At 40.9% G+C, this 144,179-nt stretch overlaps 1 protein-coding gene across 5 annotated transcripts; it reads right to left on the bottom strand.

Annotated features, from left to right (window-relative positions):
• Window positions 1-54,451: 54,451 nt before the first annotated feature.
• Window positions 54,452-135,532, bottom strand: PAX3 (paired box 3). Of its 5 annotated transcripts, none has more exons than XM_031050107.2 (10): window positions 135,422-135,532; window positions 135,159-135,283; window positions 134,026-134,261; window positions 132,520-132,649; window positions 131,733-131,867; window positions 81,070-81,275; window positions 69,644-69,809; window positions 68,296-68,510; window positions 56,604-56,850; window positions 54,452-56,077 (listed from the first exon to the last, which is right to left on the bottom strand). In XM_031050107.2, exons 2-10 carry the CDS (start codon window positions 135,241-135,243, stop codon window positions 56,043-56,045), a joined length of 1,455 nt encoding a protein of 484 aa, XP_030905967.1. In that variant the 5' UTR covers window positions 135,244-135,283; window positions 135,422-135,532; the 3' UTR covers window positions 54,452-56,042. The 5 variants fall into 5 exon arrangements, with proteins under 5 accessions (XP_030905967.1, XP_005150276.1, XP_005150277.1 ...); XM_005150219.3 differs by having other exon boundaries at window positions 81,070-81,269; XM_005150220.3 differs by having other exon boundaries at window positions 132,520-132,646.
• Window positions 135,533-144,179: the final 8,647 nt, after the last annotated feature.

The raw sequence follows: 144,179 nt of genomic DNA, 5'->3' as shown, positions 1-144,179 counted from the left end.
GCGTTACCAGTAAGGGCTTGAAAACCCTCAGATGAGGGGGAAACACTGAGACCTCTACTGTGAGCTCAGCCAGTGACTGTACCTTCCTAAAGCAGTTATTACCAAAGACCCCCAAAGCTAGAAAGTAAAAATCTCCTCTTCCATGTTTGGGTTTTTTTTTTTTTTTTTTTGCAATATAGGTGTCTTTATCAACAGTAATTGGTGAAAAGTCAAACAACTCTTAAAGTTTCCCCTTCTTTCATGACTGTTCAAACCTTTCCTGCATGTGCCAGTTTGATCAGGCTGGCAATCGGAAACATAGCAGGAGGCACCTGCTATATGTGCCAGTGCAATTTTGCATCATAAATTCATTTTATAATTCAACAATTCATAGATCTTGGTGAAGTGCATTCCCTGTAGGCAGCAGCAGGAGGCATCCACCACCAGCTTTCAGAATAACCCTTTGTAGGGCACGAGCAAAGTTGGATCCCTTTAAAACTAAATTTGTATCATTTAAGCTTTTCTTGCACCCTTCTCTGAAGATTTCAAAGCACTTAGAAAACATTACATACATTTCTTTTATTTGGGCAAGTATTAAAAACCACTTTACCAATAGAGAGATGAAGGCAGAGAGCCTGCTAAAGGCAAGTTGCTGGTAGGGGATATAAAAACAAAAACGAAAACAGAAAAAAAAAAAGGAAAAAGAAAAAAAAGGGAAAAAAAAGAATAAGAATCCCCATTCATATCCCCTACCTTTATCTGACAGTGCTGTCCTAATACATGGGATTCAGGCATAGGGAAAACAATAGTAACCCAAAAAAGAGAACCCAAGTTCCCACAACTGTCACATAGCACTCCACACTGGAACAGAGGATAGGAACACCACAGTCCACTCAAAGGATTGTTTATGTATTTTACATGAAACCACACTTAACTAATCTGTCTCGGACCACAATTCTCATCTGCCCTACCTACATGGGTACCTGCTCTAACCCTGCGCTAAAGACATCATACTTGTGACTTGCTCTTTCTGACTCAGTGATGACTGTGAAGAAAAGGACTCGAAAGAACAGCATCAGGACTGGGGGTAGCATTGCCACAACCCCTGGACCACCTAGTAGTAGACATACTAAGGGCTTGATCCTTCAAACATGATTTTAACCTAATGTAGTTACTGGTACAAGTAAAATAAAATTATAAAAGTGATAACTTATGTGAATGTACTTTGGGCAACATGAAGGAAATTCAGACACATGAACAATTCCTGTTGGAATAACTCCACTGATGACACCTGGCTCTTCACTCTGACTTAGTGCAACTGCAGCAAACTTATGTGCAGCTATTGAACTGGAATCATGTTTTTTTCTGTACTTCATTGCAGACTCTTACATATGTGTAAAATATGTATGGAGACTGTTGTGTAATGGTACAAAATTCACACATAAATTGGAAATCCCAGTGTTATGAAAATGCTAAATATTTTGCTATATTGTTGCATTCCCAGAATTGGAGACCGAAAGTTCAATTTTCTCTAAGTATTCCACAATACTGTGTGCTAAGAAAAGGTGAATATTCTTGGTTTGAAGCAGTGTTGTGTTCCGGTATTTCATGAAAAACAAGCAATTGACATTTCCTAAATCCATGTATTTCATTGACATTTTGATGAACTGACTTAACCTTATACTGAATCGTGACTCCTGAACTTTAAGCCCCATAAAGCAACAGACCATTTTTTCCCCAGGCAGTTAGCTTCCCAAAGCAAACTTCCTCTTGCCCAGAGCACTCTGTCACACATCTTTCAATGAACTCAGAGAAATCAGTGTATTTCTTGCCATCAGCCTCCATTTTCTTTCATGAACTTCAGTTTCCATAAGGCATCTTGTGTTTTACAAGGTAAAAACATAATTGTGGATACACTCAACAAAACCTTTTAAATTAGATCAAATTAACTTTGAAATAAAAGAACTAAAAAGCTACCACAACATTCATGAAAACTAGTCAAGGCAAATACTTCTTTTTACTCTTGATAGAAATATTTCCAAATAACATATAGCAAAAATACTGATTTTTCCAAAAGACAGCTTTCCAGTATGAAGTGAATGACTGTACCTGATAGCTAATATCTTACATAATAAGAATGCAGCAGGGGCATCTGTCATATTAAGGATTGTTCTAACAAGACCCTTAATTTGTATTGCACCCCTCAGTAATGTTTCTTCTTTTAAATGCCTGCTCCACAATCCTGCTAGCGCACAGAGCTCACTCTTACAAATCTCCTTCCCAGTTCTGTGGGCTGTAGAAGCACCAAAACATATTAGGATTCTTGATGTTAAGCCAAAATCCCTGCTCCAGCAAAAAAACAAGTATTTGAGCAGCTCTTTGCTGCATCAGGGCTCACATCTTTTCTAACTTAAAAATGTGCATTTGTTTTTGCTTCTCAAAAATTATACTAATTCTAATTCCATTTAAAGCAATCCAGATTTTAATTGGAAAAGTAGGAAGGAAGAGGATCTCTTCATAATGATACCAGGGAAGCGGGAGGGAAGGGGGACACATTGGTATAGAAGAAAAATACCCAAAACCATAGACATTGATAAGACTTTAATTTCTAATAGACATGGAGCCAAGTACATGCACATCTAAAATAATAACCATGGATCAATTATAAATGTGCCAATAGCATTCTCCAGATAAATGTGTTTCAAATCACAAAAAGTATTTGAATAACTGGAGGATTTATTTTTTGCACCAACTGCTTCTAAAACCAAAATGCATCTACATTTTTTTTCTCATCTCATTAATGCAGGGTTATTAATCATTGCAATGTGTGCTGGTATTTAACATATGCAAGATGATCAAAATGCATAAGCTTAAGCAAGACAAAATACCCAGACTATATCCTTTCACCTGGAATTTTGTTGCTGTAAATACTCCTTGAAATTATATCACTTTATAATATCTTACTGATCAGCAATTAAACCATATCTCCACTGTCAAAATTAACTAAATCAATTGAACTTTGCACTCTATTAAAACAGAAAATATTAACTTCAAAACATCTAAGAAAGCAAAAGCTGTGGATTCTGATGGCCTGCATAGTCACAAATACTATTATAGAACTACAGACAACAGAAAGAAAAGTTACTTTTATATATATTTTTTCAGTAGTTAAACACCGAATTCTCATTATTGACAGATTGTTTCCTGTTTAGCCATGGAGGTGAAAAAAGTAATAAACAGTCTTTAGTAGGACCAGATAGAAATAGTGTTTATGCTTTATTCAGAGTGAATGCAAGTCTTGCACAGTGCTCAAATTCTGCAGCACTTTCAAATTAAGGTCTAGATTAGACTCCGATGCATTTTTACTCTGCAAGGTCCTTTGCTTGGTACACAAATTTTACTGATGATACATACTATGGTATGATCTCAAGTCTGTTCATCAAATACAGCATCAGCAGAGCATTTTTATTAGAACTCAGCGTAAACCAAGATTTTAGCCTATGAGTTACCATATGAACATATTTTGCTTACATAGAAGGAAACCACGTGTTTTGTGTGCTCAGATAGCACAATCAACTGTGAGTGATCCTCTCCCCAAATCTGTAATGTACACATCACCACTGTGACTGTTGATCTAGTTAGACAAAATGTCCCCTTAGTAAGGAACTTTTGCATTCTTTTTACAGTTCACCACAGTCAGCTGTGTCACCAGAGCCTTCTGTATACTGTAGATATTTAAGAGAAAGCACCCTTTGCTCGATACTGCTGTGGTGTTGCATGTTAGTCTCTGCTCACCAGCAAAGAGCCAAACTCTGATTCCAACTAGGTTTGCCTACAATATCCTTCCAAAAGTTGTTTCAAAAATTCTTATTTAGGAAATTTACCTTTTCATGCTAGCGTAACAAAATCAGACCAGTCAATATTTGGCAGATGTGGTTATAGTTTGCTGAAGGGAACAGAATTCTCTGTAGTCCATATTCACTGTATGGTATGCCCTTATCCTCCCCTTTCCCCCATGGACTGCAGAAGGTTACCAGGTTACGTTGACTATAAGCCAAGATATTCCTGATACACACCTTCCATGGTTTCTGCATTCATTTTGCTTCTCCACATTTCTGACACATGGTGAATCAAGTGGGGTCTTTGGACTCTATTCCACAGGCAGATAATGGTTTCAAGAAGCAGCAAAAGAGCCTGGAACTAATCCGAAGCTGGATACCTTCAGATTTTCTATGGATCACTTTTCTAATTACAGCAGAAGCAAATATTTCCCTCCTGGCAATTTCCCACCAAACACTCACTGAGACATGGAACTGCTGATTCTAATGTCACCATCCACTAATTCCACATACCCTCTCATCCTCAAAATGAGAAACAAAATTATCACATACCCTACTTAAGATAAGCCAGGCCTCTGCTTCTTCTGATATGATAAGTAGTTTTGCTCGTTAGCTTCCCTGACTCTAAAGAGTTATTGAAATATGTTTATGAAAAAACATCTGCTCCCCAAATTACCTCCAAAACCAGCAAGACAGCAGCTTTGCCACCTATCCCTTGCAGTACCAGTAGGGTGAGAGGGTCCTCCATTTTCTGTGTCTGGGCTGAACTGAGCTGCTCGAAGGGAATCAGATTCACCCTCCACCTCCTGAAGGCGAGCAAAAGGAAACTTATTTTCTACAAGAGAAAAAAGAGTAAGAGTCAGCTTTGCTGATGAGTGGTGCCAACTTCAGCTGGGCCACACAAACTCAAATAAAAAGCTGACTCTGTGTGTGGGAAACCAGGACAGAGGGAAACTATTAGTCAACTCATTTCAGCAGAACATTTGTGCTGTTTTGGTAGAGATACTTTATACTCCCTGCAGCTGCTCAGACGTGCTCTCCCAGAGCTCTGGTTCTGCATGTTACTTACCCAACAAGTCCAAACTCCTCAGGATCCCTCCAGTATGAGAGCCAGCCCTAGCACACTCTGATGTCTTCTGCTTTTCCAGCTGTCAGTCAGCAGCAAGAATTCCCTCCCTGTATAGCTCTGTGGACTGGGATTTTGCACCTGGCTTACTCCCAGGAGCACCTATCTCCATTTTAAGCAGGGAGGAAGACAGTGGGAAGCAGCTCTTCCCTGTGGATTCTTTTCTCAAAGATACAGACTTTTTTTAATTATATGTATCTGTTTGTCATCAGAGCCTGCAGGGCAAAACCAGAAATGATCAGAAAGTGATTCCTCCATCCTCTGCATGGCAGGGAGTCAGGAATACACTAGCTCCATGCCAGTCTTTTGCTTCACTTGAACCAGTACAGTTTGACCAGCTGTATTCTTTTAAAAGGAGAGATTTGCTGGTTTTAAAATATTCCAGCCAACAAATGAACTGCAAACTTATCTGTTTCTAGATTCATCCTTGACTTGTCCTAAAAATTAACCCACTCTCTTTCTTTCCCCCTCTACCAGGCATCATTTCACATGTTTACAGTCTTACCCAAGGCTTCTAATCTCTCTAATTTACTTGACCTCTAAGTAATACCCGATCTCACACACCTAACGTCGCAGATGGAAAACCATTACTCCTCCAGCTAACACCCTTTCCAAAAGGACAGCTTTTAAAGGGTTAGAACTAGCACGAGGTTAGGAGTTTCAATAACTCTTTTAGCCACTTCTGTTACCATTGTGGTACATAGTATTATAAATCTTAAACAAATAAAAGGGGAGGGAGAGGGGGGAAAAAAAAAACTGAGGCAACACTGACAGTTGTAACGGATATGTCCTTTCTTTTAAAACCATACAGAATTTTCTCTGAAAGAGAAGTTGTTAACACTACCCTGATTCTCTCAGTAGGGCTCCTAGTGAGGTATGTAGAACTGGCTGGCTGACTTGATCAGTTTAATTGTTCATTCTGACTGTTTGGCTTGATAAACCCTACTCACACGTCCTCAGATATTCTTTGACATGTTGCTGCAAAGACTGCTGGTAAGAGGGGAAGAATAACCTGATCTTCACATCTGCAGGAAGTAGTAGGTTTATTGTATAGCAAATATGACTTTAAGCTAGCCATTAGGCAAAACTTTGCAGTGGTGAGGATAATTAATAGATCACGGATAGACTGTGATGTCTCTGTCCTTGAAAGTTTTTCATTACAGCTTAGGCAATATCACACAGGGATGGGCTGTCACTGCCAGTCATACTTTTTACAATTCTGTGTATCTGTACTTGGATGCAGAAGACACAGCCTCTAATGGTTAATAGAGCCACTACTTCATTTTGTCTAGTAGGTATGACAGAGATATCACAAAGCATGACATGAAGCATCATCAGATTAGTTAATACATGATAATTTAATAGTACTGAGAAGTCATGGAAGAAGTAAGCGGATAAACAAAGCAAATGTACCGTTTTGCACAATTCAACACTCCACTAAGTTTAACTTCTGCTTGGGTCTCTAAATGCCCTCTGGCTTGAAAGCAAGGTAAGGAGACTGAATCCAAGACCTATGGCCTTTTTATGGCTATTATTAAAATATACATTTCTCATTCCTATTCTTTATTTGTTTATTTTTATTAATATATAGCCATCAACAGAGCAGCAATAGTAAAATGCTTCAACCAAACTAAATTAATGTCCTGCAGTGGACATTGCAGACATGTCAGCAACTGAAAATACACTAAGTATAACTTGGAATGCAACATGTTTTCTTCTGCTAGAAATCAATTAAATCCCAATTCCTCTGGAGCTGCATCTCTCTGCTGTTCCCTACCCAGATGAAGATGGTTGGTCTCCCACAGAATTTGTAATCCCTGCCAACTTTTGCAGGAATGATATGACACTTTGCTTGTCTTTTTGCTTGCTCCTATTTAAAAAACTAAAATCTCAGCATGCCTCACACCTGCCAGACCCATTCTAGCAACTGGTTGAGACTTGCAGGAGGATTTAACTTTTGGTAATCATCCAGAGATGGATTGCAATCATGTAGGTGGAAAAAATCAAGTAGAAATAGAAAAATGTCACAGAGGCTCAACAAATATATCCTCTGAAATTCTCTCCATCAAATTGTTACTGCCTTTGAAAGTCAAGTAAGCCTAAATCAAATCTGAGTAATGATTGCATGCTGCAATATGCAGGATACGACTCCAGCACTTCCCGGAATTATTCCATCACTGAACACTAGAGAGCAGCCTTTCTCCAGTTTACTAACAATTGCCGTGTTTTCCTTCTGCTCTCAGAAGGCAAGGCAAAATTGACCCCTATCCTGAGAAATTCAGAGCATTCCACGGAAAAGAATATTCGGATGTTTGATCAGAATGGATTGAGCTGTCAATCTACTAGGTAGCATAAACACAGCATTTCTTATGGACACCAGCTGATGACAGTTTGTACACAGCCTTCAGTTAGACATTTTTATTGCAGACTGTGTCTTCTCATCTGGGTTATTTGTATTAATGCAGTACCTAAAAATAAAACCACACATGGCTCCAAAGAGAACTTGAAATTGGTAAGGAAATGCTCATGTCTGTTTACAGTCTGCAATCTCAGTTTAAAAGAGTTAAATTATAAAGTAAGTTAGCAACACAGGGAATTAGACAAAAATGGCTTTAGCACTAGCTCTTTTCAGTACTGTGTGCACTAAACTCACATAGCTTAGGCCTTTGGAGTGTTTAGACTACACACTGAAACAGGAGTGACGGAATCTAAAATTAATTTCCTGCCACAGGTTATCGTCAGGACTGGCAGACATATAAAGTTTCTTCCATAACCCCCACTAGTGCTTGGGCACATCTCTGACAAGGCCTTTTGTGAGGGAGACTGCTGTATCATACTTCTGCAGAGATGGCAGAAAAGGATAGCTATCAGTGTTGCTCATAACAGCAAGCCCATGGCACATAAAACCTGTCTCCTGAGCAATGCAGCATGGTTTTCAGCTTTTCTGGTAGAGCCCTGAATCACCAGGGTGAAACACCGCCAGTTCCACTGCTAAAAATCTACTGGCAGCTTCATTGCATTTGGAATAGCTTTAGTAAATACCATTCAGATCAAGACACAGCTTTAAAAGACACAGAAGGGAAAGACCTGTCCCTTGCTTGTCATAATACAGAGATGTGCTTTTCCCAGGTGACGATATATTTTTGTATCTCTGATATGAAATCCCATTGAAATAAGATGTATAAATGTATACAACAGCTATACATACGTATTTAAAGCAGTACTTTCCAGCAATGCTTCACACATTAGCACTTAAAGGAAGTCCCAGTGTTGATAAGAATATAAATCATAATCATTGCACACAATTCATCAGCATGATCATCAGATAACCTACATTCAGGCAGCAGCAAAGACAGAAGCAAAGATTTTCAATAGCAAAATCACAGGTCTCCATCACTTCAGTTCAAAAGGGTGTTACCAAATACAGACTTACTAGGGCTATTATTCCCTTTGGGGTTAGATAGAGTAATTCCTTGGACCTCTGCCCTCACATCACATCATTATTTCTATTTGTTCTCTTGTTCTAAATTGAAATGTTCAGTACAGAGCAGTGTATTTTTGCTAAGTGCCTATATGTTTCCTAGCACAGGAGCTGCAGGGGGCCCAGAATACAGCTGTAGTACAAATCATGAATTGTTTGTTTGCTATAAAGCAATTGTTAGCTAGACCTACTCCACAAGCTTTTTGTGACACATTTCAAGTTAACTTTTATAAATATTTAATCTGTATGTAAGTTAGACTTCTTACCCAAATGTTCATTTATATATATGTAAGTATATTATATATATATATCATTAACATGAACATCGCTATGTCACAAGGAACTAAGCTTCGCCCATTAAAGATATGTAACAAAACACACAAGATTCATTATAGATTGAGTCTATAATTGCCTTGCTTTCCAGTAACAGCTCAGTTTAAATTAATATTGTATTTGGAAGCTTATGTCTTGAAAATAAATACAGCTAGTCACTATGTTTTGTGATCTAGCTCCTTTCTTCTCCAGAAGACAACTCTTGCTAAATCCAGCTCACACCAGATGGAAAGGGTGGAACCAGAAGCAGCCCCAGCCTTGTTCCTACCCACATCCACCCAAAGGAGGAACCACTCACTACATGCTAAGCATAGCACAACTGCATACAAAGCTGTGAAAAAACCCTTTGAGGTAAAAGAGGTATTGGAGCTTTGTACCTGAAGGCAGAAAACACAAACACTGAAAGATTTACTGATGGACCTGTAGGAAGCTAAAACCAGAACCAAAGCATTCTACATACTAGTTTCTAACACTGCTCACAAAACCTTTGATCCCTTTGATATTTTTATCATATTTAACATTGATCCTTTTTTTGTCTGAAATACCTAAAAGGAAGAACAGACAATGCATGCCCAATAAGCAGCACTCTTTACTTCAGAATTCCTGATATCTTCCTGGTAGCTAAACTAATGAAACTCAACTTATCCACATTTTTACTGTTCCATCATACAAAGAAACAGCAGAAGGAAGGAAATGCCTCATTTGCATAAATTTAGTTCTATGGTAATTACTGCATATGAGGAAACATTTACTAGAATGTAAATATGAAGAACTGTGGTTATTTGGTTTAAAATATGGAAACATAAGATAAAAATGGGTGACAATGAAAAAAGAAATAAAATTAGGTTTAATAAAATAAGCTTTGTCTCCATTATCCACTTATTGAAACAGGGGTGTTAAACAAACATTCTCAGATTAGTCAAGTTGCAAATTCAAATAAAACCTTTAAATTAATTCTGCAATTGTAAAACACAAAGCACCCAGCAAAATTGATAAGTAATTACTCATTCCCCTTGTGGCAAATGAAGATAGCAGAAAATAGTTGCTTTTTTTTCAAAGTGTTGTGAAAGGGGTATTTGTGGGGGGAGGATGGGAGGAAGGTTTGCTGGGTTTGGTTTTTCAATGTAAACAAAAGAACTCACAAAGTTACTTTTGTCATTTTCTTTCTCTTCCTGCTCAGCACTTCTGGTGCTGTATAGCAGAAACTCTAAACCAGAACATCACTAATCCAAAGTCTTATTTTCTTAAATTGCCATAACTTTTATACTAGCTCAGATAGTGCTGGTCAAAAAATACTGTACACAATGGGTTCCCCAACGAAAAATGCAGACTTGATTAAGTTAAAATATCCCACAATAAACATCTTTCATGAGAGATTGAACCATGTCATATTTTACATTTTTCTATGGCAAAATAATCATAGCAACATTATCAAATATTCTGAGACAGATGAAGAAAGAATGTCTAACTATTTCTTTTGGTAAACATTTATTTTGCTTTCATTCAGGCTGAAAACAGTGGACAGAAATGCAATTTGGGTGACATGGTCTAGTAGGAGGTGTCTAAGCCCATGGCAGGAGGGTTGGAACTACATGATCTTAAGGTCCTTTCCAACCAAATAATTCCATGATTCTATGATTCTCAGCTGTTAGCAACAGCTCTGCTAAATTCAACTGAATTCGTGAAATGTCTCTCATTAGCTCAAAGAAACTCTAGACCAGGCCATAAATATACAAAAGAATGTGGTAAAACGATGCTGTGTGTGTTTGTCTTAAGGATCTTCTCTAGAGTTAAAACCTCTCCAATATCTGTTCAGTCCAGGATCACAGGTATAGGATACCCTTCTCCAGTTCTGCTGTTACTTCAATGCTACAAAAAAGCATAGGGACTGATCTTTCTTAGACAGATGGATTTTGCAACTAAAATATTACAGATCAGATAATAACTGATGGATAAGGTCCTGGTCCTTCATTGCCCCTATTGCAGTATACTGAATCAGAATACCATGTGAGGTCCATGAAGCAATATTTGAATTCTGATTCTGACCTTTTTTTGACCTTCTTTCATCCCTTTACACATCAGTCATTGCCCATGTCCCGTTTTTCCTAATTCGGTGTCATTTACTGCTTTATAATACATGTAAACATCTGTTATCTCTGATTGTCAGTAGCAGATACGCAGCAAAAAAGCCTTAACTGAAGGCTGCTGACAAAAATAAAACCTATCAAGCAATGAAATCTGGCAAGACAGAAGCAATGAACATCACTTCTTTGCAAAGCCTGCATGAAAGGTGTTTTCTTCAGCTCCCTTCTATTTATGGACAGAAAATGCCAAGATACTGGAGTTTTCAACCCAGTTCCCTGAAGGCAAGGAAGATGACTGTACTCATGTGGGGTTTTTTAACCCCTTTATTCTTCAGCCAGAATACAAAGTCTGATACTGAAGGTAATTGTAGAAGGCACTGAGAGTCCTTCAATACCTTCCACAGGTCTCCAGTTACCCAGGTAGAGTCAACACTGAAAATTCTTGGTGGGACCCAATGCTGGAAAGATCAACTACAGGAATAAAGACAATTTCAACAGTGCAGCATCTAGCACTACAGAATACTATCAGCTATAAGCATGCCCTCTATCCTGCATTGTTTTTAATTCATCACATAATATAAGCTTATCGAAATTATCACAGAATGATTCATTATGTTATAAATCCTGTGTTTACTTTGGTGTGCACATAGCTAAGGACATGTAATAACTGTTACAGGATCAAGGCCGAAATGTTGCATTTTTCTCTGTAACATTCAGATTCACTTCAGTAATCTTTAGGACCTTTGTCACTGTAAGTTCTTTCAGTAGACAGATAAGAAAAATACGTATGTGAAGAAGATTATCAACTTCCTTAGGCCTGAATGGAGATCTTGTTTTGCTTCATCAACCGAGAAATCTGGAGAGACTTTCCTCAAATTTTAGGTGCCTCAAAGTGTCTAAACTTAGATAGGATCCAACTTAACGCCACAATCTCAGTGTGATTAAAAGCATCAGTCACTGTGTTCTGCAGATTGTCTATTTTAATCTATAATACCTGAACTCTGTACACCTGGGCAACAAAACAGGAGTAAAAAAATGTCATCTTATCAGATGAAAAGGACCACAGGCCAACCAGATACCATTTATAGAGAACAAACATCAGAAGTGACAACTGAAGCCAAGACTCCTGGGGGAGGGAATATTAGTTTGTCCTGTAATTAATTCATCCTCCCTTTGCCAAGCTCCCTAATCCTGTTTCGAGTGAGAGTCATTTTCTGACAGGGAAAATAACATATATGGAATCAAACAAGTTGCTTCAGGCAGAGCAGAGCAGGCAGGAAGGGTGGGAAGCACACTCTTCAAATAGTTTCAACTCCTGCTTTCTGCCCACTGACCACAAGCTGTTGCAATGTGAACTACACAACAGGCTGTGAAGACCTGCCCAACCAAACACCCATCCTGCCATGGCTTCCTTTCTGCCCAGTATGTTTCCAGTGAAGACCATGTCAAGAGAGCAGGAAATGAGAGCATGATAGCTGAGACGCTTAGTTGTTTGACCCAAAATAACCTCATCCTTCACAAAAAGGTCATGAGAACTTTTGATGCAAGCATATAACCAAGCCCCTATCAGAAGCCTTAGAATTAAGCTTCAGGAGTGAACACCAAGTCTTTACCTTGACACTGACTTTCTTTGTGGTTTTTAAGTCTTGTCTCCATTACCCAGCTATATCACAGCACTGATAGAATATCAGATACTCTAAATCCTGCATGATTCTCTAATCAGGGAAACATTAGCACCTCAAATATGACAGCTTTTCTGCTAAACTCCATTTCAAGTTTAGAATTATAGAATCATAGATTATCAGGCTGGACAGGACCTTAAGGATCATCTAGTCCAACCTTTTGTGGCAAAAGTCTAGGCAAAAAGACCCAGTGCCCTGCTCAGATGCATCTTTAAAATATCCAATGCTGGTGAATCCACAGCTTCCCTAGATTATTCCAGTGGCTGATTGTTCTCATTGTAAAAAATTTTCCTCATGTCCAATTGGAATGTTCCTGGCAATAACTTGTGCCCATTACCCCTCATCTTTTCAATGTGTCTCTTTGTAAAAGGGAAGTCCTCATCTTCTTTGTAGCCATCCTTTAAACACTGGAATGTGGGAATAAGTTCTCCCCTGAGCCTTCTTTTCTCAAGACTAAACAAACCCAGTTCTCTCAGCCTTTCCTCTCATGGCTTCTCAGTCCTTTGTTCATTTTTGTGGCCCTTCTCTGGACCCTCTCCAGCTTATCCACTTTTTTTACATAGTGGAGACTGAAACTGAATGCAGAATTCCAGATGTGGCCTGACAAGTGCTGAATAGAGTGGGATAATGACATCTTTATCTCTGCTCGTGATGCCCTTGCTGATCATCGTTTTAGGTTTTTTCACCACAGCTATGCACTGTTCACCTGTATTGAGCTTGTGTCAATAGCTTGTCCACCAGGATCACCAGGTCCCCTTCCACAGAGCTGCTCCCCAGCCAGGTAGATCTTAGCCTATGCTGTACTCCAATATAGTATTCCCAGGTACAAGACTTTACACTTGTCCTTATTGAACTACATAAGGTTCTTGTTAGCCGACTCCTGCAGCCTATCTAGGTCTTTCTGCAAGGTGGCTCTCCCTTCCAAAGGGTCCACTTCCCCACTCAGTTCACTATCATTGGCAAAATTCATCCAGGTACACTTGATCCCACCTTCCAGTTGACTTAAAAAGATATTAAACAGCATTGGGCCCAATGGGAAACCCACTAGTGACAGGTTGCCTGTTTGAAAAGGAGTCATTCACTACCACCCTCTGGATGCAGCTAATCTGCGAGTTCCCACCCGGTGCACAGACTGTTTCTAGGATGTACATCAGTTTCTAGGCTGTGGAAAACAGTATCAAAAGCCTTGCAGAAATCTGGGTAGAAAATGTCCACTGCTCATCCCACATCAGCTCAGCAGGTTACTCTGTCAAGCACAATTTGCCCCTGGTAAATCCATGCTGGCTTTTCCCAACCACCCGCTTCACTTGATTTGTGATAGCCCCCAGGATGATTCTCTCCATAAACCTTTTCAAGGACTGAAGACTGATTGCCTATGATTTCCTGGATTCTCTTTTGAGCCCTTCTTGTAAGTGGAGATGACATTTGCTTTCTTCCAGTCTTCTGGGACATTCTTCGATCTCCATGTCTTCTCAAAGATTATAGAGATCAACCTTGCGAGGATGTCAGCCATCTCTTTTAACACCCTCAGGTGGATATTATCAGGGCCCATCGACTTAGAGGTGTCAAGCTTCTGTAACAGTTCACATACTAACTCTTCTTTCACTGATGATCTGTGCTTGCGTCAGCCTGGATTTCTGTTCCCAAGGTTGCGGGCCAAGAGTGATGCTAAGGACAGAGTTGAAGAAAGTGTTGAGAAACTGCCTTTTCAGCATTGTTGGTGACTAAATCCCCTCTCCTGCTTAGCAGTGGGCCAATATTTTCCTTCTGTTTCTGCTTGTTGTTTATGTACCCGAAAATCCTTTCATATAGCTTTTGACATCTCTGGCCAATTTAAATTCAAACTGATCTTCTGTTTTTCTAACTGCATTTCTGCATATCTAGGCAATGCCCTTGTATTTTTCAGTGGTTATTCATCTGCTTTTCCATCTCCAATATTGTTACCTTTTGGTTTTGAGCAGACTCAGAAGCTCACAGTTAAGCCAAAGGGATGTCTTGCTCTCCTGCTTCCCTTACCTTAAAGTGTAATAAATGCATGCAATCAAAAACTCAGGTTTAGAACTTTCTCTTGCAAGTGTGAGCACATATGCAGTCTTGGATTTGGCCATTATCTCCAGCAAAGCATGCCTTTGCTGCATATGTGCACAATATAATATATAATATATTATATATAATATATATAATATAATATATAAAATTATAATACAATATAATATATTATAACAATATAATATATAATGAAATATATATGTATAATATATGTAATATATAATGTAGTTGCTTGTTAAGAAGGTTTTAGATTCTCTGCTTTGCTCTAGGGGAAATTTCAATACAGATTCCAGTTCTGACTGTGAAAAATGCTGATCATTAGCTGTTTCCAACCAATTTTATGAAATTGTAACAATTTATAATGAAATTCTACTGCAGGAACACTTCATCTAGAAACAAATACTGTGCTGAACTGAGTGAGGACTGTTTGGAACTTTTCCTTGAGTCAAAACAGTTTGAGGGTCTTTCTGAGATGGCTAAGATACTTCTTTCTATAGTTTAACTGAAAAGTTAAACTTTTTCAAGCCCATCAGATGACTTGGATGATGAGGCAAAAGCAGAAAGACCTGATTCAGAACTTCTTTCCAATATTAACCATCTAACAAGAAAATAAGTCAGATCCTTACTTCATGCATGACTTGTTCTCACGACTGTTTATTGGGTAACATTTGGTTGTTTAAGTTATTTGGCACTTTCCCAACACATCTGACAGCTAAATAATATATAATCTGTTTTTCAGCAAAGCAATTACTAAGTAAACCTGAATACACTGGAGGAGTAAACGACAGGTTACAACACCTAGAACAAGATGCCACACCTGAAAAAGCTAATATTACCTGAATAACTATTATCTGTAATCACTAGAATATGCTGAAATTATTGCTTGATTTCGTGGAAGATTAAGCCACCTGCTCTTAAAAATACATGCTAGGTTCTTGTTTATTGCTCTTCCCCCCTCACTCACACTTAAGAGATTCCACAATTATTCCAGTAGCAAATAACTGGAAATTATGCTTGAAACTCAAGTTTCAGGGCCAGACTGTTCATACAGACAAAGTACTCTTAATTAAGCTACTCACCCCTCTTGAAAAGCAGAGAATTTGATCCCATGTCGGGGCTCATAATTAGAACTGTGCAAATACTAGATTTTCAGAAAAAAAGAAAGAAGATAATCTAAAGTGAAAACTGTTCCATCTTCACTCTGAAACAAACCCTCTGATTCCTCACTCTCAGCAACCATTTTGGAGCATCAAAAAATTTACTACATTTGAGCCAAACCTCAAAGCTTCATGCCCTGTCCAGCTGAATGACTAGGAGCTTAAAATTTAAATTTATTAATTAAAGCATTTCTGTTTTCTCCCCCACATTTAGTTGAAAAAAATATAGTGAAAACATTTAAAGGAATTTAATACATATGTTTTGGAGGAAATGTATCTTTTAAGCACTTTCCCACCACTTAATGAGAAATTCATTACTTCTTGTTACTATCTTTATTATTATATTATTTCTTTATCATACCTATCAGAAAGTATGATAAAGGCACGAAGGCTTTCTATAAGCTACCCTCTCTGCTTTGAATTGCACAGCAGTGGCATTGAAAACAAGCAATAATAATCATCATCAATGGATCTCCTGAACCAAAGGTGTTCAAATTGTGATGATAATAACCACAGTAACAAGCTGCAGATGGAGAAGGCACAAATTACTACTTCCCTTCTATCCTATCAGTCCAATGCCTGTGGCATTGTTGCATCCATCATTAAGCCCAGCACATCATAAGACCATGATTATGATAACAGAGCTCTTTAAACACCATATGTGCCTTATAAAAAGGGAGTCTAGTTTCATTAAGGTATTATTATTCACTGTAGGGTTTTTCTGAAGCTACATGTCTGCTATAAAAATCGCTACACTATAGTGGTAAATACCTCTTAAAGCAATTAAATGTATTTATGTAGTTTTCAAAAACAGATATTCTATAATCTCATCCATAAAATGATTATCTGGAATAAATGTGCTGTTGGAAAAGGAGCTGAACCAAAACTGTATCCCAGCATCTAACTAGTCTGGAAGGGTTTTGGCCCAGTTTTGCACTTCCCAGCAAGCATCTTACGCTCTCATAAGCCAGACTGAGAGTATGTGTACGTAGACTTCTGCAGACTGATATGAATAAGCTTTGCCTTCGCCGCAAGCAGCTTCCATGCTATTTTTCTGGCACAAGCAGGATGCAGCGTCAAAGGCAACACCTTGCCCTTCGGCAGCTCTCATCTCCTCAGTATGAGCACTGTAATAGCCATGGCAGCACAGCTTCTGATCCAGGAATTGTGCACACATGGCTGAACCACTTAAGGGCCTGCTTACACATTGCCTCCAGACTTGCCTTACAACTCCTCTGCCAAACACCCTTGCACTCACAAAAAGACCCACCTTAAATCCAGACTTGGCTCTCAGCTCAAGCCCATTTCTGAGCAACTACAGTTAAGGGCAGGACACATGCAGTACATACAGGCATACACTGACCCTAATCCTGCACTCACTCCTACACACTACTCCCACTGAAGTTGGCTGTAATCCCTCATCCAAGAAAGAAGGTCAAGGCCTTTTCTTTCAAAGCTGACAGTGCTGGGAATCTTTCTTCTATGTTGCTATCATTTCTTTGCATGTTTTTATACTCTAGTCTCTGCAAGCATGAGTAACAATGGAGTTCATGCAGGGGTTTGGGGGTTTTTGTTTTGTTTTTTGTGTTGGGCTTTGTTTGTGGGTTTGGTTTGGGTTTGGTTTTAAACCTCTGCTCTTGTGGCCAATTGTTCTGTTCCTTATGTGCCATTTAATATCCCATTTTTATTTGTAAACCTCCAGGTATAGATGACCTGACATTGCTAGGGGCTGAAGGAATCCCTTCTCACTCAGACCTCTTATTAATTACTTTCTATTTACTTGGACATAATTACACTGTCTTCAAAGGCTGGACATGACCAAGATGACAGACAATAAGCCCCAGTGCACATCATTTGTTTCAGGGTATGTAAACTGTCATGTGATGACTGTACAAAGTTTTATTGTGTTAATTATTGTATGTCCTGAAGTATGTTTTTAAAATATTCAAATTAGTCCATATTAACCCAAATATTTAAGAGAAGTCTTGATCTTTCCCATGACAAAATTTCTGAATGTCACATACCAGCAGGTGTAATCAAAACTTTTCAGGTTTTATCAAAGTAGGGTTTTATCAAAGCTACCTAAATCAAAAGTGTAACATGTCATGTTTCTACATAAGTTAGAGTAAAGAGAGTTTTCATAAACTGCTAGCAGAATATCAGAAACCACTTTGTCAGAATATTCCTTTTGGAACAAACCTCCACAGCTCACTGAGGTCTTCACAGTCCAAGCAGGAACAGTAGATGGTGCTGTTTGATGTGGTCTTCTCGCATTATGTTATCACTGGAATTAACACTTTACTCTTAATGCATCTTTACAACATGTATTGGGGAAATTTAATGTCAGGACTTTACTAATACATCACCACGTTTAACAATTATGGCATATTTATTCTGCAATGATTTCTTTATTGCTTTCCAGACTTCATTTCAAGATGTATTTCTTAGAATACCTTAGAAAGTGAAGGCTGTCCATTTACCAGTCAGAACATCATTATCAAATGTATGACAGAACTAATCTTTCTCATAACTTTGTCATGGATACATCCTCCCAAAATGAATAGTAGAGCTTAGCAAAAAATAACTGCCAATTTGAAGAACTCCCAGTGCATGAGCCCCATAGAAAATAAAATTAGTTATAAATTTAAACCTGGAAAGTGAATTGTTTGTTTGACCAAGAAAAAACAGAACAGACTTGACTGCGTAAGAGATTCCAGATTTTAATGATGTTAGTTTCAACAAGTTAACACTTTGTTTATATTCAAGTGTCACTGTTTTTCTTCCTGTTGTTAAAAATAAGCTCCAGTCTCTTCTCCACTGGACACCGCTCCCCGTTCCTGTCACTCTCCCTTGACCATCTAGCTCAACACCACATTCAAGCTTCTTGTCCTCACTCTGAAGTTCTTCACAGAAATAACCTTCTGCTGCCACTTCTATTTATAACTACTTCCATGATCCTTAATGATTCACAAGTTATGTTAGCTAAATTGATGTGTCTGTTTATGCTCTCATCTACTCTACACTTTCCTCTGTGCTGCCTACAGGCTCCAGCACATCTGTAAAGCAACACTTTGGTCTCTTACACACTTCCAATTGTTTCTCCCTGAATGATAAGAATTCGCTAACAAAGAAACAGTGCAGATGTTCTAAAATTGAGAACATTCATATTTCTATAATATTTACATTAAAAAATTATGAGGTCAAGACACACATATGCATGGTTAATTTCAAAGACATTCTAACACTTCAGTAGGAGTATCCACTTGCTTGAAAACTGGCATGCACAAAAATCTTTACATGACTAATTGCATGGCTTGAACATCCTCTGCATATTGCATGCTACTTGTGCACAAAAGCAGATAAAATTGTCAAAAGCAGCTGAAATTTTAGATGTAAAATTTCTTTGCATGTCAATACAGAAAACAAAAATTCCCAACAGAAAATCCATGATCAAACAAAAAAAATCAACAATATTGCACAAGGCAACGAGCAAGCAGGAACGAAGTCTTGATGCAACTTGTTCCAAAACACAGACAGATTTTGTTTTCAGAATACATACTTTTTTTCCACAAAGATCTCATGTTTGATTTCAATATCGATGAGAAGGGACATTTGTAAGCATTCACACCACTTTATTCCCTCTCTCTGGTCACTATTCAGAACATTTCAGCAGCAAAGGCATTTGGAAGCACTAGTGTCAGAGCAAGGAAATCAACCCCATTTCTTTCCTTCAGCACAGGGAAAGCAGACAGTCAGGAGAATTCATTATCAGCTCAGGCTTATTCATGTTTTGCAACCACCCTCCTTGTTTGGTCATGCAAATTCCTCATGTACACATTACCATGCAAAATTCCAACCTGAGAGCATACGACATGGACACAACTATAAACTTGAAGTAGTACTCTCTTTCTAGTGGAGCTCAATGTACTGCATGGGGATTGCCTGCCTCTCCTTGACATCCACCATCCTCCCCCCATAGGAGGATGGACTGGATATTCCCTTATGTCATGAATGCAGGCCGAGTTCTTTCTCCTATGCTTTGAAAGAAACTTGCACTCTTAACATGAACACTTAAAAGCTGCCATATTTGATCAGGCTGCAACTGTCTCATACGACCAAAGCTGAACGGTGCAATTGACATGCCTACGGAACAGGAAGCTATGCAGAGGGATTAGACAGGCCCGAGAGATGGGCCCACGTGAACCACATGAAGTTCAATGGGGCCAAGTGCAGGGTCCTGCGCCCGGGTAAGAGCAACCCCCAGTATCAATACAGGCTGGGGGAAGAAGGGACTAAGAGTAACCCAGAGGAGAAGGACTCAAGAGTACTGGTGGATAAAAGACTGGATATGCACCAGCAGTGTGCACTTGCAGCCCAAAAGGCAAAACTTATCTTGGGCTGTATCCAAAGGAGCATGACCAGCAAGTTAAGGGAGATGATTCTATCCCTCTACTCTGCTCTTGTAAGATGCCACCTAGAGTACTGCATCCATCTCTGGAGTCCACAGTTCAGGAGAGATACAGACCTGATGGAGAACATCTAGAGAGGGCCAACAAAAAATTATCAGAGCAATAGAGCACCTTTCCTATGAGGAACGGTTGAGAGAGTTGCCATTGTTCAGCCTGGAGAATAAAGGACTCAAGAGAGACCCTTCAGTTCTTAAAAGGGGCTTATAAGAAAGATGGGAAGAGACTTGTTAGCAGGACCTTTTGTGATAAGGTGAGGGGTGATGGTTTTAAACCAAAAGAATGGAGATTCAGGCTGGATGGGAAGAAAAATTCTTTGCAATAAGGGTGGTAAGACACTGGCACAGGTTGCCCAGAGAGGTGGTGGGTGAGCCATCCATGGAGACATTCAAGGCCAGGCTGAATGTGGGTTTGGGCAACGTGACCAAGGCCAGACTGGATGTGGTTCTGGGCAAAGTGATCTAGTTGAAGAAGTCCCTGCTCATTGCAAGGAGGCTGGACTGGATGACAGATGACCTTTGAAGGTCTGTTCCAACCCAAACCATTCTACGATTCTATGATTTGTTAGTCCCTGCAAATGCTGAGCAGAGATAGCATCTGTTATCCTGTGGTAGGATTGGGTCCTTGTTGTCTTGTTATTTTAAGACACTGGGCCCAGCTGTAAAACCTTCAACACCACAGCAAAACACTAAGCCAATCACTTCCCAGAGTTTCATCCTTGCTTGCTCTTTGCTTTACAATTCTTTTCTGCAAGAAGGTGGGACAGACAATGCAGCCTCACCAAAGGTTTCTTACTCTTGTTATTCTGTCTGATGGAAAGCACAAAGTTTTTAAGGATTTCGGGTTTTTTTAAATATATCCAATCATACACTGACAGCCTTGGTTTCCTCACTGTAAAGCACTTACTTGGATTTGGTTGGAGTTCCAGCAGGCATTTAGGATCCCCCTTCCTGGCACCCACTTTCTCCCTCCACAACAGGGAGCCTAGCCTCCCCTCCTTTCATCAAAGCCTGCTCCAGCAAGAACTATCCTTTCTACCTCTCCGAGTATGTGCCCCTCCTTTCTCTTCTTCCAAACTTCCTTGTTTTTTAAACCCTTACTCAGACACCTCTGCCAACTGCTTATCCCATTTGCTGCTCTATTCCCCACTCTCCAGAGCAGGCTTTAACACATTTCCTTTGTTCTTTGCCATCTTCACACACCCTTTAATAAGTCAAACATTTCTTAGAATTTTAGTGTGTCATGCTACTCTGATTACTCACTACAACACCCACATCTCCTTGGAAAGCTGGACATGCAACTCTGCCACTTTTTTGACCAAACCGCTTCCACAGTCCTACTTGCCATGCAGCTGCTTAAGGGCCTGTGCCAAGGGAGGGAAAGAGGATGAATGGCCAGAAGACACCACACGTGAGAGAAGAGCAGCTCTGCCCTGTGGCAGCAGGGTGCTGGCTGGAACTACTCAGTTAAAACCCTTTCAAGCCCAAAGAATGGACAAATGCAAGCAAAGTGAAGGTACAGTCACACTCTGTAGACAAACTCACACAGTTAAATTCCTCTTTTGCAGTGCTGCTGCAAATCCTGAGTGCTCTCCTACCTTTGTCAGAGGTGATTCCTGCCTGCCTCAGACTTTCTGCTTTCAGACGGTAGGCAGTAGTTTCTGTCTTGGCCAAGCTGGTGAGATGAGCATAAAAATCTCCAAAATTTTTTTTAATCCACCTAGTGAGAAGCAACTTCTTGTACACATGATTCTTATTAAGTGCCTTTGAATTCTCCCCAGAAAGCCATTGAAACTAAGTGGCTGTGACATTTAATCTTTATAGGGAAGACGTAGGGTTAAATTTACATATTTTGCTGGCCTTTCATCTTCTGATGTTTACATACCTTCTTTGGATAGCAAAATGAAGGCCTTGAGATCTCATCAGCTTCTGTCTTCTATCACATTCAAGAATACTGCTACACAGACCATTTGGTGCTGTTCTCCTCGCTGAAGAATCCAAGTGTCAATTCTGGGATTTGTTACAAGCTCACTGCCAGCTGTAGCAGAGTCAACTAACTCAAAGGGGAATTATTCATCACTTGTCTTTGCTTAGCACAGCTCTGGGTCTGCTAGTGATGTGCAGCACTTTGGACTGTGTGTGGCACTCCAGCACCTGCAATGTGAAATGCTACCGTGAGAACATGCTGATGGGGTCTGGCAGCTGGCAGGATGGAAGTTAGGGACACAAAGTGCCAAACTGCTCATTAGGCAAATCTTTAATCTGATTCTAGGAAAATATCTGAAGTATCCAAGACATTATAAAAATATTAAGTAATTCTATACTATACTTTCTTTAAAAATTTCTTTATTATACTTCCTTTACAAATTCTTTACAAAAAAGTCCTTCAGCACTATATAGTTAGTAATAAATTCATAAATTCCATCACTTTTCCTGCTATAGTACTACAGAGATGAGAATAAAGGAGGAAATTCTGCTTCCATAAAGTACACAGGTATTTATAACGGATCCTCTGCCTATATGATTCCCAGCAATTTCATCCAGGCATTGCTGGCTCGTTAGGTTCCTCTTAACCAAACAGTGGTACAAGAAAACAGCTTTTCTCTTCCTCTTCAGTCAGAATGTGAATATCGTTTGGTGTGTTTACATGCAGTGCTGCGTTTGGTTTTCTTTTGCCACATTACATTTGTGCATTATTCCTTGAGAACACATGGCAGAGCATGAGCAGCACTGAACAGCAGAGGGGGAAGCTCTAACACTCCACTGTCTTCCTTTCTGCAGGACAGGTTATAAACATGGACACCAGCCTTTCTCCAGAGAGCTTTTATAAAGACTGATTTGCTCGTATCACTGTAGAGTAACTATCCTAAGAAGCATTCACATAGGCTGGCATCTAGTCCATGCACCATTTTCGTTTCACTTCTTGGAGGCCATCTCTATCCCTACACATCCCCCTATCCCCCACCTATATCCCTACAGGCACATGTACCTATAGACTGATGCAATTTTTCCATCCAGCAGCACCAGTGTTTTACTACACAGAAGTGACTGAACACTGCCTGAGTCCCATGTGTTAGTTCTTGGCCACTTAGGATGAAGTTCCTTTGCAACTCTGTCACTCTGTCATCACTGATCACTGCCACTCTCTTAACATACTCTAAGAATGAACTGTCGGACTGTACTTCAGAAAATTTATCACAGAGAGAAATCTTGTTGGAAGGAGCAGTCAGCAATTTTTTTACCTTAAGACAGGGAGAATCATAAGACATTCACTGGATTCTAGTGACAGCTGAAATTTGAGCTGCAATTTTAAAGTAAACTTTCAGGTAAAATTTAATTGATAGTGGGATATTTTCTACTGCACCATGTTTGTTATAGCTGTTCACATTTTTATACCCTATAAAATAGGACCTCACCAAAATCCAGTAACAGTGTGTTAGGAAGTATTCACCTGTAGCAATTAAAATTTCACATTCAGAAAGCATGTGAGAGAATAATGGCTCAGAGTGTGTTTTAGTTTACAAACCATGCCCATAAAAACCAGGGAAAGTGGAAACTGTTGAATTTAAGCTGAATTCTAGTAAATTGCTATAGTCTCTCTGCAGAAGGAAGTTACACATGAACGTGTATTTAAAGACTGACATTTTATGTAAGTGCACCTGGGAAAGTTAAGGTAACAGCAAATTCTGTTACACGCACACAAGGCACCACCATCAGAAGCTTTTGAATATTAACTGTTTATCCTGGTCTATTTACCATAGTCAACAACAGGAAAAAAACATGCAGATTATTGCAGAAACAAAACTGGGCTGACCACCATACATTGCTAAATCTAAGATCTCATTTAATAAATCTGGCCAAGATCTACTTTGCTTTCTTTTGTTTCCAGCTCCTCTCAGAGGATCTCATAAGAACATCCAAAGAAGTATAGGCAACTTTCAGATGTGGATATCATTTGAAGACCCTCTCTCTGTAGCTACATTAACAATTTTCAGTTACTGCTAGGCAGTGCCTGTTGCTGATGCCATTTTTCGGTAACTGTATCTGTCAGGATATCTGTAGACTGTTTTTAAACACACAGGAAGCTAAAAGAAAAATAAACACCCCACTTACCACTACAAACTAATCCAGGGAAGAGAAGAAAAACAATTGTCAACATTACACAGATAAAGAAGTATTTTCTTCCTGCCAAATTTCAGTTCTGCTAAACAACCCAACAAGCAACAGTTTAAAATTAACATAAAACAAAGATGCAGAAAAGGAGAACTTTGATTGGTTTCACTGCATCCTTGTATCCCAGGGCTTCCCAGATAAAAATGTCTCAGATTCTCGTCATCTTGATTCTGCTATACCTCCTGCCACTGTAGCTATGTGAGATGTAAAGACTATGGAGGACAGCTAAGGCTAATAGCGAAGAACTGTCAGCAGTTATATGCTCACTATAAGAGCATTCAGGGCAAGCTAAAGTTCAGCAGTAATAAAAATCTGTGAGCCACCTCTTAACTATCAGAGATCTCTAGTTAGATAAACAGGGACTTCTACACAATTTAAGAATAATCAATGACCTATTTTAATTAAATACAGTAAAGCATCCACCCATATAACATCACTGAATAGAAAACAAGCAGCATCCTCTGAAAAATTAGTTGATGCCTAACAAGTGCCTGTGGTGGCCACAAGGAGTCAGGACAGCCATTGGAAAAGCTAATGAGGCTGCTCACAGATATTGCAGAAAAAGCACCTGGTGTGATATTGCTCCACTGGTAAGAGAAGTTCTTTACTGCACCCCAGCCTAAGATTACACATACCCCATAATTATTCCAACAAGTAGAACAACTGAGACCTCATGTCCTTGTCAGCTCCAAGGATTTAATGGGAGGCTGCACAGATATCTTTTCAGAGAGGCATTTGTGATACACGGTTGCACAGTATCCATAGGCTTCCATCCAAAACCCAGCAAGTCTCCACTCCATGTGAGTGAAAAACCACAGCTTCCACAGATATTGTTTATGGCCTGACTCTGACTGCTTCACTGCTGCCTATAAAAAACAAGGAAAAAAATAACCAAACTTGTGTGTTCAAGTGAAATAACAGGGAACAGGACAAGGAGACATTGAATAATTCTCTTTAGTAAAAGGAATTTACATGCTAGCCCATATATTCCACGCTTGTACATGTGCAATTTCTCTGGCAGCAAGAGTATATGGGTAGATATTACCATTTATATAAGATATTGATATTACTACTTTAAATCTGTACCATTCAGCCAACTGGGAGATGAGGCTGGTAAAGGTTACAGTGAGAAGACACAAAACAACTGTAAACTACCAACTATAGCAAGAAGAAAAAATACCAAACTTGCATTTATTTATCACTTTGGTGTAATGCAACTGCCAGGATTTATTTCCCTGGGTGTCTCTCATATCATGGGAGAATCTCTATGTCTGGGAAGAACATAGCTGTATGGCAAACCACAAAAGTGCAGCAGTTGATTAACTGATTAGTCAGAATACAGCATTTATCTTTTCCCCTGCAGTCTCTTCTCCACTTTCCCAGACATACAGCACTGTTACCCATGTCCACACTAGCTTATCTAAGCTCATAATTAATCAGATATTGCAGTACCATCAAGTACATGGTCTATAAAGTTAATGCCTTAGCATACCTTTTACAGAGCTACTCAAATATAAACCAAATATATATGCAGTTGTCGTGGTTTAAAACCCCACCTCATATACTTAGTGTGTGTATATATATAAAAACTATATATTTATATATAAACTCCATGGCACAGGAGATTAAGCTAATTAAAACGTCCTCACATTTTGTGATACATATGTTTGAAGACTTAAACAAAATCTATCATCTGGTTTTGGGAAAAACTAAGGCACATTGTCCACATGGATATTTTTCTATGAACATATTTTTCTGTAATCTGAATTGAAAAAACCCTAGTGGTTCATATATTTTGACTGCCTTTCCACGTGATGATGCTGTACCCACCTCACCTTTCTGAGGTCTAACTGCTTATAATTCCCAGCAAGTATCAAACCGACCATGAGGACACTTCTTTGGAAAATATTAAGAGTATTCAAAAAAAAATTTCCAGTAGGATATGGTATATTGATTTAAATTAAATCTGTATTGAAACCCATCTAAATATATACAAATATTTGTAACTATACCATAGTACCTTAAGAAGGTCTTAATTCAGAGAGGACCCACCCTAACCTAAATGCAATTTAATTCTGTTGCCTTCACAGGCTGTCTGTTGCCAAGGAAGCCAGTGCCCAAATTCCAGTCATGAAACAAAATGAACCTGTTCTACTCCATCTCATAATAAAAGAAAAAGAGAACAATAGGTTCAAGAGTACAGGACTCTACAAGAGTAGGGGTTTTGACAGTGATAATTTGCTTAGTGGCTACAGCTACAACAGATTTGGTTCCATATGTAAGACTCAAAGAAAAACAAAACCACCTTATAAGTGAACAGTCTTTACCAGAACATCACCCCACTAGTTAAAACCCAGTACTGTATCATACCACTGCAACTCACTGATGCAGATGGACCACTGACTTTCAGACCCTCTCACCAGAAGACACAATTGTACCATTCATCACAAAAAGTTTCTTTAGAGAAAACAATTCTCTATTAATAGACCTTGACAGACAAGTGAGGTGCCTAAAATCCTACTGCTGGTTTGAAAAAATTAATTAATCTCTAAAAGCAGGAAGGCTCTGAATTGCTTATAGTAAATACAGGGGCTTATTATTCCTCCCCCTCCCCCCCCCCGTTAATAATGGAAACCCAACATGCCTCTGAGCCATCAAGACAAAACTTACCATTTCCTGTTTTATCATCCAAATTGACAAGAAAAATTTCTCAACTGAGCTGCAGAAGTATAGGCAGGCTTTGAAGCATGCTTTTCCAAGCTGCTGTAAAGCTAACAGGAATGCCAGAAGGAGCAGTTACTCTTCTGCCTCCCAAGGCAGAGCCTCAGCGTACACAGAACCACAGTATAAATTTTGCCAGCTCATTTTTCAGCCTTGAAAAACCATGTTTCCCATCTCCATACACTTATCATCATTCAGAGTATCTGTCTGAAAATCCTACTAAATGCTTTAGAGAAAAGACTATAAAACAGTAACAAATCCTTTTCAAGGCACATTCTAGAACTTGGGGTTTGGGTTGATTTTTTTCGTTTGTTTTTAACAGAGTTCAGCCAGCCAGTTCAGCTATCTGAGCACAATGTAGCCATCCATTCCAATAAGCAGTTAATAGCATCCACTCATGTCTCAGTGCATTAGTAAATATCATCTTGGTTGTTATTTACCCTTTGGTCCCCAAAATTCACATTAAATAGCAATTCAAGCCTTCCAGGCTTCAGTAGGAATGAGGATGCAGTGAAAAATTAATTAACTGCTGGATTTGAACTTTTTATATCATTCAAATTTACTATAATTTTCTGATTTTACCACACTACAGAAAAATGTAATACTAAGCAAAACTAAACATTATTTTGGTGTAATTTTTGTACAGGATATTTTTTTACTTTTCGTAAAAACCATCCCAATCCAAATTTTAGTGAAAACTACAGAAATGGTTACACTGACTCCCTCCACTTTGGAACTGATTCTGTGTCTGCAAGACTCTATGTCTTCTGTGCTGTGAAAAGACAAACTCAGGATGAAGCTCTCTGCAGTTCTATTTGTTCAGCTTGTGCCATGACAGCTTTAGAAAAAATCCTACTTACTCCTCCAGTGAGGAAATAAACTGAAAATAAACAGCTCACCAGAGTACTGAAGTGAAAGAAAAGATGAGATTAAATGCATTTTACACCTCTTTTTTGTCTTCCTAAAACAGACAAAGACATTAAGACCTTCTAGCTCAGCAAAGTGCTTCCCAGAAAGTTCAATAAAAGTATCATCACCAACCTTCAGGGGAACAGAGTTGGGCCCTTACAGGATTTGTTAGAGAATCCCACTTTAAACTCCAAAATAAGCATTGACACCTTGGGTCACTAGAAGCTTGAATACCTCCAGTATCTAAATGCACTGCAACAGCAACTAGGCTTGTTGAAAGAGAAAATGTAATTCCCAATTACTCCACTCTTTTCTCTGCTCATTTTTGCAAACAGCTAGTGGAGTGTTCATCCCACATTCAAGTGGGATTCTAGGAAATCTCAGGACTCAGAAGAATACTGTGAAGGCTTATTCTTCTTCTGAGTCTTTAGCTTCAGATTTCTCTAGCCAAAAAGCTTGCTGTCCTTCTGCCTACCACGGAGTTTCAAAGCCATACTAAAATCAGTGATATTGCTACTCCTAGTTTTCTTTCCTTTTATAGTTTATCGAGTGCTAATACTTTCCTCTCCTCCTTGTACAAAAAGGAGTTTATGACCTGTCAAGCGTCAGAAACAAGTTTGATCAGTGTGCAGGAGCCAGGAGCACAAGAAGGCTTAGGAAACATGCTAAAGTCATCATTGAGTTACATCTATGGTCTACTCAAAAGATTTTTGACCTCATAACACAGGCATTTGTTTTCAAAGGTTGCAGCAATGGCAACAACAAAAGCAGAGCAGAAGGGGAGAGAACATGAGCCATTGTAGCTCCCATTTCACAAGAACATGCAGACTATACAGATTTCCACAGAGAGGATCAGTGGATCTGTTTTGGCTTTTTTTCAATGTCTAAACATAGCTATAAATCTGATTCTTATTTTCTATACATTGTTCCTGTTACATTATGGAAAAATGCTGCCAGGAATAAATTCAACCTTTTGCTACAAATTCCACTGGAATTATATCAAAAGTTATAACTGAGCTTTATAGATGATGGGATTGGTGCAGTTGTTTGAATTTAGCATTACCATTGTGGGCTAAATTTATACAGCATATTTGGTCTCCAGACCATATTCCTTTTCCCCGCATTCATTTTCATCTGTCATATCATCTCTGTACTTGACCTTGAATATTGCTGTAGCTTTGGAATACAACATTTCTCTGTTTTTTTCTCAGGCCACTACTTGGTGTGGGAAGGGGGAGTATTTTTTGTGGTATCCAGACCAAAGAGGCAGAACAGACAAGAGTCCATACTCCTAAACAATGCAAACCGGATACTGAATCTAGAAGCTCATGCAGAGGTTTCACTGAAGTCAACAGAAGCCACATGTGGCCATTCATCTATGACTTTGAAAGTGTTTCTCTTAGTCATTATTGGGGTCAAAAGACATAAGTGTCTTGCATTTGTCGTAGATGAACTTCTAGCAACAAAAAGTGTCAAGCAAGAGTAGGACAATTGCATCTACTCGGAAAGTGTCTTTTCAGACATCATTAACCAATCTTCCTACTGTCATTGCACTCAATCATTGCTCTTCCATTCTTAATATAGCTTCTCATGATTCAGGTTTCCATTTGCAGTGTCTTATTTTCCACTGACTTAGGACATTGAAACAAAGAGGTTTGCTTGACTGTTGGCCTGAATTGTATTTTTGTTTCATTTAAATTTTCGAAGAGACTACAGTAGAATTACTTTTTTCAGAACAAAGTGAAAGAAAATAATTCTGACATCTGTTTTTTTTACTTCCAGCTAACTAAAAATGTTGTTTTGCTGAGTGCTATTTGTTTGCTGTTGTTTTTCTAAAGTACTTTCCAGCATTTCCCATACAATCCTAGGCTAAAATATCACTTAAAGCATCATACAATCTACCTGTTGCTAACCCAAGATAGTATTCATTCCTTGAAAGGATTGCTCTGCTTTTGATATGTGTGTATAATAATGACAACTGCCATTGGCAAAAATTACAACATTTAATGAGATAATATTTTAAAAGAATTAGAATATTTATAGTAGGAAGATACATTTTGTCTTTACTGTCTTGATCAGGATCTGTTTTCTGAAACCAACATCATGGTAAGTTCATGTTTCTAATAGTAGTTGATCTTACATAAATAAGTGGTTCAATAGTCAGCAGTACCTTCTTGCTATCATAGGACAAACCCTTCCTGATATTAAGAGCACTAAGTTACAGCATGCCAACAGTGGAAAGGAATTGAAAATTAGGGAAAATGAGCTTCCTAAACAGATTGATCTAAAATAGGCCATTTAACAACAGATTTAATAAAAAATATAAAAAAAAAAAAAACACAAATTCTCCTGTAGCTCCATTAAAAAAAAAAAGTATTTTGTGACCGCATTAGTATATTCCTCCATCATTGTCAATCTGCAGTTTCCTGTATCTCTGTGTTTAACACAGAGAGGGCTGGTTATTCCAAATTTGCCAACATCTTGTTTTTGTGCTTAAAGAGGCAAGTTGAGAACTCAGAAGACCAAACATCTTGTTTAAATAGATATAAATTAGCACTAACAACAATTGTAGAGGCTTAGTGTTTCTTGAAGGTATTGCTTTAGTCAGGACTTTCCATACACTCTTAGATTTTCTGCCAGGGCTTGCCAAAAAGTTTGCAACTATCAGCTGTAAAGTCAATGGCAATGGTATAGAACAATCATCCACAGGACTTGACTTGCCAGCACCAAAACAATCAAGTGCTGCTGTATGGTAAGGGGGAATGAGGGGGATGTGACACATCAAATTCAAAAAGTAATTCAACAGTAAGCTCAGCAAGCTGTTACCACTATGTCTTTGATACTCAGAAATATTTCCCAGCACCTGAAGCACCCTTATAAGTGATATTCCTGCTAATGGTTCACGGCTAATATTTGTAATGAATTTAAAACAGGATGCTCTCAAAGTAGCTCTTTAAAGTAACAATTCCTTTCCACATTAAAGATACACGTATCTCTGCTGGCAGACAGACATTGAGTCTAGTGATTGTTCCTGTTGTCTCTGTTTCTTATTGACTTATATCTTAGCTAAGTCTTATAAAATTTTCTTACAAATGTAAAACACAGTGAGGACCTAACATCCAAAACTTACTTTTATTGTTTCTCCTTTATTGTTGAGTTTATGAGAGATAAAATAAAAGGCAGCAAATTCAGAGGAGCCATGGAGCAGAGAGAGAAACATCAGTTACATAGATTACATCACTGGCTGATTTCATCTTCCCAAAGCCAGAATATGTTCTATTGAGTTTGATGTGCCAGGACCAGAAATTGGGAAACATATCAAGACAAATATTTTTAAAAGCAAGTACACATTGTTGCTCTAAGATAGGATTGTTTAAAATATAAACGGTTATGCAAATAGGAAACACATTGCCTGAAATACATTATATGCAATGCACAGTAACCAGCAAAAGTAAAATCAGGCAGTTTGATCCTTAGTTGGATCTTCTTAGCCCAGCTACTTTGGCATCATGAAGCTGAAGGGTTGGCCCAGATGTGAGTACAGATAAGGTGCAACTATTCTTAGGCAGTACTGGAAACCTACAATGCCCAGTAAAACTGCTGGTTTGCATTTGCAGTTTCTTTCTTGCCTTTTCTCTCCCTCCCTCCCCCCTTTAATTATGCTTTCTTCAATCTCTCCCCAACAAAATTCCCTCAACTGTAAGTGAAACAGACTGTGATCCACAGAGCATCCATACAGGAGGTCAGAACAGCAGGACTTACTCTATATCAATAGATTATCCCAGATTTAAGGCAAATTACATTCATGAGACAGTTGTTGCAGGACTGCAGTAAAATTTCGCAGAACTGCAAGAAAGTTAAAGCTACACAAACTCCTCTTTACCTTTCCTTGAGTAGTTCATCATGCCAGTGAAAATCTCCCACAGTAAACTCAGTTCATGTAGGCTCTGTAAATCAAAGATGTCAGGCATTGTGGAATGAATGGGAAAAAACTGGGACAAATTATTGGTCTTTCTTTAACTGCAGCTTCCCCAAAGCTATGGCAGATGGGCTGAGCGAAACACAGAGTAGGACTGCGTCAGAAACAAATATGTATGTTCAAACCTGATTCAACTGGATCAGCAATGAGAGTTCAAAACAAGCTGCTAATAGCTGCTTATGAAGTCATTGTGCTTATTGTGCATACTGCCCATCACTGTAACTGTTCTCACTTGCCAGGCTGGAAGGGGAATCACGTTAGTGTAGCTAACTCAGCTTAACTCTGTAGTGAAGATTTAAATCCATATATACCAAAACCAGTTCAAAAAATTAACACAGCTTCTCTGACTGTGTTAACACTGTGGTATATGTGTGCTAAAGGAAGCTGAGAAATTTATGCCACTAAGCTCTTTTAATTAAGTTGGGGCCATAGAGAAGAAGGTTCAAACAAAAGCTAAAGATGAGGCTGTAGGACATAGGTAAAATTTATCCATCCATTGGGTAGCCAAGATGAGCAACAAATGAATACAACCAGCAATGAAAGTAAATAACAATGAAGAGTTCAAAGGAGACTTGTATCCATGTTTGTGGAAGAAACCAGAAGCCACAGCCACCGACTGAACTTGTTAGTTCACAGTGGTGATGGATTGGTTGATTAGATTTTTCAGGGTTAATAAGGGCAGGCCTCAATGGGTCAGTAAGCTTCTCTCATCTTGTATACATTCTCCTGGTATGTAAACTAACATTAGACAGTCAAAGGAAGAAAAAAAAAAAAAAAGGGTGATGAGGCTTACTGGTTCCTCTTGTTGAGGAATAGCTGCTTTCCCTTGTCATGAGGGTGATGTGAGGAGCTGTGGATTCTGCAGCAAAGCCTGAATGTAAAACACTGAAGGACAAGGTACTTCATTTTGACCTAAGCACATTTGGGTGGTATAATGATGAAAGACAAGAAGCGAAACTTAAAATGAAAAATAAAGAGACAACTGAGAAATATAAAAGCCTAGGGTCTTCACCTTTCTCCCTTCTTTTACAAGTAACAAAAAGACAAGTCACAAAGAACATGACACAGTTTAAAAGAAACAGGTCCCACAGTGCGTCAGGGGAATCAATTTATTTTACTGGAGTCTTGCCTGACTGTAAATAGACAGAGTGTGAAATCATAGCAGAACTGCAGCAGAAGAATCTCAAGAGAGAGCAAAAAGACAGAATACGCAGAAATAATTAATCCAAGAACGATCAAACACCCCAAAATTCATAGCTTGAGAAAAAAGTAGATCCTTGCATCCTCCTAGGAAGCAATAACTGTGAAAAGGAAATTAAGGCAAGCAGCCTTCAGGTAGGTGAAAACTAGATGAAAGTGTGCATCTTCTGACACTGAGAGTGAAAGGAAACATTGGAAAGGAGAAGACTAAAATCCCTCTATTGTACAGAGGGAGAAGCAGGTGGTAGAAACATGTTATTAGACTCTGGGCTGATTTTCAGAGAGAGGGTCACTGTACCTGGGTCTTCAGTGTCAGAATTTGCCCCTAAATTGAAGATTGAAGCCTGGTCTGTGTAAACAAGACTTCTGTAACTGAAACCAACTACAAGCGTATGCAACACAAATGGACTAAACAGATTACATGGCTCACAGACAGTGTGAAACCGGAAGGATTTTCAGAGGTTTATCCCCAGCACTGGTCTACCCAGAGCCAGCATTTATCTAACCAGTTCTTAAATGACTCCAGAGAAAAGGTTTCTTAAATCTTCCTCCATTAGCTGGGCTATCCCTCGTGCAGGGAACATCTCAGAATACGTAAATCCTTCTATTAAAATCAAAATGTAATAGAACTTTACAAACAAAGAAGCCTAAAATTTTATGTCTATAATCCAGTTGCTCAATCAGCTGCATTTAAAACACCTTGCACTGTAACAGGAAGCTGTGTCTTTTAAAAAATGCTCTGGTAAAAGTAACTAGGTTCAGTAACCACACTTCCACAGTTGATTCCAATTTTCCATAACAAAGAAAGTGTTCCTGGAAACATGATTCTTATTGTTACTTAATGTTGACGAGTTATTCAACCAAAACTAATTAGTTCTACAATGGAAAAATTGTATATGTGAGTTAGGCATGGTCTCTGGAAAAAGCACTGTTGTAGACCAACCCTCCTTCTTTATGTGATAAATGCAGGAAAGACAGGCTATTTTTGGAGTCTATAAAATCCATCAGAGTACTACTGCACCTTTACCTTTGCACTCTCTATTAATATAAGGAGAGCAGTGTAATTGCAATTATCTTTAAAAGGCCAAGCAGCAAGAATAAACTAATAACTTCCCAATTTCAGAGCAACCCTTGAAATGTTTATAAAATGGAGGTGGTTCCAACTTGTCTTTATTTGGCCTAAGCATCACAGGGCTGATCTATTCAAGTGATTTATGTCAGCAGGTAACAACAACTGTTTCACACTGTCTTCTGCTTTGGCCTTGGTTGCACCACACAGTCCTATCTGTTAAAAACTTTTAATAAGTTCAAGATACATTTTGTGAAATTAAACTGGAATGAAGAGATGTGAAACTGGCAACAGCTACTAGATATCTAGCAATCTATCCTGTATTAAAGATGCATTGTCAGCCCTCAAGAACTAAGTACGTGCAAACCAATGTTCCAGATCTCAGAAAAGAAAAACTAATTCTCAAGTAATTGTCATGCTGATTGAGTTTAGTATAGAGGAATAGATTATAACTATGAAGCCATCTTAGACAACAATTATCTGTTCTGCTAAGCATTACATACTAGTGCTTACTTTTTCATACATAGAATTATTTTTTATCAAGTGGATTAAAGGAAGTAAATAGATGTTAACTTAACTGATTAGTGGACAGAGATACCCCAGAAACTGATACATCAATCTTAAAATTAAATAAGTGAGTTTAAAAGCTCTCAGGAACACTTCTATTCCATTTCATTAACCACAGAGGGTGTCCAACTTGACTAGTTTAGATTAAACAACACCATACCACACTGACATAGTGGCAAAATTTCTCAGAAAGCCCAGAAGTGTAGCTCAGTCATCAAAAAGATATAAAATCATAGAATGGTTTTGGTTGGAAGGGACATTAAAGATCATCTAGTCCCAACCCCACTGCCATAGGCTGGGATGCCTGCTACTAGACCAGGTTGCTCCAAGTCCCATCCAATCTGGCTGCAAATACTTCCAAGGATGGGACAACCCCAGCTTGTCTGGGCAAACTGTACCAGCATCTCATCACCTTCACAGTAAAGAACTTCTTCCTATTATCTAATCTAAATCTACCTTCTTTCAGTTTAAAGTCATTCCCCTGTGTCCTGTCAACCCTTGTAAAAAGTCCTGTCCAGATTTCCTGTAGGCCTCCTTCATGTATTGGAAGACTGTTATAAAGTCTCCCCCAGCTGAATGATCAGGTTATTTCCTGTGTAGTCCCAGCAATGCTTCAACTCAGAGCAGTTTCTGCTAGATTGCATGTAAAAATCATCATGGGAACTGCATAGAGACATTTTATAAATGGCAAAACTTGCTATAGACAAAGTCACCAATTTTCAGCCTAACCCCACCCAGGGACATCAAAACCCTAGAGGGAGACATGATTCAAAAAGTTCTGAGTCACCAAACTATTGTTATAGCAATTTTTTCTGGCCCAAAAATTTCCATTTGTGGTTTTTCTATTTTTCAGCAGGTTTGAAAGGTATTGTTTTCATGGCAACTTTCTGCAGGAGGTGGGGGAAGAATACCACTCTTTTACCAATTCTAACTGGAAGGGAGGAAGGAAGGAAAGAGAAGAAAGAACTGTAACAAATTCCCTAAAGATCTGGACAACTTTTGCTAAATTTAAACATGGTTGAATTATATTACATCACTGAATCACTTAAAATTTTTAATCAAACCAGTTTCTCCAAACTAACTATGAGAGATTCCTGAAGCTGCAGTTCTTTCTCTTTAAACACCTATTCCAACATGAAGAACCAAAACTATTTCAGGTAGGGGTGAATACAAACTTGAAGTCCCTGAGATTAGCATTGCATCTAGCATTAGCATGTGATTTAGGTATGTTGATCTGAAACTTGCAAAAAAGAGTAGCATCCAAGGGGAGAAAACTGATGATGAACAGAGGTTACAGAAACAAATCCTTTTGCATCACAGACTAATTGATACAGGTGAAGAGGTCTGCACATCTGACATGGAGGAATTTTGAGACTTTTAGAAAATGCTGAGTGTCCAAACCTGCGCACAAAACAAACTGAAGATATTTTGTTCAAGACGTTCAAACAACAAAGCACAGACTCTCACAGTTAATTTGTGCAAATGAAGAAAAACACTGTGAAATTAATCTGTTCTGCACTGGGTGGCACCCAAGTCCCCAGAGCTTTAAGAGCTTCATGACCACTCTGTCCGTAAATTATAGAAGTTCAGCTCACAGTTGGTTGACAAGTGTCCTGTTTTCTGAGTCAAAGAGAATTATCAGGTGCAAGTTGAAAACAGAAAGCAGGGAAGGAAGGGGGAAATAAGGAATAGAGGTGTTGGTTTCGTTTTTTTGGTTTGGTTTTGTTTTAGTTTTTAATAAAATCAGCAGCAATTATGCTCCAGCAATGGTAAAAAATTATCCAGATTGAGAATAAAGGGTTGCATTTGCTTTTACAGGCATTTATGGAAAAATACAAGTAAATCACAAACATAATTTGATGTTTTCATTTTCTTTCTTCAAAGGCCACAGAGTTCAGAGGTCTCGGACTAATACAAAGTACTTCAATGGAAGTGAAGGAATTTCTAAGAAGTGCATATAAGGAACACTGTACAAATCCTTAAGTGGTGGAACACAACGAAGCTATGTCAACTTCAGGAAAAAGAGGCTGATTTGCAGTAGATATGGGTTTGAATAAGAGATCCCGACTAAAATAAGAATGGACATATACCTCTAAGAAATTTATTTTAGACTAATTTCTATAGTAGGCATTATATAAATATATTATAAATTATATAAATATATTATATATAGTAGGCATTTATAAAAGATGGCATTTTCAGCCTATGCTGATGCACATCTAATAGTCAGGTAGATATAAAATTCATGGATCAAATTCCTCCCCTTAGTCACACTCCAGTAGGTGAAATGATGAATGTTCTGGATTTGAAAGCTTCATCATGTCTGGCACAGGTAATCCTATCTCTTGCACCACTGAAAAGAGCCAAATATGGGGGGGGGGGGGGGGGGGGGGGGGGGGGGGGGCGGAGGAGGGGGCAGTACAAAACATGTAAGAATTCTATTGATTGCAACATAAAGGATCAGACAGAGATGACCTCTCCTGAAGTCACATCGTCCATTCCAGTAAAAATATTGAAAGTTTAAATAAGAAGTGAAAAAAACAAAGCACTTGATCAGATGAAACAAACAAAGCAAATTAAACAGGTGCAGCCACCTCTAGATTGGCTCCATTGGCTGTAGCAAAGTTTGGAAAGTAATCAGGTGATAAAAAGAAAACAGGATAACAAAGTCCAGTTGGTTAATTACTTAAATCAAGATATTCAGTCTAAGTTTCATCAAACTTGAAATAGTAAAGAGGTGGCCATGGAGGTAAAGTTTGCTGCAGTACAGCTACAATAGTGCTCACCTACCTGTGAACAGCTCAGTGCAAAAGCAGTATATACAACGGATGTTTCAATCCATAGTTGGTGCTTACATTATGTTTACTGATTGCTATACAATTTAAATAGATACTGCCATTGTGCACAAAGGAGATTCATATACATGGCAGTGAAGTACTCACAAAGCACTAGGTTGCTAAGCAAGCCACACAGAGCAGTCTCATAAGCTACATATTCTGAGACAAGCCATCACCAGCCCAGTTCTAATAGATAACAATGAAAAAAATTGGAAGAAACCCTTACACCTGCAATAGCCAGTCTGGAGAGAGGGAACATAATTTGTGGAATAAGTCTTCATTTCAGCATTATTGACTGGGAATAATCTAAACTAGAATAAGGTAGAGGAAGCCCAAGTCAGGAAGAGACCTCGATTGTGGACTTGCACAGAATACTGACAAACACACAGGAAAGCCATAATAGTGCCCCAATCAGCTCTGTGCCTGGAGCTGGTCACGATGAGTATCCTCCCCATGCCAAGTTTAAACAGCTTGCACCCTCCTCAAAAGGGCTGTGCATGCAAGCTGATGCAAATGTAAGGCTGGAGAATAAAAGTTGTTCTGCATCCTCCACATCCTGATCTTGTAGCAGTGAAACCAAAGTTCTGTATGCATGCATAGATGTATAAAATAGTTAGATGTTTAGGTACTTTTCATCAAAGCATACAAATGAAAGTTCGAAAAATACTTTTTATGTCATTTTAAAAAAGGGCAAAAAAAAACCCCACCACATTAAAATCACTTGAGAAGGCAATCAGGGCAAAACAGGTTTCATTTTGTTCATGATTCCAAGACTGGAGACAAACTCCACAATTCCGCAGGGCAGTTTTCTCTTAATGACCACAAATTGAAAACTGTCATTTTCTAGAGAGCTCTTGTGAAAGCCAGGAACCCTGCCAGGCTAACAGTGCTCACTGATGAGGGCAGATTACACTCCCTCCTCCAAGCCCATCAGGATTAGCACTGATAAGCAAACATGAGAGAACCCAAGACAGGCTCTGACATTACCACTCCACTGCAATTAACTCATTCTCTCAAAACACAGCAGTTTAGACGAGTCAACAAATACAAGGGAGGTAGAGAAGACAGAAAGCCTTTCACCAAAATTTCTGACTACATACTTTAAATAAAGCCACATGACACTGCATGATCAAATTGCTTATGCAATTATCTAGTGATTGTGTGCATCAAAATGTTTTAATAAAAATGCTCTGCTGGAAATAAACAGATATGTCTTTATTTAAAGATGTTATTTTGGGAGGGCAGGGAGAAGCCATGGTCTTAGCATTATGTCAAAGAGATTTTATTATTTTTTTGGTCAGTGGCCTCAAACCACAATACTTACAGGTTTTGCCAAAGTAGGGCCCATGCTCAGCACATTAGGGGACCAGACTCTGTTTCAGTAGTCTGTTGTCACTATCATCATGCCCTTTCTAAATCACAAGCATGTGTAAGTCTATAATTCCCTCTGTACCTCTGTGCCTGATCATCTCACAGTGACTCTAGGTACAAAACCATGTAGTAAATACAGGTTTAAAAATTTTAACATACTGAGAGACCTCAGTGACTCAAAGCAAACAACAAAGTGATCAGTATCAGCATTTGACAGTTGTGCCTACAAAACTGCAGCTGGTATTAGTCCTCTTCGGGTCACTGGCAGTAGAAATGATGTCATCAGTGTGCTGCTCCTAGCCAAGAGGTGCTTTGCTAGGACAGAAGAACAGATCAGCTACCCTGTACCGGGCCTGGCCACAGGCTTCTAAATGAATCAGAAATATTGCAATTCTCTTTTGGAATACTGAACACCAACTATCATATACACACGAGGCTACCTAGCTATGTAACCTCAGTTGTCAGAATCTTTTATGTTTGTGTTAATTTTATGACCCTTTCAGTTCCCCTTCTTCTTGTGGGATGAAAAAAAGTCTATGGAGGGGAGGGGTCACTGTCAAAGGTCATCTATATTTAATGAAGTTTCATGTGATGGGTCACATAGCATTCCCAGGCTGAAAAGAAATCTTTGTTGCCAAGACTTTAAAGAACAAGTTGAAGGTAGTGTGCAGTCACACTACAAGCAGTTGTCAGTCAGGTCTTACTGTGCCTTCCAATTTCTTCAGAGTAACTAAAAAAGTTAGAGAGTTTCCTCTAAGCGCATCTTTCTGTTTCTGAGGAAGAAAAGTCTTTAGGGGGTTCATATTAATTTCATTCAAAACAAGCCCACAGAATTCACTTATTCCCAGTAGTATGAGCTCTGCTAATTCACTAAGCTTACTTACATGGCAAAGGATTTGCTATTACACATCCCACACAAAAGAGGAAAAAAAAAAAAAACCCAAACAGCCTATTTCAGCTGCTTAAGTTTGTAGTACATATTGCTGCACCACTTTACTGAGGTTCCAAGTGAGGGAAGTGTGTTTGCTCAAGAAAACATGGCAGCATATGCCTAATTTTAAGCCAATGCTTTCCAAGTCCCACTACACTCATACACATGACTGACAGAAGTCATCACTATAGACTGGCATCCCCACTGCATCCAAGTCAGAGAATACCTGAACATCTCCATAAAGTCAATTTAGAGGTTCCTCTGATGAGAAACAGATTTTCTTTCAACATATCAGGCTCTGTCTGTCTATACATGCAAGTATGACACAGATAAAGTGACAAAAGTTTGGAGCATCTGACATGCAAATTACAGAGAAAGGAGTTAAAGATAGGTACAGCATCAGGCCTGCTTTAATTCTGGCACGCTAAATTTTTTCTGGAATGCAGTAGCAGTCACTGCCATGAACTTTTCCATGCATGAATAACACAGCAGAAGAATGCTCTTAATGTGTACAGTTGCCTACAGGTTCCAGGAAAACCTGGTCACATACAATAGGTATTTTAGAGTCCTCATGGAAGCAGAAAGTTTCATTTGTAGAGATCAGAGTTGTAAGTAATCAAAATGAACCTAGAGTGTAAGATTCAGATCTAGACATAACTCACACACCAGATCTTTAAACAACCAAATCAGCTTACGCCAGATTTACACTAGTATGAGGGCGATCCAGAATATCTGCCATTTTAGCTAGTCCTGATTATCTGCCATACCTCTAGCATTCAGAGAATGGCAGACCCTAATACACAAAAAAATGCATATGCACGCACGTGTACGCACATATGCATATAAAACTAGAGAACAACGTAATATTCATCAGCAAGGATTTCATCAAAGTAAAACTGGCTTACAAGAAGGTTAAGAAAGCTAAAGTATTAATTCACAAAGGGTAGGTAGAAATTGTAACATGCCTGTGAAGCCATTAGTGGAGTATCTCAAAATGCTGAAACTATGTTCAAAGTAAACACCTCCCCAAAAAATAAATCCAACCCCCACACATCAGCTGCAATGCATTACCAAAGTCCATAATAAATAGCAGAAATTAGAGGTACTAAAGCATGATCCGAGATCTACTTTGTTTTAGCATGTTTCTTACTAGCAAGGAAAGAACTAGAAGCTTCTGAGTAAGACCACCTGACAAGTAATATTAATTCAGAACACCAGGAAGGAGTGGAAAAAAACCACACAAAGACAATGAATCCCTTTCCTCTTGTGATTTCAAAATTCAAAGCATTTATTAGTATGTAGAACTGAATCTTGCAGATGGAAACGCCCTCTCCATCTCCTTTTCCTACAGTGTCACAGCTTCTTGCCTGGGCTAACTCTGCGTTAAGTGCTTTGTACTGCCCTCTCTCTCCAGTACTTAGTCTGGAGCAGTCTACCATCTCAGAGGTGTAAATCATACTTCACAGCCCACAGATCACCATGAATGGGGTTATTTTGGCTCTCCTATTCCCATTTCATACCCCACGTGCAGAAAACCTTAAGTGGCTGTAAAGGAGACTGACAAGGTTACAGATCACAGGCTTCTGTGAGTTCTGGAAGCACTGTAGAGATACTAGTTTCACACACAGAAGAAAAAAAATGAGGTGGACAATTCTCATAAACAGTGTGTAAGCTGCCTCAGCAACTTCACATCATGTATGTATGCCATTTAGCTATGCCCTCTCCACTCTTAATCCATTCCACTTCCAGTGTGGGCAGCCAACATATAACGCTATGGGAGAACCCAAAAATTACAGTGCCTTGCCACATTTCTATCTGCCAAGAAATAAAGATGTATCTTTTGCTCCCCATTCTCTCTACACAATGTGTCACAGGTCCTGCTTGCCCTCCAAGCATTCAACTACCCAAGGCTGCAGGTAGGATTTATGGCACAGCTCCAAACCTAAGACTTTTCTAACTCTAGTGAGTTCAGCGGTTTAGCTACCAGGAGAGGCAGATCAACCTAGCTGCACTGAAGTTAATAGAAACTTTGTCATGGATGGAGATATGCCAATGGTGCTGTAGTATCCAAGTGTCTCCTCTAATTTGCTACTAATAAGTAAGATCTCCTGGGGAGGGACAAATAGGCTTTCACACACAGAAGAAGAAAGGCTAATAATGTCACTAAATGCCCTGTGGCTAACATTTAGAAAGAGACATTTTTACTGCTATATGAAGATAGGACAGGAAAAAGAGTGGTCTTGTTGGCACAGACACACATGCATGCACACACAGGCACACACTGTGCAAAATTGTTTGAAGAGCTTGTGGTCTTGTTGTTAAATGAGTTGTGAATGTTTCCAAAAAGCCTGAACACTAGACAATGGCAGCACATTGCTAAAGAATGTTAAAGGGATTTCAGCTGATCTGATAATTGCCTGGTAAGTCAAAAGCAGAAACAGCTTACAGAAATAAAGGACATGGGTTTGAATGAAGTTTTAAAAAAGTTGATCTTTAATTTTTAAGATGGCATAGCATACAATGCAAGGAATCAAAAACACCAACTACAGGATCCTCTGTCGGGAGAGCAAATCCACATTTACCCTTTCAGAGGACAGACATCCAGAACTTCACATTCAAAAGAGTCTTTCCGACTCCAAGCTGTTGCAAGACACTCATCTGAGAGTGACTTTCATTTCATGCAGTCCCAAGTCAGGAGCATGATGTGAACACAGACGACTTGAACTTTCATTTTTTCACCCCAAACTTTCTAGATGAAGCAGCCAAGACACGTATAATATAGACAAAACACTGATTTATGCAAGAACTGCAATGCTGCTCTTGTTTCTATAGTCAAAACCATTAAATTGGAGTTGGATGAATCTAGCAAAAATACATCTGTGAACATTTTCTGGCCTGCTAAAATGCTTACATTCATATACTGCCACAGCAGTATTCTGCACATATCCCACCCCCACATTTAGACAAAGGGAGTGGCCTCCAGCTCAGATGGTCCCCAACCAGCAAATCCTTGGTGGCTGGGTAAGTACAACTGAGAAAGTATTACCTAATTGTTATGATCTTCCTTTGGCACAGCTATCAGAGACAGAGCACTATGATCTGAGCCAACGTGGCAATTCCTTGCAACATGCATGGTAGTAAGTGGGAAACAAATTTTAGTTTTATGAGAAGAGGGTTATGCATAGTATCAACCTTCCTGATTGCACACACACCAGAGAAACTTAACATATCCCATCAGGAAACAGGAACAATATCTGATCACTCAGCCCAGGCTGAATTCATAAGACCTTTTTCTAAATATTGAAAGAATTAAAAATCTATGGATCCCTAAAGTAATCAACATATAATCATGAACACTGTGCACTTCAGAAAAGAAAAACTCAAATCCTGAACATTATAGTTCCAATAGCAGAAAAAGTTAACACATTAATAAAATTATTTGCTTTACTTTATTTTCATACACATATTAAGGAAAAATCTGAGCCTACCTACCACCTGGAAAAGATTACTGTGCTCAGCTCTCTGGGCAGCGCTGGATTTGTACTGCAGGTACATACAATGTATCTAAGTAGTTCTATAACAAGGAAAGGCCAGAAACTGAGAAACCTTGCATTAGGCAGAAAACAAAGCCTCAGAAGACAATACATGTGTGCTATCACAAAGCAGTGTCATATCACACATATGTTATCACAAAGCAATAAGCACTGCTTTTTTTATATTAAGCATAACAATATGTTCTATGTCAGAACTAATGTTTTCTTTAATACTCGTTTTATTAAGCACAAGAAAATAAAACAAACTGCAATCTTGTGTATTCAATACAACTCTGAATGAAGCTTGTGCAACATTTCAGCAAATATTTATTGCAGATATAGAGAAGCTCTGCTCTGTTAGATTTGTGGTTGTCTGTAGCTACCATTCACTAGGACTGAAACATACATTTCAATGAGAAACTGGAAAAGAATAAATACTTGTAAAAGATGGAAAAGGCAAGGACTCCAAATTCACTGAACACACAACCTGCTTTTCCACTAGATGCAATTAAATTACGTTTTGCAGATGTTTTTCTGAATCTTTTGCCATAGCATGTGAAATTAATTTTTGAGGGGAGGGAACACAAGAGAAGCTTTTCTACATTTACATGTTAAAGAACATCCTGGCCTAGGCATAGTAAAATGTGTTCTGCTGTTTGAGGGAGGCACTTTCCAGGGATGCATCAGTTTTCAGGTCTGAGCAACTCAGAAAAAGCAGCATTTCCCTGGACTGGGTATGTACATACCCAAATTAGTCCTCTGTGTTAAATACATAAAGAGTCTCAACATAAGGTATATTGCTGTTCTTCCTCCACCAAACTGAAAGTGGAAGCTAAAAATGCCACTTTTCAGTGGTGCTGTAAAGTTCTAAATATCGGAGAAATCTTGTAAAAAGTTACATTCTAGCAATAAATGGATTACAAGAAAAACAAAGAAAGAAACTTCTCTTTCCATTACCTATTTCAAGCAATGCTTTGATTTATTGTGAAAGGGGCAGCCGAACAAGATAAATATGTAGATCTTCACTTGAGATGTAGGCAGCAGAGACCTTCCGGTGCATTTTATGGAGTATATTTTGCTTTAAGGAGTTCAAAGAATACTTTCTTCTTCAAAGTCAAATTTCACCACCACCGGCCGGGTCATATTCCACTTCTTATTTCGATTCCTATCCTCGATGAACTCCTGGTAAGGATCTTGCTTTGAAACAGCTTTCTTCGAGCGTACATAACCAAAAAAGACAGTTAATGCCAAGAAAGAGTAAAACAACATGACAAAGAGGATGAAGAAATAGGCGTTGTCATATGGTTTGTATTGTGGCTCTTTTTGTTCTGTAGCATTTTTCCTTGTGTCCAGGTTCCTTTCCAGAAGTTGCAGAACACATTGCGAGATGAGAGAAGCTAAAGCTGTTTGGTTCATGTTGGGGAAGTAAAAAGCATGTCAGAAAACATGGAAGGGAGTGAGCATCTAGAGGCCCCAAGCAATGCTTCATTGAAGTAGGAGCCTATTCACAAGCTTTAACAGGAGTTGGATCTGGCCTGTAATCATTTCCTCTTTTGGTAAGGAATGCTGTTAAGTACTTATTGGGTCTCAGTCATTTGATAATGAGGAATTCGGCTGATAAGCCTGCTTTGCCTGTGAAGTGATGTCTATTAATAATAATAATGGAGCAATAACAAATCCCTGAAATGTACATCTACCAGACAGTTTTAAATGTGAGATTTCTTCCCCGATATTTGGGGAACAAATCCATTCAGGCCACCAAGAGAGAGGATTTTAAAAACAACAGTGGGATACAATAGGGGTGCAAGGGCAGGAGAAGAAAACTAAAGAAAAGGAAGAAAAAAAGTTAAAAATATCACACTCCTGGAGGAAGGTGCTTAAGTCCATCTCAGAGTTAAAACATTCAAGCAATCTCACACATTTTCTAAGCAACTCTAAATGCCATTCTCAGGTGCTTTCTTTCAGCATCACAGCTGACAGGCTTTGCAAGAGGATGTTCCAGAGTCTGATGCCTTTCTACACAGTCCCCAGAGAAAGGCCACCAAAATACACTGCCTGTAGAGCAAACCAGCATTCAAGATAAGAAAGGGTTGTTGGATACTGATATGGCATTTCAGTCAGTAGCTAACTATAACTTTAAAATGAAAATTTAAATTTCAAATCAAATATGACAGCCTCAGAGCTTAATTGGGAAGTTGAATGGGTTTTTTAAGTGTCTGTGTAAGTATTAGGACTGGTGATGTGTAGCTGTGCGATGCTGCAAACATGTACAGCACTGAAAGTATGCAATAGGGTAATATCCAAAATGGAAAGAACTCTTGATACAGTAGTTCTGGAAAATGAAACTCTTGACTGCCACTGACAAGTGGACTACACTGAATATTTTCAGACAAGGAGCAAGGGGGTTAAGTCCTCTCCAGCGTGTTTTGTCACAGGTCATGTCTACTTGCATGATAATAGCAGAGCAGTGCTCTGTGGATTCCTGCTTCCTATTGTGTTTTACAGGCTAGGTCACTCTAAAGTAAATTGTTGTTTTACAAAGTAGTGAAACCTTATCTTCCTACCAAAAAAAAAAAAAAAAAATAAAAGTCCTTACTGCCACAAACGACAATGCCAGCTGTTTCTGTCTGTGATCTGAATTCTAGGGAGTAAGCACCATGACTTTGAAGTGGAGAGCACATCACCCGACTAGCACTTTGCCAACTCTGCACTGTTTCTTTAGGCCTGACCCCCTGAACTGATTGTATGATGACTAATTCACATGCTAAGATTGCAGTATATCGGTATCACTAAACAGCCTGCATTTGTCATTAAGGGTTTCTTGTAAAAAGAAAGATGAAAGTGAAGTCTGTAACTTTATATGAGCAGCAAACTATGGTATAAGTACATTTAGAATATGCAACTTCTAGAAGAAATGGTCAGCTCCACATTTTAACTATTTGTTTTTTAATCAGCCTTTCAAAACAGAAAAAAGATGAATAATTCCCATAAAGAGCAATGCCAAATCCTGTCCTTGGTTGGCGGCAAGTTATAGGGAGGATTTCTTTCACCTATTCTTGTGTGTAAAGGATAACAGATATGGGACATAATCTTGTTCTGAGAGAGACAAAAAGCTTTATAATCAGTTTAACTACAAATAAAATACATTCATTAAACCAGTACAAAATCTTCAGGAGACATATACCCAATTTATAGTCATGTAACTGGAAAAGGATCTTCGTTTAGGTTTTGCAGCTTTTCCAGAACTCTGTAAACTCTTACTGTTTGTTTTTTAAAGAATTTGCTTCAGTAAAAGGAGCATGCAATTCTACATAAATTAAATTGGACACGTGCTAATCCCTGTAAATTTTTTGCCCACTTGAGAAACACATGACCTTTGATGGCCAAGTTTCTGGGGCTTTTTGGTATTAGCAAAATGTATTTCAAAAGGGGGTGTAGGACACCACCACAACTGAATAGAGAAGTGACAAAAACCACAGCAGTGAATTCACAGCAACAGTTTTAGATACACCATGTAACGAGTAGTGCTGTACTTATACTACAGCATGCCTCAATGCAGAGCTCCAGTACCCTGCTTCTTGAGGTGCATAGTAATTATTTCTCCAAGTGGTTTAATTCACATTATGTTACGCAGTGAACTGACAGCCTCACACATCTTAGAAGTTTTTTAATGCTTCTTAATGAAAGGCACACAAAAACTTGTACTTTTCCCCCCTTTCAGACAGTCAGATCTATCAACCTAATCCTGGAAGCTAAATTACTGTGTTAACACTGAGCCACACTTACCAATACATGGGCTTCTTCCCACAGGTAGCTTGCAAACTCAGAATCCAGGCAAAATAAACTCGGCTCTACATCTTCCTTTCTAGATATGCCATAAGGTATCGAGGTGCCCCTATAGTAGGGGATACGCTAGACTAGAGTAAACCACTTTTGACATAATTGTTACTACATTTCACAGGTTTCCCCATGACTACTCACGTCACCTAAGAAAAGATGATGCACAAAGGAAGACTTGTAGCCTTAACACTGCCCACTGTAGGAAAGATTTAAAGGTTTTGCAAAAAAAACTACTTGTACAAAACTACATGTACAAAAAATACAAATGAAGGAATGCACATACCATAGCAATAAAACTCTTCTGCCTTCAAACTCAAATGGCTAAAACAGGCTTTCAGGCATGCTTCTGGGTAAGTGGTGAGGTCTCAGCTGCACTCTGATCAGCCTTAGGAAGCTTTATGCCTTCCAGACACAGCATAGCTTATTCCCTTCTGGGAATAAGGACATGGGAGAGAACTGCTCAATAACAACCCATACAGCTCACCTATACTGCCCTGCTTTACCCTTCCTGAAATGCTTGTGTCCAAACACACCTGCATCAGGAGTTAGATAAGACCCAACCCCAATTAAAGCAAATTAAAGGGAGATGCTCATTCAGCTTTCTGCTCCTCTAATGTAATCTGTCTTTATTGTGGTTTAGGGTGTTTCTGTGCACTGTTTCTGCATCTAGTTGAACAGATCAATGCTCTGTAAGCCTACATAAACAAACACTGCTTTAAAGCTGCTTTTTCTCTCCCTTCTTTCCCCCTCCCCCAAACAGCTAAAAGTATATAATGGTGCTTTGAACAGGATCCTAAAGAGCTATTTCCATAAAGTGGTCCAATTCTTTTTGAGATGTAAGTACATGAAATTCTTCAAATGTGGGGGGACAATGAATGAAGATTAAAAAGAAAGCAAAAGATTAAAAGGAAAAGACCATAAGAAAATCTCAAGGGGGGGGGGAAGATCAAAAAGAGGATTAACCATGTTACTTGTTGTTTTTCAGAAATTAAAGAAGTATGGAGGATAAGGAATTTGTTTCCTTTCGGCCCTAGAAAAATGCCAATTATGGTAGCTAAATTGCCATGATCACATATCAGTATGCTTTGGAAATGTGAGAAATGGATGGGAAATATAAACACAGGGCAATAGCTTACAGTTATGTTATGAATTAAGCCACAAAAATATCAAGATTTAGTCACTGAATAAGCTGCCAAAGTTAATCTTTCCTGATGAAGTTGAGCAGAATCAGAATAGAAGCAACAGAACTGCAGTTTCACAGGTCAAAATTGCCTTGTTCACTCATCTTCTCTATTTCCAGGTCCAAAAACACCTAAAAACTCCGCTAAAAATCAAAGGAAAGTGCCTTGGTGCACAGGGCATATATCAAGTTCCTTAGCTACTGTGGGCATTCATTTTTGTAGGTTTTTTAGAGATAAAAAGGTTAACTATTCTGAGTCGCTTTTTTGCAAGAGAGATTATGACACTATCCACACTTGCTCAGCTTTTGCTTTCCTTTAAATCTTTAGGACATAATAGCCAAGCAACTTTTTGGTGAGTGGAGAAGCAGCTTCCTTCCAGGTCTTTTAAATACATGGCATTTAGGGATATATGGCCTTTTAGGGATAAAGATGACAAAAGGAGGCAGGCAGGGATTTCTGCCACAAGATTGATGAGCGTCTAAACCCCATACATGATTTACCATGATCTGTAGGGTAATTTTTACCCAAACTAACTATCTTTACTGAGGCTGAGCAGATGTTTTTGGTGTGCCCAGCTCTCAGTGAGATGGGGCAGGCTAGTCCTGTACCCTGCCACCATCACTGAGGACAGCCATCTGGCCTGGGAGGACCTGGCCACCAGCAGAGCTGACAGAGACTTCATGCTTGAGACTCCATTGAGCTCTCAGCACCAGCATGCGTGTCTGAATCAAGATAGGAGCCAACAAAATGCTCTGAAACCAAAGCCAGCCCAAAGCAAAGGCTCACAGCAATGGTCTGGTTTGGACCCCACATGCTGTTATCCAGAAAATTCCCAGAAATCAGTCACTAATGACTCAGATCCCAGCCACACCATGTTTCTGCTCGCACACAGATCACCAGGGACCTAAGGTAGCTCCTCCAAATCCCACAGTGGCACCTGCAAAGGGAGCAGGATTTGATTTCACGCAGTGCCTCATGTGCCGGGAGAAGAGTCCAGAAATGGCACAGGCTGTTCCCAGCTGCTGCCAAAGGGCAGACTGGGCTCTGTCCAAAGGCACCCACCTCTGCCAGTGGCACGAACACCTCTGCCCTGGCTGCTTCCCTCAGCCACCTCTCACAGACCCACACGCCCAAGGAAAACACTTTTAGCAGCACTGAGAGACCACAGCAACTTCTTTCCTCCCCAGTGACCATACACCTTCCCTGGGACAGCAGCACCCCTGTAGAAGACTGTATGTGGGCTTTATCTTCAGGATAAACCACCCCTTAGGTTTCTCAGCAGATTCCCAGCATGATTCCTGCTGCCTCCTCTCCCCACCCACAGGGAATGCCATGCTGTTTCCGTTGCACATGGCAGTCAGACACCCCAGCATCAGAGTGACAAGATGGCTGACCCATCAGCCCCCACATACCATAGAGCCTCGTCCCACTGTCTCTCATGGCCGAGTGCTGTCCTCATGTCTGCTCACCCCTTTGATCATCCAGCCACAGCAAGACAGAAACCCTCCCCAGCAGTGGCTGTTTGCTCTACTCAGGGCTGCCCACCTCCACAGCTGATGGATGTCCTGTCTTTGGCTGCTTCCCACAGGATGGGTGCTCCACAGTGTCCCCCCACCATCCCTGCCCTAGTCCTGCCATGGCTATGCTAAACCATGATTAGAAACCTGTTTGGGGTCTAAAGGAGAAGCTGAACTCTATCTTACTTTTAAAGTCATAGTCATTGTCCCATTTTCAATTCAGGCATCCCTGAAGTGGAGCACAAGACCTCAAGGTTGCTAGAGCCACAGGGGAAAGGGATGCAAGGGGGAGCAGCCATGACACCACACACAGACTTCAGATGAAAGCAATGGAGAACAAGTTCCATCAAACACTGAGTAATGGACTCAGCAAAGGGGTAAGACCCTGACAAGCCTCTGTAGCTGGAATGGTGCAGGAAACGGATGATCTCCACCAGGCCCAAAGAGCCCTTTGCCTTTTGCAGTGAGTCTAAAACAGCATTTTGAAAACCTCTGGAGATTTGTATACTTTGTAAGTTATTCCTGTGCTGACTGCAGGGACTCCTACACAAAAGTGAGCTCTAAAACACTTCGTCTTTCCTTGAATTGCCGAATTATAAAGTATTATGGGTTAAGTGTGCAGAGTAATTAGCAATCTTCCTTAAAAAACTAAATCTTTATAGTGTATGCACTTTGGATCATTATGAATAAATGTATATATATCTGGGGAGAAAAATAGTTGTGTTAATGAAATGGAGTCTCTGAGAAAAAAACATGGATAATTGTACAGATGTATAAGAAAAACTGAGAACATAATTGTGTACACCACAAGCAAAGATACGTGTGTGAGCGCTGAAAGGAGAAGAGTATGGTCAGAAACAAGTAGCTTAACATTTGGTTATGGCCTAAGGGATAAACTTTCCTGAAGATGAAGACACTGAATAGTTAATAAAGCTTCTGAACTGTTTCCAATTCTCAGACAAGGAAGCAATAGTTCTTCTCTTATCAGCAACTGCTCTTTCATATTTGTGTATCGAGTTAGCTTTATTAAATTATTCAGCAAAGGTCAAATGTGATGTGTCTTCCTAGTTTTATTATGATTTTTCATGACATTGCCTGAGTAGCTGAATAATAAACAATGCATGTCAGAACACTGCAGTGCCTTAGTTATCCACAGGCACATAGGATTATGGGCCTATGCAGTCATCAGTTCTGAGGCAATATAAATGCATTAAGCAAAGATTTAAACTACATGTGATCCATGCAAAGTGTTGCTTGTGGAACCACAACAGCAAAACAGAAGCAAACACCGGGTATATATATATGTATTAGATTTTGAAGCCTGCTTGTCCGATAAATACTTTGTGTGTTTTTGAAAGTAATTAGCCATCTAGCTAAAGCATTTTGCTCCCTGTGACTATTGAGAAGTTCCCAGCCTGTAATGAGCTGCTATGGAGCGCTGGAAGAGAATAGGTAGTGAAAATTTGACAGTCCAAATAGCCTATTACCTACAACAACCACAGAAACAGACTGCAGTTTTGGTTATTTTTCAATAGACAAATGTCTACAGCAGATTGAGATCAACTCATGATTCTTTAAGATAACTCTATGGGTCTCTAGTTGCTCTAGGCATTTTATCTAGATGTCATTGGAAAAGCCAAGAGAAATTAAAAATGGAATCTTTTAATCAGGATGAATGCTTTCTGGCAATTATTAAGTGAGCAACAGAAAACTGAAATGAACAATACAGATAGGTTTATGAATTCAAGCTGTTCCAGGTTTCTGGTCGCTTCATTGATACTGCCTTAAATTATTTTCTTTTATTTTATACAGAGATACTTTTTAGTAATCCGCTATAGACTTTAAGGCCAGAAGACTTTGTGGACAGAAAAAACAGAGAACTTCCAATGTTACCAACATAGCAAAAATGTATGCTGTACACATTAGCAGTCACGAGAGTGGCCCTCTAATAGTAGGGAATACATTCCTTATACATATGAGACTGCATCACAGAATCCAGACATAACAAACAATTTGCATGCTATAGTCTGTCATACTTCTGAGAAAATGCAAATGCATCCTTATTACAGAAATTATTAGTAGCATTCGATAATTTGGGGTGGGTTTGGGACTTGCAAAATTAAGTTACTTCATGTTTTTTTGTCAAGTTTGAAAATGTAGGTTACGCACCTGTAGCCAGACTTTTAAAGTTTGAAATTGCACAGATCTTAACCTAAGGAAGAGAAATCTATCTCTATTATTACATATATGCAGAACAGATTTCTGAGGACACAGATCCTCTTTAACAATCTGTTTTTTTCACTGAAGATTTGTAGGCTCAGGTGAGCATTTTGTGCCTTTCGGAATGCCTGTATGTCCTGGTTCAACAGCATCTGTCACATGGATAGTTAAGAGACTTTTCAGCAATACTGAGTACAAGTTCCTGTGTGATTATTGGAGAAAAATGTTTATTTATAGGTTTTATTTAAATGGTATGCACTGGATTACCCAGGGAGAATGGAAGGAAAATAGACATAATTTTAAAAAGGATGATTTTCCTACCTTATTCAGTAAATATTATGTATCCTAATAATATATACCAATGTATATATATGCCAAAATGCATATACTGGTTCTTTTTGTAGGAGTAGAGGTTATTAGTGGATAAAGGAAGATTTAAATGCAAAGATTAAATTAAAAATCATTGTTGTGCCACAAGGAATAAATATTTTTTCAAAGCCTGTCCCTCAAGAGTTTCCAATCTCTTATGAGATGACAGACAGTTAAGTAGCTGTTATTAATCTCCACCTTGTAAAACATGCAAACCCCACCATCTAAAAAAAGAAAAAGGGAGGAAAAAAAAAAAAAGAAAGAAAGAAGAGGGAGGACCCAGAGATCCATCCTTTCTGTAGTTACCAAAGGTTTTGGACTCCATTGCTATAAGTACATTCCTCCAATCTAATCCATGGCATTTGTGTCAAACACAATATCCATGGCAGCATAAGGGGCATATCCGTGCCCTTTTGACTTTCCAAGTGTTTATATTCAAGAAACATACATGACTCCCAAAAACCTCTTCAGCCTTGACAGTGATAACAAGAAGGGATCAATGGTACCCCAAGTAATCCTTATAGCTCTGTCAAAGATTCATATGGCACATCATAAATCAGAGAACTGCTTAGTCCCTTTGCCCTGGGCTCCTCACTTTCTCTAGTAAGAGCTCATCCCAGTACCCCATTTGTATGTCTTGCCTATGAGAGGACTGGATGATTTTCTCCTCATCTGTCTTGTTTCCAGGCCCTCCTGCTCAGCATTAGCCTCACACACAAGGAAGTGCTTGGGAGACACTTAAAAAAAGGACGGGCAGCCAAAATACACGCAAGCCTAACTTTAGGTCAGGAAAGCACCTCAGTAGCACTGCGGGGACAGGGGAATCACAGCTCTGTCCCACACCCTACAGCTGCTGGAATAGAAAAGGACAGGCAGTGAAGGTGGCATTTTTCAACCACCCTGCAACACACTTTTCCTGGGAAGGAGCACTCATACAGATACTAGGCAGTACTGAACTGTAAACAAGGAGGTTTTATCCTATATTTTTCAGCAAAGGGATTGCTAGGGGGGAAAAAGAGGCTTATCTGGACTTTGAAACAAGCCTAGGACACAAGACAAATGCCAAGGGCCAAGTCCTCACAGAGGTGAAGCAACATTGAAAAGAAAAAAGAATCAGAAAAAAATAGTGGTTTAGAGCAGGGAATAGATACTAATAAGAGACTTTCAAATTTTTTCACAGAAATTAGAAGCATATCAGAGAAAAATAAACTTGAAGAAAAAAATAAATCCCTTTTGTCAGCATTTTTTTAACATCCTGCTTTCAAAAAGTACGTTCCCTCCTTTTCCAACAGAAGAGGCCTAGCGTTAAAATAAAACAAATATAGAACAAAAATAAAAGCTGAAAGCAGTTCAAGATGGTTACATTCCCCACAAACTAAGAAAACTAAATGTCCACCAAGCCCAGTGTGAGCCAAGATTTTCTCACACACTGATGTGCTACTAAAACATACTCCATTCATTTTGAAGGGCCTTCCCCATGTTTCAATCAGCTTGTGTGTAAGCCTATTAAAAAATCTTGAAGAAAAAAAGAAACAGGACAGATACCACCCATAACCGATTACAAAGTTCCTGTCTTGTATGAAGCCATCCCACTTGCCCTACTTCTGGTAGATTTAAGCCCATTTTATTTTCTTTTAAAAGCACAGCAAAGGTACAATGCTTTCCTCTTGATGGAAAGATGCACTACTGGTACCAACAGCACTAGGAAAATGCACAATTTATTAACAAACACAGAACTCCGGGTGGCACATTAGCAGTACCTGTGCACAGGGGCTGCCTGAAGCTCCTGCAGCCCTAGGATGTGTGAAGAAAATTCTTACATAATGAATACAGTTTGCATTGAAGATAACATGGTTTATTTCTTCATGATATTCAGATTAAAATGTATCAATGTATTTAGCACAATACTACATTTTAGGACAAAATCATCAGTGCTTTGCAAGTCTTCATAATGTTTATTCATTATAAATAGTAAATATTTACTGAACTTTTTACATGAAAGGTTTCTTTTTTTGTTTGTTTGTTGGGTTTTTACTGGGGTTTTTTTCTTTTTTTTTTTTTTACAACACATGTGGTGTTGTAGAAGCTGCAGCATAAAAGTAATATTTAATTTTTCTGTCACCCTTAAGACCAATGCGTGAACTAACTTCTGTACTGAACCTAGTCTAACTCACTACTTCATCGTCCTTAACGCTAAAAGGAATGTATTTGTGTTCCGCCTCCCTCTTTTGTTCCAAGAATAGAGAGAAATAAATAACACTGCCTTCCATCTTCCTCTCAGCATCACAAACCACAAATTTATTGACATTCTAAAATGTCACAATGCAAACTTCTTGTAAACCTTGGTTCCTATAATTATATTTTCTATATTGGATATTATTGTATAATTTAAACAAATGTGTCAGTACAGGTCCATCTCTATGTCCTGCATGTCACTAAAAAAACCATGTAAACGTAATAATTTCTTTGTATTGTTTCCTGAAAATTACCTTTAAATCATGATTAGCAAGCTAGATTTTACTTGTCCAGCAGACTGTAACATTTCTGTATTTTATCATCAGGAATTATGCACTGAAAAAATAAAAGTACCTGCAAAAATATAGTTCTGATTCTATCTATATGACTTTGGATGATCCCAAAGTTTGTGTGAGGTACACAGTATTGCACGTTGCTAGGCAGTTGTGAAAATTCAGTCGCATTGTTGTTGATTTTTCTTTCTCCTGTGTTTGTTTGAAAAGGTACAATGAACTAGGAAAACTCCACATACAAAAAAGGTAAAATCTGGTTTTCATGTTACTTAAGATCTCATCTCTTGGTAAAGCAAAATTTGTAAGTGACATTTATTGACAACATTATTACAGAAGCATGGTAAGGTAACCAGTAAGTTGCTCTGGAAGACATTCGCACTTATCCTAGCTTCCTATGGACTGTGACATTTCCTCTGGATGACAATTTCCAGTGTGTGAAAAGAAAGAGGTTTTCCTGCCCTTGCTTCAGAAACTGAGCAGTTTTGAAGTTAGACTGAAGTCAGTACTGGATGTCAGATGAGTCAGAGTAAGCGGAGCTCAACTGCTCTAAGTTTCAAAATGTTCCGTTCGTGCCAATCAATGCACATTAATTTCAACAACAAAAAATGGAATGTTTTGCCAGACAGTGACATTAAATACTTCTCTGTTTTGTATACCCACTTGTAATGAACCATGTCGCATTTATTTATTCATTATTGCTTTTTGCCTTTGTCTTCTGTATAGCTTTGTCCAGCCTTCAAAAGTCTACTAAAAGCTATGACTGGAGAGAAAATAACTCTCCTGCTTCTCTCGATGGGGCTGCCCCAGTTTAGACTGCAGTGTGTTGAGAATATCACTTGTATCCAAGCCTTGGAGTGAGACCGGAAAACAAGACCAGCTTTAACTTGAAGTGGACAGTTCATTTATGCAATATCTGGCTTCAGATAATGAAAGGCACCTGCAAAAAAAGCAAGAGAAACTTTTTAAGTCATACTGTGACAACCTCACAGCATGGGGCCATGCCAACTACAGGTTGACATTGTCATATTTAATACTGATATATCAAAGGAAAGAGACTAATATTTTTATTCCTACGACAAGCTTGACAAAACTCTATGTATCTGGGATTATATACTGTAATGATTCTTGAGCTGACCTCATTAAGAACATGTGTTTCTAATAGTGGAATGCCAGTGGTTATTTCATTTTGGACAACCCTTATGTTTTACCTAATGGCAATCAGGTTTCATGTCTCAACAATTAATAACATCAAGATGTTGTTGACATCACTTAAGAAAATAATTATGCAGCAGAAATTTTGCTTGAACAGTCAGCTATCTCACCAATGCACTCTGCTCACTTTGGAGAGAAGCAGTAGTGAGCCATTAGGACCTCTGCTCATAGTTTTCTTTGTTACAGGCAGAAAGTACAGATTGCTGATAAATGGGTACAGTACTGCACAATGCAGAAGTCCTAATACTCACTTTGTCCATACTGTCCATACTGGTAACCTGTGACGGGGTCCATGCTGTAACCAGTGGAGCTGTAGGTCGGTGGGCAGTAGGACTGGGATGTAGGCAGGCTGTCTAAACTCTTCATATGATCCAGCCGCTGGCTGCAGCTGGCTGAGACAGTAGTGGTGGGCTCCAAGCCCCCAGTTAAAGGGGACAGGGCATAATCAGTTTGGGGTTGGTGAGGCACACCACCGTGGTTAGTTAAGAGTCCCATTACCTAAAAGGCATAAAAATGGAAAGAGTTAAAATATGTGAAGAATTGTATTGCTTACAGAACTGCAGGAGTTCTCCAGTCTATTATTTGATTTCCTAAAATAGGTAGACCTGGTATTCAAACTATGTTTTGAGTATCTAATCCAAAGAAGAAGTGGAATTTGGTCACACCACCCACCAAAAAGAAGCATTATGTCTAACAACCAATAAAAAGTGAAACTAAGGGCAAATAAGGAAAACTCATTTTTAAATTTTTTATGCATTTAGAGTGCCTGATCCCATGACCAAGCTGGGATCTCTACAGATGTTTATTACTTGAGGATTCAATTATAAGACAAGAAAAAGCTGCTTGGACATGAGCAGTTCTGAAATCAGCAGTTAAGATTAGTTGAAAAAGATTACTTGAAAATATGTACTTGTCCCCATAAAAGACCCGACCCTCTAGGTCATAATTTCCAGTAAAAGAGCAAAGAAAAATTCCAAAATACCTGTGCTTTCAAGAAGTGAAGGAAGCTACATTGAGAAGTTCTTTTTGTATAAAAGTCACTTGCACTATAGGTTGGTCTGCATTTACTTTCCCATCACATCTCTATAGCACATTTTGAAAGTAAGCATGACTGGAGAATTGCTTATTTCTGCTGGAAATAGTCTGAAGCTTACAAGAGATGAATGACATACAACTTCTGCCAAAACAGCATATTCTGATAATTTGCAGGTTGTTCTTCCTCCAGAAAGGCATTAAAAATATCTGATGTACTCTATTGGATGATTATTTTGCTTTACTGAACTCCTTACTGTAAACTAAAAAGAAATTATTAAAACTTGAGACTATCATGTAAAGAATGAATTAATGCTCATAAGAACATGTCTAATTCCTAAAGAACGTGTCCAATTCCTAAAGATCTGGTGCGCCATCTTGAATGGTATATATTTTTCATCACAAAAGAAAAAGGAGTATCATTTGGAGGGAGCTTGTGATCCCAGCTCTGAATTTTGTTTTCTAATAAATAAATTAAATAAGACCCAGGGACCATGATTTAAATAGAAAGGAAAACCTACGTATGAACAAGAGGCACAAGCAGGGTATTTCAAAAAGAGACACCCGGATACATCAAGAACACAAAACTGCATTGGATGCATCAAAGACATCTCACAATAAAAAGAAAAGCTAAGAAAGAAGTTCAATTACTAGTCACAGCACTAGAATGTTCACTTCTGTTTCACTAAGCAGAAAAAAATGAGTTTAACTGATGGTATTTGCTGACTGTTTCTCAAACAAATATTTATGCAACAAAAAAAAAGTTTCAAAATACATCCAAAGACTTCATTTAGATACTGAAATCTTGTAGCATTTAAGTTAAAAACACAAAAGAAGAATTTGGATTCAAGCTATATTTTCTATTTAATTCAAATAACCCTTCCAATGCACAAAACCTGTTGAAAGAATCTGAGGTTAATAAAAACAGACACAAAAAAAGAAAAGATATTTTAAAAAATCTCTGGAATCACCAGATTGAAAAATCATGTTATTTGCACAGCAACCTGCACAGCAGTTTGTTCCCTTAAAAGCTGAAATAACTAGGTTCTCAAGATTTTCTTCTAAAAAAAAAAGGTTCCTGAAAACTATTAAAATTTCTAAATATTATTTTAGTAAATTTTTCTATTTTAGGAATTGCAAATGTTTTTCTTGTACCTTTGGAAAATCTTACAGTCTTGAAAATCTAGCATGCTTAATGATCTAACATTGAGTCAGCAGGATACAATATCAGAAATTATGTTTATTTAGGTTATATTAATCCTTGTCCTTTAAAATTAACAGTAACAGAGTTAAAAGAAGAGAAAGATCCTCAAAAAACATAGCTTAAACATTTACATTGAAAATTACTACTTTGGAGAATATTTATGTTGGCACAAGTACCATGGTTTTGACGACAGCTTAAAACACACATGGTTTATCAGAAATCTGAAGTGTGAGTAGAGCCCCTTCCATTCCCACAAAGCACTTACGTGACACCCATATTTACATGGCTTTACTACACTCTGTTCCAAGTTCACGATCAGGGAGCACACGCCAGGCTCTATCAGCGTTGCAGACCCACTGGAGTCCAAGCACAATCACTCTCACATCACACATCATCTCCAGCAGGACTTCTAGGACCGGTTGCAGAGTTGAGCAAATAGCTATTTCACCAACTATGTATTTTAACTAGAATTTTTTCTGTTTAATATTTTCAATAGACAGCATTATTCAGGCTTTCCCAGCAAAAACAGTGAGCTCAAAAACTTTGGACTTGGAAATAATTTTAGTTAGAGATTAGCCTCAAAAATTAAACCTGGATCCAGACCAGGTTTCAAAAGCCACTCAAACTTCAGTAGCATCTATATTTGGATAGAGATTTACCTTCTCTGACAGCTAAAATGAGCATTTGATGAGATTTATTTTAAAAATTTTAGGTTAATTGGATAATAATACAAGTCTTTAGGCATATTTTTATTAAGTGCACATGCACCTAATAGACACTTGGGAGCAGAAGTGACACAGCTCTCTGTCTCTGCAGTGGAGAAAACTAAAGTCTGAACAGAAACCATCTTTTCAGAATATCTTCTCCAGAGGCTTTCAGAATCATCCTGCAGTTGATTAGTATCTAAATAATTAGATTTTTGGTCATGTCTGTCTTGAAAGCTACAGGGGAAGTAGCCTCAGGGACAAAGTCTTTCCTATGGTATGTGCCATGACCTTATCACCCATACAAGGAGTTACAGGAAGGGCATGGCTGACTTTCACCTAATCAATTAGAAAGCCATTAATGGGCCACGTCTGTAAGATGCCCAGCACCCTCAGTGCCTGAGTAGTGTAAAAGAGACACATGAAAATCTGGATTTTGCAACGCAGATATTTTCCTGGTAGCTCTAAATAGGTAAACAGATCTGATTGTTTTACAATAATTAAGGAAGAAAACTCATTTATTCAACCCTTACACCATTTATATTACAGGAAAATATGTACTTCCCTCTGAATTGCTTTGGGAAAGCCAAGGTAGTAATTGTCAACCTTGCCTCCCTGGATCCCAAAGATGCTGAAAGAAAAACCAAGGACTAATCTAACACCTAGAAACAAATGCTGCTGTAATTATTCAGTTTATTTTAGAAAAGTATTCCTATAAATGCAAAAAATCAGGCTGTAAGGTTTTCGGCCACATATATTTTGTCCTCATTATTTACAAAACACATGAAGAAATGTTGATGATGAGCTTCTGAGCTCATATAATAAATGACAGTATATATAATTGATAAAATTGTTCTATTCTATTAGAAAACAAGAATGCAAATAGGAGCAAGCGAAGAGAACACAGTAAATTTCAACAACCAAACTCTACACCGAAGTTTTCAGAGAGCACATCCCAAGCAATCCAAAATACTCATCAGGACAAACCCCTTGCTGATGGGGTCAGCACAACATCACTAGCTGAAGATATACTCCAGAAAGAGAAACTGAATGATGAAAGCCTCGAAGACCATGTAAGCAACATCTGGTCCATTATCAGCCATTAGAAAACACTTCTATTATCAACAAAATAAAGTCCATTAAACTGAGAAAAAGCTTATTCCATTTAAATGAAACTTTATACCTGTTAGTGTGGTTGGTATTTTAGGATGTAGAACCTACCATAGGCACAATAAAATGTTCATATGTTTTAATTCATTTACGCATGCCTGCATTTAATATGCTTTGTGACCATGTCTGCAATTAATATGATTTATGAGAAAAGAACATGTGCAATATTTTTTGAGTACAGTGATACATTTTTTTCTCCCCTCCTGTGAATGAAAGATTTAATGAAACAGCTCAAGGAAAATTGTTGGCAGTTAACGTATTAAGTTGAACTGACAGAATCATGAGTAAACTTTAGTGGAGTTAATGATATCCTCTTATCTGACCCTGACACATTTGCAGCATGTAATTTACAGAAGCTCTGTCCAGGGAATCTTGACAAATGCTCCTAACTATGTCAGGGCAATGTTCCATTCTAATGTAAAACAGATGTGGGTCAGATACCCCCATTCATCACTAACACTGAAAATTTTGAACTCCTTCCGAGATGAATGCCATTACCTGCTGTTAACTCTTCTCACCGTAGAAAAATCTCTCAAAAACAAAATACTGCACAAGAAAGAACACAAAAAGGATGGTTCTAATGTATTTAAAAGAGCTATTTTAGAAGATTAATTAAAATTAATTAGCTATATGGATCTATACCTAGAGAATCCTAGAACTATGTTGCAGATTCACTTTATATATATCTATATTTCTGCTGAACGTATGAAGAAATCCAACAGAAAGAATTTTTGTGCCAAATGGCAAGCACTGGGAGCCACATACTTGGGTTAATGAAAACAGGAGCAAATACATTGACTTTGAACATCTGATGATCTGACCTTCTGCATACTCATATCAAATTAGACCTCATACTGATTTCACACCACTAGACATCAATGAAATTAGAGAAGGTGCACTAGTGTACATTTAGAATAATTAAAAGGATAACTTGATCCTTCATGAATTACATTTTTATTTACAGGAGATTACTGCTGTTCACAACATTATCACTGTCGTCACAAAACTCATGCCTTTTTTCAGGTGCTAGATCCTGGAGTAACAAAACTAGATAACATTACTGAAATAATCCAGAGAAGCTAGTTCTCTAGCTCCTGGTTGTATGAAAAAGCTTCAAAAATTTAATGTCTGAAAAGTTAAAACAAAGCCCAAAAATTATCATATAGTCACAATTTATGTGAATAATATATGTGAATCTATAAGTACATATATAAAATAAAACATCTCAAAACTTTTTCAGGCAGTCTCAGAGGTTGCAGGCTTGTGAGTTTAAATGCTCGGATATGGCAATATTACTTACAACAGTTCATAAAAACAAGCCTAAATTTGAGATTAGGTTGCTGTCTGTCTGTGAACTCTTCTCCTCCTACCTTCTACTTAACCCAAAATGCAAAAGGAGGATTCTGGCCATCACGAAACCAGCCCAACTGCCACTAGCTGGGCTCTCGTACACTTTCCCTCCACAATAGGGATACATGATATTATACTCTGAAAGCAAAACAAACAAAAAATATATATTTGGGGTTTTTATAATTCAAACACTAGTTTTATTTTTTCTGGCAGATGGCCAGGGTATGGGATCTGAAAAGCTTTTACATGAGGACTCTTACAAAAGTCAGCGTTAATGTGTGAAGTTAAAAAAGATGATGGACACGCATAACTGGAGGAATCCAACCTGTAAGGAAGGGTTTATTTATGAGACTCACATTAAGGTACAGGCCAGGGCCTCTACTCTTAGGCTAATCAGAATTGGGGACAAAAAGAAAGTATATCTTGCTATTTTGATCAGGGGAAGCCTCTTTATATTCTAATTCAGCACTGAGTCTCTCTTTTATATGAAAATTATTACTATTATTGACATCTTGGCAAAACGAAGGTAAAAATAAACCAGTTTTCTCTAAGAGAGGTAGGAAAATTTGTAGGAAATTGAACCCAATATATTTAAAGATAGATACATTGTTTTCTAAGGACTGCTACGGATCAGATTCTGCTCTTTCTGATCCCACTGCAACATGCTTTTCACTGAATCATTCTGTGGTGTTTTTAGTATTTTTTTTTTAAATCTAAAATATAGGGCATAATTAAGGACTCACGTGAGCCATCTATGATTACTCACTACAAAACCCTCATTCATGTACCAGTCCTTAACTGAATAAATATGCAAGTATTCAGATTCCCATTGATATTTCTATTTTGCAAATTCATTAAAGAACTGGAAGTTCACCAACACATGCCAGTCTTGCACTCTATGAAGGGCTGACTCATATGTTCACTTAACAAGTGGTTTAAGTTGAACTTTTAAGTGTAGCAAAGGCAAAAAAAGACATTATTTCAAGAGCTGCAGTGATTCTGAATACTCACCCTGTGTATATTCTAAATGGTACAATTATGAGGATAAGTCAGTCACAGAGCAATATCATTAAAAAGGGGTTAAGAAAACCATGAAACTGATGGCATATTATATATAGTGTCATTTTACACTTTTTGTATTTGAGGTATCTGTATTTTTATTGTATTTCTAAATATTTATTCTTATGGACTTAGAGTAAAATTGACTTGAGTTTTCAGAAAAGTCCAGAGCGTTTTTGTACATCCATGTAAATTTTCTGAGCTAGGAGGAGACCTTCTGAAGGCTGAAACTCTCACCTTCCTGCCTCAACATTTCTGACATGGTAGGGATAGAGGTAGGAGTAGGCCCAAAGAAGTTAAAGTGAGCATTCCAATGTAAGGTCACCTGTTTATTGCAGTTGTTACATTAATGTATTTTATAGGTTAAATTATCTAAATATGTATATTAATAATATATAAAATAATGGTGTTGTTCTTGCATGATAACAATCATGAAAATATTTGAGCTAATATATTTGCACCCACAGAAACAAAAATAATACCACTGCCTGAACTTTTTTTTTAATTAAAAAAACCTAAAACAAACACATGACAAAACAAAAAATCATGTTCACAAAAATTATATCATGTGAATTAATTTTCTTCCTCACAAAGAAATCCCTGACCTCTGTCTCATGTTCTTGAGTCACTAAGTGAAGAGCTTTCAAAGTCAAGTTCATTGTGACAGAGATCATGAGCTTCTCATTGGTGCAGGACTTGGATCCAAATGAAATGCTTCTGTGGGCAATTAGTTGGACAGTAATTCAACAGAAAGCATAGGAAAAAGTGTAATAAATTAATAGTTGTTTCCCCCCCCCCTTGTCCTTCTTAATGAGGGAATGAAAGTTTTTAGCCACTGGTTTCTGTGTTACCCTTAAGAACAGGGTTAACAATACAATACAAACATATCTAACTGATTCGACAGCTGCCATCATAGCCATACTTCAGGTTAATGAAAACCAAGTGCTCTCAAAGACTAAGTCTTAAGTTCTATCTCAACAAAGAGAGTTACAGTATAATTCTTAAACTCAGGCAGCAAAATGTTTTGAGAGTAAAAGAAAGAAACCTTGAAACAGCTTGCAACTTCACTATTGTTCACAGAAAAGTCTGGATTTTTCTTATCAAGGTTGATATGCCTGAGCTCCAGGTAATGGCATGAGAATTGCAAACTTTGTTAAAAACTGTTACAATCTTCTACACAACCCATTCAACATTCAACCCACTTCTCATTTTGAAACTTTAAAGCTACTGGCTTGACTCAGTTTTGGGGAAAGATGACAAGGAGGAAAAAGCAGACCTCTGAAGTGTTCTAGAGAGCAAGTAGAAAAACTGTCCAGCAGAAGACAGGTAATACGCATTTGTTCTTCCTCCAGCACAAACATAACACGTAGTCCTCTTTAAACCTGATTATCCTAAAAAATACAGGAAGTCAGTGACCTCCCCAGCAGCAATGGGAGCAGAGCATTGCTGCTCCACCTGAATCCACAAGCAGTCCAAAACAGTGAACTGCCTGAACCACCTGGTATAGCACAAACTGCCAGTTTGACACTAATAAAAAGCACATGACAAGGTCAGGGGATGCCTATGTACACCGGAAAAATCTTTTTCCTTATCTTAAATGAAGCAGTTCAAAATATTGGTATCCTGTCTTAAAAACAATCTCCTCCCTAGTAAAACCATACACTTGCAGTTGTGAGACAAGTGCTTTTGCAGTCGTTTTTCTGCTTCACACTGAGGAACCAGTAAAGACCGTTAATGCTGAGATCAGAAAGTGACATGCCAATTCAGAAGCACGCTCAAGTCCCGTACACACATATTAAGACATGGATATGGTACCCCCTAATAATTTTGAGTTAACAAATGTTTGTTTAAAGAAAATGCACTGAGCAACTGAAACCTAATTTGAAAAGGAAATACAATATTCCCATACACGTACACATGAAAGCCAAGAAGCTGCATAATAGGCATAAGAAAACATAAAAATATTCAATTTACATATATTACACACTAATAATCTCCATTCTGACGTTATATTGAAGAACTCTCGCTGAGATGGCGAGCTTACATTTGAGTTGCTTTTCCGTAACATACAAACAAGGACACTCTTGGCTACCAGTTCCCTGAGACATAAATCCCTGTTTTATTCCTACAAAAGTCAACACTTTTCAGGGCTGTAAGACATACGTTCGCTCACCACAGCCATGTAGTAATGAGTAAACCCAATAAACAAGGAGAATAATCAGTCATCTGGAGGAGATCTGCAGACCTTATCTAGATCTAAGTGCTGAATATTAATAAGATGGACTTCTGTTCTCTTATATTATTTAACAAGAGCAGCAACATTTTATTACACAGCCTGCAAGACAGGTATGTTATGGAGCATTCTGCTTCCTGAAACTGACCAAGACATGCAATATTTTCTAACTTGCTATGGCTAACACAATAAAAATAAAATTACAGCACCCTAGCCATCTCCTTTTGTCCTCTCAGCACTTGCCTTAAACAACATATTTGTGCATCATATTCAAGAGCAAAGTTAGAAAGGAAACATCCAGTGCAGAAAATGAAGCTTCCCAGGGGGTCTGCATGTCAGAACTTCATTTGGAATAAATTTAAGTCAAAGGAGAAAAGGAGGTTTAAGCCTAGTAAGAATATGAACCCATGAATCTTAATATTAAGATTTTGTTCTGCACATTCTAAGATTGAGTTTCTTTTAAATCACAAAAGATTATTTGGGCTTCAGACAAAGTGTCTCCTCCGCTCCTGCTAAAGTCACCATAAATTCAGCTTTACACAGAGTTAAGTCCGGAGCACTTGCCTGCAAGGAGACATAGATGGGTGGAAACATTATGCTAATTGCTCACACACCCAGATTTATTGTGGTCAAAAATTCACTGGCTAGTAAAAAGACCCTCTTTCTTTCTCATCTAAATTCCACACACACAGGCAGGGCACTGCAACATGCCCACTCAGCAGGAAATCTCCTGTTTCTCTTTCTTCATGAAATCCCCAACACAGAATTGGCTTTCAACTTTCCAGCCACTGCTACCTCAGCTGCTTGATCAGCACCTGGGTGTCTTCGGGAAGAGCCCAGGGGAAGTGACAGGGGGACGCACTGTGACATACCCCATGGCTAAGGGCATTTCACACACTGTAATTTCTCAACATACATGACCAATGTCTGAGGCTCTTTTGGGCATAAAAACATTCACTGTTTTGCTGCAGTCCCACAATTTACATATCTGAGGCTGAATCACTCCCTTACTTAAACACAAAGTCTAGGTATGTCCCTTTATACATACATACATTTTATACGTATCTCTAAGTCATTGTTTAGGCCCCAAAACTGTTTTAGAGGAGCTCAGCTACATGAATTTAGGGATGGTTTGTTTTTTTGATGGAAAGATCTTTAATCAGCCAGTGAAGGTAATCACTCAGTTGCCAAGAAGCTGTTTAAGATCTAAATGGATATAAGTAATCGCCTGTATGCATACAGTGACAACCACATTATGTCAGCTTTTGAGCAACTGGCCTTTTCCCAAACATGTTGGTAGAGATGAAGGACACAGCCAGGAGCATTAAGTGCTGGGGTAGAAAGAGGTTTCAACAGTCTAAGGAAAAAAGGCTGTAACAACTGAAATTTCATAGCAAAAAGACAGGGCTGGGTGTAAAGCAGCACAGCAGCTGATTAAAGTAATCTTAATCTGCTCTGGGATCTCCTTTTGATTATATCAAACCTCAAATCAGCAAGATTTTGCGGGTAGGAAACCTGGCCTCACTTTTTTATCCTGCTTTGCCCAGACATCACAAGATTTCTTTACTGTTGCACTCCATTTCTGTGTCACAGACAATAAAAGCTTTGTGAAAGGAAAGAAAAGATCACATTTTCCATAGCCAGGACCAACATACATTTAAACTGACACTAACAACTACTTTTGATAGATTAACACTAAATTGCAGAAAGATATTTATGTCAAAAATGTGGAAGGCTTGTGCACTGAAACTGACCACTTAAAAAAAGTACATATACATAAAAAAAGAAGCAACTAATATGTCATGGCTTTTCTTGGAGATTGCATTTAGAAATAAGAATCCTTTAGACCAAAATCCATTCAAGTCTTGTTGAAAGTACATCCGTTTGTTTTCCTGTTGGCATTTTCTTCCTGAGGTTTCAAGCCATAAAGTTTTGTACCCCACTCTATGCTATAGGAATCTGTGAATCTTAATTGCATTTACTGTTACAAAAAAGGGTTTATGAACTTTTGCCTTTGGGCAAAAATGTTTATTTCATTGCCTTTGTTATTCATTCTTTTCAACTCCAGTGCCTTTGAACTTTTCAGCTGCACAGAGTTATCACCGTTGCACAGGAACCAGGAACTGTACTCCCAAGATGCAAACCACAAGTTGAAGAAAATGAAGGAGGCAAAGATATATGAGTCGTTATTTTGGCCACCCTTTGTGCCATTAAAATCTCATTTTCTGCCTATTAGAATGCCCTCTCCCTGCTTAGGCAGTGGTGATAGTCAGTGATTAGTGTGTAATTGAGTATAATTGTCTTTTCACTTTTCATTTGTGTCATTCTGAGCTTCTCTGTGTTTTTCTAACCACTGAGAGGAAAAAAGGGTAGAAAGCAGATAAAGCTGTTAAAACTCTCACTTTCAGCCCTGAAGAGACTCCTGATTGTAATTATAGATTGCATCCTCTTTGTGACTTCTCAGAATTTAGTGGACATTGGTTTCCAAGCACCTGAGCAAAGCTCTCGCTAATAAAATAAACTACCATCTATTCAAGCTTTAACTAATAATGTCAGCTTCAGATGGATGTTGCTTGTAGGAAAATTTAACCAACCTTCTACCATCAATTATCAAGGCAATTTATTAACACAATTTCCTAAAAAGAGTTCACACAAATTAGAAAAACAATTATGGTATTCATGCATATATATATATTGCCAAAGAGAAGTAATAGTCACAATTTATGTATTTATAACTCTATTATAGCTCATCTCAATGCACACTGCTCAACCCTTGGAACTCCCGTCATACAACTTGCCTGTAATTTTCCTGGACCATTGGGTGAAAACTTGGTGAGGTTATCTTAAACATATATTCACAGAAAATTTACATGATCTACTTTCTGTACCTAGCCATGGACCTTCAGGAGAATAGCAGTAACATTATAAATGCTTGATGACTGAATTTAAACATGAAGACTGCATGATTACATTATAAATCGCTGGAAATTAAATATAAGCTATGACTCTTGGTTCAGCCAGTAGGAGGGAAAAAATAAAAAAAGAAGGAAACTAACAAACTGAAATCATGTGGCTTGTATAAAGAATACATTATGGTTTAAATTTGGCAATTCATTATACCGTGGCCTGAGGGAATAGACTCTTTGGTTCTGGTATACAGCAAATCCTCTGTCTGAAAACACAGGACTGACCTGAGGTGAAAGGCCATTGCCAATGGCAGGGTTCATGGGATTTGAGGGCCCGGATGGAGGCACAAAGCTGTCTGTATAGCTGGAAAATCCATGCCTGGTGCTGGGTAGGCAATAGGCAGAGCTGCTCTCTGGATTCGAAGGGAGGCTGCTTTGGTGTACAGTGCTTGGAGGGAGAGGCTGAGGTCTATGGACGGTACTGCTTGGATCAGACACGGCTAGAAGCAAAAGAAACATGTTGATATGTTTTCCTCTCTTTTTCTGGAATAATAAATTCATTATGTGAATCTCAGCTTGACAGAATTGCATCAGAACCTGTATCTGAGCACTAGATAAGTAGAAAGGTAAATCTTTAATATTGCTAGATATTTAACTTGCAAGTACAATTACACAAAAATTCTTAAAAAGACAATAAAATCATAACAAGACACACACTTGTCAGACAATCCTTAATGGGCACATATTGTCAAGAATTGATACAGCAATATTTATTTAGATAGATACATATAAAAGAAAGAAAAAATGAAAAGCTTTATTTGCTGAAAGGACTAGTAAGGGGCTCTCCTCTCCTAGTCACAGCAAAGAAATTCTACCATGGCTTGTAGTGAACATCATAACGGATGGGAGAAGCTTTGGGCTTTGAAAAATTCCCTTAATTAGAACATCCACCAACAGTTAGGATGTAAATCTCAAGGAGGGAGCAAGAAGAATACAGTAATTTGTTTTATAAAGTTTCATCTGTAAGGTTTTTCTTAAACAGTGAAATCTAGCATAGCCTAGATTTGAAGCTCTTCCTCCGTGCCCCCACAAAAAGAACCCCAAAACATCAAATTTCAGAGAGTTTCTGATAACATTAAGACAAAATTTTTATCATACTGGACTTGCTACTATTTAATGTGAAACAAGGTAGTTTAAATAGCTGGGTTTTTTCACTATGAGATAAATATTCAGAGTACTTACGGAAATTTCCAGTGCACCATCATCAAAAGTAACAAAGACAGAATCAAATTCTGCCTCCTTCCCCACCACACCAGGTACTCTCAGCAATGAGGGCCAACACAATAGAAGGGCAGGGAAGCATTTACGTCACTTTATCAACACAGCACCTCTGCCATGCAGGAGGTTATTATTTCTCTAGCTAGCTCCTTTCACATGTAACCAGCCTTTTCTTGCAGCAAAACAAACCCAAGTTCTTACATGCTTCAAATAAGTAGCCTTGCAAAGTCCTCCTTTCTCAGACCCTAAATTAGCCAACACCCCTTTTTCTCATTAGAAAATACTTCTACAATGGACCAACACAGGAGACCTCCCAACAACACTATTTTAACCAAGTACCTGCTGGCTACTGTACCTTGTGGTATTGAAGTTGGTTGATAAGAGGGCTCAGAGAGCTGGTACGTCGGCAGAGTTGGCATGGCACTGGGTGGAAATCCTCCTGGGATCAGATGGTTGAAAGCCATCAGTTGATTGGCTCCTGCCTGTTTCCTCCATCTAGCACGCCGGTTACTAAACCAGACCTACAAATGTTTCAAGTAGGGACATTTGATGTGTGTACGTTTAATATGGGTGCATCAGAAAAAAATGGCATTATATTTCAAATGCATTTATTGTCTCAGAGGAGAGATACAGAGATGGGTACTGGGATTGGAGCTCCTAGACAAGAAAAGTGCCCTTGGCACACACTTCCATTGTTCAGCAGACAGGACACAAGAGTTGCAAACCCTAGTTTCCTCTCAAATACAGCCTCTCCTGAGAAACAAGCTGACTAATGCTTTCAAACTTGAGTGCTTTTAATAGCTGTTAATCACTATTCTTACTGTGCCAGATTTAATGAGAAAGGGAAAACGTCTCTCCATTTGATGTGCCAGCCAAACCTATTTGGTCTGGTTTGTACTGTCTTTATATTTTAGTTTGCTGACGAGTTAGCTGCATTGCTTAATGCACTGCTGGAAGGTGCTTGTACTTACATATTAGGATACTACATTGCCCTAATGATCAACAGAACTTTAAGCTTTTAATTTGAAAAATACAAGCCCAGTGTACAAAACACACAAATCCCTCCCAGCAAGTTTTCATGTACATTCACATATGTACAAAACATCTCATAATAATCTTGACATTAACAGTAGATCAAAATTTCAGTACTAGATTAGCATTTCAGAACCACTTTGAAATCTGTTCCCAGGACAGGGTACCAGACAGATGGGGTTTGGATTAGTGGGACATCTTAGCTATAAATCTGCTTTCCTTCACGTCATTCTCAGTTCATATTTTAAGTTTCCAAAGACTTGGATGGCTCTTATTACCTCCATGAAAGGAAGAGGCAAGACTTCACAAATGCAGAACAGTAAGAGCTGCAAAACATATAGATTAATATTGATACTATAGAGATTAAACTCGCCATGAATCAGAACAGCAACCAGCCACAACAGGGGTGCCTGGACCAGAGTGTATGCACACTACCGTGGCTGCAGCTTTAGAACAACTTCTAGATTACAGCACTCAAGTTCATGAAGTGGACAACCCCAGAAAAGAAAGAGATAAGAGAGGTTGCTCACACCTGTAAATGAGCAGTTAATTACTCATAACTACACCCAGAAGCAGTTGCAATGATCATCCACGGATATTATCAATTAGATAAAAATTTAACTGGGTGTTAGCATTTTTCAAGGTACATCTGCACGGCCTGTAAATCGTGGCCTGAAAGCCACTGAGGTGTATTAGCTGAATACATCTACAAACATGTAGATATATTCTTAAAAGCTGAGTCTCAGGTCTGTCACCCTTCCTGCAATCAGCCCATGCTGGCTTATGAATCAGCCATCACAGACTGGATTCCTAGGCGTAACATCATTCACGGTCCATGAGTGGCCATTACATAAGAGCGCAGAAACATTTTGGACTACACTGTGGGTTTCTCCTCTGCTTGCTATTTCATAGGAGGAGTGGTGGACTTCAGTGGGCCATCTGGTTTCTGACCTGGGCCATCTGTCACCATGTAGTTTGATCTGGCTTTATCCTCTTTCCAGAATGAGATGCTCAGTTCACACAGCTGCCTCCCCCTTTGACCACAACTTCTACTCCTCAATTACTCCCACTCCAGTTTAAGATTTAGGACAGAGGGATAGATGGAGTCTCTGCCTACCTCAGAATCCCTCTCTTTGTGTTTTGCTGTACATACCTACCCTCCCCCTGCCTCCACATGAACCATTTTTGAAAGCAGCTAGCAGGGACAAGGCACTCGGGGAGAGATGGAGAGCTAAAGATCAGTCTAGATTCAGCAATATCTTTTAACTTCCTCATCCTACAGATATCTATATATTTTTCTTCTCTCTCCTTACCTCTGCTTCCCACACTGACATTTAAGTCTAAATTTCTTATTTACTCCTCACAGATTCCTTCCACCTGCTTATGTCTCCCAAAGCTCACCAGTCTTATATTCATCCAGCAGTATCTTTCAAAGATGACCAAAGAGAAGGAAAAAGGGGCAAGACACACTGCGCAGGGAGAAAGAGGCTTTGCTAAATAGCCGAAGAGCATTTAAGAATGATAATGGAGGGCAGAGAGGGAGCAGGGAACAGTAAATGCATGTTGTAATTGTCCTACCCAGGTCATTAACTATGGCTTTCTCCACAACACTCTCCAAGGTCAAGGAGGTTATCTGGTGATCTTTAAACACTTTAGACTGAACTACACTACCTGAGGAAAATGAGGTAATTTTGTTTCCTCTACAGATACGCATTTACTTTCATGGCCTAGATCTTTATTACAATTTGTCAGATTCCAAACTTTAATTCAGTGGCAAGTGATTTGTATAAACGTTGAGGTTTATGCTTTTATTTACAGACAGATTTCTGGCTCATTTTATAGATTCACCTTTTTCCAGAACCACAGGTATGTATTACATCCCTGAAAGGGACACACTCAACAGTATCAAAAAGCCTGCAGCAGCCCTGCAATGAGCATACTGGCACAGAGCTCTGTTGCCACCTGGAGCTTCATTAAATTTAGTTGGACTCTGCAGGGGTGCAGGAACCTGCCCAGGCTGTGCAGAAACAAGGCTGTGCATTAGCCCCCCAGTCCCACATGACTGGGACATGCTAAATGGGTGTTACTTGACTGTCACCCTTGTCACAGTATGCTGGCACAGCCATGGCTTCAGGCTCATCCATCAGCTCCAGCCACTTCTGCTTCACTGCTGCCCCATCAGCACTGCATGGGTTTTTACTTTCCCTGGCTGGCAGAAGGCAAATAGCACATGACTGGCATCAGAGTTAGCTTAAAATTAACTAACCAAACCCCTTGAACAAATTCAAACATGCAGAGCAAGGCTTATTGCCACTAATACCACACACAGTTGTCACTACAGGACGGTAGAGGCATGTTAATTAAACAAAAAAAAAATAAGAAAAAAGAAAACACATCACACACCATTACAGTGAGCACCAAGGGCCTGACCCACACACACACTTGTTCACCTTTGATTTTTATGGGCTTTGGACCAGCCTTGGTAAAAATAATTTATCCATAAAATGACCATAATCATGGCCCCGAGTCTTACCATCACCGTTTTTTATTAATGAACACACTGAAGCTCTGAATCTGTAGTTCTGGATGTTTTGACACAATCAGTTTTACTATTATTACTATTTACTGTCATGGCCTCTCCCTTTTCACATGGCTCAAGATTTGGTTTGCACCCGTGTTTAACTCCCATTTTATCCCACATAACTGCAGAGTTTAGCTGTTGTACAAGACAGAACGCAAAGAAGAAATAACGTGAGACGGGAGGAAAAAAAACAAATAAAATTAAATGGGAGATTTAAAGTATTGAAAATAGGTTTGGAAAAGTCAAGAAAAATAACTAAAAAGAATAACTAGAAAAAAATAACTCTAAAAATTGTATTTACACTTTACATAATGTTTATTAAAATGAGTCAGATCCCAAACTTAATTCAGTAGTAGTTCCACGCTTTCCAAGTTAACTGAGATGATTTATTTTATTGTTATTTTCTAGTCATAGTATTTCACTTAGACTACATTCAGCTGCCTTGACTTACCCTCAAGAGTTCAGGAAATTATTTTATTTTTTAGGTCAGCATATATCCTAAAGAACCCACATGTGCTATTACCAATGATTAAAGAAATTCTGACAAATTTTGCCATTATCAAGCCACAACTTAAAAACAAAACTAGTCACCACAAGCCAACGTGTCTGCTTAGAAACATATTGTAAACACCTGGGGAAGTATTTTATTCTGTTTGTACATTTCCAATATGATGTAAACACCATGTCCTCTTATGTGCAGCACATTTCAGCTTCCACCAGCATAATAAAATCCTCATCTTATGAGTAGCCTTTTAAAATCTAGCGGGTTCCCAAAGGATGGATGGTTCTGTTCTCCTGCACCTCCCTTCTGAGAAGGATGCAGAGATGCTCAGGATATAATATAGCTCCTGGTAAAGACCACCAGCATATTGTGAGAAAATGCCACCCTGCAGCGGATGTGACAGAAATCAACTCTAAATTACCTGTGCCTACTTAATCTGACAAACTAATGTATCTTATGCCTTGCCTACACCAGCAATAACACTTGGGAACATTCAGTCAGTAACTTTAAATGAAAGGACTGGAACAGGTTGCCCAGGGAGGTTGTTGAGTCTCCTACGTTGGAGATATTCAAGGCCCGCCTGGACAAGTCCCTGTGTGATGTACTCTAGGTTACCCTGCTCTTGCAGGGGTGTTGGACTAGATGATCTTTCGAGGTCCCTTCCAACCCTTGGGATTCTGTGATTCTGTGATAATAGCATGGATCTCAGTGGAAGGCAGACCAATCCTAGCTTGTACTTCACCACTATCACACAAAATTCCCTTATGGAAACAAAAGCAGTGGATAAACAAGCTATTGCATTTTGGAGACTCCAAACATAGCATTCTTACACAAAGAGTACTGTGTCTGAAGGAATATGATCCACTTCTGCTGGTGTAACATGAAGGAGCTCTAAATTAGGTCAGCATTGTGCTTGGTGGTGTGCAAATGCAGACATGGGCAACGTGGTTTGTCTGAAAGACTGAAGCATCCAAAAGTGATGTCTGCAACAGAAGCCAAGTCACATTCATTTTGGTGAGGCTTTGGCTCCCCAGTTTCTGTGTCATTTTTAAAGATGGAATATAAATTACCCAAACGGTAACAATATTGAACCCCAGTGTCTGGCCAAAATTTACATACAAAAACAGATCTGAAGAGAAAGAAATTAGGGCAAAAATTTAAAAAGGGAAGTAAGTATTGTAGGGTCTAGTTTTTCAACCATCTAGAACTGGACTGATCGAAAAAACAAATCACCCCACAGAAGAATATTAAAAAAGGTATTTTTCCCCAGTGTAGAACAGATGAGGTAAACTAATGGGTTTCTCCTGTCTCTACTTTCTAACATTTAGATTCTGACTTTTATTACAATTTTTATTTGAAGTAGTTTGCAAGTGATCATGCCAAAAATCGTATTTTGTTCAGCTCAACAGGATATTCTTTAAAGATGCATTTATCCACTTGGGAGCACACTAGTGTAATTAGCCTTGACATTTCAACAAGTCTGATCATAAACACAGAGTGCTCTATGTGCTTTTAAGGCAAAAGATCTCTTATCCAACAGGGCAAAATATCTGAGATGTGAATTTTGCAGAAAACCCGTGGATATTTTGTTATACACAGTCCTGACCATTGCAAGCATCAGTGCCAAAAACACACAATGTCAAAAGACTGATGTATTGTTAATGGCACTTCTACTTTTAGACGAAAGGGGTTTTTTGGTTTTTTCCTCTTTAGCCTCACGATATTTTTCACAGTAACTGTCTAACCTACCCACCATTCGTCTACCTCCCTTCTCCCACTGTTCACATGTTCAAAATGAAGTCTAATCATCCTGCAAGCAGGAGTCCTTAGTGGCTGTGTCATCAGGGAATGAATTTGGGGTGGTCAGAAGCAGTGGGTATGCCCTACAAAGAGGGGAGGCTGAAGAAAGGAAACTGGTAATGAAGCTGGGCTGCACCAGCCATGACAGAGCTGATTCTGCTACCTTTGTGAAAAACAGCAGGATGACTTCTAAGGAGACCTAAAGCATCTGATCCTGCAGTCCCTGCTGATGCTGGACCTACATTTACTTCAGCAGCCTTCAGAGCAGTCTGTGCCAGCATTTTTACCCTCTCAGCAGGTCAACACCTGACACCAGCCCATACAACTGACTAACCCAAAGGGGAAAATACAGAACAGCAGGGGGAAAAGAAAGGAAAAAAAGTTTTGTCTTCCATTTTCTTTTTTTTGCAGTTGGGTAAATTCCCACCCTGGCTCACCGTGGTGTTAGATGAGCTCCAGGGAAAGCACTGCCAGGGGCAATTCACAGGAAAAAGAAGGAGTAGAAACAGAATAACTTTTCAACAAACATGAGTTGTTAAATCAGCTTCCTTGCAACATCTGCACACCTCCAGCCTCACAGGAATAAGGTCTCCAGCATACACATGGAGGCACGCCATTGGTAGGCCTGCTTCCTCACAGAATCCCAAAGCAGTGCTGCTAGCCTGCTGAGAATGACCCGCCGTGACCACCAGTGCAGGTTGTCTGCTTGGGGCCTGCCGGGAGCTGTTATGGTGATGGGAAGTCATGCTGGTTGGGATACAAGAAGTTATCGTTTTGACAGAAAACTGAGTTCTTTAAAAACAAGAGGAGGGAGAGAGCAAACCACCAAAAAACCCCCACAAAAATGCATACACACAAAGAAAGCCCACCACAAAAAAAAAAAAACACACAACAACACACAAAATTTAAAAAGACCCCAAAACCAGTAGGGAACAAGGACTTCCAACCACCTCCAAGCATGATCCAACACCTTCAATTGTCATAGGTTTCTTGGAAAAGACTCTGACTCAGCCCCACACAAATGCTTCTAAAACATTGCAGCTGAATAGTTCTGCAAAATATTGAGTAATAAGCAAATTGAACTGCGTGTTTATAAATTAAAGCACCACTAATTTGAGCCCTTAGGCAGCACAGACCAGAAAAAGTGAATCAAAAACACATCCTTTCTTTTCCTTTGTATTTAAAAATGTCTTCTTGGGCCTGCATATGCTAGTAGTTGACTAATTTACTCATAAGAATTTCTCCTTTACCCCTGGGGAAAAAAAATATCTGCAATTACAGAGATATCTACTACAAGAATGCACACAGCATTTTCTTTCTTTATCCTGTATTTGATGCAAGAGGGACAGCCTCAAGAAAAGGCACTAGAAATTCTCCATAAACCACATCAGGAATAACTGTAAAGATCTGCTGAAAGGTCTTTAACGTTCCTGAATCCATCCTGCATTCCTTTACCCCATCTTCCCATTGCACTGAGCAGTTCAGCATACAGGTTCAGAAGAACTGAGGGCAAATTAAGACTTCTTTTTGGCACAGGTGCTCCCTCCCCTATGATTTCCCAGTGAATACTTTTCTCAGTTTGCGACTGAGAAGAGACTGTTACAGTTGAGAGCTGGACTTCAGAGCTTTCAAGCCTTACTCATAGCTTAAGGGTCTTAATTTCTTTCCTTAGCTTTCCCCCCACTATCTTATTTTCCCAACTGTCTCTTCCCCTCCCTGCACCACAGTGAAACAAAGGAAACAATATGCAAACACTTAAAAGAATATTTTTATCATTTTTCTTCTGGCTACTCAAGGCTTCTGACCTCTTGGAACTTTTTTATTTGCTGAAGTTGTAATAAGCTTTTTACAAAAGCTTACAGGCTGATTACAAGTCTGACATGGGAACAGTCAACCCCATCCTCATAGCCTGGAGAGATCTGCCTGAATTTTCAGGCATGCTGTTTTGTTAAACCATATTTTTCTTTTTGGAAGTTTTCAAGCAAACCAATTTAAACCTGGGAATTGGCCAAGAACCACCTTTTCAGGACAGGACATATTCACATTTCAAAATTCTTCCTGATTTCCCTTGCTTTTTCGACATTATTCACGGACTGAAACAATCAAAAAAAATTTCTCCTGTTGTTCTTTGGGGTTAAATAGGAAGGCCATGTGCCAGCTGCTTCCAATGCAGGACCTCCTGTCCCACAGAGTCTTATGCACCTGGGAGTATATCTTCAATGTGGTCAGATACACAAGCCTTACACATCAAATTTCTGATAATTTGGGATGCCTGCCTTCAACACACAACCCAGGAAGATTTGTCTGACTGGCCAGCCCCCATCAGCCAAGGCAGGCTCCTGGCCTTCTGCCTGCTACAGGACAAACCTGAACTTATTTAAAACCCCTTCACTGAAAGACTGAAGTAAACACCTCCCACTGTCAATCTGAAACAGGCTCCAAGCTGCTGCCAAAGTTCACCCAGTTCATCCAGGTCTAAAAATAAGCTTCATGTGGGAATCAAGAGGTAGCCAGAAAAGATGCTACCCACTTCATTCCTAATGCACTATTTGTTACACAAACCGTAACCGCAATGCTCTGAAGCTCAGAAAGAGCCTTTGATCTTTATCTACACTGGGGAAAATATCACTTTTAGAATTTGCCTTCAGATTCAGTTAGTAAAAATAGACTACAGACCTTAAGGGCCTGCACTGCAACTTAATAATGCTTTTAATGAGGTTTTAAACTGGACCAGTAAAGCACTTCATGATTGTGATTTTTACTCTCAGCATGTGAATCTTTAACCTCACATTCCCAGGGTATTACTGGAGGGGGTGCATGTTATTTATTTATTTAATGGTCATCCTTTGGCACTCTACTTATGTTTCTGAATTGTATCTGATGAATGCACAAGAGAAAGAACTGTCCCCTTCCTGCTGCCTCTAATACGCAGAGAAGAGCCTGATGCCATTGGAAGAAACAGCAGAAGAGGTACTCCTGGCTCCACACCACATCTAAGCTCTAACGCAAGGGAGAAAGATTCAACAGTCCCTAACTGAAAAGACTCTTCAGAAGGAATTGCAGGGAACATTTTATCTTTTTATTGCACCCAGTGCTGAACTATTTGCAATATCTCACGACTCTTGCAATGTGAGGTTTGTTGCAACACTTTCTTGTCCCCACAATTAAGTACACAAATAACATTCACAGTGTAAAGTCTGTTTTCAGTTGTTTTTAGCTTTCAAAAAATTTCCCTTAGGGGCTGAAAAATTCTAAACTTGATCTCAGCCCAGAAGTGACTTCTTTTCCCCACTCCAACAAACCCGCTTAGAAACATGTATTTGGTTATCCTTCAACAGTGGGAAAGTGAGAAAATGGATGGTTAGGCAGTTTAAGATTCTTCCTTTCATGGGCGTTTAGAGAGTGCCTCAGGGAATAGAAGGAAAGGGAAAGCATGGGAGTGGCAGGATAGAAAAAACAAAACATGAGATGCAAGCACTACAAGAAGGGACTTAAGGGAATAGCAGGTTGGTCCAGTTGTAATCAATTAAATACTTCCTAGACAATGTGAAACAACTCTACAAAATTGGACCGTGCAGCTCCAGAAAGAAAAATAAGTTTTCTGGGCTCAGCTGGACTTAGGCTACAAAAAAGCCAGCTCTTTTAGGTAATGCCTGATTGGGAAGCAGTCAAAGAGATCCTTGTGTATACATCCATATAAAATTTGGTATCTCTGATCTGTCATATTGCTACCAAAAAAAGAAGTGTGACTAAGAAAGCTTGAATGCTGCATCAGTATGACTTTCCAGCCCTCTCAGCCTCAAGTCTCTTGGGTTTATTTTCTTTTCACAGGTTGTCTTTTATTTCATGCCCATCATAGGTGGCTATTTTAAGGAGCTATAGAGAGGTGCTGAATGCTGATAAGGCAAATCCTGTATCCCTTAATCCACTGCTAAATCACTCTGCCAGTCTTCAAGGGTACCAGACAGATGGAGTGCACTAGGAAACTGCCCATAGGCTGGTTACTTCAACCCCAGTTCATCTTTAATCCAAAAAGGTTTTGTTCTGGTATTTTAATCATTGATTGACTGGGAACTTTATTCCATGCTGGGTTAGGTAAAATATCAATGTCAGATTTACTGGGGAATTTGTGAGGCTGTAGATCATAGGAGTTGTGTGAGACAGGATGTGTCTCAAGGGAACCAAGGAAGCCATAAGGAATGTAAAAAGTCACAGGGTTAAAGCCACATTAAGACAGCTGTTATGTTAATGAGAGTTCTGCTTTTCTTCTAGCTGTGGGTCATTGATTTAAAAAAAACATGAACAAGATCTTTTTCGCTTTATCGTATTTTTGCTCTGAAGCTAACACAGCCCAAAACATCATGTCCTAGATCCCATTCGTCTTGCTAACAGAACTTGTGCAGGAAGTTATCTTTATTATGTTAGTGTGTGGATGATTCCTAGGGTTTGATTTGGTCTTACCTGACACAAGTCTATAGATGAAGCTGTTTTGCAAGGATTTCACTTAGTAAACATGTTAAGAAAAGAGTCATGCACTACTGAGTTTGCCTTTCAGGCAAATTGATGTACACATCTGATTTTGTCACAGTCATAACAAACACTAACAAAAAGTGTGAAGTCTTCTGCAAAAAAAAAACAACCAAAAAGGTCTAGCAGGTAAAACTGAAAAAGTCTGGACCTTTCAAGACAGATACTCAACAATACAGCCACACTGATGTAGGTGTGCTTGTCTTAAAACATCAGAGACATGTTTTCTGTTGCTGATTTCAGTCTGAATGACTCAGGCTGAGCTTCAAATATCAAAACATAAAAACAGAATTTTACCAAAGCAACCAAATTCACCTGTACTCGTGGTTAGATCACAAGTTACTATTCATTTTTCTTTCTTGGTTAGATCGCAAGCTACAATATTGTGCTTGCTACCCAGTGACACATTTGCTTATGAATGCTTGCAGCTCAGACAGATTTAAATAGGCATGCTTCTCCAAATGACTCTCAGAGATCAAGTAGTGGAAGAGCAGCAGATGACTCTACCTGAAGTATTAAACATTTCACAGGACATGCTGCTTGGCCATGAAGCAGAGTTAAGTCCAAGCCTGAACCTGAATTCTAAGGCACAGTTTATTCCAGAATTATTTGGCTGATATTTGTCTGGTTTTGTACATCTGAAAATCCAAGTTCATGCTTCTTTTTAAATCAACTTCTAAATCAACTCCATGGTTTACTCCTCCAGCACATTAGCTTGTTTTAGACAACCTGGTTCTACACGAAGTAGTGAAGACCTAACAGTCATTTGAGGGTTTATTTTCTTTCAAATTAAATTGACAGTGAGATTAAAAGAGATATTACAAGGTTTAAATAAAGTCAACTTCAAAAGCTAACTTAAAAGTAAACTGTAGATACAGCACCAGTAACCTTGCTCACTTGCATGGCTCTACAGACACATTGTCCTTTTAAAAATGTTTCCCTCTCTTCTATTAATGCCTGAAAGACCCAAACAACAACAGATGAAGTCAGTTAAGTAAGTATAAACTGGCACAACAGCTGACCTGATTACATGCAGAGTGCTGTCAAATGCATAAAACAAACAAACTGGGAAAATAGACTTTCTTCTCCAAGGGCTCAGTATTGTATTCATGGTATGTATGGAACAATTACTGGGGAAAACACAAATTTTTTTTTCAAAGCAGTTGTCTTAAACAGTTGAAAAACCAATGTCCATGTACAGCAAAACCCCCTGAGGTTGTAAACAATGCAGCTTTGCATTTTCATTCTACCCCAGAATAGGATCACTTCAGAACATAAAACGAATGACATGCTAACAGAAAAAGAAATTCCCTTATTTAGGCAGCTTTTGAACACATACCTGGACACGAGCCTCTGTGAGTTTGGCTCTTTGAGCAAGTTCTTCCCTAGTGTAAATATCAGGGTAGTGTGTCCTCTCAAAAGCTCTTTCCAGCTCTTCCAGTTGCTCTGCCGTGAAGGTTGTCCTGCTGCGACGCTGCTTTCTTTTTAAAGGTAAATCTGGTTCAGAATCAATGTCAGAGCCTTCATCAGACTGGGGTGCTGATGCTCAAAAAAGAAAAAAATGAGAAAAAAAATGTCTTTAGTTGAGTGGAAAACAGAAAGCGGAATATTGGGTCAATCAATGATACAGAAAAGCTGCTTTGTCCCCATGACTCAGAACTGACAGGACAAACTTAATAAAAGGAAACAAATCAGAGTTAAATGTGGTCAAACAAATAAAGAATTGTCAAAAGTTCTACTATTACTTTAGCACCTTTACCTGGGCCGATATTGAAGGACCTCTAGAAATCTGTTTGAGTAAATGAATTACTCAATTTCTTTGTTCTAACTCCTCCAGCAGTTTGCAAGTGTTTTAAAAACCTGAGTACAGCTTAGTACCAAGCAATACGTCCTTGTTCCATTCCCTGAACTAGCAAACAGATACAAATACTTGTCACACACACCAGTGTGCGTGTTATAACTTAAACATTCAGACTTTATAGACTCAGATCCATGAGACCTTCCCCAGAGATCCATAACTAGAGTCTTATTGCTGAAATGGTTGTGAAAGTAATTTCAAAGCTATGGGGAGCACTACTGGAGAAACACACTGTTATACACAATCAAATATTTACTTCATGTCACATGTTTTATTTGTCCTACACTCTGTAGATGTTTGTTAGCCTATCTCAGCACATTTAAACATCCCCCTTGTTTGGAAGTTACTCACATGTCTTAGGACTACCTAACATAACCTTAGGACAGGCCAGACAAATACATGAGCTGAAATACGTGGACTGCGTGTTTCCTTCACCACAGAGCACAGCTACATACAGATGTGCTGATGCTCAGCATCCAATCAACAGTCCAGGATGTGACTGCAAAACAGCCAAGACTATGCTGGATCAAGGGCCCCTCACACCACATCCCAAATCGGTACTTAAGGAAAGTCAGCAAAAACACAGACCACATACAGCATTGTCCGTGACCCAGGGAAGGACTACCAACTCTTGAGATCACTACATTAAAAGGAAATCAGAAACCAAACTCTTTCTGGGTTTCATGGACATGGAGAGAGTGAAATCACACACACACACACACAGACAGCTCCTGGCATCATGGCTTGTTTCCCTGAACTCCCTAGCAATCAAGTGAATTCCAGCTACAGCCCAATCATGGCTGAACCCATAGCTATAGCTGTGAAGGCAGTAAAGCCCCTTCCAGCACCCAACCACATTATCTTTCTCCAAAAACCATAATGAACTAAAAGAGCAGATTTCCAAAGCCAGCATCAGCTGCTGTCCCAGGCAACATGAATTGCTTCTTGTCTGAGTCTTCAAGGGAAACCACCTAAAGAGGGCAGACACTCCCCAGCGATGCTGAAACTGCTTGTTCAGCAGGGACTGCCTCTACTACTTCAATAATGTCAAATAAATAATTGATATAGACATTGATTTAAAATAATCTTCTTAACATGATTTATTTGGCAGTAACTGAGAACACCAGCCAAGAAGAAATCACTGTTTCTCAAGATCCAGCTAAAACCTCCCACCATGTTCATTTCTAGCTATCTTACATTTCCAATTTCACTCAAGCTGTTTGAACTAATAAATACATCTAATCTGTTCACTTGGTGTTACAGTATGAGGAAAAAAAATGCTGTTTCAGGCAATACAGATGAAGAGTTTATGAATTTATCTAACAAAAATAAATAAATAAATAAATACGTAAAAAAAAAAACAATTACTGCTAGACCAGAGACTTTTAGGTAAAAGCTGTCTTCACTGATCAGACATCATCATCTTGAAACTAACATACACAGAACATCAGGAGAACCTCCCATAAATCTCGCCACTGATGTAAGTGTGAAAACATCTGACTCCCAGTCTTCTACTTGCACTAAATTTTTGCCCCCAAGTAAAACTCTGTTTCTTGAGAATATTGTCCTCAAGAACAAAAGGGAACCAACACAAACATCCTATCCCAAACAGCTCAAGTTCATTCCTTACTAAACAAATAACCTAGGGTATCCCAAAACGAATATAACGCATTGTCTCAATTATTGACAAATCCCAAATCTCAGTTGGGGTCCCAGGTGACACATGCCTTCCTCAGTAACTGCCAAGTTACAATCCTCCAGGATAGCTTCGTGCTGCTGGTTCAAGAATAAAAGCAGGATACTTAAAATATAGTTTCCTTATGTTAGTCTCAGATATAAATAATGGACTTTAAGAAGAACAGCTGTGCTGACAAGTTAGTCTAGTAGAGGAGCGCACACCAGCCATGCTAACAGGGTCATAGTGGCTATCACCACACTTTGACCATACCTGATCTGTGGTAAGATCTGCAACAGAGCTCAGGAGGAGAGAAATCCTGTGACAAAAGTTGCCTTTGATTGTGTAGAATGAAGGTTGTTTGTTTGGTTTTTAAATCAAATAGTCAAATCCCCAGGTCTCAAGAGCTCTTACAGTACTCTCTTTCAGGCTCTACATGTACATGTGGAACTTCTTCAAACATCTACAGTTATGCCCATAAAAAGACAACTTAAACTGTCTGATTCAGAATGGATATTTATCATTAAGTTTCTGAAGTTAATTCCCTCACCAGCTGGCGGAAAGTACCAAGATACTTTTTAAAAATGGTTTATGAAGTCTTAGCAAAATCTCGTGATGTTTCCCTGCACTTTGCATCCATGCAGCAACAAGAATGCAGAACTGAAATGCTGACTTAATTTTTCATTTTACTTTTACATTTCATTAAGCTGTACATGAAAGGCACAAAGGTAAACCAGTCAACAAAAGCTGAAGTATCTGAGAGTCTGGTACGATACATCTAATCAAGTGCAAACATTTAGAGAGAAAGTAACAAAATTAAAGTAGGGAGAAAACGTATATCAAACAAAAAGGCTTTCATATTTGCCTGATTATACTGTTGTTAGCCTTCACCAGGCCTGGTTGCTGTGTTCCTTTGAGTTCCATTGTCTTGTTTGATCTGTGCTATTAAAATCAGACAAGTGTAATCTTAGATTATAGCTATGTCTCTGTACTACAAACCACACTTTTTATTTCTTATAAAGTCATCTTAAGTATGATTAGGTTCAAGGAAGTTTTTGTTCTTATTTTTCCCTGTTAAAATACCATTATTAGACATTTATATAGGTAAGAAGCCAATCAGAGCACTAGCTAAGCACATTAATTTGATATATCTCAGCCTTTAAAAAAGCAGTATTTGTTTTATATATGCTCAACAGCCATAGCACATTGCCCTTTGATAAGCAGTAGCTCACTAACAGATCCAGTGACTTTTATGATGCAAAAGGATACTATTCAGTACAAATAAAGGTGGTCAGATTTTAGATAGCTTATTTCTATCTCTATCACCTCCACAGACACACACACAATATGTATATCCTTTACAGTTGTCCTAATGATCTTAATACTATAAACAGGAGAAGGGAAGAGACTCACCAGTGCCCTGGGAGATCTGCGGCCAGGTCCCCCAGTATCCTTCCTCCCTGCACAGCTCAAAGTGGGAGAGGCAGCCAAGAGCACAACCAGTAGCTGACCCATGAGGTTTAATTAAAGAAGGAATTACAGAAGCAAAGAGCAATTATTTGTCTCTTAACCCCGTGTGACCCAAGGAAACATTGCATGCCTGTTATCACCACGACATGCAAAAAAATCTCTGCTGTGTCACAGGCTTTAGGTCACCTGGAGCTCTGTAATGATCCCTTTTCTAAACACCATAAACAGACACTACGGGGCAAAAGCTGAACAACAAAATAACGCACAAGGGGTCATTCTGTGGATTGTTCTTCCTCTCAGCAAGACATTTCATCCGAATAGTTAAATATTAAAAACACGACAACCATTTAAAACCCATACATTACCGATGCAGCACAGCGCACCTGACAAACGCAGGCAGAGGTTATCTTTCTGCCACTGTAAAGGCACAAGTTCTCTGGCAATCCTTCAGTCACTGTGAAATGCTTAACTAAAATATTATGCAGCCTCTTCCTGTAAGGGTAACAGCCTGGGGTCTGACCTGGATAAATTGTCTGGCCACGGATCTCACTAAAACAAGACTGAAAAAGCCAGCATACAAAGGCAGAGAGGGTTCTGATGGTGGTTTATTTGCTGGCTATCCTTCCCAGATCTTCTCATTTCTGTATTTACACATGGTTAATTCCTCAGGCTCTCCCCCTCGTGCCACATCTCTATTCTTTATGGCTGTAGCCAGGGCATCCCCAGCTCTGGGGGAGTGCCGGGAGGCAGCGGGTACTGCGGCGTTGCTGCCGGATCCCTTTCACGCCATGGAGAGGCGAGTGACCTGCCTCGTGTTTACTCGGGTGCAGGCGAGGAGGAGTGCAGCAGGGCCGCCACCCCCCACACAAACCCACAGCAAATGACAAATGACACTTTCTCTTTGTGATCTTTGGGATTTTTGTTGACTTATTTGGAGGCTTTTGTTGGGTCCTAAGAAATGGCCTGTGGCTGAGGCCTATTCGGCCGATTTCCACGCTCCATCTGTGGTATCCATCAGCAAGGCCTTTGCCCGCATTCAGGGTTCTGACACCTGCCTGGCAGGATGCGGGAGGCACAAAGGAGGCTGCCGCGGACGCGAGGGGGGCGGCGGGGAGGGCAGCCAGGGTGAAGGGGATGCACAGCAGGGGTTAATCCCAGCCACCCCCTCCCCAAACCTCCGCACCTGGAGACGTCCCTCCAGGACTGCCTCTCCCGGCCAGAGGTAAAGGGGCTCAAACGCAGCCCTCCATCATGTTGTGGATGAATTAGAGAGGAAAGGGAGGGAGAGGGAAAACCGCCCCAGGATGTGAGCCGTCAGAGTCACCCCAGGCGCTTGCTAAATAAACCTCCGGCGCTGGCTTGCTGCGAGGGCTGGGAGCAGCAGTAGGTGGCCAGCAGCGCATTCCTCCGTGGATCCTTGTTTGTGTTGGGGTAGGCTTTCAGCAGCTGGCGATTTAACAGTCAACGGACTAGAAACACATCAGGCATCCTTTCTTTCCTCAAACTAAAGTCTACAGGAAAAGAAAACAGCATCTTTTATTTCCTCCTGACAGCCTCCCTCCTTTTTCCCCCTCTGAGCAGTCCCGTTTAGGAGCAGGCTCGTATTTGCATATAAAATGTAATGAAGACTCTGAAGCCAACCAACTACCTCCCTCCCAACCCATCGTCCCTTGCTTTTGCTCTGTTTGCGTGGGGAAACAAGACTCCAGGCTCGCCTCTTCTCCTCCTCCCGAAACCTCACTGTCACAGCAAGGAGCCATTTAAAAGAAAATGGGCCCTGCCAGGTCTGCACTAATCAAAACACGACAAATAAACTCTGACACTCAACAACTCCCCGAGTGCCCACCGCCCTGGGTGGAGACTACAGATTAGTTATGAATATGGCAGGCAGCAGGGGACACGCTCAGGGGGTCTGGAGTCACCCCTCAGCCACCTGTGAGCTGTTTGAGGTGCCACAACCAAACGCTGTGTTTATCCAAGATAAAACAGGCTCCAAAGATTAGAAGAACACCCCTAAATTTTAGACCGTAGTGCTCCAACCAAAGCAATTTGGACTCAGAGCTGCAATTTTATCCAATTCACTGTTCGCTTTCCATGCTTCAGTGTCAACAAGGGAAGAGGATAGAGAGGACATTCAGGCACCCCCACTTTTACCCTATTGGGTCACAGCCCAAAATTTGTTAGCAGTTCTTTGACATGTAAAGCAAATTTCAAGATACAAAGAACAAAACAAGCAGCCACAAAAGATTTCTCAGCAGAGTTAAAACATGCTAATGTAGCTGCACACTATTTCCCTTGTAAAAGGGAAAATTTAGGGTCAGCAAATATATAAGAAAATTCCCAGTTTTCTTAGAAAGCAACAGAATACTTATGTTAAATACTCAGAAGTAGTAAAATTACTTTTAACCCTTTCTACCATAATTTTGACTATGCTGTATCAAAAACTAAGAAACAAAACCAAAAGGCAAGCCTCTGTTCCAGACATGAATATTGCTCATCCAACAAGGATTAAGTCACACTTCAATTACCCCTTTGAAAACCATTGCTATTTGCAAAGGGCATACTTACAAAAACATTGTAAATTACTTTTTTTAAAGCTCCACAGGCACTATGCAAAAGTCTGAAGTGAGAGAATAAGAGAAGTGGGGAGAGAATATGTTGCTGTTTAAGTAAACTGATTAATAAGAGTAATTAATCAGTTACTGGAACTGGAAAAGAAAAACTGTGTCTCCTAAGCTGGAATGTCAGCACAGAAAGAGAACAACCACCACAACAGTGATAAAAGTGATCTTGAGAGAAGTGGATGGTATTTTTATTCTGTTTGGGCTGATTCACATAGAGAAATGTGCTTTGTACAGCAAAGTGAAAAGGAAAACAGTAGCTGCAGTAAAAGGAAGTGGCCAACAGTGACTTTTATTTACAATTACCAAGAGACAGGCTATTATTGACCATATGTGCCACAATCGCCCTCCTTATCATGGGCTGGCCATCATGTCCATTGGGAGCTGTTAATGAACTGGGTAATTGAGCTGCTGACATGTGTTACCAAAACAAAACAATAGGAAGAAGAGACAAATGAACATTTTATTTGCCAATCAGAGTAGGTTCCGCTTTTCAGAGAACTGTGCCTAAGTAAGTGGCTGAATACATAAAACAGTGCATTGAAGGCAAGCAGATGCATGCACAATAATGGTTAACTGACAGCCTATGGCCCATCTGTGCTTAACATTTTGTTAAAGAAATTACTTGACTTGCTAAAGAGACAAATCGTACAGCTGCCCCAAGTGCTGCATTATAAGAGATAAATCATTAGCTAAACTGTTTCATGCTTAAAATGACAATGCATATTAACAGTTATGCAGGGACATTTTGTCAGCACAGCTTGATGCAGTTATAACTTACAAAAAATGTGACAGCTCATAGCTATTCAACAATTTCAATGTAGAAGAGAATGACAGCACTGTGAAAATTATTTCACCGCACAGACAATAGACAATTCACAGGCTCTTCTTCTTAAAAATGTATTTAATTTTTTTTGAATGATGAAATAATATGGAAAGAAAAAAAAATGGCCAGTGTCTAAGTGTTCTGCACCATTAATCTGCTAGCATGTACTTCATTCAAAGCCACAGAGCATCAAAAAGGAACACATTCCATTTTAAATATCAAAGCCTGCATCACCAGCCCTAAGAATAAATGGCTAATTCTCAACTCTGCATGAAAGGATAAAGAATATTTAGAGTGAAAGGAAGGGAAGAGGAAACTGCAAATACAACTACAAAAATCTCTTCTTATTCCCCCACCTCCCTTTCCAAGAAGAGATTTGTTTTGTTGATACAAGTAACATTAAAGTACTTAACAGCTTTGCATGTGGGCTTGTTTCCACTCCCAACTTTCACTGCTGTAAATTTGCACTGGGAATTATCAGCACTATTATTCTTTCACATTGAAAAGTAAACATAAAGGAACTGCAGTTACCGCTCAGATCCTATTATATAGGTAGTACACACAAATGTGTGAGTGTATAGCCAAGGAACCTGCCCAAGGGAGAGCAAAACAGACCTCCTGGGGACTCTGTCACACAGACCAGGGTGATCCAGACCCTCAGCCGGATTTACCTGAGCACCTGCTCTACCTGGGATAAAACACACACAAACAAATAAGCGACCCACACACCCAAAAATAATGTGATTTGGGGAAAGTCATGTGGGTAAAAAACCTGTGGGAGCTTTCCCCACTGTTTCAGAGGTTGATGCCTGCATAAGGCTTAGCTCAGATTTAATGACTAAATAAAAGTTAAACTGATAGTTTTCCCCATGAAAACAAGACTGCCTTGCTGACTTCATACAGTCTCTGTTCACTGGCCTCCAAGGATTACTCTGTTATAAAAGCAAAGCTGGATCCAGGCAAGCTTTGGCCCTTACTCAATCTCTTCATCATTCACAGTAGATCCAAGGAAGGAGTTCAGTAAGAAGGAGCCAGCACTGTGATAACCCCAGGCACAGCAAAGCAGTCCAGCATGAACCCGTACAATCTCACTGTCATTGGACTCCAAGTCACCCCAGACCTTCTCTCTGAATATAGCCTACTGACTCAGAGAGGAGGGCTTTCTGAAAAGCACAAAGAATCACTAGCAAGTCCCTTTGATTTTCACTGGGAGCTCATGAGTGCTGGAGTCTGGAGGCTTTTCCAGCCCTTCCACAGGGAGCATCTGTAGCAATGCTGTGAACATGAGTACTGTATTTAAGCACTGCACCATCTTCTCACTTCAAAAAAAAAAACAAACCTGAAATTTACATAAACTAGGAGATTTCAAAGGAAAACTTACAGAGTACAAAAAAACCCACAAATGCACCACAAAAAAAAGACCACCAAACACAACTTTACCTCCTAAATTTAGGAAAAGGTGAAGGAAATTAAATACTCAAATCCAAGTGAGTTTTGGAGGTTGATGTTTTAGGCTATATTTTAATATAAAAGCCAGGGAGACTGAAGAGAAAAGCTACTCTCTCTTCTACAAATCTCAGGACGTACTAAGAAAGGGTTGGTGTCTTGTTTTCAAGCCGGTATCAGCTGATGGAAGAGCCAATTGGTAACCAATTAAGATTGAAAACACTAAGTATCCTGGGAGATGGAATTTGTCGGCTGAGAAATTAAATAAAGCAAATGAAGGAGTCTCTGGATAAATACTGAGACTGTATTTGGGAGTTAAAGCACTGCAAATAATAGAGCTGTCAGCAATCTTTCCTGGGGGAGGCAGTGTAAATGCTTCAGAATTAAAAATAATCAATAGATATAATTTGTCTCAATCTTTTGCAATAACAGTATGCGGACAAAGCTCCTACAAAGCTGTACAAGATGATCAGACTTACTGGGCACACCAAAAATGTTACATGCATTTTCCATAAGCAGCTCTGTATTGCTTCACTGGGTTTTGACCAACTCATAGCACTGCTAAAACATGTTTGAAGACACAAGAAACTCTACAGATGCCTAAGGCAGAAAATAATGAGAACATTTTAATATACTTCCTATCTCTCTCAGCTAGTTCTAGCACCTGGATTAATACCATCCTTGGTTCAAAACAAACACTGTCAGAACAAGCTGTTGTAGATAGCTTCATCTCAATGCCAGCATTACAGTCCTCAAAGTCTATGGGAAATCAAGACTATCATCTCTTCTTACACTCACAGCTGCAGCCAGACCACCCCTCAAGCCACTTATACCCATATAGATCTAAACTGAGTTAAATGATCATCTCGATCACTCTCAGGACATAGAATGACCAAAATAATTCCAGACTGCTTTTTTTTTTAATGGAATATTTTATTTTGTCATTCAATACTTCATTTTCCCTAGAAATCACTTAACTTTGCAGAAGATTTCTGGAATTTTTGTGGAAGAAAACTGAAAGTGCTGACTTTTTTTCCCCTACAGATTTTAGTCAATAAAAACAAAAAAAAAATACATTTTTCATCAGATATTTTTCCTGTAATTTATTTTCTAGGATATTACCTACTCCTGCCAAACACTTCTCTTCCAGCCAAATCTGTTAGTAACTCAAGGTCACTCCCATCACAACTACATAAGAATTGGGGTGCTGACCTCAATATCCATCATCTTCTGTCATGGGACCTGATCCTATTGGGTACTGAGCCCTCCAGGCCCACTGGTCAAAGACAGCTTTTGCCTTTATGGTTGTTCCAGTATTTGGGATGAAAGGATCCTACAATGGAACAGGCAGTAGGGTGCTCAGCAACTCCTCGTGTTACTTCCTATGGGGTTTTTCATTCCCAGATCCTGCCTTTGGTACCAGCACAGGGCATGCAGGTCTCTTTTGTGTGCGAGACTTCCCAAAGCAAACAATGCTGCTTCTTTCATAATAATTCCAGTGATGCCATTGCAGTAATAAAGCAGACTCCATCTGAGAGCTGGTCACCTGCAGATTCTCCTTGTCACTTTCCCAGTGGAGTCTGTATATCAATGAACTCTTGGCATCATCTTTTAATTATCCTTCCCAGTGACTGTAACCTGAAAGCTTGCGGTGCAGTACCTACACATAACTCAAACTGCTCTGGTTAGGTGAAACGCGAGCAAATACCCCTCACAGAAGCTGTTAGATCTCCTAGACGCCACCTGACCATACCATATTACAGATGCTAAATGGACAAGAGAAATGAAAACATTTTCCACTTCTTGAGCAGGCATTGAAACAGCTGAAATGTAGGTGATTAAAAGAGTTTCATGCACACACACAGTGAGATAAAGAGATTAACATTGCAATTGCTAATAATGAAGCAAAGTATACAGTTTGCTATCTATTGAAAAGAAACATGGAGAGCTTAATTTCCAAAGAAAACTCACAACTCTTCAGTCCAGTAAGAAAACAAGAACAAAACCCAACATCAACTGAGCTCAGAGCGGTCAACAGAAGGGACTGACGTGCCATACTGGGCTGCAGCCAGCCCTGCAGCACCTTCACAACACAGAAAATGCATCCAGCTGGGAGTCACTCTTGGTCCATTCTGTACAACACATACACATGAAATTCCCATACATTTGCTCTCATTTGCTACTTGTTGGCAGATGCTGATTAATGCCCTTTAAAACATACAAAAACATTGGCTGCTGGTGAATGCTTAAAGCAGAGATATCAAAAATCATTTGACTAAACATACACACACCTACATCACCTGCTTTGAAACCCCTACAGATATTAATAACAAATTTAACTGTCTCTCTAAATTATTAGCAGCCCTAAAAACTGAAAGAAATAACTCTGCACCAATTTTGAGAGATAAACATGGCTTTTCTTAACTGTTCTGCCACACACATAAGGCAGAAGCAGAGAAATTCCTGTTGGTATATCCTGTAGGCTTTGCTTGGATGCTAGCGTTACAAAACACATTTTGCTCCTTTTCTTTTTCCTCCCTCCCACAATATCATTTATTTTGAAAGAGTATTTGTTCATGAATCAAAATGAAATAAAGTTTTAACTGATATCAAGCATCTTTAGATAACTGACTTTAACAGAGATTTAAAATAATGAGAAATGAAACACGTGTTGATGAGCATGCAATCCACAGCATGCATGGAGCACAACTTACATAATGCTTACATTGTTACACCAATATAAAATGTCAACTAAACTATTCTCTTCACTGTGGTAATTACAGCAGACTTCACCATGGTACTTTGCATTTTGTAGCTGTTTAAAAATAACTATGATTTTATGCACTTCCCTAAAAAAAATTTACTGCAAAGCATTTACTAAAAAATTGCAAATTAAACAACAAAAAAAAAACAAAAAACAACCAAATCGGTTCTATGCACACACAGTACTATAAAGGGATTAACACCGTAATTTGCTAATAATGAAGCAACATATACAGCTTTGCTACCTGTGCAAAAGAAACAAGGGAAACCATGTTTTCATTAGAGCCTGGCAAATTACACAATAAATAAGGCTGCCTGACTGGGGGGTGGGGAGACGAAAGTACCTTCACTCTATTTTAATATATAATTCCTACAGGTATCTAAAGGACTGTCTACACCACTGTTACACAACCTTTATTTAACTCACAGACAGTGGCAGTCCCCAGAAGGACAGTCTGTGAAATGTCTGTTGGCTATAACCATTCCCGCACTACACAGGCTGCCGGGTCAGCCAGCCCCAGCTACTGCACAGCTTTTGGCACAGGGATGTCATTAAGGTCTTCAAGGCTTGGGGTTCTCACCGATCCTTTTTTGGAGAGTGGTGGTTTGTTTGATCATTGTTTTGTTGGGGGGTTTTGTTTGGGGTTTTTTGGAGGAGGTTGGGGTTTTTTTTAAGTAATGAAGATCACAGTTTTAGTTGCCACTATATATATTGTCTGCTTCCCAGCTTTCTCTAGCACAGTGCAACATAGTGGAATATAAGAAGATCAGGGGATTTTCCTCAAGAGTGCTAGGTAATCTTATAAATAGGCAAAAATATTTAAGAGCCTGAGCAAAGGGATAAAAAGTTAAACTGGAACTTAGGCATTTGTTCAGTTTCTAATAGCCACATGGATTTGAGGCTGCTTTGAGCCATTTAGCTAATCTACCCTGTATTTGTTAACAGCTATGAATCACTATAGATCCAATACTACATCTCTGCTACACACCAAGTATATGGGACACCTTCTGCATCCCACCTGCAACTACAGCCTCCTGGGTCTTCCACTCAAGATATGCAGCCCAACGTGCCAGATCTCTGGTTCTTACTAACTTTTCCTCCTGATAATTTTCCATGATTTTCCATTCTCACACCACCTCACCCTGCTTTGCCGTTTCCAAATCGAGCTCACTGCTCTTCAGTCTTGCACATTCTGTTAAGACTGACAGCAACAATCATCTGGTATGAAAACAAGGAGAGAATAGAAAATAACTTTATTTTTATAAAGGCACGGGTGTGCTATAGGATCTTTGATATTCCAAGCACACAGATCAAGGCAGGACTGTGATATATGAACATTCCATGTAGCATCCCTACAACATAAGTGCTTGGAGTTTCAGTAACTTAAAGTGACATGACTGACTAAAAAGAGTATTTAATTCATGTATAAGGTACAAAACCACCCATACTGTCACTCATTTGATCCTTGCTATTCCCAGTGGAAGAGACACTGAAGAATCTAGTTCTTCATCCAAAGTATTAAATGCAAATCTCATATTTTAGGTGGTCTCTGAATCCAGTCCCTAGACTCAGATGCAGCCCTCAATCACCCACAGGTATCAGGAAGTTCCAGACACACAACACATGAGGTAGATGGTCTTTAATTTAGTTCCTTTTACTCAGATGGGGACCCAATGAAAGAGCCTGTGCTTTTTTGGAGCATGAAGAGGAGTTCATTGTCAGATAATCTCCCACACACTGAAAATCAATGGATTTACCCTCCAGAAATAGGGCAAAGTCCCCAAGATAAGTGGTCCCAAACAGATTTTCAATGTTTAAAACAAATAAACAAACAAAAAAAAAACCAAAAACATGTAAACGTAAGAATCCAGGAAAGTTGATAAAATGCCTAATTTCTTAGCTACAGTCTTTCATCTCTGTTAAAGCAGCTATCTTGAATTGTTAGGCTGTAGGGTTAATTGATAGAATCTTGTTAAAGATTCTCTTTGTTTCCCAGAGTTCCCAACATTACAGGGGTAAAAAGAGGGGGATCTGGGAAAAACTGTATGTCAACTATAAATACTGCCTCTTGCTTCATCATGCCTTCCACTGCTATTGCCACTGAACGAAGTCCTTGTTTGTTCCACTTGTACACAACTAGAGCACCAAGTGAAGACTTACACATGTGATGCTAGGCTCCCAGTACCACAACAAGTGAAAGTCTTAATAGCTGTGCCACTAAAACATGTAATGGCAGAACTTTCTTCACTGGAAATAAAAGTATTTATCCTTGTTTCTCCTGAAAACACTAAAGTCCTCCTGATACTGTACCACATTCAAAGGCAAGAGGGTTTCATAAAAGCAGACATTTCACAACTCCAGTGCTTAGCATTTGCCTGCCATCATATGAAACCATAACAGGTCCTCAAACAGAAGCTTGGGTTTGGCTGCATGCAAGCCATATCTCATGTTTAAGTCAGGTCTGAAATAGAAATACCCCCATGATGAGTACTGGAAGAAGTACAACCACTAACACACAGCCTGCCTCCCCCTGTCTATGCAGACAAGCAGTACATATTTTGGTAAGCTTTTCTAGAAGCTTAAAAAAGGCAAGTATTCAACATCTATGGAATTTCAGCAAAAGTTGTGCACTTTGTTTATTTGACAACAAGTTTTTTAAATGTTAGTTTTTTCCTCAATTCACACCCTATGGATTGTGAGATGCAATTCTCTGGCTACTCAAATGTTGCTGAGAGCCACGCCAAAGTGTTAAATATAGATCCGGAAGTCAAAACCCGTCCTGCAACCCAGCCAGACAGAGCCCAAGGATAGGGCCTGACAGATGCCCCAGATGCATATGGGGGAGCCTGCCAGAATGAACTCTGCACAATAGCAGTAAGACAGAAAAGAATAAAAGCCACATGCTCCCAGCCAGCCTTCTGTGTCTGCAAAGGAAAACACAGATCAAGAGAAACAAGCTCTTTACAGTTTCGCTAAGTGGTTTCCGTTTTATTGTTGGAGAAGCAGGGTAAGGATATCCAGAATCCCAGGTTTAACACTGCCCAAGGGGATCACAAACCACAGAAACAAGAGAGCTACCCTGTGGGGGCTGTATTTGTGGACTTTTTGCCTTCATCTACTGTTGGCCAAGTAATCAGTGTTTCTCTATCCCTGGTAGCATGCAATATTGTGGCTTTGGGCTCACAGTAGGAACCTGGAACATTCCTTGTCACTATGGATATCAAATGATACAGGAATTCTAGAGAGGTTTCATTGCTGTGATAGCTCACCAACATCTCTGTTGCAGTTTGGGTATCAGTGGGATGAGAACGCTGCTCATCATAGAGCTTAAGAGCCTTCATCTCTTCTCTAAAGTCTAAACATGTCTGTGCACTGTCATATGCTTACATCATTAGGTCCTTTTCACAGGGACAGATGAAGATGTGTGTTGGTACAGGTCCCAGCACAGTGGCAGTCCGTGAACAGGGATCCTGCTTACCATAGCAATACAAGTAACAACAAGTGACTGAGCAACAGATGGCCTGGAAACATTTCTGATGTTTTCTGTGACAATTACCTTATTCAGACACTCCATTTAGACTTTCCAAATCATGGTCTAATGGCAGTTACCAAATAATACCTTACAAACAAACTTTGACCCAGGTCAACATTCTGGTCACCATTCACTTAATTCTAAGATATATCATCGTATATAAATGGATTAACCAACATGTGCAGGGGATAACTTCATAGTGAATGGTCAGGTTGTGATCTTCAAAGAAAAGCCTGCATCTGACATTGAAATAACAGTTACGCTGTTCTATAAAGGTATCAGAATTTATATTGCTAAAATCCTTGCACTGTTTTGAAAGTCTCCTTCAAACATCAGAATTGTTTTCCAAAATGGAAACATCCAGTTCTTTTGTTGTTTTATTTTTTTTTATTTGACTGCTCAGGAAAAAGAGTTTGCAGAAATGGTTCAATCAAAACAATCCCATTCAGGCTTCTATGCTTTGTCTTACTTTTTCAATCCCACATCATTCAGAATATTTCGCATATTATCCCATATAGCACACAAAGCCAGCAGAAATTCCACTGAGATTTTCTGATCAGGATCTAACCCAAGAAAAATAATTAAAGTCATGGTCTATGTGAGGGAGAGTCCAGACCATCTTCTGATCAACTCACAGTGAGTGGGACATTGTTGTCTGTTCTGGAGCAGTCGCACATTTAACTAGAATGACAAAGACAATCATTCCATCCAGGAACATTACTGCATTGCAGACTTGAATTTTCATTACAACCTGGGACCATCAAGATTCAGTAGAAGGTTTGTGATCTTTCTAAGCAGCCTGGACTTTGTTTTGAATAAAAAATGGGCCCATTTATGGTTTTGCATCAAAGTCATGTGAAATGTGTGGTTTTGCATGGATTCAATTAGGGACAAGCCTGAGGCACAACAAGTTCAGATCCTGATCTGGATCCAGACCCACCCAAAGCTGAGGGACATTTAGACTAAGGCACTTGGTTCTTGTCCATCTCCAATTCCAGCATGAAAACCAGGTGGGACCCACTTTCAGCAACCCCCCACTCCTCCCCAGATTTTTGCAGCTTTTCCAACTTGACATGTCAGCAGCAGCAGGAGGGCTCCTATGGCTTCTGATGGGATCTGAAACCCATAAGACACTGCTTGAGTCTCTGCAAACCAAAACCATGGCATCTTCCCAGCTTCACAATTAAGCTTTAAGCCATAAGGAAAAAAGAAAACCCAAATTAACAGCCATATTGACAGTTTTATAGACCCCTGAGGGCTCTGCCTACATCCAAAGACGACAGTGGGGCTTTTTTAAATTAAAGTGAATTAGCAATCAAGTTCCTAAGAAGGATTCATTTAATAAATTAAAGGGCAGAATTCAGAACAATTTCAAAAGTAATCCTTTGGCCATAAACCATTCTCTGTACAGTGGAAAAATGGAACATTGTCATTCTGATGCTTGTCTGAATTGACATTCAGTAATTTTCCTCTTTTAAAGTAATTGTTTATTATGCTAGTGGGCATCATCTTGGAGTAAACTGATGTTGCCATCAGCTTCACTAAGAGCAAGATAAGCTCCTCATTACTTTCTGATAAGTCCAAGTCTTATTTGGTTATTTTTTGCAACAGGAATTAGGGAGAAAGAATTAGAAGTAAATTTGATCCTGCTGAACCACTGAAGGAACCAAGATTCCCACTCTCCTCCTCAGCCTCGGAGTCTACCAACACACTAAACAAACTTTTGGCTTTCTGTTTTGCATGGTTTCAGGATTCTGTTCCCATGACGTGGGGTGAGCACTCAGCTCACATTAATTAGCAGAGCTCTGTCAGGACCAGACTCTAGCACACAGTATTTTACAGGGCTTAAACCCACAGTTTAGCAGTACAGATATTCTCACAGACAAAGTTAAAGTCAATCCAGCAAACTCTTTTGAGTGTTTATATCAAACTCAATGCAGCTACCATTAAAAGTGACGACTCACAGACTCCTAAAATACCATTCCCTTTAATATGATTTCCTATGGTAACACACAATTCATTGGAAGGCCTTTGCACCTATTTAGGAACAGACAGACTTTCAAATTAACTTCAGTGGAGCCATGACAGATTATACCAGCAAAGGTTCAGCTGCTCTGCTGTTTGGGTATGTTTCTAATTGATGTCATTTCATGCTTTCAGACCATGGTTGTAACTTGGTGAGGAAGGGAGTATTTGCCCTTCTTCTTGTTTCACATTTCCCCTTCCAAGCTCTCTCCCCTGCCTCCCCTATTCTGTGTTAGCGGAAAAAACAAAATCTTGTTAAAGTATTTCATGAAAAATGGAAAGAGAGAGGGAATCGTCTGTCTCTAGAGGGAGAAGCATGTGGTCGTGGCACTTGTTCAGGATGCTTTACGGAGGAGACCAACCATTCACTGGATAGTCTCTAAGACCTGTAGCTCCTTCTCCATTTTCACTCTTTGCAATGTCCAGAGAGTGCTTAAAAACAATAGATCAAAACCTAAACAAACAAAACCACATCTGTCTTGCACACACCCAAATAAGCCCAACCATTTGAACTTGGCTTTCCCACACCCCAAGCAAGCATCCTAATGCCCAAGAGGTGGTAGTTATGCAGATGAAATGGAGGAACTCTGAAAGGTCCCACAGAGGTCTGGTTACAGCTTTTCCCTCAGCACCAGGGAAACATGTCCCTTCCTTATGGCAGGGAGCTGCCCTGCTCCTAGCAGATGGGACAGGCGCTTTCTCCCCCTACTTCCAATGAGGAATTCCAGCTGGAGTCAGGAAACTTCTCCTAGCTCCCAAGCAAAGCCTATTTTGTCCAACTGCCAAGGCCTGACAGGAAATGTATTTAGTCTAAAAAACATTGAAGCTTGTCTGTTACAGCTCAAGCTTCTTTCCTCATATTTTTTACCAATACAAAATTCAAAAATATTTACCTAAAGATTTAATTAAAAGGCTGGAATTATCTTGTATAAGTGCACTGAAGAGCAGCAAACTCACTGCTGTTTTCAGGAGCACACCAAGGTTTTCCATTATGTTAACTGATGTCTCTGGAGCTTAGGACTTCCCAGTGCACAGCATTATGTACTAAACACACAGTTGAGGGCTGCAACAGTCACACTACACAGGTTAAAAAAAAATCTAATAGATAATCTCTTTTCTGCCACTTCTTACCACACTGGTTCTCTGAAATACCCATTTTCATTGTACATTATATTTTAATCACCACTCAATACAAACATGATCTGCTTTAGTGAACAGTCATATTTGTTATTCCTGCATCTATGCTCTTCTCTCCCCCTCCAAAGCATAAGCAAGGTTGCCTTGTTCAAACCAATCTCTTTAGAAAGTCAGGCGAAGTGCCTCCTAAACATATCAGAATAACAGTATTTAAAAGAACCGTACTCCACTTCTTTTTTTCTTGCTTGTTTCAATGGGGAGCATCTTAGCGTGGAACTAAAATAAGTCAACACCACGAAGCACAAAAGATCGCAGGGATTTTCTGCAGCATGGGCTTGTCAAAGCAAGCAGGCAGCCTTTGTGTGCTCCAGCACAGCGGGAGCATTCCTCCAGGTCTGAGTGGCGGAGCGCCCCCAGCCGCGGCTGCCCTGGGCGCTAGGGTTCCCACACCCAAGGCGGTGGGAAGAGGAGAAAGCAGAGCTGCAGAAGCAGCGTTGTAAATGGGATGAACTGGTCAGCACGCTTCTTAGGAAATGCATGGCTTCCAGGAAGAGTCACGTGGAAAGATTTACAATACCTCCACATCAAAGGGTTTGACGTTGGCTATACTGGTTCTTTTCAAAAGAAAGCCATGTTCGTCCCCTACAGCATCTACTAACTCAAAAAGAGTGCAAATACATTGCTGAGAATCCTGTATGTCCATACAAAAGTATGTTTTAGCTTTTTATTTAAAAAGAAAACAAAAATAATTTAAATACAATCCCTGTTTTCCTTTGCTCCAATTACAGATGCCACAATTTAAGTCTCAGTCTCATAAAGTGTTCTGATAAACATCCAGGTTCCACAGTTAAAACTTAGTGTTTCTATTTTCCTTTAACACCTTGCACTGAGGCAGCTTTAAGGATAACGCCTGTGCTAGGAGCGTCAATGGGTGACTCCCCAGTATACACTGACCCAAAGATAAACTTTGACCTGATGTTTGCTAATAACACTTCTTCTTAAGATGCCTTGTTTCTTTTATGAACTACTGCTTGACTCTAGGATCTAGAAGCTGACATGCATTAATATACATCTCTGGGTGCCCTTTGACTTGGCCATCAAGCCCCTTTGACCCCAGACTTGATTCCTAAACCCTGTCAATTGTTTGCAAGGGGAAAAAACTTATTTTCTAGTAATAATTAATTTCAGTCATGTTTTATTAAGCATTTCTCTTCTTTTTTAACTTGCTCTTATTTGAACTTGGGTATAATGGGCCATTATTTATTTTAGTGGTTTTCCAGCTTACAACAACAACAATAAAAAAACTTAAAGATACTCCTCTAGAGTTTAATCCTTTGTTTTCAGGCTTTGTAAAACTCCCAATAATACTCAAGTGCCTTGATGTTTCAAAAGAAAGCATCCCATGAACAATAATACATTTTAAAAAGCCTCCTTTTGTCCACTGCTTTTCAGATTTATCTGTGCATTTCTGTAGATTCACAACTTTTACAGATAACTTTACAGCATGCTTCAGATGTGACCCCACAGCCACAAAAAACAATAGGAAAGCTTCCATCAATTCCCACATTGGCAGGATCCAGTGCCTCAGCTGAGGTGCTCTACACCAGTTTTCAGCCAGCACTTGACATTTTTAGACTTTCTTCTTGAAAGAATAGATTTATGTGTCTACACAAAAGAGTAGATATATTTATATTTACGTGTATTTATATGTACATATATTCCTACACTCCATACCCTCCATTTTCTCTGCACTAAAGAAGAGGGCAAGGAGCCTGCCACCAGCCCATCCCCACCATCCAAGGTACACTGCTGCTTCCTGGTACATTCCGAGATGGAAATTTCTAATTCCTGGAATCATGTTACATTATGGCAGGAATTGCTGCACTTCTGCCTGTTTTACATCAGGACTGAAAGATCGCACAAAGAGAATGAACGCTTTCCAGTGCTTAGATGATGTATCAAGTGTACATCGCACACATAGCATTATAGCAATCAGCATCTGGTAAGGCATAGCATCAAATAAAAGGCCTGCAGTCTCAAGAAGGAGCACTGAGACATGGCAAATGAGGGGTTTCAACAAAACGAAGCAACTAACCTTTATTTTTGTTCATAAAATGCAGTACAGCCTCAGCAATTATGTTATATTCTTAGAGCTGTTCTATTTTCTTGCTAGACAAAAATATTTCCCAAAAGCTCCAAGAAAAATGCAATTAAAAATTAAGTTTTACATTAAAAAAACAAACAAACAAACAACCCCCCCAAAAAAAAAAAAACCAAACAAAAAAAAACCAGAAAAACCCACACAAATCCTCATACCACCACCCAACGCTCACTGAAGGAATTAAAAAGAAGGGACATATCAGGCAATTGCATCAACAAGGATAGACAGGAGCCCTTTCAATAGGAGACATGCTCAGGTTCCGCTTCTTGTTGTTGCAAGGTGAACAAGACTCCAGTTTGAGGTGGTGGAATAGCCAGATAAGAACTGTGGTTCTAAGCATCCCACTGCTGCCTGAGGGGTGCATCCCAAGCATTTGCCCCATGTCTCGGGTTCCTTTGCTAACTTTGAGGGAGTAGCTCAGGGCAGCCTCCAGCCTCAAGGCATGCTTATCCCACAGATATGGGGAACTTTGTCACACACACAGTATCTAAGAAACCCTAGTATGCAAAAAGCAACAATCAAGGTTTGCTTGGGATTCTGTTTTGTTGTTGGGTTTGGAGTTTCTTTGGTTTTGGAAGAGGTTGGTTTTAAATTCCTATGCATGTCTGAAAAGACCCAAAATGCTTTTTCTTGCTTCTGGAACAGAACATACCCCAAATAATGCAGGTTTTGAACTACCCTTTTCAGGGCTTTGGGCTAGAGACCTGCTCCAGGCCCTGGCAGGCAGCATCTCTTCCACTGACACACTCTGCAGCCAGAGCTTGCTTGGTTCAAAACTTAAAGTTAAGGAGGAAGCAAAGCTCCCTGAAGCTCATGGGACTGAGACTGAGGCAGGTATCCTTACTCTCCATGTTTCCGCAGAACAGGGTATTCAAACTCAAACTTGTTTACTGATATTATCAAATTACAGATAACACACACCATGGGATTTTAATGCCTTCTGTTTTCTTCTCCTGGCTCACCTGACTCCATCCAGTCACCCTTTCTTTGCTTCATTCAAAATATGAGGACAATTGCTTCCTTTTTCAGTCCTATGTTCCAAGTTTTAAGTCAGCAAAGCCTATTAAACTGATAGATTACCCAACAGAGTGGACAACACCTCTGGGATGTGGACTAATCTTCCTTGCTCCAAGCAAATACAGCTACCCCCAGGATGTCAGAACAGAGCACTTTCCATTTGCAGCAAAAGAAAGAAGCTTAGACAATATTTTGAAACAGCTTGAAATCAAAGGAGACAGATAAGGAAATGAGACCAGCTAGTGAGCTACACCAAACAGACTTCCACTGTCGTGTATCTTGCTGGAGATACAGACAAGACAGCCTGTACAAGCAAAGGCTCTATGCTCCTAGAAATCCCCTCTATTTTCAGCTGATGCAATGATCATAGTACCATAGAACAGTTTGGGTTGGAAGGGACCTTAAAGATCATCCAATTCCAAACTGCCTGCCAAAGGCAGTGACACCTTCCACTAGACCAGGTTGCTCCAAGCCCCATCCAGCCTGGCCTTGAACACTCCCAGGGATGGGGCAGCCACAGCCTCTCTGAGCAACCTGTGCCAGGGCCTCACCAGCCTCACAGTAAAGAACTTCTTAATGTCTAATCTAAATCTACCCTCTTTCAGTTTAAAGCCATTCCCAGGTATCTTGTCATTACACGCCCTTGTGAAAAGTCACTCTCCAGCTTTCTTGTAGGCCCCTTTTGGTACCATAAGGTCTCCTCATGGTTTTCTCTTGTCAAGGCTGAACAATCCCAGCTCTCTCAGCTTGTCTTCATAGGAGAGATGCTCCAGCGTCTGATCATCTTTGTGGCCTCCTCTGAACTTAAAGGTACTTTATCAGACTTGATATATTCAGAGGGATCCTTATAAAGCCTTATCCTCACCAGGCTCTAATATTAGTAAAGTTCTCCTGTAAGGGGAGAACCTTTTAAAATTAAACAAAATAAATTTATTAATTTAACTCCAAGAGACTACAGATAAAACCCTATGGACACCAGGAGGGACCCGTACAAAAGAAAGAAATCATTGGTTCAGTATAATTATTCCAGCTGGAATTCTTGAACAGTGAAGTGTTCACATAATGCCAGTTTTTCTATTAATATGTAGCTTTGAAACTATGCTATGTCTGACATACACAGGAATTCCTCTTCTTCTCCTCTAAAGAGAAAAATAAATATAGTGGCCACTATAAAGGAAAAGTTGGTATTTCTTCTTGTATGACAGCAGAACCCTTCATACAAGCACAACCACACTGAATAGTCTTTTAGATTATTTGTTAGCCTGAAGCTCAAAGGAGGGTGCAACATAGCCAGGAAAAGAAAAATAAAATAGAAAAATAGAAAAAAAAAAAAGAAAGAATACCTCTGGTTAAAATTTAGCATGCAAGATTTCAACAAAAGTGATTTTTGACTGTGCCAATGCTTTTGTTTTCTTAACAACAGCAACAAAAAATTATTTCTTTCTTCTCCCCCCCCCCCCCCAAGAAAACCATTACCAGCTGTTGATGGAGTATCTTTTTAACATGCGTTAAGTCATATATTGTTCAGTTTGCATGTAAAAAGCACTTTTTTGCTACAAATCCTTGACCACCTTATACCAGTAAATCCAAGATTATGGCCCAATCTTGTTATGTGGCTTAGGGTTTATTAACGCAAGTGGGGTTCCACCAAACAGGATTTTGCTGCAGATTCAAGTTACCTTTACACAAAGGTGACTGCAGCATCATGCTCGAATTAATGCAAAGCCTTTTGACATATTTTGCCCATACAAAACAAGAGCCACTCTTTCCAGCTAAACTGCATTACACTTTTAAAAAGATACAGGTAGTCAAGTAATGTTGTGAAACTTCACGTTTCAACATGGTTCTCTCTAAACACTTGTGTTCATGTGCCTGTTATTGCACAATTCTCTGCATCGGCTGGATCAAGATTAGAGCAGTTCTTGCATGGTGCAAATTCATTATCTCCTCATTTCAACAATGGTGACAATTCAGTGCAACTATGAAGATAAACTCAGGAATCTTGTCGTATGCCAGGACCTTAAAATATGCCTGTTTATGGGCACATCCATTTATGCAAATAAAATTGTGTATTTGTTTTGCATGTGCAAATTCAGGCCAGTGGAAAATTAAGCCCCACGGGGATAATTTAACTAACAATACAAAGAAAATTGTGAGGCAAATCTGAAACTTTGTCCCTAACTTACCCTGTCAGGGCAAAATAAGGCAGGAATCTCATACCATGTGTGCTACAGCTCTTAGGTACAACAGCGTATGTTAAGTAAGGAAAGTTGAAGCCTCGGCTCTTAATCTCGTTGTTTATTGTGGTTTAGAGCCTGATCCTTAACATTATGTGTGGTTTAAAACTGTATTTGGACAAAAGAGAGTGAAAATTACTCTCCTAGGTTCATAAATGTGTTTGTCTTTAAGGTTTGTTCCAGAGGAAACCATGTGTGCCCTAGCTTGCTCCATATGCAAACCCTTACATGATTTTTAAACATGCTAATGCTCACATTCTGCATCTCAGGTTAATCACGAAGGGTTTTTGTTGGTTTTCTACTAGCAGCTTGCCTACAATCCACCAACCCACCACTCTTTATGTATGTATGTTGAATAATTACGAAGCAGTGAGTATTTATCACCTTTTCTGAGCAGTAAGCAGAAAGAAATACAATACTATTACTTCCAGCTACTGGCTTTCCCAAGATAATTAGATAACACAGTGGACTGAAGCCTTGGTTAGTCCAATGCTGTTCAAGTTAAGTGATTGACATGCCTCTGTCTGGCTGCTCTATTAACTGTTTCATTTTGTTGCTATTTGCAGTTTGCTTGGCTAATACTTCGAACAAATACAGACTGTTTCTTTAGCCCCTTTTTTCTCTTTGACCTTCTCCTGCCCATTTTCTTTGAGTCACTTCAAACTGCCTTGAAAAGGCCTGTTGAATACGCACAGTCCATCAGAGTCCCAGGTTCATCCCATTCCTTGCCCTGAATGCTTTACTTCAAAGATGGGCCGCATTCTTTAATTGCCCTTTGAATTAATATCAAAGGGTCACAATGCGAGTGCCAAAAGAGAAAGAGGCTTTAATGAAGCAAAGAGCTGCCATTCATTTGCAGATAAGCACGTTTTTATGCCTGACTGGTCACCACGGCTAAATGCTTCATGAAGAGGAGGCAGTGAAAGGCATAGAGACTTTTACTTAAGTGGTGATTAGTTCAAACAAACAAGAGTAAACAAATAAAAAACAACACAAACATCACAACAACAGAAAATAAGTTCATATGGCTGAATGTGTTAAAAAACAATCAACATCCTATTATGTTAATAAGGCCACTAACACTTCTCAAACGGCTGGAGTTCAGCTCAGCCGAGCTCCAGCTCAGGTCTGCTACAACCTCCTTGTTTCCCCTTCCCTTCCTCAAAAAATCATTTTGGGGGTTAAACTTCCACCTCCAGTCTCAGAACAAAGACAAATTGTTTTAATACAGTTGTTTCCAGAGGTATTACAAAAATAAAAATCTCCAACTCTGTAATAATAAAGCAAAGGAATTGGCAAGTTAACTTTGCCTAATTTTCTCTGAGATGGGGCATGTTCAGTTGTTGGCATTTTAATGCCTGTGGAATAACAAACTCCATACTGGAATTATTTATTGATTTACATTTTGCTATGCATTCAGTACTGTGATAAACTGTGTGAGCGTCCATCTTAATTGTTTAAAGGTCTCCCATATTTTGTTTTCAATTTCAGTACTCGGGGATTTTTTTTGTTGACTGACTGGTTTTGCTTATTTTAAACCTACAAAGCTGCACTAAGAAAACTTACTCAGCTTCTTAATCCTACCTATGAAGTCTTCCATTTCCTCTTAAAAATACTGAGAATAGAAAATTAAAATGAGAAGCTTTAACGTGCATTGTAATGCAATTACAACCACAATGCAAGTATATAGAAACAAGAAGTTCACAGGTGTCTGCTTTTTAAATTCTAACTTATTCTTTATGGACTCAGGTATCTCTTTGCACAGAAATAATAACTTACTTAACAAATACAAGGCTGTTTTATCGCAGTAAAGTTATCCCTCCATGAAAGAGGATTAGCTATACAGTGTAAAAGTGCCTTATGAGTGCATTTACATCAGGAATTTTGCTGGTATCCCCCATAACTAACAAAGTTGTAGGGGTACAAACAGCCCAGAGAAACATAGAATACATTTTTAGCCTACTTCAAAAAGGATTTCTCCTTAATACTACATACATTGAAGCCTAGCCCTGTGTGTAACATCTGACAAGACTTTCCCTTACTGACACTTCCTGTGATTTATTTTCTTTACCCCTCCGCTGCTACCCCTACTCCTACCTTGCTCGGCAAGAAAGCTCATCACCCCGATCCCAGCTCTGAATCTTTATTACTCATCAGAACGTGAAGAACTTTGACCTTAAACATCTAGCTGGAAACTCAGTACTGACAAACACTGGAAAAGCATCTTGCATTTGTGGAGAGAAGCAGCATAGCAATGAAAGGCATGCAAAAGAAGAGCAGAAAGGTGTTAGCTGCAGAAGAGGGACAGAAGCCCTTGGAAGTTTTGGTGCCAGCATTAGCACCTTTTTTCAGGATATATCTGCTCACCATATACTGAGCAGACTGATGGGAAACAGCTCAACTGTACTGCCTTAAATTAATGGTACTATTGAAACTTGTAATTTGGGTGTTTGTTTGAGCTAGCCTGATCTGCAATCCCACTTTAATAGTTGCCCAGATGCTAAAAACTCTGGATTATCTCTGAGATCTATTTCAGTAAATGTCCAGCACCACCAAGCTTGTACCTTTCTTCTAATGCCTGATGCTCCTCCATTTCTGAAGCGTTACATTTTCCAGCACATTTTTCAAAAAAAATACAAGTTAATTTATTTTTCCCTACATTTTCCATATTTTAGATTATTATTTTCACTCTTTCCCAAATGCTCGCAGGCAGTTCTGTACATTACGCTAGATTACACTGTTAGCGGGTAATGAAAGACACACTGTCCGATTTGAATTCCTTTTCTAGAAACCACAGCACATACGACTTCTCTGCAACACTAGCCTCAGTAGAGCATCAGAAGTGAAACTGCATCACAATACATTTAGAAATAGTTCCTTATACACCACCTCCACTCGCGTAATGCAAATGTTTTTCACGTTTGCACATGAAGTATGTTTAAGAGGGAGGCTGCGGGGACAAAGGCAAACAGCAGATTGACACACAACACAAGCTCAGGGCTTGAGATGGCAAAGCCATTCCTCAGGGCTTGCTCCAAGGCAAGGCTCACAGCACAGAACCATGCACCAAAACAGCCTCCTCCGTGCTGCAGCCTCACAGGAAAACAGGGGACAGGTCAATCTGGGTGCCACCACGTTTGTTAGCTTCAGAAGCAGAAGATGAGGCTCAGACAGACATCAGGGCCGCAAAGCTGGCACAGCCTTCACCACTGTGCAGGATCTCACGGCTATCCACAGTCATGGCAGATACTATAGTACCATTATGGGAGCTGAGACCCCACATTTTGACCAACACCAGGTCAAAACTAATTCAAGTCAAATACATCTACCCACACACCAATTCCCACAGCTACCATATTGTTGGAATAATCACCAAACATATCCTCTCATGACTAGAACGACAATGGTATTCATAGTTTATATAGATGATCTTTGATACAAATTGCTCTTACTCATTAGCACACAGTCTAGAAGTATAGAAAAATGTCACAGCTGTAATTCCTAACTATATTATGTAAATTGCGTATACAAAGCTAGATCTGGAGTTACAGGTTTTCAATAAGGATAGCTAGACTTCCCATTGGGAGCATACTAAGTATGAAGCTAATAAAATAAAACAAATAGCTTAGATGTTTTCTGTCTTTCAAATTTAAGCAACATTGCTTTACCCTTATACATTTAAAAAAAAAAAAACAAAACAACCAAACCATAAAACATCAAAATAGAAAAAAATGGATTTCCCTATTAATTCCTTATTTTGTCTGGTGTCATTCCAGCTTCTAGAATACATAAATACTCTAAATACAGAAACCATATTTAGAGTTACAATAATAACTGTTCTAAAATAGCCAACCTAATGGGGCAAACCAGAAAAAAAAATTAGTCAAGCCACCTGACCTACTCATTACCATAAAGACAGTTAAATCATTTTACTTTGTGAACCAGAGGAACTCTTTATTATTCTGATTATCATTATTGAATTATCAAGAACCACCATAAAATTCAAAACGTAACCAAACAGACTTCTTAGTGGTTTTTATTACATAAGTACTTTTCTGATATAAAGCAAAACAACACCATTCATAGATACAAACCACTTTCTACATAATGGGGGCATGAACATAACCATCACTACTCCCCCTTAAATAGTTAGCTGTCCATCCAGTACTGTTGAGGGCATATGTGCTCCTGGACAGTATTTTCCTGGAAGTTTTGTGACAAATAATACAGGACCATATTGTGATAACTGGATTTAACTATTCTCTCTGTCATCTTTTCAGTATTATTTGTGGTCCTAAACAGGCTAACCGTCAGGCTTCAAACTCTGATTATTCAGCTTTTTCTATTATCTGCAACTTCAGTAGTAAATGCTATACAAAATAATTCAATACTGACAGTGGGTTTCTGAAATTATTCTTGTTACTAGGCAAAAAGATAAATAAAATGCATATAATGAAAAAATGAATCAAAATACTTTAGTACTTAATAATCCTATAATCTTCAGGAGATTTAAAGTACTCAACTACAACTTGGAAGAACAGCACTCCCCTACCATCTAGGTACTATGTTCAGAAATAGAAAGTCCCAAACCTGATGCAGGCTACTATTTGCAACCAAGAACGATCTCATGGCCATTTCAGTAAGTAAGTAATCAAAACCCAGATGTTAAACCTGTATCGGCACACTCCTAAAACCATATTTGACTTAATGCAGAGTTCCCAATACAAATCATACTGTTGTTCAGCCTACTTGAAGTTCCCTGGGACAGCACATCCACAAGAGCATCTTTCATGTGGTTTATGCAAAGCCAAATGCAGGTGGGAATGTCCTCATTGATCTCCTGCCCAAGCCCTACCTGCTGCTGAGGTATCTCATCAAAATCTTATGGACTTCCTTAAGAACCTAGGAAGTTTCTGAGCTAAGTTGAACAGATGAATTGGCATCTGGCTTCAGAAAAAAATAATCTTAAAAGAACATTGAAGCCAAAAAACAAATCAGATCTTAGAAAACATAAAATCCTCAGAGTTCAAGACTGATTTTCTAACAAAAATGCCTAAGAAAACCAAAATCTATGAGAAAGCATCTAGATACACTTTTACTGTGCCATTACCTCTCAAGTTCCTCTGCAGCCACTCTCCCAAGGCCTCCAGCTCTAATACAACAGAGTCCTGGAAAATGCCAAATGCTTTAGACATATTTTCCAAAGTTTTCTGTATTTAATTTTTATTTTATGAAGTTCAGCCTTCCTATTTAATTTCCAGCCACTCAAAGTTGTCGAGAAGAGGATTTATGTGTTAAAAAAAAAAAAATCCTGTTTTTTTTTTTCCCCTACATGTTTCATGGTACATCTGCTTAACCTTAAATCCAAATTAACAAAAAGGTTTGAGGGTTTTTAGTCTGGAAATGTTCCGTGACAAACTTATCAAAAAACAAACACTTCAGACAGTTACAGAATAGGGGCTTCTAGTTTTCACACATACAATACAACCATCTTCAAGGAAAATTAGAAGCCATATAAGAGAATGAAAATGTGACCATATGTTAATTCTTTAATCTTAAAAGACCATTGCTGTGACCCCAAAGCACATGCTATGATGTAATCTACCCTACACGCTCAGCCCAGAGGGCCCAATTCTACTCCCATTAAGGCAATGAGAAGTTTGTATTGACTCCAATAGAAGCAGGATGCTCCACAAGTAGCTCCCAGCCAAGGGTAGCAGCATTTAGTTGGTCTCAATGAAACCACCAATTCTGAACCACAGAAAATACTTTGTGATCAAAGAAAACATCACTATCACATCAAGAGTTAGTGGGGAAATAGAAGGGACTCTCCTGAAATACTAGCCTGCACTTAATACCACAGAGACCCCCAAAAGCACACTCATTTTAGATGAACTTTACTTTTTTATTTCTCCCTTCATCCCCAGTAGATCTCAAAACCTTGAGGCCACTCTTCTGCTCCACCATAAAGAGCAAGCAGTGACTCCTGTGAAAGGTTACAGGATTTAAAGAGGAAAATAATTAGGAACCTAAGAAAATTTCCAAACAGATATCCTGCTGAAGGTCTCAATAGAAAACATTTGTTATGAAGTAATAAGAATTTACATAATCTTGAGGAATAGCTTTTTTCAAAGTATCTCTCTTTTTCACCTGCTTAGGACTTGACCATGTATGGCTTTAGTTAAGTTTTGTTGATGGCAGCTCATGTTTAACCAACTGTTTTTAATTTACAAATTAAACTTGTCAGAAGTAGAAATCCTTCCCTTGGAACCCTTCCAATATGTCAAGAATTAATTCTAATGAAAACGGCATTGCCTAAATGCAGGATGGCCAGTTACTTACTTTATTTACACAAAGTCCTTCTCAGTTTCTTTGATAAAAGCAGCTAAATCTTTTTCCTCTTTCATGTTTTGTCAGCACTTGATTCCTTTTGTCCCCTGGCTATTTGCCTAGCTGTGGACAATAAGGCAGGAAGAATAGAAGCAGATTGTTGGAATGGCCCTCAATAAACCTAATTATGACATGTTGACTGCACTCACCATGACATATTCAGGAGATCCAGGCTTATTCAATTACCCTTGCCAGGTTTCTCTTTCAGACCTAAAGTTATCCTTTGACTGTTTGTATTTCTGAACAGTATTCATGTTCATTGTGAAAGAAAATCCCCTGGACTTTGAGGGGTTTCTAAGTTGATGCTGTTATTGTAGCTAATTTTTATTAACTGAATGATAACATGATAAAGAAATATACTTTTGTTATGTAATAAGAACAAATCAGTGTGTGCTTAAAGTTACACCTTTCTTTCCTTCCTTCCCTCCCCTCCCTCTGCAAAAGGCTGACAGCACCCATAACTTGGGTTAATAAACAAAACCGTTTTCTCAACTTGCATTTAAATTTCAATGACACCAAATAGAAGCTCACTGAAAACTTTTGACAGCCACACAAATCTTCCTAAAGCAAAAATTACAGCATCCTCCTTCCCACAAACCTCTTTATCCTCAACATCCAACAGCAGCTGTGGTGCACAGCACTGTCAGCACCAAAGACCATCTTTCCACCCATCCTTGCACGTCAATAGCTATTTCTATATCTGTTTGAAGCAGCATAGACAAGATTTTTAATTACAAGTCAGACTATATGTTGGGGGAGCAGTTTATTCCATGGAAAAACCATTCAGGAACAGCGCCAACAGTTTTTTCAAGGCCTCTTCAGAGAAGCCATGTGTCAAGTGGACAAAAGAATAAAAAAATGAAGGAATGCTAAATGGAGAGAGAGAAAAAAGCAGCCCCGATCAAACTCGGCTTATACGTCAAGAGGCTTCCAAAGAATTAATATTCGTATCTCTATTTCAAAACGCTGCTCAGTTATAATTAACTGGTTTGCTGCTATGTTGTCTGCTATTTCACTGAGCAGATCCTGTGATTTTAAATTAACAGAAAGTCTGCAAAACAAATTGGAGAAAGAAAATAAACTTTAAAGATATTGCATGGATCACTTCTTTTTAAGCTGAGCGACAGATCAGATTTAGTCATTACTGACACTCCACAGGTGAGGAAAGATATTTTGCCCTATTAAAAATTAGTACTTCTATTGTTTGCTGTAACAGCCTCCACTTTTACTTTTCAGGACTGCTCCAGCCAGTAAAGTCAGAACTAAGTCTTTCCCACCAGCTTTGGTGCCTGCTATCACTATACGATGCTCTGCACAGAAACACTGCAGGAAACAACCACCACAAAAATTGCTTCCTTACTTCAATAGCAGGCTGCCAACTTCCCCACATCCCACAGACTAACTGGTCTGTGTAAACCAGAGTCTGGGGAAAAAAGAAAAATGTGAAAATATTGTTTCTGACATTTCTTCACACTCAGACCTCTGAAGGACACTTTTTGGAGTGAGAAATTCTGGTCCCCAGAGAAGTTTAGTATCTCATCATTTGTTTTCCTTCTGGTTAAGGACAGAAATTTGAACATGCCTCAATAGCAGAAAACTGCAGAGGAAAAAATCTTTTCAAACACATTTTTTTGTCTCAAAAGCAACAAAAAAAAGAATTATTAGGCTTTTAATCTTCGTATTCTAACAGTAAGAGCTTAAAAATTAGACACAATTTTTTAAGCATCAAATACAAATATTTAGATTTGTAAAATGCTGAAATGAGTGATTTTATGCAGCCTGAATTCCTCCTTCTTTTCATTTACTTCAGAAAAAATGATGCTGTAATTGCCATGATCTGATGGGCGTTTCATGCTCAATGCACTTGCATCTCCCCAGCAGAAAACAGTTCAGATGTCTTCTGATCAGCACAACCTCTAAGCAGTGTTTAGAAAGACAACAGCACAATGTATTTCAAAGGACATCAACAGTGCTCCAACGGAGTGATGCCCAAAGCCTCATTTACTATATTATCAGTCACATGAAACATATATATACACATTTGGGTTCTGTTTGAAACTTGGGGTCTGGGGTGGGTTCTTGTTTTGAGTTTGTTGGGTTTGGGGATTCATTTTTTTTGTTGTTGTGTTTCATTTGGGGTTTTTTGGGCAGGGGTGTTTGGTTCTGGTTTTGTTTTTTTAAATTGAAGACTTTAATGGGTGTTGACAACAAGCCCTCTGAGCAGCAAAAGAAACTTAATACGCATAAAACCCCTCTGTTGGCATCTGCTTACAGACAAAAGCAGGTACAGCTTTGTTTAAATTGTTTAATACACATCTATTGTAACAAGTACATGATTTACTTCTGGCTGCGCAAGTAATGTGTCTGGTCAAACTCAACTCTGCCCCAGTACTGCCTCAGCAGCTCCATAGTTCGCATGTATCTACTGTGTACATCTGTAATTCTTTTGTGTGTGGAACATGACACACACCCAACAAGCAGAAGTTACAGAGCACCATCCTTAAGATCTGTAAGGCTTCCTAAGAACACATTTAGGGCACTAATACCAGATAAACACATGCATCATACTAAAGTGTGCTTTGCCACCATATTACACAAGATGTATTAAGAGTGAACAGAAATCTTTCAGGTTTATCTCAATACATGACCTTATTCATTCCATAATTTGTTTTATATAATTAATTAAAGATCCTCTATAAACATCAACTATATCCCCAAAGAAAAATTAAAAAAATAACTACACTTTACAACACAAATAGAATCATAGAATAGTTAGGGTTGGAAAGGACCTTAAGATCATCTAGTTCCAACCCCCCTGCCATGGGCAGGGACACCTCGCACTAAACCATGTCACCCAAGGCTTCATCCAACCTGCCCTTGAACACTGCCAGGGATGGAGCATTCACAACCTCCCTGGGCAACCCATTCCAGTACCTCACCACCCTAACAGTAAAGAATTTCTTCCTTATATCCAGTCTAAACCTCCACTATTTAAGTTTCAACCCATTACCCCTTGTCCTATCACTACAGTCCCTAATGAATAGTCCCTCACCAGCAGCCCTGTAAGCCCCCTTCATGCCTGGCAGTACATCCTACAAACCCCTGCTTAAGAAAAAGTCCTCAGTTGTTCGAACTGTACAATTATCCGTGAAGCCAGAGTCAGATCTCTGTTGCACTGCTGGAAATCAAAGGACTTCAACAGGGGCACGATGCTGACCTGATGCCAGCAGGCATCAAAATTGATGCCAGACCAGAATCTGGTCTTAAAACATATACTGTATTAGGGCATTAATTCCTGCCAGTTTATTGGAACATCTATGTGGAAGTACCAATTTGTAATGCCTCAGTCCATTATTTCATGTTTCACAAGAGTAATTAGATCAAGTCAGTATCTCAAATTATGATGGTTTCCCCTTTGTAACCTATCAAAACATACAAAATGAGATTAGAAATTGTTCTCTTACTAATATTTGAATCAGAAATATACAGGAAAAAGGAGATAATGGTGACTGAATTTAAGTGTACTGAATCTGATGCTGAGCTTTCTTCTCCATGCAATCAATGGCAGAAACAGATAAATGCCCAAATATATCCTGGATATTAGTGTAACAGAAACTTGCCTGTGACACATAGTCCATGATTGATGAATGCCTGATGAAAAGTGGTAGCAAAATAAGAGTCCCTCCTGGTCCTCAACTTTTCCCTATCTCAATCTCTGACAAATTGACAGTGGTTTAAATTACAAGAAGGAATAGGGTAAAAATAATACTCTGAATTTATCTAGTACTTTCCACTAGGAACATCAAAAGACATTTACTTATTTCTATAAAAATAAGTACTTTGAAGATGAGAAAAGAGAGACATGATCATGGTCAAAAATGTTATATTCAAAGTGCAAGAGTCTGAAAATGCTCCAGGCAAGTGGGAACCAAATTCTCTCATTTCCCAAATATGTTTCAAACTCTGTAAAACTGATGCAAAACAAGGACTATTACCCAATCCCATTAACGGTCTAAGACTGTCAGCTCACAACAGAACCAGAATCCAAAATGCTCCTCTCTACTTCTGAAAAATTAAATCCCCACTGACAACAGTCTACCGAATTCAAGCCTGCTGTCTCATTTTCAGCTCTAAATTCTATTTATTCTTTCATCATCTTCCCCAAAATGGAAGATACAAATAATTGTAACTGTCTGTTCACAGACTCGATTTTCAGAGTTGGATGCCATCGCACCATGCCAAAAGGCAAAACATGAATAAGTTGTGGTATTGTCTGTTTGAAAACTATTATAAAACAGCAGACATTCAGATGACCGTTTTCCACAGCTGCATGTATATTTGTTGCGTGCTCCCTGATGATCCCCTTTGCTTTGCTAAATGCAACTCTCTCAGGAGTAAAGCTGAACTCATCTGAAATCCTCGGTGCAGTGGTCACCATCCTTTTTTCCATGTAGGGAATTGTTCTTCAACAGGTGTGCAGTCAAATAGCAAATTTAAGCCAATCAACACTAAGGCAGCTTTTCTTAGTTACTTTTCCACTGATGGCTTCAAAGCAGTCCATAAATTCTGTCTGTATAAACCATGTAATGCACTCCTAGCAGATGCAACTGCAACTGCTGCTGTTATGGGCAGGTCATTTATTTTCAACCGAACCCTCACAGAAACCTCATTTCCCTCAGACACCCTGACTGAAGCCAGGGATGCCTAAGTATGTATGACAGGCTCAAGCCAAAAGACAGAGCATGCAAAATCTTCCACATCATCCCAAAGTCTTGCTTTCCACTCTCAAAGCCATCAACTCAAACACAATATGAAACAGAGTTACTGAAACATGTTATTGCCAGCTTGTTCATAATTGCTGGTTCTTCTTCCCTGCTGAATGCATAGCTAGCTGAATGAGGGTTGTCATGAAGAAGGACTCAAATTGTAAGTCTGGCACAGCTAGACAATCAGGGTAAGAACACAGAGCAGGCACACAAACAACCACCACTGATCTCCTTTTGCAGGACTGAAGTCCAAATACAGGCTAGCTCCAAACATGCTTTGAGAACAGCCCACCCAAGCCTTCCCTGATGCCCAGGTGCTACATGCTTCATGAGAAAGGTGACCCAGCACTCCTCTCCCACAGCTTTGCTTGATGACTGGCCTCATGATGGCACAAGCTGTGGGATGGCACATGCTGATGCTCACATACCATCCCTGGATGTGGGCTGACAGCAGGCTTGCTTTCTTGCCTGTACAAGCATTGCTTGAGTATTAGAGCCAAAATGCTGCAATATTTCTTTTGTTCCAAAAGGTGACTGTCTTTTGCTATCCCACTTCCCAGAAAGCAAATAGCCTTGTGAGCATCAGCAGGAGGATCAGCATAGTTTAGGCTTGTGGCATGGATAACTCTGCTCTGTGGTATTGGAAAACAAGAGCTGCTTTCTCCACTAGACATCCTCTGGTTTCTGTGTTGTGCCCCTGCCTTCAGCAAAGGATAATGTGACACAGTCTGACAAAGTAGCAGTACTTTTTTTTGCATGTCTCTAGAACACAGCTTTACAGGTAACACCAAAACTGCTGCTTAAATCCCATTTCAACCTAGATAAATAACTCCAGACTGCTGCATTTGACAACCTGTAATGAAATTCCTAGGCAAAAAAATAATAAAGCTTTTAAAATTCACAAGAAGAAATGACGATGTAAGGTCACATTGAAGAGCTTTGTCTAGATGCTATTTGGAGTTTCTATTTCCTATCACATAAGCATCCCCTTTACAAATCCTGGCACTGTGTTACATACTAACTGGCTGCTTTAATGCATAGGAGTTATATCTTTGGGCTACTTTATATTAACCTATCAGGGCTATTCTCTCATCTAAAAGGCAATTTATAGTGTATGAATAATGAGTATTTTTTGGAGGCATAGAAATAGATCTTCCCCAGGAACACAATTAGAAAACAGCTTCCGCTTTCATTCAGTACCTTTCCAGCAAGGCAGAAGTGGAATTTCTGAAACCTCTTTATGCATAAGCAGTAAATGACTCATGAGATGGGATGAGTTAGTACCTTCCAAAAAGGCACATCAGCTGGGGACAAGAGATAGTTCAGGCTAGGCACCTCGGTTTGCACATGATCTATTGCCTTCTCTGCTACAGGAGGACAGAGACAATTCCCAGCATAAACAGCTCTCACCATCTTACCTCAGGAAAAACCTGTCAGGAAAGAAAGAGCCTAGCAAGTTTTTACTTTGGCCTTTGAAGTTCTTCCTTGGCTGACTGATGCTCGCCCATACATAACTGGAAGAAAAGACTTTCATTGTGCTGCTCTCTACACCAAGCATATTATTCTTCAGACAAAAAGCTTTCGAGTCTAACTTTTAAACACACCTCCCTTTAGGGTGTACTGTTTCTAAGCCATAAAATCTTTTTTTGTTCATTAAAAAAAGAAAAAAAATAGGCAGCTTTTCCCCCCTCAGGCAATCTACTCTTCTCAGTAGGTTTTTTTTATTACATTTTGCAAACGAATACCACAGATGCACAGCAGTTAACAACAGAACAGCCAGTTCTCATCCTTAGATATACAGTATTTTTCCGCAACATAGTCCCCAGTGGCTTATCCAGCACAGCTTTAAACATGAAATACAACCATTGTAGGAACTCCCTGTTTTTAGATGAGACCTGGTGAATAATCACGCTCCCTGAAAACACCTCCAACATCTGGCAACTTGCTGCTATTTGCAAGGTCTGTGAGCTGGGTCAGGGCAGAGATGCAGGAGCAGGGCAGGGGGTTAAGCAATGAACATGCTCAGCACCTGCTTGCTCTCTGCCTGATTCTAATCAGTATTCTCCTCTCATACCCAGGAATGCTAGAATTCTCCAGTTTCCTAAATGAAAAAGAAACAAAAAAAATTTTCTCCCTCAAGGAAAGGATGAAGGGAAACCCTCTTAGTTTAGGGTCTGACCAAATTTTGTTCAAGACAATGCAAGTCTTGTCGTTAAATTCAGCAGGCTTTTTTGAGGCTTATGGGAAATCTCACACGCTTGATGCTTTTAGAGGAATTAATGGTGTTGAAGAACAAATTAAAACCACAAATCAAACCCCATGACTTCATTGCTTAAAAACCTGCCTGTGACAATGCCTCAAATCTCTAGAGATCAGTAAAAACTTTGTATCAGCAACTCTAAAAATCAAATCTTGCCTTACTGCAAATTGTACTGCACTTGCACATACAAAAACTTTTCTTAAGACTTGTTGACAAGTTCAAGCCAGTCTATCCACCTGGACCTGGCTCCTCAGTTTTTTGGCTCGTAGCTTTATGTCCAAGTCACTCGACTACTCTCTGTCAGGTAAAATGTTTATTTAAAAAAAATAAATAAATACAGATTTAGTTAAAAAAAGAAAAGTTTAAAACCAAAGCCAAACAGTTCATCTCTAATCAGTCTGTGTAACACAAAATCCCACCACTGAAATGAGTCCTGTTGCCTAAAGATTTTGTAAGCTGCAGTTTTGAACTATAAATACTGACAATATATACCAAAAGAATGTTTAAAGCACGGGATTTGTCTCCTCTTTTTTTCTGCCCTCTTTGTAATTCTATTAAAAATTACAATAGTAAAGAGAAATAACCCAATTTAAAAGGAATAAAATGTTTTAAGCAGCTATCCAGAAGTTATGATATGTTCTTAGAGAATTCAACAGCAATACCCAGTTCTAGAGAATAGTGCAAGACCTGCGTGCCCAGTCACAACCACATAAATTTCAAGCATCAAATATTTGCTTAGAACCAAATCTAATTTGCATATATTATTGAATAGATTTTCCACACCACATATTTAAGAAAATTGCAGGCTATTCATGGGAAACCCAGCTAAACCAGCATGAAGTATGTATTATTAGTTGTTGTACTCCATAAAACACATTGTGGCTCAGAGCCTCAGTGTATATTCAAGCAGCACTTCTGAATTAATGAGCTTAATCCCAGATCATGCTAATTATTGATTTACTTTTACTGTAAATAACAGTAGTAAAAGCATTAGAAATAAAAATGCTGAACCTTGATCTGCTTCATCAAAACACCCTCACCTGCAGCTCTGTGCGAGGGGTTGCAGCATTACTATGCTCACTTAAGAAGTGCTCTGCACCACAGGCCACTGGACCAAAAGGCACTCACTGGCCCCTCTACAAAGAGCCTAGTGTTCCCCAGCTCTGCAACCCCAAAGTCTGGAAGTCCAACTGCTCTGCCAAGGACAGGCTGCCATCCTTTCTAGCCACAAAGCGCTCCTTCTGAAACACCATTTCATCTGGATTTCAGATTTCAACCAATGAGCTATGGCAGCTGAATCTATATAATACTTTTGATTCCTGGATCCCAAACACTGGGAAATACCCTTGAGGGAGGAAAATATATATAATGCCTAACTGAATTCTAAAAAAAAAAAAAAAAATACATATAAAAATAAAAAGCCCGCATAAAAAAAAAAAAAAACAGAAGAATTAGCCCAACAGGAGCAGCCAATGCAGGCAAATCTCCTATACTCCAGACCCTTCTCTAATGCACACACTGCCAGGAAGCACACCAACAGGAGACAAGAGGAGAGTGCAGAAAGCGAGATACAACAGCTTCTTTTGGTTCTGGAGGATCATGGCCCAGAGGCAGACACCAATAACTGGGGAGAGGGAGTGAGCAGTCCTATCTCAGCTGGCTCAAGGCACAGGCAACTCAGAAACACTGAGAAACAAGCACTGGGAAGCACAGAGCAGATTATACCAACTCAAACCAGCTCTTTTCCAAAACAAACTAAACTCTTCTAACGTTAATTCTGCTATAACTACTTTTTTTTTTCTTGTGTGTGTTTAGGGGTATCACTTACAAACACATTGGTCACCAAGATCACACTTTGCTGCTCAAAAAGGGCATTAAAAATGTCATCCCACTCTAAGGGTGCAGAACTACACTTGTCACAGCCCCATCAAAAGATTATTAAAGCCTAAGGAAAGATGCCTTCAGTGGCCCATTTCTCACAGCTGTGGGAACTTCAGCAGCAAACCAGCACCAGCTGTTCAAGTGGGGAGAAACCATTTACCCCAAATCACTGGGACTTACTTAAAGAACTGAACATCACCAAGTGCAAAAACTGCCTACAAGGTACAACTGGAACTACCACATCTTCACCTAGAGAACACAAGAACCCTGTGGAAGCATTAAACTTCACATTAAATAAAATTAATAAAGAGTACTTACAAGCCTCCCAGAAGAGAAAGGCAAAGAGCTCCCAGATTGGAAACAGGCTCACAACAACTCCTAGCTGTGCTGGGAACCACCCCTTAACTTAAAGGTTCTGCACCCAGCCCTGAATATTGAGGACTTTCCTCAGTGTGTGGAACTCGGAGAAGCACAATGAGTCTTTTAACCAAAGCATCCTGCCCTGCAAAACTGGTTCAAGGTACCCCAAGGGCATGCCACCCCTCAAAAGCCCTGAGGCTAAAATGTGAACAGTAACACAGTAGTAAGACAAAGGGCATCCAAAAGACTTCCCTCTACCATCCCGGGAAACCTGCTGTTTTGTATGCTCTCCCCATGCTAGCCAGTGGCCAAAAAATAAGCACCAGCTGGCTTATTTCTTTAATAGACTGACTTTTCTGCATGATAACACCCAAGATTGAAAACAGAGGAGTTGCTGCTCTACTCTTTGATCACCTGAAGGATCTTCTCTCCCCCCCCCATTAATTTTCATTTATAACTTGCATTATCAGGATTCACATACTAGATGTATATAGGATTCTTTTAATACTCATTCTAATACTCAAATTAAGAGAAATATTTGTCATCAATCATCCATCTTTTCAACTGCCAACACAGGAGTATAGTAACTTTCTCTGAATCCTAGCTTGTTTTATGTTCTTCTGTGGCCAAGTGACCTCTAAAAGCTTGGAGAAAACTCTATGCCTGTCATAGCATAGGGTTTGATGGCCGTTTGAATTAGAGCTCCCGATTTCTTTCCCAAAATTTCATTTGCTGTGTTGATTAGGATCAAAAGCCAAGGGGAAGAATGCAGTTGAGGAGGACAGAGCACGCCTCCCCTTGTGGTACCCTTCAGGCAGGGAGGAGCCAGAAATCATACGCAGCAAGTAGTGCTCTGCCTCCCATCCTGCCGGGACTGATGGCAGCAGATCGGTTACAGAACTTCTTGCAGCAGAACGCCAGTGACTTTGCCTTTTCTTTGCTAAACCGTGTATGAGAAAGATTTTAAGTACAGTTCTCTAAAACAGCTCTTTTTAATTTGCTTTGTTAGTAACATTTTACTTTAACCATGCTTACTTGCCATGTCAGGTCTCCTATTTACCAACGAAAATAGATGTTTAGCACTATAAAGTCTTGCTGAGTCTGAGACAGCAAATGAATTCACACAAAACTGAAACATAATTACACTTTCATATTGGGACCAAATTCAACAGTAAGGAACCGGCACAACCCTGCTGAGAGCAGAGGATTGTTTAGAGGCAAATGACCGTACAATTTGTCTCAAGACCATTTTAAATATAGACGGAAAGGCAATAATGAAGAAATAAACAAAATGTCTGCTGCATGCAGCCATTTTGCATTTTTACCAGGGGAACTGAGCATCCCAAGAGCCTGCAGTACTTTTCATTGCTTGAGTCCCCCCTGGGCACCAGCTCAGTGCAGGCTGTACCCATTCACCTGCCCATTACGTAGAACACGCAGTTCATGCCAGTCTCAAGGCAGTTTAGAAGAGGTGGACAAGCAGTTAGTTTTAAGGGCTTTTCAAAGGTAACACTGCATTTGTTAGAAAACAAACTGTGGGTGCTCAAGCAACAGGCATTTGTGTGGTTTTCTCTCTAGCTGCCAAATATTTGAGCATTTTTGCTTGATCCTGTTGATTTAAAAGGGAGCAGGTCCAATCAATTGTGCAAAGCCAGGGATGAACCCACAGGGCTTTTTCCTAACTGAAACATCTATTGTACAATCTTCTAAATATATTCCAAAATGGGGTTTTTTTTCTATTATTTTCCAGTTCCACAGATGGTAGCAAAGAACACAATTAAGCTATATACCATACACGAACAGCTACCATGGGCAGCAAGAAAGGTTAGAGCATACAGTTTGTCCCTCTGCACTACATGTGTTAAAAGAGGTACAGAAAAAAGTGTCAATCTCCCTCTGTCCAGAATACTGCACCATAAAACTTTGGTGACTTAAAGCATCGTTCCTTCTGTAAGCAGTCCTTACCCAGATACATTTTCTGGCTTTGGACTATTAGAATTGGAAAGATAAATTTGCAGGATGGCAGTTATGTGAAACTACCCCTGCTTACGTGGAAATACTGATGGTCTAATTTAGCCTTTCTCACACACCAGTGTCAGTCCCCCAGCTGAAGTGGAGTTAGTCTTGATTTGTAACTTGGTAAATGGAGTTCCTGAGGTTTGTGGGATTTTTTTGTGGGGTTTGTTTTTTGTTTGGGGTTTTTGGTGGAGATTTTTTGGTGGTTTTTTTTTTTCCCAAAATCCATACTTTGCATGATTTCATTGTGAAAATGGGAAAGCAGTGCTTTTCACTTTCCATTCTCACATTTCTTTAGCTAAACATTTGCCATTTCCCTTTTTTCTGTCAAAATGCCTGCTTTCTGAAAACAACTTCATTGACTGCTAGTGAAACCAGTGGAAACCTGACTTCCAGCTACTTCTGTGCAGGTTTCCTGTAGCCACTCAGCCCAACACGAGGGGCTGGGTAGGTGTCCGAGTGTTCATTGGAAAGTTGATCCCCCCAGCTCACACTCCAACCCCTCAGCACCTCACACCCAATCAAACAACCAGCTCTTGGGTCAAAACTAAAAGGAAGTCCTGAACTTACACATCACCTTCAGCAAAAAAGGATTTTCTGTAGAAGCATTCCCTGCTACTCCATTAGCCTGGTTTTTATAAAACCTGTCTGTATTCATCTCCACCTTTCTCTGAGCCACTTGAAGACATAGAGATGGAAAGTAGTTTTAAGTCCAATTTGCTTACACTGAGTGGTGCTACTGCCTCACGGGGGGGTGGGGGGGTTGGGGGGGTGGTATGTGGACTATACATTGGTTACGTTCTAACAAAGAAGAGACTAATTTTGCCAGAAGAGCTGTAGTTGTTGTTGCTCTTCTGGTCTGGTATATGGAACAGATCTCGATTCTATCAGCATAAACAGTCCTACTCATTTAAATAAGGTGAATAAGATTTGACGGGGGCTGAATAAGCTGTCTGCTTGCAGAAATGTCAGTTGCAGTTTATACCTCATACTATTCAAACCACTGTGATCTATGTGACAGTATATCTGATAAAGAAATTACTACACAGTCAATTTTGGATCAGACATCCAATATGAAGCATTGCCTAAATGCAAAAAATCCTTAAGACGGGTCCTTTTATGGGCATGTGCATGATAAAAACATTATTCATGTCTGGCGGAAAGTCTACATCCAGGCAAATATCCACCAGGAAAGGAAAAAGAAAAGAAAAAGAAAGCAAGGTAGAATGTGTGTCACTGTTCCCAATGTAGCTCTCCAGCAAACGAACAAGTTGAGTTCATGGACTTTAAGAAATTTGTCCTTAAAAGGCTTTCAAAGAATCGTAGCTGTTACTCTGGGGCAAAATGTCTCCTGAAGTAGCTGAGTACTTGTAAAGCATGCATAGACAGATATTCTATTCAGAGATAACCAGACAAAATGAAAACAGAATGGAATGAAAGGAAAGTGAATGAGAAAATGCTGGTTTTAAAAGTTCTGGTTTATCCCTTTACTCTTCTGTTTGCACTACAGCAGAAGAGGCTCACCCACATAAAAATCAATGTGACACTAGAGGAGGCTCTCCGGCTTTACCAGGCTTCTTACTTCTGTTTGTGAAGCTGATTTCTGTGTCCAGATATGCCAGTGATCTGGATCTAATGCTCACATACCCTACAATTCAGATGAAACTTCATATCGTAATTACAAGCCAACATAACACATCCAGATTGCACAGCCTCTTCTACTGAGGATGTGGTGGAATATATTCTACTATCTCTGAAATAAGTATAGCTTTCTGTAATGCAACAAGGAACTGATTATTCTCAAGGACTCTTGCTCGCTTTTCTGCAGAGCCTGGCTGACCTGATTTTCCCCCCTTTATTTTAGAGGAGGAGCAGTACAACTTCCCTTGCTGATGCAAGCAAAGTCCATAAAATCAAAACTGAAGAAAATGCACACAGAAATACTGGAAGCTTGTTTGTATTCCCTCTATACTGAGAGCCAAATCTAGAGGACTAACTCACTCCTCAAACTCCCTTTCTTTTATTGGCAGCCCTGGACTGTTTATCTATGTGATTAAGTATATAAAGACAACTTTTCTTTTTCCACTTTAGGTTGCACTCATCAAAAAGATTACATAAAACAAAATTACTTTTACTAAAATTCATTTAAATATCACATATTTTACCTTCAGTAACAGTAAAATTTTGGTGCACTGTATACTGAAAATAAAGTGAATCAAACAAACCCAAATCCAATAATGATAAAGAAAAATCCTCCACAAAACTGGAAGAATGTAGAGTGCATACATCGAACAAACCATGAAAAATAAGGATTCCATTCAAATTTCACATCTCATTAAAGACAATTTGGCCATTAATCCATACGGGTTTAGGAGCAAAGGAGGATTTTCCAAGACAGATAAACTGAAATGATCTTTCTTTGATCTCCGAGGTTACGAATCAGTGACAATGGAAGATGAACAACAAGGGGCAGCACTACTGGCCTTTTTATGTGCCACAATGGCATCAGCAAACAACTACTTAATCAATATTTGGCCAGGGACACTGAAAACTTCCTTTTCAAATTTTAATTCGTAGTTGTAAAACAACTGTAGAGCAACCAGCAAGATAAGACATTAAACTGACTGCTTAATTGCCTTTTACTGTCCTAGTAGTTATATATGCACATTTGTAATAGTTCGTGAATCTTTATTTACTGGGATGAATAAATGACCTGTCAACAATTACATCAAACTCCACTAACTAAATAATCTCAGCACACGGCACACTTTAACTCTAATGTGTCCTCAGTGACTTTTAATTTCATTATGTTTCACTTTTTTTTCTAGGCAGAGTGATTTAAACTGAATTAGTTTAACAGCATGGGGCAGGAGTACTCCAGGGCAAGTAAAGTTAAACGCTGTGCTCACACTACACTAAACAAGGTCTTGTGGTGAATTATATTGCTATACATCATTTTTATTAGCCAGAGCTCAGTGTTTGGGGAGCACTTGGAAGTATCCCATATTTTTATTTCTATATTTTGTTCTTTCTCTAGCCACATGTGTTTGTTACATAGGATTTAAAGTGACATTTACATGGAGAAATTCACATTGACTGGCTTGCTCTGATTTATTGCTTTGCGTTTCACTCAATTTCTTCTTAAATTAACCAGAGAGCACTTTGTAGTTCTGCTTCATTTCCCAATGCAGTTTTATTACACAGCTCTGGGGACTCGTGATAATCTATCACTATCAACTTTATTGGCCTTCCTTTTCTAAACCCTGTTCCAACCCTTATCAATAAGTAAACCTAATATCAAACTAAAACTTCCCCAAGTAAGTGTTAAATAAAAGCATTGTCTTTGACTGATACAAAAGAAAATTAGTATTTGAAATCAGACCCAGAAAAAAAATCTGTTTTAAGCATTTCATCAGCATCAACTTTTACTTTCAGCATTAATTGCTAATTAGTTTTATATCTATCTAATTAAAAGCCCTTTCTGTCTGTCTGCTGATTCTATCACTACCTCTGTGTAAACACAGATGAAGAGATCCTTGCCCTCGATAAGAGTTTTGCCAGAGAGTTTCACTCAGGCTTAGAGTCTCATTCTTGTTTAGAGGGTACTTTCTATTAACAGAACAGAATAAATTTGGGCCCCATTCCTGCCTGCCCCAACCCACATGAGTAACTTTACACACATGAATAGGCTCTTTGAGTGGGACTTCTCACTGTTACCCACATACGAGGGCATTTGCAGAACTGGAGGTCTGATACCAGATCCAGTAAACCCATCTTACATCCTAAACCTGAGGATATCCCCCTCGAGCCGCAGTTGCTCAGCACATTGTAGAGCCAGTTTCAAGAAAAGCCTGATCTCTACCATGGTAAATTCCTACTGACGTCAAAGATTTTGCGATCATAGGAGAATCCAGAAATCCAAAGATAAAAGTCACGTTTCTGAATCAAGTCCTAGCCACACTGAAGTCGACCACCTGTGTTTCTTGCCTCAGCCTTTCAATAATGACAAGACTATTGGATTATTAAGATTTTCAGAGCAACCAAATAAGATGCAAACTTTGGTACAAATTCAAGTTGCTCTACTGCTGCGTGTGAAGCAATCCTGACACTTGCTAAAATACCATTTGCCTTTGTTCTAGATACACACAATTAGGAAAACTGGAAACGATGTTCACAGCAGTTCTGTTTGAGTAAGTGCCAACTCTTTTTAAGTTGAATAAAGTGTCCCTAAGATGGCAAAACATGCAAATCCATTAATGAAATCATCATTTCAAGAAAGGGATGTGATCTATCTATATATTACTTCAAAGAGACACTGCTAGAGTGAATAATACCCTTTCTTCCCAAAGCTGGAAGTATGACTAGCGCTTATGTAAGGCGATTAGTGTGCAGTTAGTCTGACAATTAGCTCTCTCCTCAAAGTCCCACAGCTTGCCTTCAAGACAGGAGGGCACAGGCTGCTCCTGGCATCTCTGTAGCAGAACTCTACTCTGAAGTCACCCAAAACACAAACATTTAGCAATGTTCTGAAAGCACTCAGCTTGCTGGGACGTTGTGCTCTCGCTTGATGGTGAGGTCAGCACTGATCGCTGAGGTCATCAGTCATTATGATTAGCTCAAAATAATGATTTGAGCCTGGCCCAGAATCCCACAGAGATGATGGGTCAGGGAGAAGAAAATGTATTTGGATTGTGTGGTAGCACCTACATTGGTATGTGCTCATGCAGCTCCTGGCTTTTCTATCCAGGACTGGAATCTCACACACTACTGGGATATGAGGAAAGAAAGGGGGAAAACACAGACAGAAAATACTGTTAGCACTATCTGCCTTGAGCCAAATCCTGGAGTCAATAAGGAGTTTTTCTTAATTAAACACTATTTTCTTGTCAGTTCCTGAGACCCTCAGAAACAAAATTCTGTTCAAGTTACATGAGCTGATTTCTTAAACCTGCTAGTGATGAAATTCCAGTCTCAAGAAGATAACTGCCTGCAGCCACAGTCAGCACTTTTCATTCAGTAAGTGAATCTTTACCAGGAACATTGAGTAGGAGAACTCTTTGTGTAAGACACAACAGTATTTCACACAGCAAATAAGTCCTCTTACCACGGTGCCCTGGGACAAGATGCTGCAGCAAAATCACAAGCCCTGAATCAGAAAATCACAAGCAAAATCTAACTCGGCATCCACTTTGCCCCATGCTCTGGCCACTAACTCAGCACTCTACAAGGCAAAATGAATGGGATGACTCAAAGCAGTATCTGGTGCCTGCATGCTAATCCTGTCCCTTAATAAACTGCCTTTATTAGTTTTACAACCTAAAAATAACTGGCTGCATGATACTGACCAACCCTAATCAAAACATCTGCAATCCCATCTAGCCTGAGCTACCCTTTAGATCATGTGCCACCACTTCAAAGCCTGTACATCAAGTCAGTAATTGTAACATTGCATCTAAATATTTAAGCTAGGGGCTGGTAGTCGCGTGTCCCATTTACAGTCAGCATCTGTCCCCTAATTCCATTACAGTACAAAGCAAAAATGTTTCTCAAAACTCGCAAACAGGAAAAGCATCACACAGCTAGAGAAGCAGCAGCAGCTTGAACTTTCTAGCTGCTGAGCAGGCCTTTTGTGCTGAGGTCCCTTTCCCCCCTCCCCGCTCCAAACTCCACATACACATACTAAAATAGGGGTGGTGCCGAAACTGTATTAATGTGAGCCTCAGGCACACAGAAAAAAAAGAAAAGAGGAAGGGGAGGGAGAGGGGGGGAAGGGTTTGGTCCAAGATGAAAGTAAGAAGGAAATAAAGGAGGCAATTTAGTCTGCTGTAGCCTGAATTGCTCTCAGTACAGCCAAGGGTAGAGGCTTGGGATGAGTAGGGCCCTTTTTCGACGGGTGCGCATGACTGGGGGAGGATCCGCCAGGACAGGGCCCGGGGGCCAATTCCGCTGGCTGGGAACAGAGGCCCCCTTTGAGGCCGGGCAGGGGGGTCCCGGCCCCAGCCCCAGCCTGCACCGCCCGCTTGCAGCAGGCCCGAGGACCAGCTCTACGCCCCATCGTTTGTGCGCTGAAAGCCACCGGTTTCTGCCAGAAAACAACAGCTATCTTATGAAGGGGGAGTTATCAGATTAGTCAGCAAACCATGCAGTACATAACTCCCACTAAAGGTACAAGCGGCTCCCTCTTCTGTAGCGGTTATGCTAAAAATATGCTCTGATGTGCCATATAAAGGCACAAAAGTTTCTCATGTTCTTTATTTATAGCTTATGCCTATAAGAGAAATTTATCATGCATGCAGAAATACAGATATGCTATTATAGAATTATCAGCTTCCTGATACAGACTGCAACAACAAAGGTTTTCATCAAATATATGTCCAAAATCAGGGTAGAGAGTGACATTGACAGAAGTGTTGAAATACTGCAAAGTGGGATGTGCGTGTGGCATCAGTAAACGTCAGCCAGAGAATCATATTTAAGAGTCTGTGAACAGAGGCTGAAACAGAATCACAGTGGGACGTATGAAAGTTTACCTACGTTTATATATACATGATGGGAGAAATCCCAAGCCAAATGACATACTAATTCTACCACCTGTTTATCAAAAATGTCATGTTTCTTTTCTCTCTAATCCCACTCTGCTGTAATTACTCCCCAGATCTTGAATTAGGTACTGTTAAAATGACAATTGTTATTCTTGCCCTCAGAAAAAAAGCCTGTCCCTGAGCCACCCAAACGCCCATGTCAAGGAGGGGATTTCAGGACACATTATCAAGTGTCCAGCACTGGATGTGTGCTCCTGAGCATGAGAGCAATTGCCCCCTCTGGACTCAGCCCCAGGACTTGCTTTCTGACTTATCCCACAGCCTTCCCTTCCATCTCCTTGTGCTCACACTCCTGCTGCTGGGACACCTGAGACCAGCACTATAAAACCCACGCATACTGCAAAAGACTCGGCACTTTTTTCACTGCATAGTGTGGAGCACTCCTGTGTAGGGCACTCAGCAGTGAGCTATCATGCAGGGGTTTTGCTGCAAACTGCCAGGATACCCTTCGGACATACGGAAATCAACCCTAGCCTCAGAGAGGGCATTCAGAGGCAGGCATCCTCTGCCACACCGGGCTGGTGGGTGCTGGCAATTACAATCCTGCAGCATCAAAATCCTCAGAAAAGCTGCCAGTTATTTCAATAAAAGAGCAGGATCTGACCTGATGATTTTTATAGATGGACTGAAATCAAAGGTCCTCTGCTGGCAGTAGCAGTCAAAACAGAAACTTTTTTGTTGGCCAGATACAGAAAGTAGCAGTGGAGTTATTTTATTGTGGGTGGGGGTTTTATGTGATGAGTTCACTGGAGTGCTGTCCCTGTAGTACCACACTATACACACACCATGTGTATGGTAATAAATCCTTTCTTGGGCAGCAGCTCTCACACCGCAGCATCCTGGCCACTCCGGTAATAAGATTAAGCAACAGCTTGCTAGTCAGGGAGGGGGGCACGCGCTGCTGTGGGGAAGAGCACGCTCTCCCTCCAAATGCCAAACCTTCCCAGTCCTGTCACTGAACAGACAGGATTATCAAACTGCTGTTTGCACAGAACTGGCCAGCCATGTTCACCCAGCACAAAACCCCATGTGCAAGAACAGGATAGGGCTGCACTACCTCATTTAGTCAAGGGCAGTTTTGCCACTGATTAAACTCAAAAGAACCAAAGTAGGACACTTCCACCCACAGAAAGTGAAGGAGAGGTTATGTTAGAGGACAGAATGCAGCCTCCTCATACGACCGTGCTGGGGAGCATGAGCAAGTCCCTGCCTGCACCAAGGCACTGCCAGTCCCAGTGCTTTTCCCACAGGAGTCTTGGGGCTCCACCAGGCTGGATGGACAGCCGTGTGCGCAGACACTGATTTACGGTACATCAGGAGCCATGCTTTAAAGAGTAGAATCAAAGAATCAGAAGACTGTTTCAAAGAGAAGTAGAGGGGTAGGTTCTACCTTATACAATATTTTTTCTTCTGCTGTCACTATTAATTACAGTTTGTTCCATAAAGCAGGGATGTTACCAAGGCTTGCTATCTTCTGTTTCTAATCTCTGTTGAGAAATTCGGGAAAGCAGAACTAGTTATTTTAACAGCTAGGGCACTGAGTTTAGCTATTTTTCCCTTGGTGCATGTCCATCTCAGAACAATTCCTCTGTAGAAGGAAACACTGGAAGCAACTCTGGACCCATAGAGGGGTCCCCCTATACAGGCAGCTAGGCTGGGCACTCAAACTGCTTTCTGGCCTTAAAAATCTCTTACTTCCTTAGCATCTTTCTGCCTGTTTGTATTACAAACTTGTTTGTATTACAAAGCTCCTGAACACTTAAATAACAGAGTTGAAAACTAAGTTTTAGGAAACGCAGGTTTGTTCTTACTCAACAAGGAGATACCCGATTGCTAAAGCACAGGTTTCAATTGTCCTTCTTGAATGGCACTCAGCACCTCCAGATGTCTAGAAATGATAGAAACTTTTCTAGGTAAAAACAGCTACTTTTTCCACAGTGGAGAGTCCATAAAACTGCGTGGAGCATCAGCTATTAGGGGCTCATTGAATAATTCATCCCTCATTGCAAGCCCATAATGTCTTTTCTCAGCCTTTTGTGGGGCTGTTTTCTCTTCTTTTCTCCTTGAATTATAAAAAGGTTGCCTTCTTTTGTTCACATCAAGCTGCTGCTAGCTGAAGCTTTGTCTGTGCAAAGCCAAAGTGTGAGTTTCAATGGACTCCCCCCTCTTTGTTTTCCAAGTTCATCTCCAAGTGTAGATTGTGTATAGAAGGCCTTCTTTGTAAAAGCTGGAAAAGTTGTACAAATGTTTGACCAGCTCATTTGGTACTTTTGTCTCGCCTTCTCCAGTGCCTGTGCATGTGCTGGGCAGCCACTTCCATGCACAGGCAGCCCAGTCAAGGCCCTAGTCTGTCCCTTGCCCTGGCCCAGCTGGGCACAGAGCCGGGCACCACTGCAGTAGCATCAGTGGCTGCCCCAGAACAGGCTTTTGCCTTGTTCAGGTTGCAACCTCCGTGCAGCCGCTGGCCAAGCACCAACACAACCTTTTCCCAGCAGTTTTAAGAGGAGAAGAAATTAAACCTGTGGCTCTCTGCCTTGCCCACGGCTGCAGAGACTAGAGACACCATGGCCTTTGGCTTCAAGCACCCGTTCTGTGCAGCTGCAGCTTTCTGCTAGGATTGGGCTGGGAAAGCAGCTCCGTCACCGTGCCAGGGCTCCACTGCCGGCTCCAGCCCTCCCTGCTCCCTGGCCCCATCCCTGCTGTTGAAAGCCAAACCAGTGACGAACCCCATCTTTGCCCCGACTTCTGCGCCATTCCCACACAGTTCAGGGTCATAATGCGGGGACAGGATGGAATGGGATGGGATGGGACAGCCGTACTCCTTGCCCTATGCCATCTGCTGCACCGGCCCCAGGACAAACGAGCCCTGGGGGAAGGTGAGTGACACCCACCAGCACCTGAGGCTGGCACTGGCCAGTCTCAGAACTCCACGCAGAGCAGGGGGAAATGGGACTATACCTCTTTCGCTGAGGATGCCGTCAATGCTGTGCTTGGCCTTCTTGTCGCCTTCCTCCACATCCTTCCTTTCCAGCTCAGCCTCCTCTTCCTCGCCTTTCCCAAACTTGCTCCGCAGGATGCGGCTGATGGAGCTCACTTCGGGGGGAGCACAGAGCTGTGATGTGGCTCGTCCTCAGCAGCCCCCCGCGCCGGCCGGACCGGGGAGAGAGAGCCCCAGCAATGCCTCTGCCCCCGTGTAACCCCGGCCACTGCCATTCAGGGCTTTGGGGGGCGCAGCCTCCCGCTGCCCTCCCTCCCCGCTGGAGTTTTCACAGGCACCGTCCCGCACAGCGCTCCAGCTCTGGCACAGCGGCCAGATTCTTTCCCCGAAGCCCAGGCACTGGTGATGAGGAAAGCCCACAGATACCCGCACAAACACCGCTGCAGCACCGTGCGCGCCGCCTCCCCCCCCCCCACAACAGCCGACCGGCACACGGCTCCCAGCGCCGGGTCTCCGGCAAGCCCCGAGCCCTCCGGCGGCAGCAGCCCGGCGGGCAAGCGGAGGGAGAAGGAGGGGAGGGAAATGCATTTGCGATCTAATTGAAAACACCCCCGCCGAGCGCGGGAATGACCCCGTAACGCGTATGCCGGTACTAGCATGATAACGCTGACCACTGCATGGGCACCAGCCCGGCCGGGGCTCCTATCCCTCCGGGCACAGGGCTTGCCTCGGATATCACGTTGCCCTTCTCGTACTGGCCCCAGCCCCGGCCCTCCGGGACGTGTCTGAGTCCCCGCCGCCCCGTACCTGACGGCACCGTGTTGCGGTCACACACACCGTCCTTCAGCAGCTTGTCCCGGATCTCCCAGCTGAACATGCCCGCGTTTTCCCGCTTGTATTCCTCGATTTTCTTCTCAACATCCGGCGTCGTCACCTGCTTCAGTAAAGACAAGGCGAACGGACACAGTCTGAAGGGCCGGGAGCAGCCGCGGGAGCCCGGGCTGCCGCCGCCGGGACCCCAGCGGCTGCTTGAGCCTCCCCACTGCCCCGTACCGCTACCAGCGAGAGCCGGCAGCAGCCCTGCTTAAAAACCCGTTATAAAACATCCCGAGGAAGGGCAGGTTAAAATCCGAGGGGACATAACAGGTAACAACGAGTCCGCGGAAAACAAGAACCCCTCGGTTTAAACGAAAGTTCCAAGAGAATCCTCTGGGATTACAGAGGAAGGAGGGATCGAGCCCTCGGCAAGGAAAATCCCAGCTCAGGCAGCACCCGCTGCCATGCCGCCGAGAAGAAAGTCCCGGGGAAATTCTAGATCGCGATTAGAGGAGGATTCCTTGTCAGCGAGGCTCCAGGTCAGGGAAGTTTCGGCTGGACAAAGTTAGCAGCCCCAAATAAAAAGTAGCGAAATTAATGACTGAGAGCTCCAAGTACCAAGGGGTTTCTTCGATGGCCTCATGATTTTAAGATACAGACGAAACCAAACCAAACAAAGGTTCCCGGCTGGAAACAGTCTTTCTTTCGGGTAACACGCTTATAAGAAATTATCTCTAGTCCTAACACCGAAAGGTAAAGTTCAGGCATCACTACCTTAGAAGTGGCAAAGTGGGGGGAAAATAAAATAGCATCAACTTTAGTCAGAAACTCAAGCCTTTGCTTTTGTGGGAGTGAAAACTTATAGGGGGAGGAGGCTGATCTTGAGACAAGGATCCATATTTGCCTGCATTATTGTGAGCGCAAACTTTTTAGCGGCGTAGCTATAAATATACACAGCTTTGGGGAAGACAGAAAAATAAACAGAGCCGGGAAGGAGCAGCAGGCAGATTGGACAGGCAGAAATATGGATAAATCTTTCGCGCTTCCCAGCGAAGGAAAAGCGGACCCGATCCCTCCGCGCTGTGCAAGCATCTGGCATCTGATCGACAGCTTCAGCGGCCCGGGGGCACCGAGCCCTCCCGACGCTGAACGTGGGGCTCTCGGGGCTCCGGACATCTAGGCGGTCAGAAATCGACCCCTTCCGCCTTAGTTTCGTTTGAGAAATTATTTCTTAAAATAACGTTTTCATCATTTAATAAACCAAAATCAAAACAAAGCCATCGCCACGAATTTCAACTGTATTTTTTAAAGCTTTGATAAACATGAGAGCAACAGGCGGTGCTGCGAGCGGTGACTGCCTGCGCCCACTCTGGAGCCGCCCGGTCCCCCCGGCCCTCCCGGGGTGCTGCCTCCCGCCAGCAAGCGCCACGGTGCCGCCACCCGCGTCTGGATACCGGCAGGGTCTGCCCGGCTTCGGGCGGGCGCGGAGGGGCTCACCTTGGGCTTGCTGCCGCCGATGGCCCCCGGCCGGATGGAGCCCGTCTCCTGGTACCTGCAGAGAATTTTGGAGACGCAGCCGTGGGACACTCGCAGCTGGCGAGAGATGACACAGGGCCTTATGCCATGGTGGGCCATCTCCACTATCTTGTGTCGGATATGGTTGGGTAAAGGCCTGCCATTGATAAACACTCCTCCGAGCTGATTGACTCTGCCCTGGCCTAGAGGAGTAGAGACTAGAAAAGGAGGGGAGGGGAGGCAGGAGGGGGAAATGGCGTTAACGTCTCCTTCGGACCCTGCTGGGTCTTCTTTTTGTTACTGTTTTTTTCTGTAAGGCAACTAGCCGCCACCCGCCCCCCCCGCCGCCCCCCCCTCCGGCCGCCCCGCAGCGCGCCCGGGGCCCGCCGGCGACTACAACCCTGCAACGCTTCACCTGTTGCGCTAGCACCGGAGCCGGGAGTCAAGGCCTGCCCGACTCCCGAGGAGAAGAGGGAACCTGGACGGGAGGCCCGCGGTCTCCCCGGGCGGGTCGGGGCCGGCCCTCGGCTCGAAGGGAGCGGCTGAGGCCCCGGTCCTGCCCCGGGCAGGAACTGCGGGGCTCCCCGGTGCTGCGGGGCTCTCGCATCGCAGCGGCCTGGAGCGAGAGAACCGACACTTGCAGCAGCCCGGCCCAGCCGGGACGTACCCTCTCTTCTAGAGTCCCTGTCGATTTCGATTGCATTGCTTTTATTTGGTTGGGCTTTTCTTCCTTTTTCTTTTTTTTTCCCAACTTTTTCCTCACTTTGCGCTAGTTTACCCTAACTTTGCGCTCCCCGAATCGCAGCCCTTCACTCTGCAAAGGGCGGAATTAGGACCCGCTGCACTGCCGACCTCACGGTCTGTTCTCCCCTCTCGCCGGCCGGGATGGAGCTCTCCTGAAGTTACAAACCTGCCACTGGCACCAGTGTCGGGACAGAGAAACTGCTGTTCAAGCCCTGCCGCTGGACGGCGGCTGTGACAGCCCGGGAGATGAGCCGTGAGGATGTCCCGGCAGCCCTCCGTCCTCCGGCTCTCGAGGTGCTACTTTGTCCCGGCCTCCCGGCACGGAGTACTTCTCCCTTTCCTGAGTGGCAGCAGAGCGGGAGCGACCTTACCTTCCAGCGGGAACCCGCTGCGGGGATAGTTCTGCCCGGCCCCGGGTCTCATCATCCTGGGGACAGCTCCAGCCAGAGTTGTCATCGCGGCGGCCCGACAGGGTTATATCCAGGTGAGGGCTGATCTAGGAAGAGACCCGCGCTGTCAGCGGGTCCCACCGAATCAGCAGCGGTCCCGGGAGGGGGTGGGGGATGCCGCCGGGGGGCGGGGAGGAGGCAGCTCCGCCGCTGCCCCTTTGTCAGTGACCCTCGCTGCCCCGTACCGGGAGGGCTGGAGCAGGAGCCCCGCCGGGCGGCGAGGCTGGGCTCGGGGAAGGGAGTTCGAGCAGGGGAGTTCGGGGGGGCGGCGCCGGCGGTGTCCCTGTCCCCGGTGCAGCGGGGAGCGGCAGCCGCGGGGCCGGGAGCATTTATCGGCTCCGTCCCCGGCGAGGCTCCGCGGCGGCGCCGCCGCGATTGGCCGCCGCTGCCCGGCCCGGCCGCGCCGCTCCCGCTGATTGGGTGAGTGGGACGGCTCTCCCGCATCGCCCCGGCCGCCGCGACGGCAGCGTGACCGGCACGGCACGGCCCCGCGCTGCCCGTATGGGACAAGCCCTCTCGCCGCGGGCAGAGAACGCCCGGCGGCGGGGAGCTGTTCGGTGCCCCGAGGGCAGCCCCGGCCCCGGAGAGGGGGCACCAGCAGGAGCCTGCCCGGCCCTCGCATTCGTGAGGATCTCGTGTCACTGCGGGGCTCAGCCGGGCCGCCTCCAGCCCCAGACGGAATGCCAGGCACTAAGGGGCAGCCCCTGCCTCGCTGTCCGCGAAATGCTCCGTGTCCTGGCTCCGCTCGCCGAGCGCTAGTGGCGGGGGGCAGCGAGGAGCAACTTCCCTGAGGCTTTTTCATATTATTTTTTTTTTAAGAGAAGAAGAAACACTTCCTTCTATTTACTTATTTTGACCGAGATTTCTCGTCGTCCATAAGAAACATCTTTGGACCAAACGGTGTGACGCTTTCGAAAGCGAGAGATGCCAGTGAGATGTCCGTGGGGATTTCTGCCTTTAAAAATCGATGAGACTAGATGTGTTCTGTGTTACACGCGTGTGCGCGAGTGTGCATATGCGTGTGTGCATGGGTGCGAGGTAGTGCGTGGTGATGTCTCACTAACAAGCGTTTGTTCCCAGGAATTTATTGTAGTATTCAAACTAAACTGCTGGAAAAATAAAAGAGGTAAAGTCTGCCTCGGAGCTGAAGTGACCACAGCAGGATATGACGCCAGGAGTGTTGTAAAGACTGTCTGTCCTTAGAGAAGGTACTATTGTGCATGGCCTTTTATTTATAACTTGGTAAGTGCCAGCAAACTCGCCTCCTTTACACTCTGAAGTGCCAGCCCAGCTTTCCACAGTGCTCTTTATTTGCAATAGTCTATTCACTAACTGTCACTCCCGAGCTTCAAGTTATTCAAGACCTTAATCAATCAAAAGGATGAGAATCGTTCAGGTTTCCCCTTTTGAAATGAGGGAAACAATGTTTTCTATGCTCCCAGTACGCTGCCCATTTACTGGCCAGGCGATCGTTTCGGAGCTGCTATCGGCCCCGGGAAGGGCCGGAGTTCGTGTTATTTAGGCAGAAATCCGGAGCTGGAATAAGGAAAGAATCCGTCTGCTGAGGGCAAGGCAGCGGCTCGGCTCAGGCACCGGGACCCGGGAATGGCGGCGTTGGCCACGGGCCCCAACAGGAGTACTCGCGGCGGTGGAGCCGGAATGCCTGTCCCTCCGCAGCACGCCGGGGGAGCTCCGGCCCCTGGTCCGCCAGCTCCAGCCCGCTCGCCCCGGCCACCAGACCGTGCGGTTTCCATTACGTTTTAAATGCAAAAATCAAACCCCAGATCCTGAGCGCGCGGAGCCGCCGGCTCTGCCCGGGGAAGCTTTCCGCACACCCCACGAGCAGGTTGGCAGAGGAAGTTCACACGGCAGTAAAAGTTCAGCGTATGTTTTACACGGCGTTTGTGTTTTACAAAGCACCCCGATGACCGAAGCTTTGAGAAAACCGCGGCCGAGCCTTGCGGAAACCCAACTCTGTGAAACCGCGGCCGGAGCCGTGCCGCGGAGCACGGCCGCCTGCTAGGGAAACGTTGCGCGGGTGCTGCTCGCACCCTGCTACTTGCCACGCGTGCTTTACTCGAGAAGAACGACGGTAAAAGTGTTATTTAAAAAGAAATCAGGACGAAGCTATGTAGGATTTAATTCGCTCTCAGGCAGCTGCTCATGGGAGCGCACATGGTGCGACCAGCCCTTTGACCCTTCGTCCCACTGGTACAGCCGCGGCCCCGAGCGTGGAAGTCAAAGACGTCCCACCCCGCGTCAGGGGCTGGTGGCCGCCACCTCGATGTTGGGTCCGTGACCCACGTCCACCTGGAGAGGATGGACGCCCTGGATGGAGCACATCCAGACCCCTCGTCAGGGCAGGAGGAGGAGAGGAGCTGCTTACCCCCGGCGTGGGAGACGGGTTCGGCAGTTACCGTGAGTTACGCTTAAACACGCCTCCCCCCGGTCCCCAAATGACACTCATCCGTGTACGTGGCATGTATCCGCGTGGGCCCGCGGACGGCAGCCCCGGCAAGGCCGGTCCCACGCCGTAAGGGCGGATCCGTAGACGCTCCGATAGCAGCGAGGCTGGGAGCCCCCCCCAGTTCCTCCCGGTCCTCCACCCCGTGCCCGGCCCCTTGCGATTCGCGGGGGACCCACCGGCCCAGAGCCTTCCCCGAGCCTCAAAGGCCGAGCCCCACTTCCCCGGGACAGGCTTCCGGGCCGGGCTCGCCTGGACGGGAGGGGGAACCGGTGAGAAACCCACCTAGTCTCGCCCTCGCTGTCCTGCGCTACTGGGCACCGAGTGCGCCTGGGTGAGCCTCCCGCATCCTCCCGCACGGGGACTGGTGTACAAGCAAGGGAAAAAGATGAGGCAGGAATGCCTAGCCCCGCTCCTCCCTCCCCTCCTCGCCCCCACCCCCATATTACAGTCCTTTAGGCCAGCAGAGATGATTTCACGGTTTTCCAGTGGAAATAGCTAAAAGTGCTTCTGCTAATTACAGAGCTCTTCCAGGCCAGGTGCACTTTTAATTGGATTAGTAAATGCTCCATATTAAACCTGCAGCACATCAAATGGACAGTGAAAATTAGAGCTATTAAGAACACAAGCAATCATTTCTGAACGATAAACACTACTGTTTTCCTCTCTGTTAGAAATAAATCAATTATAGTGTTTCCTGGTTTGTGCTCATGCATCATACATTAATTTCTCATAAGGATTTCGAAAGCAATTCTCTGCCTAACAGCTTCTAGGGGAGGTGAAGGGGAGAGTGTAGCTTCCTAAATAGAAACGTGTAACAGAGGAGAGAAAGAAAGAATAAAGGGAAAAGAGAAGAAGAAGAGACTGGCATAACCAGTGTGTATGGTCACCCTGGTTCCTGCTCCACTCTGCCCTTGCCATGAACACCTCCCAAGCAACCCATGGATTCAGGAGCTCTGGACGCGGGCCGCTCGGGCCGGTTCGGTTTCACCCAGTGCCTGTTGTACCTCTCCTTCCACAAGTTTCCCTCCTCCTCCCACTCCTCTAGAGCTTTTGAGGATTCCAAGCCGGGCCGTTGGTGCCGGAGGCAGCGTGCGGTGCCCGACGGAGCACAACCTCCCGGCGGGCCAGGCGCAGGGCTCCTGCAGCCACTCACCCATCCGACCGGGTCCACCCGCGTCCTCTCTGCAGCAAACGAGACTGTGGGGGAACGGAACCGCTGCCACGGACCGGAGAAGAGTTAAATCAAACCGGTGTCGAGTTGTTTGGATGAGAGTTGACCGAGACCGACGGCAAGTTGTAGAAATACCACAAAAACTTCAATACTGTTTCAGTCTGGGGGTTAGAGTAATACGAATAGTTAACAAACCCCCTCCCTGTTTTGAGCAGGAGGCGCGATGAGGGGGAGAGAGGGGATAGAGCCGGAGGGGGAGACGGTGGATGATAACACCCCGCGGCGTTTCGCGGGCGGTGGCACTTAGGGAAGTGGCCGGTTACTGGGGCAGCCAGCCCTGTACAGCCCAGTTTCCTCGTTAGAAATAAGCTCCTCGCACAGAGCCCTCGCAAGGAAAACTTCTTCAGGCCGTGTTGGTGCATTCCCCACCTCCCGTTCCTGGTCCCAGTAGTGTCCAAGGACATTCGTTACCTGTTGAGTTGGGGATTTGGGGTGAATGAACCCCGGCGTCGCCGCGACCCCTCCGCTCCGGCGGAGCCTGGGGGCCGGTGCCCCGGGAAGGCCCCGGGTTGGCGACAGAGCGGGCAGAAGCGTTGCCCTCCGCTCGGCTCTTGGGCCCGAGCCTTAGCAAATAAGTAGCCTTAAGATTAATTGTTTTAAGGCTTTTTGGGGGGAAGGCGGAGGGGGGCAGAAACATAATACTTTTTGGCGAAAAAAGAAATTACCAGCAAAGAGCCGGGGAGATTAACATTTGGAAACTTATGAAATGTAATCTGCATATCCAATTGATTCCCAGCATATCAGTTGAAAGGATAAAGATGCGTATCTCCATGATGGATATTGCATTAATAGGCACATAAATAAAGGTTGAAAAGTCATCACCGAAAGCTTTGAACCTTTTTCCATCGCTTTTATGTCCCATCCGCACGTCTCGGCACCGTCTTAATTTTTTTCCTTTTTTTTTTTTTTTTTTTTTTTCCCTCGAGTTGTTACGTTTTCATTAATTTACAGCCACAGAATGTTGGGAAGCCCGAGAGGAGGCGGCTCGGCACGAGGGTAGCTGTGTGCAAGGACAGGACGAGGGACAGGACACCCCATAGCCCCCGAACTCCCTGAGGCGATCCCGGGCACCACTTCTGACCCGCTGCCCGGGGGTGCTGGGGGGAGGCACTTTCTTCCGGGTGTATGTCAGCGTGATTACTCCTGCCAGGACCACGGAGGGAAAGGAAATCTGGCGGGTTAAGGCAAAGCGCTTCCATGCGGGGCAGATCCGAGGTAGTTCTCGCCATCTGGGCCCCGGAGGGAGAGAATATCCCAGTGAGCGCTTCCTCTCCCCGCCGCCCGACGGGTGTGGCCTACGGGATCGGCCGTTCCCCGGTCTGGGAGCTGGTCCCCGGGAAGTGCCGAAACGCAGTTCCCGGTAGCCCGGCAGAGCTGGCTATAGGACAAGGCGAAACACTTAACCCTACCAACGGCTCCCTTGCGGCACCGGCCGCCCTCTCCTTCCCTGTAAACTGGCAATAAATACAACAAGTATTTCACCAAATCCTCACCTTTCTGATTACTACCAGGCCCTCCAGTAAGCGATACTACAGCTGCCACTCCACACTACCACATGCCTGCTGGAACGAGGGCAGAGATGCATGTGGGGTCCCGGGGCTGGGGGACAAGAGGGAGCGGCGGCGTGTGCGCTTCGGCTAGGGACTCCTGCAGCGGGCTGGGCCTCCCCTGCTGAAGGAAGGGAGGAAAGGCGTGCGTTACGCACCGATTTGGGATTCTAGGGATCACAACCAAATTTCGGATCCACCTTGGGGAGGGGAGACCCACCTTGCTCCCACACCACCACTGCTCCCACCTGCGAGTCGCACCCACTGGAGGGGAAATTGGCGTTCCCTTCCCCCCATTCCCTCCCCTCCTGGGAGTTAACAGCCCCATTTCGGAGCGAAGTGTCTAATCCTGGTTAACTACGTGTGGCGATTAATTCCAGCAGCATCACAGTAGATTTCCACCTGGAGTTTTGTTGAAGTGAAGAGACCGTGAAGGCTTCACGGACCCAAGGCTCTAGTTGATGCATTTGTCTTCGGAACGAGTTTTCACCGCGGCGGAATGACGAACAAGCGTAGCCCACTCCGGCTCTACCAGCATGTATTTTGCACCGGCAAGCACCTAAGCCCTCCATCCCGGACATGCCTCCCTCCCCCCTGCTGTCCAACATGATGGAGCCAGGAATTAACGATATTAAGGGGAAAGCAGCCCTAGTATCACAGACATTGTATTTACGAATCCGTATTTCTCCTACACCTATATGATTTCACCGCTTATTATTTTCTTTTTTCTTTTTAAGGATGAACTGGATTAAAATCTGGGAAAAGAGAAACGGAAATAGAGAGGAGAAATGAAAGAGAGAGAGAAAGAAAGGAAGAAAGGAAGAAAGAGAAAGAAAGAAAAAGAGCTAGCAAGAATGAAAGAAGGAAGGAAAACCAGCAAGAAATAGAAATAAAAGGGGAAGAAAGGGAAGGAAGAAAAGGTGGACGCAGACCAAGCCCCTCACTCCGTGGCTGTCCTGCGAGGCCGCTCCCGGCGGCGGCTCCGGCCGCAGCGGTGCTCTTGCCCTGGCCGGAGCTCTCCTGGCACCGTCCTCCGCTGGGGGGGACTGCGAGGAGTGTCCCCAGTTCCCCTCAGCGGGCACTGCCGGGGCCAGGGGCCGGCTGGTGCCGCTGCTCCGCTCCGCCACCTGTCCCGTGCTCCGATGAAAGCACCCGCTGCCCGCTGAGCGCGGCTCTGTCCCTGCCAGGGGTCTATCTGCAACATAACGGAACAAACAGCGCAGGATTTGGGGTTGCGGCACTTCCACCACAGGCTGTGGCGTCCCTTTGGGGCGAGCCTCACGGCGGCTCCGGGGATAGCAGCCCGCAGGTCTGGACAGAGCCCGGTCCCCCGGCGGGCACCTACGTCCTGGCGCCAAAAGCAGAGCTGCTCCGGCGGTCTGCCTCGAGCAAAAAGTGAAACAACTGCCCCCAAAGAAATTAGGGTCGGGGCTTGGAGGGCGGCATGGCCCAGCTAATATCTGGAACAGTGCTTTGAGTGATGCCACCAAAGAGAGGCTTTTCCCTGTCTTTCAAAAGGAAAGCAGAAGTATCTTCCAGAACAACTATAATCTCACCTATTTTCCATGCGGTTTTGATACTTCAGAAGTACTAGGAGATCTATATTTATTCTCAGAGAGAATCATTTGCTAACCGACTAAAGAAAATCTGGTTTCTATTGTACTTTTTAGGTTTCATTTACTTGAAAGTTTTCAATAGTTTGGGGTTTTTTTTCCCCCACAGCAGAATATTTTTTCTGCCCCCTAATATTACCCATCCGACTAACAAGTCCTTATTTACAACGTGGAAATCAAGCTGGCATTGTGGCTCACCACCATGTTTTCTAAGTCATAAAAAGCTTAATTTTTCCAATTTTAAAGTACAGCAAATTTCAATTTCTATCTCAAGCATATTTCTCATATTTCAGCAGTGAAAAACCCTCCAAACCCCAAATGCTGTTATTGCTATTTGTTATTAAGCAAAAGATTACAAAATAATAGCCAAAATGATTTGTTAGATTTTGCTCAATGGTTAAACAAAGGGGTAGCATGGGGAAACATTACTTGCAGCTGGACCTGTAATGAGATGCACTTTAAGATTTAGATTCCCTGGCAAATAAGGAGTAGGTTTGGGGATGATGATGATAATACTAGTAATTTTTATTATTATTTTCCCAGCTATTCCTCACAAATCTCATGTTCCAATGAGACAAATCAACCTCACTGTATTTGTTTACTGTGAAAATCTCCTTAAACTAACTGAGATATTTCTCAACTGAAGCTATTTGTAAGGGAATACGATTACCTGGATTCAAAATCTCATAATCTGCACAGCATGTGAAAAGTAAGCCTGAGAGAAGCTCAGAGCTAGAGCTTCAGACCTGACTGGTTTCAGTAAGCAGAGATACATGCTAAATGGAGGGCCAGCATTGCTCCTTCACTGTAACATAAGCAGAAGCATTTTATGCTAAAGTGATCAATATAGTTGAATATGTCTAGTATGAATCTATATATCCCCCATGGCAGACACTGCATCTTGCTAATGCAGTTGTCACATTTCTTCCAAAGATCTCAATTTCTGCATGCTCCCAGATAAAATACTGTATAAAATAAGTTGCAGGGTCTTCTAGCTTTTATAAAAGTGAGCCACCAAATTTAAACATCCTTCATAAACATTAGAAATCATAGCCATGAAAGACCCATCGCTTCCTAGAACCATCTGTAACATGAAGGGAACACTTGTGATATTTCTGTGAAGATCTCGCACAAACGGACAACTGACAGGAAGCCACCTCTGATGTGGTTTAAATGAGCAAAGCTTTATATAAAGATTAATGTTTTCTTTGGCAATATAATATGCTAAGAAAATTAACTAACTTCCAGTGAGGTGTCACATATTTTCTAGACTAGTAGAGCAGCCAGGAGCACTCTATCCACAAAATGTCTGTAACACAGGGAAAACGACCACTGAGCTCAGGATTTAAGTGCATACAAAGAGCTCTGACAAAGTTACACAAACCATTCTCCTATGCTTCTATTTCCAGTGAATATTAGACACTCAGTATCATGTCCATAAACATATCCACAACCTATTAATATCAAATGCACTGTTTATGCTTAAGCCTGCAGGTCAGAGATGAATAATCATTCCTCTGAATGACGTTCACATTCAGATTTAAATATTAGCTTCTTCAGCAGTTGTTCAGTTTTCACTGACACAGAACACAGGGATATGGGAAAGAGACTGGACTGTGCCAGTCATGGATATGAGCAAGAGAGCTGCAACTGCACCTTCCCTCGCAATTCACATAGACTACTCCCCTAAGTAAAGGCTTTTGGCACCAGGTGTTGATACACAATAGCACACAGAGGAACTTGTAGTTCACACACCCCTCAAATTCCCATTCACCAGGATTTTGTCTGTTTGCACAACCAGCAGTCTTGGCCAGTTGGAACAGTTCTCCCACTCCAGTGAAATCACTCAGCGAAGTAAGATTACAACTGAAAATCCACATTAACCATGTAACTACACTCATATTATTCAGTCTGTAGTATCTGTCTGCACACAGACAGCTCCCTCTTCCATCATTTGCAAAAGGCAGCATATACAAAGTGTTATCCATGATGAGCTACTTTGGGATGTACACCTCACAAGCAGATCTGACTCCCTGTGAATGGTAATCTGAGCTACAAACGAAGAGCACTAAGATAAGAAGCAAC

This window comes from Melopsittacus undulatus, chromosome 6 (genome assembly GCF_012275295.1).
Source record: "Melopsittacus undulatus isolate bMelUnd1 chromosome 6, bMelUnd1.mat.Z, whole genome shotgun sequence".
Taxonomy (NCBI): domain Eukaryota; kingdom Metazoa; phylum Chordata; class Aves; order Psittaciformes; family Psittaculidae; genus Melopsittacus; species Melopsittacus undulatus.
The sequence above is the reverse complement of the archived record's forward strand: the minus strand, read 5'-3'. Positions and strand labels throughout refer to the sequence as shown.

What these genes read in the sequence shown, in the direction of transcription:
- PAX3 (XM_031050107.2), bottom strand. Translation starts at nt 135,243, where the DNA reads ATGACAACTCTGGCTGGAGCTGTCCCCAGGATGATGAGACCCGGGGCC. An exon ending in CCGCAACACGGTGCCGTCAG is followed by an intron (nt 131,868 to 132,519) that starts GTACGGGGCGGC and finishes CTCCCCCCGAAG; the next exon opens with TGAGCTCCATCAGCCGCATC. An exon ending in TCACAGAGGCTCGTGTCCAG is followed by an intron (nt 69,810 to 81,069) that starts GTATGTGTTCAA and finishes AAACATTTGTAG; the next exon opens with GTCTGGTTTAGTAACCGGCG.